Source organism: Semicossyphus pulcher, unplaced genomic scaffold (assembly GCF_022749685.1).
Source record: "Semicossyphus pulcher isolate SPU_LCO1_2020_fin unplaced genomic scaffold, fSemPul1.0.p SCAF_11, whole genome shotgun sequence".
NCBI lineage: Eukaryota > Metazoa > Chordata > Actinopteri > Labriformes > Labridae > Semicossyphus > Semicossyphus pulcher.
Genome location: NW_027211615.1, coordinates 27,494,157 through 27,637,639, shown reverse-complemented (window position 1 = coordinate 27,637,639; position 143,483 = coordinate 27,494,157). Strand labels below are relative to the sequence as shown.

The following is a 143,483-nucleotide window of genomic DNA, read 5'->3' as shown; positions in this document are numbered from 1 at the left end:
CCTTGCCCACCTGGGCTGGGCCTTCAGGAAGGCATAAAGGCCCGCCTTTCTTACTCAGCTGGGCCGGCTGCATCCTCCTCAGCCTTTGTCCCTTGTTTGCTCGACCATCACATGCATCACGCCACATTTTCACTCATCCACACTCTTCAGACATGACTCTCAAATCACCTCTGTTAAGTTTGATCATTTAAGTCAATGAAATCCTTGATTGATTGCTTTGATCATTTAGTTGTGGCCTCCCTTTTTGGCAGTAACAAGACTTATGATGGGTCAGCTGGGTGGACATCTGGAGGTCTGGTCTATGCGAGAATACGGCACAGAAGAATAAACTTTACCTCAACTTTAATACAAAGAAAATAATCGTTTGTGGGGTCGATGTCTTGTGGATTTTGGTCTTTTGTTGGAATTTGACAATAATTCAGAGCATGCCACTCCTTCCTTTATCCGTCCTTTGTTCTGTCATAACAAACTCAAGTTGAAAATTCTTCACTTGAGACAACATCAAGGTTTCACGCACTTTAAAAACATTTCAAATATGTCCGCTCGACTTTGAGCTGGAATAAGTTTAAATTAATTCACCGCAGGTCTAAAATATTTCCATCTGATTGAACAACAAAAAGCCTGAGGCAGGAATGTTTCATTCATCAAAGACACAAACTTCAGAGCCGATGCAGAACACGTACGGAGGGATTTTACTAAACAATGTAGATCAACAAGACACATTCAGTCATAACTAATAAACATCAGAGCAGGACAGGAAGTACTCTGATGTAATCCAAAACAGCTCTCTGCTGATGAGCACACATTTTCAAAATAAAAGCCACTATACTGAAAGTGGAAGGACACATCAAAGAACTGAAATGCCTTGATTGCTGAGAGCATCGTGGCAGCAGCAGTTCAGCGTGTGTGTGTGCGTGTGTGTGTGTGTGTGTGTGTGTGTGTGTGTATCCTGTCTACACTGGACCTCTTCGTGCCTTCCACGAGTGCCTGCAAGTTTTTTATCTCCTGAAATGTGTAAGAAGGCGTCTGCTGTCAAACCAGCGAGCTCCTTATCTTCCTGCCGAGCATCTTTCCAGCAGACGAGGACGGCGCTCCAGCTAAGAGGATTTCTATTTTGGTGTTTAATTTAATTTCTGAGCAGACTGACGGATCGTAATTTACTGGGTTTTTCTATTAAAGCATGTTTGCTTCCACAATCTGACTTTGTTTCAGTGCAGATAGGGGATTAATTAAGAGCTCCGAGAGCTGCTGCTGCTGTGGTTCTGTTTAACTGTGTGTGTGATCATACCTGTAATGTCATGTGATCTGTTTGTTGCTGCTTGCAGGCTGCTCCAGTCTCTGATAAGCTTTGTGTCTCTGCAGCACACTCTCATACATCACACTGTTTGTGTATAATGAATACATTCCTCTGGAGGTTGTGTTTCTCAGACTGAGCAGATAAATCCACCAAACACAACACATATTCTCGAACCCGTCTGACATCTTACGCACTAACAAAGGAAATAAGCAAAACGAGTGTGTGTGTGTGTGTGTGTGTGTGTGTGTGTGTGTACCTGTAGTGCCGTGTGTCCCTCAGGGCGCGGTTGCTGGGGATGCGTTCGCTCTCTCTCTGGTTGAAGGCGTACAGCGTGTACGGGTCGTCTCCGGGCTTCCAGCGCCGGGCGTTCAGGTAACTCCGCTCGTCGAAACCCTCCAACATGTCCTCCCACTCTGCATCCGAGATCTGCCGACCAGTCAGTCAAAGAATCAGTGACCTCATAATTAACTAATGACCTGACCTGTCGACACATTCTTTAGTAAAGGGTTCAGACGCTGAAGGCCTTCCTGGTAGTAAATGGCCTCAAACATGCAACAGCAGCAGTGCAACACTTTTATATGCTAATTGGAGGCTACGTTCACAGTGTGAGCTAACGTAAAAGTCACTTCTTCTTTATGTTGTTCTGCAAAAAAATACCAAAAACATTCTGTTTCCGGAATAAACAACAAACTCTGCTGAAAGGCCCCCTTCTGCAGAATATACTAATGTTATAAAAGCAGATGTAAAGCGTTAATGTAGCACTTAAATCGTTTCACAGCTGGGGGAGAAGAAGACAAGGTGGCAGCGACTTTAAAATAAAAAAGCGCTACAGCTGCACTTTCTGCTGTGAGTGTGTGTGAGTGTGTGTGAGTGTGTGTAGATCATTTATGAGACGGTGCAGATGCAGGAAGGAGTGTGTGTGTGTGTGTGTGTGTGTGTGTGTGTTGCTTTAAAAACAGAGGTGGTAAACGTGTTTGTGTATCATTTATGAGTGTGTGTGCTTGTAGGTATCTTTTGAGAGGCGGGGGAGCGCGTGTTTCGGTTGATAGAGAGGAAGTGTGTGTTTCCGTGTGCATAAGAGAGAGAGAGAGATGTTTCTGTGAGGGCGAGCGACATAAAGAATGAACATTATCATTCCCTCTCTCACTTTGGCCCCATCATAAACATAACACAGGAGCTCCTGCAAAAAAAAAAAAATCCAGCGGCCATATTTCTTCCGAACGACCGCAGAGCGCGACGCGTAGTGGAGATGAATGGACGCACACACCTGCACACACACTTAGATACTGATGGTGTGTGTAACAGAACAACATTTACGGTGGAGCAGCAGTCTGGATGGAGGGATGCGGAAAAAAACGAGTGACATCCTCCTCATCTTCTTCTTCTCTTGTCCTCCTCCTTCTTCTTCTTCTCTCCTCATTATTCAGCCGTACGACCTGCTGATGCGACACATTGTCTAAATGGGGCCATTAGAGGGCTGGGAGTCAGTGTGTGTGCGTGTGTGTGTGTGTGTGTTGCTAGTTCTTCCCAGAGTGGCTGTAACAACGCAGCGTGACGAAATAGAGGGAGGGAGAGAGGAGGAGAGGACGATAGAGGGATGCATGCACGAATGGAAAGAGTGAGGGAAGAGGGACAACAAGAGGGAGGGAAAAGAAGGAATTAAGGAAGGAGAGAAAGGAGTGAGGAGAGAGGAAAGGTGAGGGAGGGATAAGGAGGGTGTGGGGGAAAAAAGAGCAAATTGGATGGAGAGAAAGTGAGGAAATCAAGAGAGTCAGAAGGAGGAATTAGTGGAAAAGAGGAAGAGGGGAGTGGGAGAGATGAAGGAAGAAAGAAGGAGAGAGAGGAAGAGGACAATTAGGTACTAGAGAGGAAAGAAGTAAAGAGACAAGCTGATATAAAGTGAGAGAATGGGAGGGGGATAGAGGGATGAATGGATGATGGAATAGTGAGAGAAGAGAGAGAAAAAGAGGGAAAAAAAGTGTGAGTCAAAGGGAGAGAAAAGGAAGCAAATGTGGAAGAAAAGAGAGGGGTGGAGGAAAGGTGAAATAAATAAAGAGACAAAGAAGGACAGAAGAGGAAAAAGAGGAAGAGGGGAGTAGGAGAGAAGAAGGACGAAAGAAAGAGAGGCAGGGAGAGGAATAGAAAAAGTGGGGATTGGAGAGGAAAGAAGTAAAGAGACAAGAAGACAGAACGTGAGGGGAAGAGAGGTGGATAGAGGGATGAATGTTGGGTCGGATGGATGAATGAAAAGCTTGAGAGAGGAGAGAGAAACACAGGAAGAAAGTTTGATTTAAGACGATAGGGGGAGAGAAGAAGGAAACAGAGAGAGACAAAAAAGAGAAAGAAAGAACTAAAGAAGAAATAAGACTGCACTTACAAAGACCTCCGGGTGTTTTAATCGATTAGTTGTTGCAGCCCTACATCATTCACACACATGCAATCTGGGGTTCAGTATCACACCAGCATTATCCTTTGACATGTAACTGTAGGAGCTGGGGATCAAACCACCAACCTTCTGATTGGAGGACCTCCCACTGTACCTCTGAGCCACAGTTAAGAAAGAAAAGTAAGAAAGAGAGAAAATGTTCAAATGTCCCCCTCAGTCGTCTTAAAGTGGTTCTTGAGCGGGCGCTGCACGGTGTAGTTTGTCTAAATGTTGTGGACACTCAAAGCAGATTTAAAACTTATTCATTCTATCGTCTCATCAGCAGATGCACACGAGAAGTGGGCTGCAGACGGAGTTGCACAAGACTGTAACCCAATGACACCTGCAAAGAAGCAGCTCACATGAGCTGTGTGAGATCGTTTGAATCAGATGTGGAGTAAAAGGAGCAGGGAGGTCACTTCATGTACACTTTGTCAGGGCAAAAGGAAGGGACAGAAAATAATAGAACAAGAAAACATGAAAGCAGTTTAAAATAAGGTTAGAAATATAGAGAGAAGAAGAGGAGAAAGGTGAGGATGAGAAGGAAGACAAAGAAAAGAGAGGAGAAAATGGTTGAACACTAATGCAAGAGTAGGAGGGGAAGTGGAAATGAAGATATCGCGGGGAATAGAGGAAAAAATAAAGGAAATGTGGAGGGAAGAGAAGAAAGAGAAAGAAAGAAGAACAAGGAAAACAGATGACATTGAATTACTTAAAAAAAACAAGAAGCCAAGAAAACGAAGAGGACATTTTTTAAGTGGAGATAAAGAAGAGGAGAAGGGATGAACGCAGAAAAAAGGACAAGATGAGTAGGAATAGAGAAAAAAAGAAAGGGATAGAGGGGAGGAAAAGGGAGGGAGGTGTGAGAAGAGATAAAGACGAGGAGGAGGAGGAGAAAGAGGGGAGGAGAGGAGACAAAGACAGAGAAGAGGAGTGCAGCGGAGAGAGGATGAGCGAAGAAGCAAGACAACAGGGGCGGGGTGCGATTAAGCTTGTCTGAGTTTCACACACACACACACACACACACACACACACACACACACACACACACACACACCTGCGGCCTTCTCGCCTCGCTGTAAGATTTGTTTGCGTCTCGTCTCGCTAGGAGCTCAGCAGAGGCTGCGTTCAAGGTCCTCTGAATTCTATCCTATTTACAAAACACACACACGCACACACACACATACACACACATACACACCCTCTGCTTGTCTTCCTAATGCACCGTGGCATCCTCTCAATGCCTCTTACGGCCTCTTACATGAACACAGACATTCAATTAACGAAGCTGAGACACGAAGCGCCGGACAAACAGTGTGTGTGTGTGTGTGTGTGTGTGTGTGTGTGTGTGTGTGTGTGTGTGTGTGTGCAGGCTTCAGCTCTCTCATTATGATTCAAAATGTATCAGTCTGTCTCGTCTGGATGAATTAATAGGTTCCTTGGTGGCTTGGCTCGCTCACACACACACACACACACACACACACACACATCAGGGTGTCTTGGCCAGCGCGTACTTTTTGACAGCTCACATTGGGGAGAGACAGCAGAGGTAAAAAGAGGGAGAGAGAGAGAGGAGGACAAAGAGGGATGAGGGACAGGACGCTGTGTGTTAATTAAAACCTGCAGCTCTAAGAACAGATTGTTGCTGGTTTGAATCCCTTAAAAAAAGTCCAAAAAAAGGAAGTAAAAGACACAAACTGTCCTTTAAAGAAGCTGCCGTCGCTGCCTGCTGGTCTGTAATCATGATGTTCTTGTGTGTCAGTGATGTAGAGCTCTTTGCAGTTAGATCTTCTGGTCATGTTTCCACCAGAGAGCTCGTTGTTATTTTTTCTTTAAGCTTTTGTTGTGTGTTTGTGAGTTTAGGCATTTTTCCCCACAAACACATTTCTGTCTTGTGACTGGCAGGAGTGGATCTCTTCTTCCTCTAGTGTTTTTGGGGAATGTCAAACCAGCTTCAATTTTCTTTGGAGTGAAACGGGGTAGGGGTGGGCGAAATGACCTAAAATGTATATCATGATTCGATCGTGATACTGTTAAATAAACTAAATGAAAAGGAGTACCCTGCTCAACACATGATTCTACCTCTTTTTTACAGAGGCTGACCAGGGCAATCGCGCTGCAACGGCCCAAACAATTTCAACTGGAAGAAAAGAAAAATGTAAATTCAAAAACAAATGCAAAAGTCCAAAACAACAACGGACATGCGCTGCAAATGAAAAAAACGTGCTGCAAGAGCCAAAACAAATACATTAACATCAGACGGGCCGCTGATACAGAAACGAAGCAAACCCAGGAAACACAAGCAAAAAGAAAAACGCTGCAAATCCTGTCCGTGCAACAGACGTGCTCCAGGCCTGTAGAGGGCGCTCCGTGTAACAGGTGTTGAGTGTCTCTGTTGTACATGTACCACTGACAAGAAGTCCTCTCTGTGTATGTGTGTGTGTGTGTGTGTGTGTGTCTCTGACGAGCGTGAGGGGAAGATGTTCAGCAATCATTCAATCACGGATGATTTTAGTGGCAGAACGTGACGTCGGTGACGGTATTGTCACCGGTGTGCCGAACACCGCCTTTGGGGGCCGGCAGGAAATTTGGGAATAAACATTAAAAATATTAAAGCTCAAAGTTTCGAACTGTTGAATAAAATCGGACTGTTCGCAAACGTAACATGACTTACGAGTGTTTTTGGTGCCTTTAGGACAAAGAGAGAAAGACACAGTATGAGGAAAGTGTTTTTATTTAGAAAAACAGACATTACAAGTCGAGTTTTCAGTTTCCTGCCTGATATATTTCTGATCAAACAAACATAATAATAATAAACTCTCTCTCTCTCTGTTCCTCAGTGTCTCCTAATCCTGATGTGTGCCCCAGTCACATGATGAATTACCCGTTACATCCAGGGAATAAATCATGTATGGAGTGTGTTTGTGTTCATGTGCACCATATGAACAATGACCTCTACCACACACACACACACACACACACACACACACACACACACACACACACACACACACACACACACACACACACACACACACATCAGCCTCTATTATATCATGATGTATCACCTCTGTAACAAGGCAGCAAAACAAACGTGATATCTTCATTATTTTGTGTTTCTTGAATTATCTATCAGAGGAGAGATTAAACGTTGGCAGTTATCAGCGGTGTTATTACGAAGGGAAGAGGAACATTATCCTTCATCTCCTCTGGTTTCAACATTATCTGACTCGGGTTACAGAGGACGGATTAAGACGTTTTCTTCCTGTAACGTTATTTTCTGGTCCGGACGAAGTAAAAACAGAGATTTAGTTTTCCTTCAAGCTCAACAAAGCACCTATAAAACAAAGTCAAGAAACAAAGCTGGGATAGAAACACAAGGTGAACATTTCTCCCGGCTTTGGTCTCGCAAAATCTGAAATTAAGTCCTCACAGCAAAGAGACAAACACATGAATCTGCATTTTCCAGATGAAGCAGCACTGAAATGTAAAAGATGCAACAAAAGGAGACAAGAGACGAGCATCCAGGAGACACATCCCACATCAAACATCCGTGTTTAAAACGAGAGGATTGTTTAAATTACAGCAGCACAGACCTCATTTACATACACTCTTTTTTAATCCTGTTATCTCCAGCTTGCCAATTAGTTTTTGTGCCACGACGAGGTATCAAACTTTTCTTATCTCCAGCAGGTCACGGCTAACGATCTTGTTATGCTGTGAAACTGCAAACTGTGCTGTCAGATCGTGACTTTAGATCTGGAGATCGTCGCCCTTTGTAGTCGAGCTCGCTGAAGAGAAACCGAAGCAGACGAGACGCAGTCGGAGGAAACGATTGATCAACGCTCCGCATTCTGCTTTAATCAGGGTGAACGGGCTCAGGCTGCAGCCGGCGCCTCTGCCACGGATCAGATTCAAAGTTCACTCAAACTGATGGCTTTTAGGTCGTGCTGCGTCGTGATAATGAGATAACTAAACCTTGATCTGCAGAAAATGGAGTTTGATATCTGTTGCTGATGATAATTAATTTTTAAAACTGTATGCAAACACCGGAGACAGAGGCTTAAAGAGACGACGAGTCTGAAAGGAGAATTTCACTCCCAAAATTTGCTTTAAAAACATATTTTTGGCTGGTTCGCTTTGTTGGGTTTTGGTTGTGTAGAAGAAGAATGTCTGGAGACTTGTGCTGACAGTGGGTCTGCTGTTATATATAACTTTAACTGTTTGTAACAATATGTGACACCCTGCAGGGGTTGACAATGAGCACAATTGTCCACTGGCACTCTGGGCCAGGAACTTTCCAAATTCACTGGCCCTGCCATTAAAACCACTGGCCCTGAAATAATTTGTTAATTCTGTTTTATTCTAATGTAAAATTCAATTTCTCCTCATGTGAGGGTTCTTATTACTGAAGATGTGTTCATTGTGGAACTGTTATACGTTAAACGTGTTGTTGACAGCAGCAGCCATTCTGCATAGAAAGTAATTAGTCCCGTCCATCAGGACTGTGAATCTCGGGAGGGCCAGTTACATGCTTAATCTACTGGCCTGGGGGGTGAAAGACACACCGTCGGGCACCGGGTCAGTGCTTATGGCGAGCCCTGTAACCCACCTGGAAATAATCCTGATGGTTTTGCTGCATTCATGCTGCAACGATTAAGGCTGGCAATCTCTCACCCACAAAAAGGATATATGATTTGTTTGAAGATGGCAAACCAGATGTCATTTTGAAGGACAAGAGCAGGACGGCAAAATTAGGTGAGGTTGGCAGAGAATACTCTACAGCAAACGTGCTTACAAAGCTCAGACAAGAGCTGTGTGCCAATCCAGCGGCCGCAGCCTTCGAAGGCCGTATTTGAAGGCTGATTGCGTCACAGAAGCGCGTCGAAGGCAGTCCCAATTCAAAGGCTCCTTCAGATGCGGCCGACAAATGCGTCCTCCGTGTCCCTGGCCGTGAAAGATCCAACGGGTGCATCCTTCGCCGCCCACCGTATCCCGTGATGCATTGCGCGCTAATTCAAACGAAATGGCGGACTTTTAAACGGCCGAGGAATACACTTTAAAATGTAAAAGTTTATGGTTTCAACTCAATCGAACAGCTAGTGTCACACATGTTTAAGAAAACGAAAGGGCCGTTGAAACAAATTATCTTTAAAATAATAGGTTAACTTACTTGACGTTAGTTATGCTAGCTAGTTAGCCTGCTAGCTACCTACCTGTTGCTAGGCGACAGGAGCGGCGTTTGGTGACGCAAGGGTAGACCAGACCGTCTCATTTCAGTTTGGCTTTAACGGTCTACGCTCTATGAATGGAGCGTCCTCCGAGGACCGCCTCCTTCGAAGGCTGCAGCCCGTGGATTGGGACACAGCTAAGGAGAAAACACAGGGATCTGGATACCAAGAAGCTAATCATTTAGCCATCCAGCTACTCATGTTTTCATAATAGCTGGAGGCCAAAGTTGAAAACAAATATCATAGACTGGCCCTACTCCAGAGCAGCCCTCCGTTAAGTGACACCAGTCCAAAGCAAACACCTGCAGAGCCTCAGACGACCCCGCTGTGTGTTCATGGCCGCTCAGACTGAAACAAAAGGATGAAAAGCCAACAGAGATCTGGTCCGAGGGGTTTTCTGTGTGATTACTTGTTAGTTTGAGAGACTGAACGCAGTGAAACACATCTTTGTTCTGCGCTTGAACACGTCGTTGCTCAAAAATCTGAGCCAAGGTCACATCAGGATTATATCACTCCTTTTCCTCGTCGTCCTCATCTTCTACCACGTTCCTCCTCCTTCTTCATCCTCCACCTGTCCTCTCATCTCCAGCCCTCACTTCCTCCCTCACCTGGCCCTCGTTCGTCCCACATCACTCCTCTCCTCGTTTATTTTTACCTGCTCGTCTTTCCTCCTCTCCTCTCCTCCTCCTGTGTGAAGTGCTTTCTGTTTGTTTGAAGTCAGGGCTTATTGAGCTCAGGTCTGGAGAGAGCACAGCTACGTCAATACTACACACACACACACACACACACACACACACACACACACACACACAGCGAGACAAACATCTTCTACTCCCTTCCTTCCACACACACACACTGTTCAGTCATCAATTAAGGGTGTGTATAGATCTCTCCCTGCAGCAGCGGTGCTTGTTTGGTTTCTACATTGTTTTCTGTTCCAGCTCGTACATCTCTGTCTGTGACACACACACACACACACACACACACACCATTACGGCTAGACGAATAACCTTTTTTTGCTTAAATGCAGGATGCTCTAGTTTTATTTTGTTCCATAAAAAGTTTCAGAATAAATCCTAATAAATCTGTGCAGCGGGACGAACAGATGGACGGGGATCAGAGCGAAGTCTGCAGAGCCTCAGTGTGGTTGATTAGTCAAAAAGAAGGTCTGGTTATATAAGTGATATTAGATTTCAACATTTTAATTCACTTCATCAGCAGGTTGTTTTGCTGACTTGCAGCTTTGGCCAAAACATAAACTGTCATTCTTTCACACCACAGCTTTTAAACGAGGCTGCAGCTGTCGTGTGCAACTCGTAGTGCCACAAACCTCTTCCTCTCGACCGTGTGCCGCTGCGTGAGAGGCTTTTCCTGTTGGAGACAGACAAATATGAAAGAGTGCATTTTAGCTAGAACTCTTTTATCGTTTATTTGTCTGCTGTCCCTCCTGAATCCAAAATAAATCTGTTTTTTTTTTTAAATTGACACTAATTAATCTGAGGGTAGCTGATAGCTGGGCTGCATGATATATCGTTAAGCAATTACAACTGCGATGTGAGCATGTGCAATACTCACATCGCAGGATGTGCGATAGTGAAACAAATTAAGTGAAACACGTCAAACTGCAACTTAAAGTAATCTTTAAGATTTTTATTTAAATGAATGTCTGTTAAGTCACTATCTTTCGCCGAATGAGGTAACACAATGGTGATGAGCCTATGGCCCACTGATGAAAGCCTTTGTGTTTGCAGAATTACGGCCTGTTAGTGACGCGTTTCCCATCAGCCAGCAGTGGTTGGTCTGCCAGAGAGGGTAGGCGGAGCTAAGCGGCTGCTTCTCCGGTCTCTGCAAGTGTTGCAAGTAAACAGTAATCTACTATGGCTGAACACACAAAGAAAAGATGGATGACTACAGATACAACTTCAACAAGAAGTGAAAATCCAAAGAAGAAGAAACAAACTCGACGCTCAGATGAAGTCAAACAGTCTGAAAAGGAAAGCGACCGAAACACGGTCTGGATATCTGGGAAGACAGCTCCCGCAATTACCGTTTATCGCCACAGGTGCCGCCAAAGAGAACTGAGATCTTCGAGATTATCACTTTAATCTTTGCTTTGTGCAAAACAAAAACTGACCAGCTGTTCATCAAAGCACAGAGTGAACTCACGCTGAGTCTCTGTGTCACCTGCCTGTAAACGCTGCTGTCACAGATCATGTCGGCGGGATGATCGAGGCGGACGCTCCGTTACGCGAGGTTGCTTATAAGTGAGTGTCTTCTTGTTATCAGCTGCACCGAGTCCTGGTTCTGGTTAACGCTGTGGCTACATAAACTGACTGATTTGTTGCCGAGTGTTTATGTTTAGCGGCTACACCTGCACGTGAGGTTGTGTGTGGACAGGAAGCAGGAAGCTGCGAGCTTTCAAAAAGTTTCCGTCACATGGTCGATCACGCTGATTAAACGTACATTTGAACACCGTTAGAAATGATGTGACATGGTATGATGACATACTGTACGACTAACAACTGCAGCTCACATGTCTGTATTTATTTTATAGAGAAACGTGTGGCTCCACCTGAACTCTCTTTACTTCTTCATAAGGCTGTCAGAGTGAGAACCAAGTGAGTACAAGTATAATTGTTTATTGTTTTGAATATGTAAACTCACTCGTTTGTTTGGTATTTTTGTAATATCGCAATAAATATCGCAGAAGGAAAAGGTTATGACACTGTCAGACTTTTCCAACATCGTGCAGCCCTAGCTGATAGCTGCTTGGGCTTCATCTGATCAAAATAGTGTGAGAGCACGGCCGTTATACCGACTGGTGGATTTGCTCGATGCTGTATAAACATGCAAACTAATGAAATTTGTGCCAGAGGATCTTTCAGGCGGAGATGAGTTTAGTTCCTGACAGTCCTGGGAATTACCGAGTGAAAAAAAGGGAGTGATAATGGAAAAAAACCCTCCTACGTGCACGTATTCCCACATCATATCTCCAAACACGGACACAAACCCTCCACTGAACCTGAAATCTACCAGCGATGCAATGAATCATGGGAGCACAGGGACATGAGTGGAATTGGCCTGACAGCTGTTCGGTTGCGTGTGTGTGTGTGTGTGTGTGCATGTGTGTGTGTGTTTCTATGTCTATATCTAAATGTAGGAGGAGGAGGTCACTGGTTGACAGCAGAAAAACACTCGTGGTCTCTTTAAAAGCACTGATATGGTTCATCCATTGACCCAACAGGCATTACATGTGGTCACATGACACAGAGATGGAAACAATTATAATGGAGACCAGTCGCACACTGTCCACCCTCACAGTATCACTCCAAGCTCTTAAAAAGGTCCCTAAACTTCAAACAATGACACGTTCAAGTCTGGTTAGACTTTCAAAATAAAAGTTGCTGACAAATATTTCACAGTTTGTGTTTCATACAAAGACTGTATAAAAACATGGATGTCATGACAGCTCCCTAAAAGTGAAGCCAAACCCTCTCTATCGCCCCCTGCTGACTGGCTGCAGTATAGCTCATAAAGCCCGCCTCCTCCATGTTAACAGATGGGACATGAGTCAAACTATAAATCAAACATGGTTTCTGTCATTATAGTTAGTTCTTATCATGCTGATTTATGTCCAAGTGTTCATTTTTCTGACAAGTTTACTTTTAATTAGTTATTTGATGCTATAAAAAGGGGGTGTGGCCTCATGATTGACAGCTCTGTTGACAAATGGGGCTCCTGCAGCGTTCTGTTCCCGAGTAGCAGAGTAGAGGAGGAACGGCGAGAGGAGACGTAACTAACACTAACACTACAGTCATTGAACTTTCGACACAAGAAGCTGTTCTGCTGCAGGCTGAGCCCACCTGAGGGCTCCAACACGCCAAGGACACCTGAGGGCTCCAACACGCCAAGGACACAAGGTACAGGTGTGTTTTGGGTAGAGGAAGGGGCGGGACGTCAATACTGCGGCTCCACCAGCCGATCTCTACTGCACACACTCTGGATACAAATGAGCGAGATGGCAGCGTCCGCAATGGGGGGTATTTTGGTTTCACTTTTGTACAACAAGAGGAAATGGAGACGCGTCGTTCGTCATTATACAGTCATTAATTTCATATGTGTGGGAAAGGAGGAAGTCTGATGACCTTTGTTGTAAATAAACAATGGTAGAAACGGGCATAGTTTTGCATCAACAACAAAATCCCTGGCACGAACGACATTTAAATTCATTCAACATTAAGAACACCAAACCTAAACCTGCCACCTCTTCCTTAACCACCAGACAAGCAGCAAACATAAGTGGCATTATGCAAAGACACAGACTCTGCAGCAGCTTCAGGTTGTTGCTGCTCTGTAACTGGGCCCGACCTCTGACCTCTTGATGCCCAGTGGAGGCGGCAGAATGGAGACGAGGCAGAGTCCCTCCACGGGGATCAAGAGAGGATCAAATCGCATATTCATGGTACGGCAGAGAGCCGGGGATAAAAGCATCTGCCACAGAGCAGAGAGGGGGAGAGAGAGAGAGAGAGAGAGAGAGAGAGAGAGAGAGAGAGAGAGAGAGAGAGAGAAAGAGAGGGAGAGAGAGAGAGAAAGAGAGGGAGAGAGAGAGAGAGAGAGAGAGAGAGAGAGAGAGAGAGAGAGAGTGTTGGTGTTGGTAGGTGTTTACATCTAAAATTCTGCTATTTTCTTCACAGCTCTGCAAAGCTTTCTGTCTCTGTTCAGCTGAGCTCAAAACTGTGGAGAAAAACAACCGAGGCCAATCGTCTGTGTGTGTGTGTGTGTGTGTGTGTGTGTGTGTGTGTGTGTGTTTCTGCATGCATATGTATGAGGTGACAGATGGGATGTAATTTAAACGTTACCTTGTACAGATGCACATTTTTCCCTTCACACAAACATGAATATTTGGAAAAGTGATGCAAGAAATACAGACGAATGAAATGCTGTTTTACACACCACCGAGATCTTCTCTGATACACCGTCAGCCACGACAGACTACAGGAAATAACCTTTGAACACGTCAGTGAACAGGTGCTATTTGAGCTATAGTCAAGCACAATCCAAACATTAGTTTACCTCAGCGGTCACACAGGTGTTTTCACTCAGTAAGCACGCACACATCAACTTTCCAACTCCGTCTCTCCTCCACTCTTCTGAGCTCTGTGGGTGTAGGTGCACCGCCCGCCCACAGCGAAGCCACACAGATTATAAACAACTGTAAACACAGTATGAGACAGTCTATTTATATTAGTTGTCTCATTTATGTGCCCTCATTTCATTTCATCTCAGAGGGAGAGGCTTTTGCATTTTTGTGGTGTCTGAACCGAGACCCACTCTCACCACGTCACTGCACGTGCATCAAGGAACGGCTCTGATGCAGACTTCTTAATGCACTGCAAGTTATACACCTCCTCTTGCTCTGATCAGCATCAGCAGATACAAGCTCGACTGTAACAACCCAAATTTACAGAACAACATATTTCTTAATCTTGGAATAAAAGAGCAATTCTTTCCTCTGTCCTGTTCTACAGGATATGAGTTTGTTTTTGACGCGCCCAAGTGACCGCAGAGCCACAACTTTCATTTTCAAAGATCCACACATCAAACAAAAGCATCGGTGTTAGCGGAGCAGAGGAAGAGGCCGTGCTATCAGACTAAATTAACAGTACATTTCTGGTGCTTTAGCAGCAGGTGTAAAACCGTATAGCTGCAGACATAGGAACACCGCCGGCCAAATGGCTCACCTGATAAATCACAGGCGCTGCAGTCACCTGTCTGGGGCGGGGGAGTTAATACGCACCGTCCTTTTACTCCAACCACACGGCATTCATTAATAATCACTCAAATCATAACTGATAAGTAAACACATTTTTCTTTACAATATCAAAATATTCAATAAACTATCAAAGCAACTATTTGGCTTCAGTATTCCTGCTCCTAGTTGTGACGTAGGGATACAGCACAATAACTTAATCACAACATAAAGAAGCCAAACTCCTTTTTTTAAACACTTTCAAAAAGCAAGAATTCATTCAGAGTCCAATAAAGAAATCCATACCAATTTTATTTTGGTTTCTCAAATGATGTTAACACTAAATATTTACTACCTTGTACTGAAACCAAAATGAAAACTCACAGGGAAACAGTCTCAGCTCTTTGCATGACTCTTTGATAGGCCATGTCTACACGACGTACACGGGTGTGTTCAAAGCGTTTTGGCCTTTCGTCCACACAAACGCCCTTTCAGGTCACTGAAAACAGATCTTTTGTCAAACTCTGGCCAGGGTGAAGACTTTAAGAAACTCTGTTTCCATGGAGACGTGTCGACGGGGTAAACTGCGTTTTTGGTTTGTGGCGTCAGGCTGTGCGCCTTTATCTCCTTTGTGAGACATGAAAGGAGATACACAGACGTGACAAAAACAGTGATGCTGCTAACCTTTCTAACACATATACAGTTAGAGCCCGATCAGACAGAGCGCGTTTTGCAGGCTTTAAAACACGAGGCGCACCGCACTGCCTTTTTTGTTGAAGCCTACAGTTAAAAAAAAGAGCAGCTCGCTGCGCCTTTTTTTCAACTGTTGTTAAGGCAACCAATGAATCATAGATGTCATTAACCTAACCGTTATATTGTCAACTGACAGAAGGCCCGCCTCTCCTTTCATCCGATTGGACAATGAGAAAAAACGGCCATGAGGTCGGGCGCTTTTCTGCTTTGAGTTGAAGTTTTTTCAACTCGAGGCGCTCGGAGCGTTTCCTCAAAAACGCGAGCCGCACAAAGCGGAAAAATGCGAGGCGTTCTGCAACGTAAAAGCACGGGCCCTTACTCATCCAGACATCGGGATGCCGACCTTCTGCAATAGATTTTTCCAGACCTTTGATTGGCTGGGATTTTCTTTTTCTTCTTTGGATGACCGTGTTATATCGCCGCCTGTTGGTGTGGCATTGTCATGACAGCGTTTCTGTTGTGTTTTTGTGTTTTCGTTTGGACAGGTTTTTTTTTTTATAGTCACACTTGTTTTGTTTTTTTTAAATGACGGAGGTAAAAACCCTTTTTTGAAAAATCCCTGTGTACGTGTAGACATGGCCTTAGTTTGTTAACATTACATTCAGTATCTATGAAAGGATCTACAGTTTGGTTGATGGTTATGCATGTTGTAACTTCTATGATGACACTGGTTTCTTAATATAAGAAACTGTGCAACATTTTGTCTCTGACACACCTAAAAAACTTTTGTGTCTTTACCCAGCGTTTCTTTTTCCTTCTCCCGTTCTCCGTCAATCACAGCTGCCCTCGAAACAAAACAGCGTCTTGTTTCAAAGTTCAAGCAAAATTCATTTCATGCTCTGATTTGCATCTCTCATCGCTTTGCTCCAGCATTGTCTGCACGTATAAGAAACCCGGGCAGGAATCCAGCGTCGGAAGTTGAGACTGAATACAAACAACCATCCAACATCCAGTGCTGCTTTACTTCTACACCTTCTCATCAACGTCAAAACATCACATTACTTCCTGTATTGAAATCTGCATTTCTAGATTTTCTAATACACCTGAAACCAGGTCTGTGTGTGCACCTCTACAAAATAAGAGCACATCAGCTATTCAGGTGCTGTTGTAGCTGTAGGATATAACTCCTGGCTCCATCCTCTCTGATCCATACACACATTTCCCAGTGGACTGACGACTGGGAAGCTGTTTATCCAATCACTGCTGCTCAAAATTCCTCACCTTCTCCCACAAAACCATACCTGCACTACTGGTGAATATAAATGACTGTGTGTGTGTGTGTGTGTGTGTGTGTGTGTTGTGGTGGGGGGGATGCTTAGCAAACACTGCAGAGCAAGCAGTCTGGAAGCCGAGCAATAACTCACCCTCTGCAAAAAGCCATGAATAAAAACAAACTTAAGGGAAGCGACAAAATACAAACCGTGCTCATTCTTTTCTTCTATTCCTCTCCGTCTCCTCCTCCTCTCTCTCCCTTTACTTTCTTTTACACACACACACACACACACACACACACAAAGAGACACACATATCCTGTTCACCTCTCTTTCACCTCTCCTTTGCATCGAGCCTCCCTCACAGAAAATATATTTTGGGAATTTTAACCCAGCAGGTAACAAACAGATATTGAATAAATATGGTTTTGAAAGAGCATTGATACACACACGCACACACACACACGCACGCACGCACACACAATAACGTTATCAAAGACCAAACAGAGGAAGGAATAAAACCCAATAACGACAGCAAAGCATGCCCTCTCTGTGAAAACACACTCTCACACACACTTAGAGCAGACGAAACACACACACACACACACTGGATCATTATTAAATGTCTTTACTGCAGCTGTGTGTGTGTGAGTGTGTTATAAGTGTGTGTGTCGGAGGTGTGTGCTTTCAATCTAATCCCTTTCTTTATTGGCCCCAAGCAGCTGCAGGGCCAGGCGGGTAATGCACAGTAATAAGTGTGTGTGTGTTTGGGGGAAAGAGTGTGCGTGTGTGTGTGTTGCTGAGGAAGAATGAAAGATTTGAGTTTTCAGAGGAGAGTTGAGAAAAAAAGGAGGAGGAAGAGGAGGAGGCGGAGGTGGAGGAAGACGATGGTTTAAATCCTCCTGGTAATATAGCTTTCTTCACTCTCTTGGCGAGGAGATTAACCGCTAATGGAGAGGCTACGTCTGCTATTAGCCTCGACAACAACAACACAGACAGCAAGGAAGGGCGACGGTGTTGATGACAAATACAAAGACAGAAAGAGACAGAATAATGTTTTTAAAAGTGCAGCGAGTTGCTTCAGTTCTGATGCTATGAAGACAGTGCATGCGTCGGTTCCCTCCGGGTACTCCGGCTTCCTCCCAGAGTCCAAACACATGCTCGTTAGGTTCATCTGTGACTCTCAGGGTGCATTCACACCTGAAGTCAACACACCAGAGTTTCATTCCGGCGTTCACACCACCTAAACGAACCGCACCAAGGGGACGAACGCTTCAGGGTTCGGTTCAATCGGACTAAAACAGGCTGGTGTGAACTCGCCCTAAATTGCCCGTAGGTGTGAATGTGAGCGTGAAAGGTTGTCTGTCTCCGTGTGTCAGCCCTGTGATTGACTGGTGATCAGTTCAGGTGTAACCCCGCCTCTCGCCCAGTGACAGCTGGGATAGGCTACAGCCCCCCCGCTACCCTGAACAGGATAAGCGGTGTAGATAATGGATGGAAGGAAACTTCTTTGAAATTTGCTTGTTACAGCAGCTCAAGAGTCCGAGTGAAGGAAAGAGTATGCAAGTGATAAAAAATGACAATAATACGATAATAGACGGTAAAATTAAACTAAATAATAAAACTAGATATAATATGCACACCTTTTGCTTATTGAGATGGACAAGGACGGGCAATTGTACAGAAAATTGCGCAAATTATTTACAAAAGCACAACAATCTTTTATTTTTAATGATCACATCATTGAACTTTACTTTTTGCACGAGCCAAAACTAAAACCTTGTTTTTATCTGAACATCAAGTCAAACACCGACTTCAGACAGCATGGACTGAGTTTCATTACCACCTTACGCCAAGCAATAGGGAAGCAAAAGCGCCGATACTCCAGCAAAAAATCTCATGAAGCTCAGCGTAAGTTCAAGCAGAAGGACTGTTTCATACTCATTCCTTAAGTCATCATTCAGTCATGTCACGTTCTCTCTCCCCGTCCTTCCTGTCTGGTGATCAGCTGATTATGGGCGTTACTATTTTTAAGTACTAAACCAACCAGAGTTAGCCTTGACTTCTGTCGACCAATCATCCTGCTGATGTCAAATTTTAAAGCTGTTCTCCATCATTTCAGCTCATTCATTGCGACCCTCCTCCACCCCAGTCACCTCCAATCCATCTCATCAGTGTCCAAGTCCAGCTCCTCAGCTCATCCTGCATCCTTCGTTCACCACCACCACCAGTTACTAGACTCCATGTGGGGGAATGCTATCCTGCTCTCGGGCTCACTACCCCTTCGAGTACATGAAGACGTCACGATGAGGTCTATTGTTCACTCATAATGAAGTCTCTCCAACACTGTGAAATTATGTGAAAAGTCATTTTTTCACAAGGCCAGCAATAAAACACAACACACCTAAAGATCGGGCTGCACAATAAATCGCAATTTAATCCTTATCGCAGTATGAGCATTCACAATAAACACATCACAAAAGTCTTTATCGCAATTAATATGAAAAGTTACTATATGTAAACAAGCATGCAAAGATTTCTGATTCAGGAGTAAAACATGCAGATCAGAATATGCACGCTTTAATATGTGTTTATTTATCGCACTTTTTATCGTTATCGCGACATTGAACAACAGAATCACACATCACATGATGTCTCATATCGTTCAGACCTACTGAAGACAGAAACTTTGTAAGGCCGTGAATAATGAAGAGCTGTTCTCTAAGTGGCTGACATCAGTACTTCCTCCCAGCATGCACTGCTGTTGTAGTATTACCACTAGCTTGTGCTAACACAGAGGCAGTGACAGGAGAAGGTGGCTGTAGCGCAGAAATGACACATGAGCACAAATGACCGGAGACAAACAGCTTGTACTCTGTCTGCTTCAGACCAGTTCATTTGGCCGCTGTCGCCTCATGTTGTTGTTCTTCTTCTGTGTGTGTGTGTGTGTGTTCTTTCTTTACTTTTGTCACTCTCTCTTTCCACCCTCACTTTATTCTCCTCTTTTTGTCTTTAATCCATTTCTCTCTTCTTTCTCATTTTGCTTCTCTGCTTGCATCATGCTCTGCTTTTGTCCCGCCTCTCCTCCTCTGTCTCTTCTATTCTCTCTGAATCTTATTCTCTTCCTCTCCCTCCTTCCTGTCACTGCTGTTGTCTTTCATTTCTCCTCCTTACTTTGTCTCTCTCTCTTTTGTCCCTCAGTTTTTGACTTTGCTCCGTACTTCGCCCCCTCTCTCGTTCTCTCCCTCTCTGTTATTTTTCTCCCTCGCTCACTTTATCCTCACTTTACCCTCCGCTCTCTATAAACTAGATTGATGGCTTAATCCTACATGCATCAAGGTGAGAATTACAATTTTCGCGCCAGCACACACACACACACAAAAAGCAGCAGACAATGACAGCCCTATTCACACACTCACTCCCTGTACCTCCCACATACACTCATTATTCTTGCCTCTCTCTGAACATGTCGGCTTTCACAGAAGTAACTAGCGGGAGAAAGTTTATATGAGAGGGTGTTTGCAGGGAATTGGCCCATAATTCTGCCAACAACAGTCTGGACTTGAGGTGAAATACTATTAATTACATCACAGTGCCTTAAAATAGTCGCTTCTTGCAGGTGTGAGCAAAGATCCTCACGTTTACGGCATCCGGAAACCTGATACACGACCACGGATCAGAATTATGCGGCTGTCTAACACGATTTTTTGAAGTAACTCTGTCTCATCTGAATCGCGTTCCTGAGAGTCGAGCCTGTTTCACTGTGCGTGCACATGATCCTCTGCTCTCCTGCTAGCGTGAAGCTGGAACTTCAAAACTCACTACTCATTCAAGAAGATGAGGAGTCAACACAAGGGCATTTACCTGGACCTGTAACCGCTCAGCTTCGTTGAAAATACTAAACTCAAAATGCTAACGCTAACGCTAATTAGGCCTTTTTCACCCCTGACTTCCTTCCAGCCTGGTAAATTGTCCGCGTCAGGGTGAGCCAATGTGTGGATGCAGCAGCTAACGTAACAGGAAGATGAGTAGGATGATCAAAAACATCCGAGGTTGAAGAAGAAGGTTTGCAAGACGACATCAAATATGTCTGGAGACTAGAGACATGGAAAATCTCCCGCTGGGACATGTGTGAAAGGGCAACTCTGGGAAACTTCAGGTGTTGAAATTGTCTGGAAATTGTCCGGAGTACATGCGTGAAGGGGGCTATAACAACAGGATGATTTTAAGGGATTATTTGCTGATTTCAAACCTGATCTCAGTCCGTCTAAGTTAGCTGTAGCGGGAAAACACTTGGCTGTAGTTGCCGATGTTCTGTGTCTCTGTCCTGCACGGCTGCACAACCAGCGCTGTCGTTTCACGTGGACGCTGGACGGGCTGTGAGTTTAGATTTGAAGTCTGTACCGTCAGTCGTACTGTCTACAAACCTTTGCACAGACAGCAAAGCGTTTTACAGAAGAGGATACATTTTACAGTGTTCGACTTAAGAAATGCAGCAGAGCAAACCTGCAGCTGCCTTTCATCCCACCTGTGCATTTTATATGGAAATGTCTATTTGTGTTATATTTCATTTTTGTATTTTTGCACAGACAAAGAAATAAAGTTGCCTCCCAATGCATCCTGGTACATGTAGGCTCTGCTGACTCGATCCCGCGCTGAGGAAATAATTGCTTCCATCAACTACATTTACTAATAACACCGATCGGACATCCACACTGTTGTGTCTCTGGTGAGGAGAATCATTCAGGGACACTTTACTTTCATCCCTCCGTTCTGCTGTCCTATCATCACCTTCCCTGTCTGAAGTCTTTATCATGCACTTGTTAAAAACCTCGTTAGAAACCTGTTTGTGCGTCTTCATTAAAGAGAAGTCGGAGTTTTCTCTCTTTTTATGGTGCTAAAACCAGAGGGGAGTTGTCTGGTTTACATGTCATTTAAAAAACCTTCTCTCTGTGGTAAACTGACAGTGAATTGTTTACTTAAACCCCTGGGAACATACCTAGTCCCCCCTCTCAAACACACACACACACACTATAGTGTAAAGGTTGTGTTGTGAAGCGTGACAGAGTCGTGCACATCCTGTCACTGACAGTTCATTTCCAGTGGATGCTTGTCTTTCACACAAACACAATGGTCGTGTGTGTGCAGCATAGGTAAAGTCACACTCACACTGACGCAGATTGAAATACACATATATATAAAATGTCAACACACGTACAGCTGTGATTTATCGACAGCGTCCTGCTCAGCCTGGTTGACGAATCCCAGAGCGAGAATTATCAACAGCTTTCAGCCTTTCCATGCTCGTGTTTATCTATTTGTGTGTGTGTGTAGGAGACACACGTACACACCGTATACTGAGATAATTTTGCAGTCAAAGATGCTTGATTATGCCGCATCCTCAAGTTTAAAAAAAAATAGCATTTATGCTGATTCTTGCTGTTTTTATCTGAATCGTCTGAATCATTTATAAAGGAGGGAAGGGATGAGGAGGGAGGAAATGCAAAACACACTTCCTCGTGCTTTTGTGAGGAACGTGCTTCTTAATGCAGGAGCGGCACGGTGATTGCAAATTGCCTGTCTGTGTATGATATCAGAGCGACTGTTCATTTAGCAGGAGGCAGCAGAGGAGCAAAACAAGAAATCACTGGAGCTGGTGTCTGAATGAAATCCTCCTCATCTCCTCACTGAGAAGTTCTCTAACAACACAACGTTCAGCTCCACCTGCTGCCTGGTGACCTTTGACCCCTGACCTTCAGATTGGAGAATGCTTCTGCTTATTGCTGCACTTACTATTCAAAAGCCGAAACAGCAACAGGGGCTGCAGATTCAGCTCCAGCCTGATGCTTCATATAAGATGTTGGTGTCTAACACTTCTTTGTCTGCAGTTATATCTCTGGGAGTGTTTAAGTGGTTGATTTTGCTGTATCAGAGGGACAATATGAATCATGACTTCATTTCATACAGAACAAGTCATTGAACGTGCACCAAATTACTGCAAAGATTTTACAGGGATGCAGTTTGCAATAAGCATCTTCGTCTGCAAACTATGGCCTTAAAAAACAGCACCATATGCTGCACTGTTAGGACTGGGAAAGGGTAATGATGAATGAATTGTTGAATTAAATAATTCAATCAAATTTGATTCCTTTCAAATTCAATGTTGTTCCTTATTGCGTACATTTTTATCGAGCAGAACACTTAGTGGCATTTGTCAGTCCTGTACCAAAGTCCATTCAAATTTAAGCCAATTTAACCCTTTATACCTTCTGCACTGCTGTATCAGCATAATTAAAAAACTGCTTCACATGGTGTAAAACTCAGCTATTCAATTATTGAATCTAAGAGGGTTTTTTGTTTTATTTCTCCAAACCAATTGTTTTTTCTCTGCAAACTATGACCTTAAAAACAGCACCAACTACATATGCTGCAATGTTAGGGCTAAAAAAGGTAATGATCAATTTCAACTTCAACTTTAACTCTATTGTCCCCTGAGGGAAATTTGCTTTGCAGGCAGGTAAAAAACATCAAACATAGAAAACACAATCAATCACATTTAGATACAACACTGAAATGGATAAGGACAACTGAAGGCAGAGTCATCATTACATTGTTGAGAAATAAATGCATAATAACTGTTCATTTTTTCAAATTTAAATGTAGTTGTGTAATGGCTTGTGTTATGAATGAGTTTTTCATCCTGTTGGATTCAGCCTTTGGCAATCTAAATCTCCTGCCAGAGGGTAGGGGCTCAAACCCGGCATGGAGAGGATGATCAGGACACTGATGTCCTGAGCCTCAGAGTTTACCCTCCTGCAAAAGGTTGTAGGCAGATCAGGTAGCGTAACACCAATGATTTTACTGGCAACTGGATGGATACATTTAATATTAAATAAATCTTTATTCAGTTCAAATTAAATGTTATTCCTTATTTTATACAGTTAAATATTTTATTGATCAGATCGCCTATTGGTGGCATTTTTTACCCTGGACCAAAGTCCATTTAAATTTAAGCGAATTTAAGCTTTTACTTTAACCTCTTATATTGTCTGCACTGCAATATCTGCTCTCACGTCAACACAAATCATCACTAAAAAGACTTAACATGTTGTTCCTTATTGTTAAATATTTTATAGATCAGACCACCTACTAGAGGCATTTGTCAGTCATGTACCAAAGTCCATTCAAATTTAAGCTAATTTAACCTCTTATATTGTCTGGACTGCTAAATCGGCCAATTGACCCGGTGTAAAACTCTCCGAACTTATCGACTCTGGCTGCCAAAAGAGCAAACCTGCCGGGTGACTTTTGTGATTTATCAGTTACTGTAGCTGTTGAACTACTGCGGGTCCATTTCCCCTGCCTGTTCCACAAATGAGGCCCCCGCTGCCAGAGGCCAGTCTAGTTAGCCAACCTGTGGGCCCCTCTGTACAGAGAGCCTCATATAAAACATTATTATTATTATTCCCTCCCCGGGAGCTGGTTATCGTGGCTCTGAAAACTCATTTCCCTCTCCTCTTGTCCATGTGAATGCCTCCTGATAGGGAGAGGGAACGAGAAAGGAACAATAACTGCATTTCATATGACGGGGAAATGAATAATTTCTACTGCGTGTGTGCATGCAGTGTGAGTCAATGTGGAGTGCGAGGTGTTGTATATATGAGTGTGTGTGTTTGTCTTGTGACATTGTGGAGCGATTGGGCGTTGTGATACACAAGGCGAGCACACAGATTGCAGCATCGATCTTGTTTCCTCGAGAAATGAGAGGGAGAGAGAGAAAGTGAGACGGAAACGAAGAAATGAAACGAGAGATTCAGGTGCAAAGAAAGTTGTGATAAAGATAAGTTAAGAAATCCAAACTGTAAATCTTTTTAAAAGCACAATTCGCTGCTGAGAATCATGCAGGGAGGGGAGCAGAGAGAAAGGAGACAGGAAGGTGTGACAGACTTTAATTTTCACCTGTCTGTTAACCCGTCAGCTTCAAACAACATGACTTTATTTTCATCATTGAGAACTTTATGCTGAGGAAAATCTCAGCTACAACCGGATTTATAGAGACTTGATCAGATAGCTATCGTATGTCTCAGTCCAAACCTTATTCAATTTTTAGACCCAATTTCAATATGAAAACATTCTCTGTGCAGCAGGGACGCAGGGTTCAAGCAGGGTTTGTCAAAGTTTAAAATGATACAGTATCCATATATTCTAAAATTGCTAGTATCAAAAGAACCATACATTTTAAAGGCCCCCTCCAGTGAGCATCAAGTGTTTAAACTTGTAAACGTCTCCATGTGATGTTCTTATACATATCAGGGACAACATCAGCATCATCTCCATGGCTGGGCCTGTCTGCTTTTAACCTGCAGTGTACCAAGGACAGGCTGAACAACACGTTTTCAGATTGGCAGGTTTGAGACGTCACAAACCTAAGGAGCCAATCCCGTTAATGGACGGGGTTACGCTATGCATATCATTATGTGTAACCCATGGCAACCACTCTGGCGATGCGCGAGGCAGCTGTAACCTCATTGCCATTTTTGCGAACTCACTACTGACTACTGACATTAACGTTGCTGCTAATAATTACTACATTTCAAGCTAACTAAGTTTCGACAAGTTGCCACTAGACGATGGCAGAGAAGTGTTTTGTTTTCGCAATGAGGGGGCGGTTGAAAATTTGCATAGTGGGCGGGGCCTATGCAGATTCAGGAATTTTTAATGAGGGAGAAGGAGGAGATGCCTTGGGAGGATTTTTACAAGGTAAACGTATTTTGGAAAAAAAACATATCAGACACAATTTATTATTTCAAGCAGAGCATTTTATGTCTTTAAACATGACTGGAGCTGCTCTTTGAGCAACCCAAGTCTTAGAGAGAGACACGCAAGAGTCTGAGCAACCGCAAGAGTGAATTTAGAGAGGGAGTGACGTTATTTAGAAACATCAGGCTAAAATGAAACATTATTTTCCGATTGTTTTAAGGCGGTTATATTCGAAAGCATACAGCTCTAGAAATAAATAAATGACCACTCCAAATGTTCCTTAAATCAGCATCTCTCTCGACATGTTATGGTCAGCCCAATCCAGATGTGAAAACCTCCTGAATGTGATCAAGAGGAAGATGAACGGTCACAAGCCGTCGAACAAAGCCGAGCTGCTCCAAGAGCGGCCTAACGTCACCCAACAGCACTGTGACAGACTGGAGGAGAGCATGCAGAGATGCATGAAGGCTGTGATTAAAAACCAGGTTAATACACCAAACACTGATCTGTGAACTCTTCCTGAGTTAAAACACTCTCTCTGCACTGATGCATGTGTGTTGCTCAGTTACACTCATGGTCAAACAGACAGGAGAGAGGAGAGCAGAGGGCGGATGCAGGCATGTACCTCTTTGTAATATAACTTGCATTTTTCTACCAACGAACAAGCGAGTGGCAACAAGGACAAACGTTTAATTCTAGTATCATATGGAAGTTTAATATTCCAGCATTGTGACAACCCTAAAACAACCCGATGGTCGATCTGGGTGCGTCAAGTGTTAGCACATCTGATCAAACACCTGTCCTGGGAGGGTCGACATTCACACATTAAATAAAGATAGAGCGAGAGAGGGAGAGGGAGGGCACACAGAGAGGCAGAGTGTCCTTCAGCATTCAACCAACCAACAGATTGTTTCCTCTCATGTTTGGACTTCTGAAACTCCACAAAGATCCCCTGCCAACCTGCCTGAGGACACCGGCACGCTCCAACCACACCGCTTCAAAGGCTCTCCAAAGACCCTACGTGTGTGTGTGCTCACGAATCTGTGCAAGAAGTACTATTTTTCCTGTGTGCACATGGAGATGAGGGTGTGATCCTGCATATATTTCTCTGTGAGCGTGTGTGCGTGCGTGCAAACCGACGCACCATGCCTTGCTCAGGAAGTAGTCGTAGGTAAACAGGAGTGCAGGCTAATCCTGCGAGGAATGGGAATTGCGCATTAGCATTTGAATGGCGCACAGTGCCACAAGTAATGCTGACAAAACTAACACACATCCTCAGTCCTGGCTTACACTCGCACACAAATACACTGCATATATTCAGAGCAGAGAAGGAAGATTTTTCATACAGCAGTCAGAGACATGTCGCTTATATGTGCTCAGTATCTCTGGGAGAAAAAATAACCACCTGCTGACTGGATTAACACAGAGGTTTATCCACTGGAGGCTCCTGAGCTACAGTTTGCTGCACATCTACGCACCTCTGCACAATCTCACCTGCGAGCAAAAGCCACAGGCTACATTTAATGCCATGCACATTAATAATGTGATTATAGTGTAATTAGGCCACTAATGAGGGTAAGAGCCCATGTAAACAACATCTGATTACATGCAAGTATGCATAATCACAGGGACATATTTCAGTGTCTGGATGGAAATCCTGCTTTTCCAATTAGTTTTACCTGCAATTAAATTTAACGATAATGCTCCGCAAGGTGACACATTCGTCCTTTGGACTTTTCCAGGAACATTATTAGCAACTCTGCTTTCACACTGTTTTGGCCACCTGGACCTTCAGCTTGGTTTTTTGGGGTGGGGTCATACTTCTGCCTTCAAAAATTCTCTGCTCCAAAGGTGGACTTAATGATGAGCCAGGAACACTGAGGGGGATTTTTCTGTGCTGAAACACAAGCTTCAAAACTGCAAAAAATGTGTGTGCAGCTTTTATACAGACTGCTTTACAGTCAAAGGCAAAGGCAAACTAACACAGCACAGCAGCAGTAAATAATAACGAACGATGTGAAGACGATGTGTTGCTGTCTTGATGCACGCAAAGAATGGCATCACAATCAAAGCAGCTGCTTTTTAATCTGTAAACCTTTTAGTTTAATACACCTTCACCTTCCTTCTGATTTGGTAGAAACAGAAACAGGAGTGCATGCTCGTGTTTCATACGTCCTGGCAGATGTATCCCCCCATCGTTTGGACAGATTTCAACTGAGACTGATTCAGGTCAGGACAATCACAACCGTATCTAATTTAGACCAGGTTAGCCTGGCTGGTAACTGCTAACCAGCTAACTATCTAACAAAGAAAGAATGGTTTCCAGACTTCGTGACAACGATGCATAAAACAGGTGCTTTATAAATTTACTGCAGCGAGCACAACAACAGCTCCTTCGCTAACCTGGAAACGTTCTGCAGCCTGCTGTAACCTAACAACCTGCAGAGAGCACGATGAGCTTCACTGTGTCCATAGCACATCTTGATTTGTTATTTTACTCACACACAAAGAGCGACTCACTTCCCACACTGGTCTCGTCTAGTCTAGAACTAGTGGAGGTGAAGTGTAGCAGAAATTTGGCATGACATGATTTAGTAGCCAACACAATTGTACCTGAGCTACCTTAACTTTGATAATGGAATTAATACAATAAAAGTGCAATTGGTTTTTCCATTACTAGTCAACTAGCAAAGTCCTTGTGGGGGCTGCCATACTGCACATAAGCTCTGACAGGACAGAGCGTCCCGGGAGGCCAAAAGAAAAGGTATAAGGACAACATCAAGAAGTGCCACACAGACCTCAACACCTGGGAAAGCAAAGAAACCAATAGAGCGTCTTGGAGGAAACTTGTGTGAAGGTGCTGCACTGTACAGCAACAACCTCCACCACACTGCAGAAGAACGCAGACTCCAGATCCTCCACCGAAAAGGCCCAAACTACACCAAACAGCACCACTGCACATACCAAAATATGCAGCTCCAAAATCGGCCTCTTCACCCACTGTAAGACCCAAAAGGACCAAAAAGGTCGGTCATACTCAACCCCGAGTGACTGCCGACGATGATGATGTTCAAACTTGAGAGCTGCAGTAGATTTCATCACTTTAATTGCTTCTGTGTAAAGGTGGAAACAACCCAAGGTTGGACTGGTGCAGGTTGAAGAGATACAAAACTTGGACAACAGACTTGGTTCTGCTTGTGAAACACCAGGTGCCTGGATACACAGACATGTTCACACATATTTGTTGGCACACATTTGCATGCACTCAACTGGCATGGTTATAAAGGTAGACCTGCAAAAGGACAAACTGCACAGACCCTCGCATGACGACAGGTAGCAGAATTTAGATGCAAATTTTAGGTCAATAATTCTGTGTTTTAATTCAGACTGTAAACCTGTAATATTGCATGAGATTCCAGATATATCAAGTTTTGGATCACATATTTCTCTGCCTTTTGACTCATGTTTGAATAACATGCCGCTGCACCGGAGAAGGCCTAATTTAGCTTTTCTTTTTTTATGAAAGGAACAGACTGTGTGCTCAGTACTGATGATCTGAGGCGCTCTGTACCTGCTGACGGCTCCTACAGTTTTACGCTGTGAAAACGGGGTGTGAAAAACTGTAGGATTAAGTTGGCAAGCCTGAATCTGGCACGGGTATAAGCCGAGGTGTGTTACAGCATGTGTGCCCTGACTTGAAAATCAAACTCCTTCACATCTCCAAAAGCGAGTCCACACAAGACAGTGTTTTTTCCTCTTCTGCTGCTGAACAGCTAAGTGGCTGCAGCTGTTTCTAGCCCTTCTACTGAAGTGCTTTAATTACATATCAAATTTCATATTTGAGGCGTTTAGCAGAGGATCTTATCCGGGCAACGTACAATGAGAGCAACAGCAGATTAAGCTTCAATTCCTGAATTATCCACCATATGAAAAACACCTCCCACTCATGCAAAATTAAGGCGAGCCTCAAAAGAAAGATAAAGTGAGGATCTTCTTTAAGCGTGGTTGATGTCTTAAGAGCTTTGTTGACATATAATTATCACTTTCACTGATTGGATTCTGTATTTATCCCAAATTATTCTTAGTTTCTTCCTTTCCTTATTCAAGTAGGAAGCAGCAGCTGGTCTGTCTTAATATTCCTCACCTCCTCTGGATTTGCCCTTCCTTACCTCTCCACGAAGGGTCACTGCAGAGGTTTCTGCCCCTGCTGACCACCTGACTCCATCACCTGTCTGTCCAGATGCTCCCTAGTAGTCATTAGACCCAGTTTACCTCACAAACCCTCTGTTTCGCCTCAGTGTTGCAGCCTTATTTTGTTATGACTGGGTTTTCTGATGAACCAATGTTGTTTCGATATCCGCCTGCTTGTGTTTTGTTTCTTCTGCGTCATCTGACTGCCTCCAAACTCCCAACATCAGGACAAACAAAGAAGCTACAGCAATCTAGCCGCTCTGATGCTGTTCGAGGACACTGCCTTGGTCTTACTCAGTGACTGTATATAAAGATGGACGACGCATCGCCACCTCTTCCTCACCTTCAAAAGTGAAGCCAAAATCACCCCCGGAGCGGGCGCTGCCCACTTGCTCATTTGTATCCAGAGTGTGTGCAGTAGAGACCAAAAACACACCTTTACCTTGTGTCCTTGGCGTGTTGGAGCCCTCAGGTGGGCTCAGTCTGCAGCAGAACAGCTTCTTGTGTCGGTCTGAAGCAGATATTCACGCTTATGGAAAGTTCAGTGACTGTAGTGTTAGTGTTAGTTACGCCTCCTCTCGCCGTTCCTCCTCTACTCTGCTACTTGGGAACAGAACTCTGCAGGAGCCCCATTTGTCAACAGAGGTGGGCTTTATGATCTATACTGCAGTCAGTCAGCAGGGGGCGATAGAGAGGGTTTGGCTTCCCTTTTGGGGAGCTGTCATGCAAATGTTAGCACGCAAATATGCTCCCAATGATGTTTGGCAAGTATCCTGTCTACATTGTTCTTCAACGTGTACCACAGCTCTTTTGTCGTGGCCCAAAATCTTTACCTGAAGCTTCAGTTCTTTTTAATAGGTGGCTCCCCCTGCAGGCCACTGTCAAAGCTTGGCTGCATATTCTGTAGCAGTGTAGTAGTGGAGTTTTACTGGTCTGCTCTGTTTTGGTATCAGGGCATGAAGGAAACGAGTAACTCCTGGATTCATTTGAAAACATCTGTAGCTCTAAAACCATCACTCTTACAGAAACACACACGTGCTTCTGACTGCAGGTGGCCTTACAGAAATGTGTGTTTTTGCTGTGTGTACTTAGACCTTTTCTGAAAGCTTTCATTCAGCGACTGAGCCGCATTTGCATTTAAAATTTCAGCCATTTAGCTCATGCTCAAACCTCTAAACGGCTCACACTGAGAGAGAGAGCGTTTCAGTTTGTAGGCCACCTGCATTAAAAGCAAGCGTTTACAAGGAGCTCCGGGAGGTCAGAGGCCACAACATGCTGCTGATCAATAGAACAAACAATCTTGTCATTCAAGTACATAAACATATACCAGGAAACACAGGGGACACAAAGCGCTGAGTGGAGAGCTATCAGGTTTAACCGAGCTCTGTGCAGAGTTAATATGTTTTCTGTTGTCTCTACATAAACGCCTGTCACCCTGACACACACTGCTGAGTCTCAGTGTGAGGTGGAGGGGCTGAATATGCAGAAGCCACACACACACACACACACACACACACAAAAATGCATTGATAGTGGTAGAAATCTTAGTGCCTTGGAAAGTATCCATTAAATTCAAGCCATGAAATCGTTGGACTTTTCTTAAAGTCAACTCACAAATAAAGCAATAAAATCTGATTCTTGTATTTCTCCTATAAGCACACAGAGAGTCTGTATTGCAAATTAAGTCTGCTCAACACAACTTCATGATGGTTTTATGTCCTCATGTTTCACAATATTCCTCCAGAGAAGTTTCCTGCAAAATCTGGGCTGATGTAGGATTTCTAATTTGCATGTGTGTGTGCTAGACGTTCAATAAAACAAGGTAAGAGAGGCCGGATCAATACAACTTATCCCACCAGCCACAGTTAACATGCTGCGGGTCTTTTGCATAACAGACATCCCGCGGTGCACGCCGGGCTCAGACATCAAGCCGGGTCGAAAACGAACCTAATTATCTTCAAAGGAGCCACGGCAGTCTGATAAAGATTTTATACAATTATGCAGGCCTGTATGGTGGCTGTATGGGTTTATTACTGGGGTATAATAGGAGCTGATCGTATATTATTATCACAGGAAAAAAGAGAGAAAGTTAGACATTACGTTATGATTTAGAAAGCCACTACAAACAGGATAAATATTATATTAAACAGGAACATTCTGATGGCATTGGAGGTTCACTGATAACAAAGACACAACTACAGACAATTGTTTTAAATGTAGCAATAAAGCTGATATATATGGATACTGGGAGCAGACAGAAGACACACTAGAGGGAGGAAATAAAGTTTTTACTTTTACTTTAATGTTTAGGATTTGTTTCTTTTGGTTATATTTGGAATATTTACATCATCAGTGTCACGGCTCAGCTTTCTGTTCCTGAGCACCACATTCTTGGATTTTGTCAAGGTATAATTGCTAAACTTATTGATTATACTGTAATAAATGTAATCCTTTAATATTTATTTTATTTATGTATTTGTCTTGTTGTCAATACCTGCATCTTTACCTGTCAGTATAGAGAATTTTACCTTCTTGTAGCCGTGTTTTCCTCCTTATACCCTAGCTGTAGCTGTGCCTGCTCCATGGTGTCTGTAGTGTTCATCTACCTTCAGCTGATATTTCCACTTTAATTTACATGTTGGAAATAAAGATATTAATCAATATGTGTGCATTATTGTATATGAATTCTCTCTCAGTGTGTTTTCCTTGGATTTAAATTAAAAAACATGTTGTAAACAATCCTGATGACATTTGTTGATTGAATTGAATCCCCTCATATTTAAAAGTTATTTACGTTTTTACTCCACTGAATAAGTTTCAGTTTCAGGATTCCTCCTAAAAACCTGAAAAATTGTCCTAAACAGGAATTCCTGAAAATCAAACTACGCAGAAGAGCCAATAAGTTGCACCTGGCTCAACTTACAATGAAGATACATACATTAACAAATCCATCATTTACTTTGCTGCAGAGCTACAACAATTCATTGACTCAATATTTTCAGTGATTTTCAAGCATAAGTGTTAAACACTTTTTAAATGTGAGGATTAGCTGCTTTTTGTCATTTTGTTAAAGAAAGTCTTGTTTTTGTCTAAAAAAGAAGCAATTTAAAGATTTTGCCTGATCTATGGGAAGTCTAGGAGGATCATTTTACTGCCAACCTGTTTGCTTTGACTTAGATACTTTAACATAGAAGTTGTAGGCTAAATTTAACTTTTTCCACCTCTTAGTCCCAAACTTTCCTCAAGGTTTTGGAGAAAACTGCCCATCACAGCCAAACTACCGTCTTTATGAGGGTGTAAAAGACATAAAACAACCACTAATGTCCCTATAAACTCGTTATTGGTTCACTTAAACACAGGATACGGAGATTTTAGCCTGCATGTTACTGCTGTGAACTCCACACACACACTGGAAGACCCTGCCGGCATATCAAAGCGGTTTTCTTTCGGACGCACACACTTAACTCATGTCTCGCGCGCGCAAACAGCACGGCAGGTGGTTGTATCTCTACTTTACCTGTTTGTACGGTGTCTCTCCGCCTCCTGCTACTCCTCCTCCTCCTGCTCCGGTACCGAGCTCCGGCAGCCTCCTCCGGCTCAGCACCAGCAGGTAAACCAGCGCTCCCAGCCACACCAGCACCGCCACGGCCACCGCCAGCCTCCGACAGAGACGCTTCATTTTCCGGTCAGGAGGAGCCGGCGGCGCCCGCAGCCCCTCTGCTGTCAGAATCCCATTTTAGGAAAGGCGAGAAAACAAACAAAACAAACACACCAACCGGAGAACTCAGACACACAAGTCTGTTCGGTCCCGCTGACGGTAGAACAGCGACTACACAGCACGCGCGCTCTCCCACTCTCGGCTTCTCTCAACTCAGGGGCTCGAGCGCTCCTCTGACACGCCTGACAGCAATGTGCGCGTGAGTATGCGTGCGTGGAGTGTCTGCGAATCGGTGTGTTTCTCTGAGGGTGTCCTGGACCCTCCTGAAGGTTTGAATGGGAGAGCTCCACCTGCCGACACCCACAACTACTTCACCAAAGTAGAACACAATCTGATAGAATAGAATAATAGAATAGAATAGAATAGATCTGCTTTAAATTATTAATTTTACTTCATCCATATATTTCAAATCTTTGAGCGAGGAAAAGACGGTAAAGGAAAGGAAAGGGCTATCACAAAATTGTTGTCATTGCAAGAAAAAGCCGAGCAGGATATATTAAAGCAGAAGAAACCAGAGAAGAAGAGTTCGTTGAAGTGCAGGAGTGGACAGAATTCAAGGACAGGACCCAAAAACAAAAATAAAGATTTACTTCCACCAAATAGGCCCCTGTGTATACCACTGGGTCAATATAGTTATAACTAATCTCAAGGCGTAAACAACCACAATAACACACAATACATGCTCAAACGAGGGTCAAGGCTGTCCAAGAGAGATGGAAAGTAAGAATGGGAACAGGAAAAAGAAGAGGAATGTCTTGTCAAGTTCTATGTCGACGTAATAAACTGCATCCAGCACAATAACTTGTTTGTATTCAGTGTTAGTGTTGTTTTAATATTACTGCTGGGATCAAACTAACCCTTGTTTAAGGGTTTTCTGCAGATTAATTATGGCTAAAATGAACCTACCTGGAATATTATGTTCATTATCATGTGTTGTATCACGTCCAATATCAGGGGCATTGTTTATATTTATAAAGAGTGCATTATCACTTGCCATATTTATACCAAGTGCAATATTACTTTAACAAATCTTATGCAACATAACGTTTAAATGATGTTGAATAGCATTTTTTGCAGTTATCTTCTGGTGCAATTTAAGTTTTTAAGACTTTATTATCACTGCAAATATGATTGCCATCACTACTTTCTACTCTGCTTAATTTTGTGAATACCTTATTGTACTGTTGTTGTTCCATTAGGCACTGTTTCTTTGCATTCATTCTTTATTTCTTATATTTCACTTACATTTGAGATGTTATATTTGTATTTTGTGCAGTAATTTTGGAGGAATCTGGCACTAGAATTTCCTCGTGAATTATAACTTGTATAATATCTTGTCTTATTGAAATGTATATTTCAGGATTGTTTTAACCCAGTACGTTGTTTGAGTACTAGAGAGAGAAAATAAAGACAAAGGAGTATGGAAGGAAAAATATAGAGGAAAAGTGATTTGAGAAAGTTGAATAGAAGACCACAGGAGGAGAGAAAAGATGAAGGGAGGAAGGGGAAGTTTCTTCTTCTGCAGCCACATGAACAGACAAGTTGACAAGAAGAAAACCTTCAGTTTACCCACCTTTTACATCAATAAAGTATCAGATACACACTGAGCACATGGTTCCTTCTTAGTGTTATTAATAAAACATGCAGAAAAATATGAAACTGCTCCTTCTCATGTTAGAGGCGAACCACAGAGGAAACGTGTCTACTGTGTTAGTGCGCCATCTAGTGTTCAGCAGAGTACCTGTGCTTTGTGTGTTGGTGTGCAGGTTTGTGGGGTAATTTTAAAGATTAAAAAATAAATGCTGAAAAATGTTGCTCACATTAATATTGTCGAAAGACTTTTGTACTAAAATATGAGTCAAAACGCTATTTAAAAAGCTTAAAATCTCCACTGTACAAAAAGGTAATTATCTATGCTGATGTAAGATCTGAACTGCCACAGTGACTTGTTTCTAGTTCAGGGTTTAAATCACTTTTTACATCACTTCCACCCAAACTGCTTCTTAATAATATTGCCATATATTAAGTATGGATATTTGGTGGTTCTGATTCTGTAACAAAATATAAATAAATATAGCCTACATTAACAGCTGATCTGAGGGGGACAAATGCAAAGTACCGCTTTAAAAATTAGTTTGATGAATTGAGTTTATTTTGGGAAAGAAGATTCAGTTAAGTTACTATGGCAACAGGCCACACAACTCCTGCTAGCTAGCGGCTACCTGCTAGCTGTAGCTAACAGCCCACACAGGCACACTGCACTTCACAGAAGTATCCTACTTTTAACTAACAGCGCTAACTTACCGTATGAATGCAGCTCGGTCAGACGGTCCTCTTCATCCTCCTCCTAATCGGCGTCATTATCCTCCATGTTTAGCATAAAAAGTCTCCACCATGTTAGCATCCTCATTGCTAGAATTAGCAGTGTGTGATTGTCCACTTCCTCTTGTTTCTTGGCGATATTAAAAGTAAAACGGTCCATAAACAGCTGATTGGCTTCAAAGAACTAATAAGCACGAACTCTATGTATTCTGACACTCTAACTCGATAAGTGCAAAATGCAACAGTTACTAATGTTGACCCACAATCAGACTCGCAATGGTACAAACCAGCCAATCAAATCATACAACAAGCAGCAGAGTTCAACGGTCATCCTCACTCTGAATGTCAATGAGTTAGTAACTTAGAAATATTAATATAAACCAGATCAATGTCTTAAAATGTTTATATTCTAATTCTTATTTAATCAATTTTACAACAATATTTTCATCATTACAAAATTACTGGGGGGGTAGCTATACACTGCTATACACATGTGCATCACTATGGACAAACATGTTGCGGTTATTTACCTATAATAACCTATAATAATGATATCTATTTTTCTATTCACCATACAGCAGAAAAAGACAACCACAAACTAGATCATGGAGCAGTCCGATAATCTTCCTGCAGAGCATGTTCTGGCTTCATCGTTAATAATACTGTGACAACATGTCTTCACTATATTAAATTATGCATCTTTAATCTCTCCATCTAGCCTTACTTACTAAGGTGTGCATAAACTTGTATTAGCAAGTATACAGGGACACGCGCAGAGGCTCAAGCAGAAAGAGAAAGGACTCCCACCCCTCGTCCAAATTTGTCATTGGTTCATGAGAAATTAGCCGTGAGACACTTTCAGTCAATATTCATCAGTAGTATAATTAGGAAAAGATAGAAGGATCCACTAAAGACATCTTAACAGAATTCCAGTATGTACAGGAGATCTGTACGATACAGATTTAAGGGGAGAACAATTCAACTGTTCGACTTATGGAGGTAGATAGTAAATCTGTTAGCTGGAATGGGAAAAACACTAGCCATTTTCTATGGATTGTGCATTGTTAATGCACTAATATGACTATACAATTGTCCTCTGTCTTAAAACACTTGTAACAGGCAGAAATGTCCCAAAGCGTATTTAATGACAAGCTGAAATTGCAAGGAGTAGCCTCACTTGAGAATGTGTCTCTTATCCGTTTATCCTACTGTACATTTCCCTCATTATATTTATAATTAATACAATTTACACCAGCCAAGAGGGCACTTTTTGGGGTGAGGACAAAAGGGCAGGGGATCAAGCCTCCTTTTGGGTCTAATTGTAGATTTGACGTCGTTAATTATCGGTTATTGTATCGGCTAAAAAAAATCCATATCATGAATGCCTTGTTAAGCTCTTCAGTTATTTTGGGATGGCTGCTACAACTCCTACATGTGAAATTTAGTGAAGATACTTAAATGAAAACTTCTTAGAAATTGGCAAAGAAAGTAAAAATGCACAATGTATTATAGAAGACGTTTCAACAAACGAATCAATGCAGGAAGAACAAAAAAACCATCAGTAGATCAGCATTTTAGGTAAAAATAATGATAGATATGTCATTCTTTCATGTTTTTTTATTTATTGATAGAAAACCCTGTTAGAACAAACGTTAATATGGGAAGAAGAAACACACACCACATCCTCTAATCCAGTTTATTTTCCTCAGCAGAAAATGGAACACGATAAAATTAAAGGAGAAAATAGGACAGAATTATGTTCTTGTTTTTTTATACACTTAACTAAATATGCCACTCTATGCTAGGGTGTAAGTAACTCAAACTGATATAAGGTTAAATAATTTTTTTCTCTAAAAGGTACAGAAAGATATTCCATTTCTTCCATTTCTCATTAGCACTCAAAAAAAAGGAACAAGTTTGTCAAAATATCAAAAGAAGAACCAGCCACGACGTGTCTCCGAGCTCCCTTTGTCCTCCTCTGTCGCTGTGTTCTCACTGGAAAAGACGAGGCGGGTGAGGAGGGGGGAGGGAGGGAGGAAACTATAACTTGTGCATGAGGATTAGCATAGTTAAGTGGTGTCTGGTTATAAGGCTCTCCACCTGAATCAACTTTTCTGAAGTTCGTTTGCACAAAAGGACGCTTTGGGATCTCCCTGCAATCCATGAAAATCCACTGCTGCATGTTTCTTAGCTCTCCAGATCAAAAATAACAGTAAATATACAGTTCAACATCATAAGATTGCACTTCCTGTGATGCTGTAAAGTACATTATATGGAGCTTCCGTACCTGTATTAAACAAATCCCAGCTTTTAATGCACCTAAAATGTGTGCCAAAATCCAAACAAACAACAAAAACTGTAATTTGAAGGGAAAAAAGTCGGTTTCTGTAACGTCACAAACAAAGAAGTTGATTTTGGCAGAGAGAAGGAAGAGAGGTGTGTAACTGAACAATATGCACAGCACAAAGTCCAAGCAGTCAGACTGTTCAGGCTGATCGAGAGTCGAAGACGAACAATGACGAAACAAAATATGAGGAAAAGGGGAAACCACTCAATTGAAGAATTCACGTTATTCCTGCGGCCGAAACCAGCCGAGGCGTCGCGTCAGACACAGGAGAGCAGAGACAGTTTGAATCTGTGATGTCAGAAGATAATTATAAAGTCAATAATTACACCTACATACACCTGGCTGAATTTAGGGCTGGGCGATGAAACAAATACGATTACTGATTATAGTTACTAAACAACCTATCAAAGAGCAGAACAACAGCCCGTTAGTTTGCTGGCATGTAAAAGACACGCCCACTTCCCAATCTAAAGCATTGTTTGAGCAGTCGAAGAAAGCAGTCACATTCTTAGTACGCTGGCGATAGATTTGCTTGCCGCCCCCTCATTGGACATCCCGTCTCTGTCAAAGAGCATTGGAGAGACGTCGATTCTCTTTACATGAAACTACTTCATTCACTGGTTTTTATTAGCTTCAATACCAGGTCTGTTTGATGTGAGCAGGAGGATGGCTCTGTGAATACACAACTCAGGGTTAAAAACCTCACGAACCAGGAACACTAAAAGGAACGGGAAGCTAAAATTAAACTGAAAAAGCTGAGCTAAAGTTAGCCGCAGTTTGGCTCGAAACTCCTCCCGACGTCTTGTGTCTGCTGGTTGGAGACACTGATTTTTACCGTGAAGCTAATTTGATCGCTGTTTTTACCAGGTTTAATACCAGGTCTGTTTGATTTGAGCAGGAGGAGACCTCTGCAAATACACAACTTGAACACAGCTTGGCTTGAAGCCCCTCCTGACGTCTGATTTTTAACTACTTTTTTCTTACGTCAGTTTGTTTTGACCAGGAGTGACAAGTTTGTAAAGACACGCTAAGCTAATGCTAGCTGCTGCTTAGCTCTACTGATCGATATAGAAAAAGGTTGACCTGATCATTTCATCGCCCAGCCCTGGTTTTTCAGTAGCAACTAAAGACTATAAATCATTATTACTAATCTGAGTTATTGTCCCGCCATGTTCCCAACTCTTACTAACCCTTCTTTTCAGTTTGCTCTTATTTTCCAGCCTTTTCTGTGTATCAGTATGACATCACTGATTTAAACTGTCGGGCACACATCTCTCTTTGATTTAGTGACCGCTCACTAGCAGAATTCCCCACAGGCGACAATTAATGAGATAAAAGAAATAATAACACTTCAAGAAAATTAAATGACACCCGATCCTACCCACAAAACACAAAATAAGCAATAAATTATAGAACAATTTAAAGGGTAGTAAGTATGAATGTATCCAGTTTTGGACTCTGATGAATAAACAGCGTTTTGGTGAACAACTCTTCATCTGAATACAAAAATTCAGTCGTATTCCCCTTTTATGTAAAACAACAGTACTACTCAGTAAATTGAAAACAAGGGAGGGAAAGAGGGAGAAGAGGATCTGCTACACAGAGGATTTATCCAAGTGACTCTTGTCCATTAGTGTGGTTTTTATTTTTTTATATTTATTTTTAGGTTTTGTCAACAGTCCATGTGAGCAGAGGCAGGGATTGGCTGTATTGTCCTCCACGACGCCGTGGTCAAGCAGTAAAAACGGAGCTAATCACCATGACGGCCACACGAGAAAAAAAAATTAATCAAACCATGACAGCGTCCTTGAACTGCCTCACATTACCACACTCAAACCTGCACAAATACACTGTTTGCCGGCTCCATGCACGAGCAAAACACGGGAAGTGATGCTGCACGTGGACCGAAACGTTGGAAGAAAAAAAGAAGTAGAAGAAGAAGAAGAAGAAGAGGAAGGCGGGGCTACAGGTTTGATACTCCAACCCCTTGATGACGACCTGAGGAGTGGTCGTGGGAAAGAGCTGGACCCCTCAACCCGCGACCAAGAAATGAAAACAAAAAAATGACAATCCAAGCGGATCAGTTCAGCCGAACGCTACAACAGTTCGTCTTCCATGACTTCCTGTTCTGAACAAAAGGAGCGAGAGCAAAGAGGAGGAAACTGTGGCATGATGTACGACTCAACTGGATCCATCTCTGCGGCGTCCTTTCTCTGAAGACTGAGGGGGGGGGGCGGGGTTGGGTTAAGGCTGTGTGTGTGAACATGCGATACTGAACGAGCGACCACCAGGCCCCCCTGTTGGCCCTGAACGGAGGAGTCCACAGTCCTAACAGACGCTCCTCGCAGGAAATCAGGACATCAACAGGGCGGCGTCAAGCTCAGATCCAGAATTGTCGGGTCAGATGCAGGATGTTAAGACCGTGCTCCCTCCTTCTCTTCCTCTTCCTCTTCTTCTTCCCTCCCTCCCTCCCTCCCTTCCCCTCCCACCCATCAACCCCATTTGTCATTCCTCCTCCCTCCTCCTCCTCCTCCTCCTCCTCATTTTTGTAAGCGCCTCATCTCTAACGGATGGCGGGTCACAACGTGGCGTGGCCGATCAGGAGCACTCCTCCCCGATGCGTTGGCACGAGCGGCCCACCTTGCGGTCCAGCTTCACCATCTTGAGGACGGCCTCCTCGCGCCCGCGGCCCAGATGGTCGAACAGACAGTCGTGCTGCTCGGGGAGACGGTGGAGCATGCAGAACACGTAGCCTGGGAGGGAAACAGAAAGCAGAGCGGTGAGGGAGGAAGTGACCCCAATAAATGCTCTGTTGCTCCGGCTGAGTATCGGAGAAAATATAGCATCAATGACTTTATCCTACCAAACACAAGCATGGAAAAACAACCCTCTTTTTTATGACTAATTTTGAATTGCTCCTGTAGCTCGTTTCAGACAGCAAATGCTAAACAGGCTGTAATGGCTGCTACATAATCCTTTGGGGCAAATATTACCAATCAAGGTTCTTCCATTAAGCATCCTTATTTTTTACAGTTTGCAGGCTCATATTGTTAAGTTGAAGTGTCTTACAAAATTTGGTAAAATGTATTGTACAGACATAACCTTTTTTGCTCAGGTAAGACTCTTTTTAAAACCAGAAAGAGCTGTTGCATAAATCTTTTCAAAACCACCAGACTCCATTGACAAAAACAGTCATTTTCGCCTGCATATGCTGGTCTAATGCTGCTATTATTGGTTAGTTTGTTTGTGTTACTGTGTGACTCAACTGTTTTAAATAGTTCATTCAATTTAAATAAAGTATTTGACAAAAAAATGAACCAATTGTGAAAGTCGTACACCAGCAACTCCCATGTTCTGCCAGGGAAAATCACTGGTTTTGTCGATGGAGTCTGGTGGCTTTCAAAGAGAGTTTCTGGTTTTAAAAAAGAAATGCATCTTCCTCTAATTTAAATTACAGATAGGTCTCAAGAGAGGGAGACTTACTGGATCTACATCTTACTGGAAAAACAAGCACTTTCACAGAACATGCGGTACTTAAAGGACAAATGCACCCATGGAAAAAGCCACTATCAGTCAAAGCTGGTGTTCTCTGTAATCAATAGAAGCAATTACATTTGAAATTGGCGCCATAGCTGCGGAGATAGTTGAACAAACAGCTTGTGGTCTTACCCATTCTTCATTCCTACAACACCCAGCATGCATTGCGCCCCTCCCTCTGAAAGGGACGGCCCAGCGAGAGACGCTGGAGTGAAATACGAGCGTTTTCGCTGCAAGCAACGGCTCAGGATCGTCTAAAAACTCTTCAGGTCTGCAGTCTACATTTCAAACCTGACGATTTTGAACAAGACATGACATTGGAGGCGGGCGTCCTAGATTGAGGAAGTGAAGTTTAGCGAGCTCCCTGGCCTCCGCCAGATGACGCGTTTTACGTCGTCTGGCGGAGGTTTTCCAGGGCCCATTGGAGAAGCGGATAGCGTCCTCTAAAGGCACAGAGCAAACTACAACTGCAAACTAGCCCTTTAAATCTCGTCCATTTGGTCCCAAGATAGCATGCAACCATTACAGCCTGTTTTGCATCTACTGGAGCATTACAAAAGTTTTTGTACCCAATATTAATCCCCAAATATGCAAAACAAATGGGCCCAGGTCGAAAAAAGTACCTGAATCACCGATATTACCCTGTAACTCCAGTGTGTGTTTAGAGAACATAATTAAATACAGTATTATTAACTCATAAGGGAGGGTAATAAAAACTCCATCCAGAACTCACTGACACCAAACAAACATTGTCATACATAATTACGGGCTCATTAATACATTATTACGGCTTTACTCGTTGGTGGCCCTTTTCACCACAGTTCGATTACAGACAAGCTTCTAAAAAAGAAATACTGGCGAGAGAATAAAGCCTCGGCCTGGTTAAAAGCTGTCTTTTATGTAGTTTGAGTTTTTCAGGTCAACCTAAAAAAAATTTAATAAAAAACTACAGCTGAGTTTGTGTCTGAACCATTTTCCACCACAGTGGGGGAAGCGAGTGTGTAAAACTAAGATCAGAGGTGTGACTGTGGAGGTTAGTGCGGCCTGTAGAGCCACGCTCATGTGTTGGTACTGACCGCAGCGACAGGAGCCCAGTTCCTGCTGCACCAGCTCTAGTTTGGTTTGGCAGCGATAGCAGCGCCGGCGGTTCTTCTGCTTGGGCGTCCCGCGGGCCTCCTCGCCGCTCCCCTCCTTCTCGTCTGTCCGCGGCCGCTTCTCTGGCGTCGCCTCGCTCTCCGAGCCCGACGCTGGAAAAGCACACGGCAGGTTTTAGAGTTAGCGCTAAAAACTGGAGCAGGTCACAGAGAGCTACAGGCAGAAGAAGGGGCCGACTGTACCTGATTCTCGTGGACGTTTTGTGGGTGTGCAGAGTGTGCCTTGGGCTGTTTCTGTGGACGACACGCCTGCAGATGGAAAATAAAGATACCATGCATTCATGTCAGGGACATGTACTCAGAAAATGACTAAATGCTACATGTCTCTTTACTGTGATTATTGTGAGAGTGAGAAAGCTGCGCTGGTCCAACTTTAAAGACTTCAGACGACTGCAAACTATAGCTTTATCTTGTGTTTACTCTGTCTCTAACTGTACTCTCCCAAAGGATTTAAAAACATGAATAATAGACAGTCTACGTGGATATCATGAAATGCAGACCTCTGTTGAGTGTGAAAACATGTGTTCTCCCATCTTACCTTCCCTCGTGCTGGGAAACGTGGGCGAAGGCTCTTCGGCTGACGGCTGCTCGGAGCTGGAGGGCGGCGACGACAAAGGGGATTGGCTACTGCTACTGCTCGTCTCGCTACTGAAAACTGGCGATTGGCTACTCCCGGTGCTTTGGATGGGCTTTGAGGTGCAGTCCTCCCCTGGCTGCTTCTTCTGGATGTCTGTGGTGAAAGACAGCAAAGAAGCAAGCACAAAGATATGTAAAAATAGGACAAAGAAACAGATATATATATATATATATATATATATGGCAGAGAGGGAGGAAGAACCACAAACAGGAAGAAATCTGGACTCTGCATCTGTGTATATTGTGTAGAGCAGAAATACAGCTGCTCATCCCAAACCTCCGGACATCTGACACTAAGTCTATAATAACAGGTTTGTGGAAGTGTGCAGAAGCAGACTGCTGTTCATTTTTTCTGAAAGTTTTGCACTAACTGAAACTACTATTGTGAGAAATATCCCACTTCCTATGAAGTAGAGATGCACGTTGCTAACCAAGCTAGCACTGGCATTAGCTGATCACTTCACATTTGCTAACCCCTCGTTCTCTCTCCTTCTCTGGGGTTGTGAAGTGGTTCCAGGTCGAGGACTGCATTGGGATTGGGAGCCAACACAAATCTCTCGGGAGCGGGCGGTTTAAACTTTGCTGTGGGCGGGAGCCGGCGTTCAAATAATAAACGTCAGGATTTTTGCAGGAGGAAAATCGTAGAAATTAGTCCCTTTATGTATATGAATGATCACACTGTCTGAAATAACCTTGTTTAATAAGAATAAACACCAGGTGAACAGATTGTCCTCTTTGCCTTCATGACTGAACTACTGAACACAAGCACTGGCGTTGCCATGGTTACGCATAAACGTACGACAATCATTCAGCAAAATTCTATAAACACATTAATCTACGTGTTAAGTTTAATGTGTAATTATGTCATTACCAACAGGTGTGCACATTGCGCCTCTCTTTATTAATACTAAACAATAAAATAACGTTTATTCCCCGCGGGACAGGAGAGGATGGGAGAGGACGGGAGAGGAATGGTCAGAAATCCAACGGGAGCGGGATTACAAAAACAGTCCCGCGCAGGGCTCTAGTTCCAGGGGCGTGATTCTCTTGGACCAATCAGTGGCCTGCACGAGGCACCAAAACATTACCAGCTACCAGGTATGAACCACAACTTCCGCTAACTGAAACGTTTCTAAGTGAGTTGAATCGAGCAGTAGCACGCAGAGGAAATGAGGCTTTAATCTTTGATGAAGACTGGAATATCTTTGGGGTTGGACTGCCTAACAAAACAAACCATTGAATCATACAGAGCAAATGATCCATAGATGAAAAGAGAATGTTTTCAGCAGATTAACCAGCACCAAAGAAATCTTTAGTGGCAGTCTCTCTTTCTCTCCTGATTTCTTCCGTCTAATAAAGAAACTTGCAATGCCCTAAAAAGTCCCGTAAGATGTTGAAGTCTTTACAGCACTTAATGCACCAAATTCTAAAGTTTTAAAACCACATGACTAGAAGTTAACTTTTCCAACTGACACATGATTTCGTAAGAGAATGACATGATCACCTTGGACGTCTGAGCTGCACTTCAGACCTCTCTGTACTCTGATAATCTCAGACGCTATCGATCCACGAGGATATTGTCTTCACTCTCTCTCTCCTCCGGGGAGGGTGAGGGAGGTCAGCCTACATTTTAGTTTTCTCCTCCACATGTGGACTAACCCACTTCTGCTCTGGCTCCGTACTCGTGTGTATTGAGTCTATTCTGAGCCTGTTAGAGTCTGTGATGCCAGACTCAAAGCCGGGCCCTTAGGTCCTCGCTGTCTGCCGTGCTCGCTAGTTTCCATAGACACCGACAGAGGCTGCAGTGCATCCTCAGCCCATCCATCTGAACCAGACCGCAGGACTCATTGAGAAAACTTCATGCATACCTTGACATTTTCTAACTTTAATTGGGCATGTTTCCTCGGTCAGACATCTGTCTTATTGTGCAAACTTTTACATCAAAGGGGATCCATAAAAAACGGCTGAATGAGGCACCCAGGATAAGACTGATTGGTCTGATTTGGCCCTTTAAACGGGGGAATGTGGAAACATAACTCACAAGTGAGACTCTTCCTTGTCTTTCCATTTTCCTAGAATGACTTCTTAGCACTGTTAGCATTCCTACCTGAAATCACTTGGCACACCTAGCCTCAAGTTGCTGCTAGCTGTGTGTGAAGTTTTCTTCTTGTAAACTTCTTCCTGGCGTGCAGATCTGTTCTGCCTAAAGTCGAACGGTTTCCTGTATAAATATTTGAAAAGATACAAGCTAAAGGTAACGCTCACAGACGATATCAGAGGTGGGGAACAGGAAACTGTAAACAGGAAATCTAAATAGATTTTTATCATAAGCACGCAGAGACCCAACCTGGTCCAACTCTTGCACATTTTACTGATGAACCACTCGAGATATATAAAGCGTACCCCACTGCTTCTGCTTCTTTCCCTTTTTTCTGTCATGCAGATCTAAAGTTCTGCTGCTGCATCTCAAATATAACTTATGCAAGATGTTGAGAACAGAAAAGGACACCAAATGGCAGCTGGTCACCTGCCAGTGACCAGGAGCGCAAAGCCTTGGCAGCTGATTTTCTCCCAACCTTGTTACATATTTTCCTGACGTGTGTGATGCTACCTCTACGCCCCGAGGCCACCTCTACAGAGAATCCAGAAATGGTTTGTTACACGGTTATTAGTGAGGCTTAAAACATTTATAAATCATTATTAAACAATTATAAACAACAATTTTTAGAATCAGTGTTATTGTAAAGTAGGTTTAGATATACGAGGAATCCTCTTTTATTTTTGTGCATAACACAGAAATGGTTTGAAAACACAGCACTCCTTTTGTCATATATGAAAGAGACTTTAAGGAGACTATAAATATTAAAAACACAATGCACAATATTTAAGGACCTTTACAGTTTGTGCATTGGTGGCTCTGACTCGCCTGCAGGTAGTTCAGAACGCTGCAGCTCGTTCACTTGTAAACGTGAGCACATCTCTCCTATCCTGGCTTCCCTTCACCGGCTCCCTGTGCGATTTAGGATTGATTTTAAGATGTTATAATCGACTTATAAAATCGTTAAATGGACCAGCTCCAACCCATCGCTCAGACTTTTTAGAACCACATCTTTTAATCAAGGACACTCAGATCTACAGACCAGTTGCTTCTGGCTGTCCCGAGGTCAGAGTTGAAGCTCAGGGGTGACCGAGCCTTTTCAGTCGCAGCTCCAAAGCTGTGGCCGCTCTGCCTCCACATGTCCGGCTGTCCCCCACTCTGTTTTTAAATCAAACCTCATAATGCACTTTTATTCCTTGACTTTTGGCTCTGCATGAGAGCTGCCTTTTTAATCCTTTTTCTTTCCTATTGGTCTTAACGCATTTCACCGTTTTGTTGTCATGTTGTCCCTAAATTGGGCTTTTATGGGTTTCATGTTTAGCCCCTTTTCACAATGGTCAAAAAACCTGCCAACACCCAGCTTTTTTGCTTCGTGGGAAAGGCTACAATCGGCATTCAGACCCGGGGCAAATGACTCTGCAGTAGACACAGGTAATTATCGCCAAACACCAAACCCGTGTCAAGCTACAAATTCCGCCCGTCTCCATCCAAGCAACATCGAACATCGTTCCAAATTTGTCGGCGCCGTGTTTGATAAACAGACTGAATGAGTGATAGATACTATAAAGACCTAACCACCGTAACATCTTCACTAACCCTGTTTCAGGCGTGTTTGTGACATCAGACGGTGACGCAGCAGAAAAGAGACTGAAAGGAGTATACTTCACTGGCAATGGGAAAAAGGACAATCGGCATCTATAAGCGAGGATCTGAAAAAAACTGCACTAATTTTGGTGGGAAAGGGGTATTTGACTGTACAGCAACCTTTTGCTGTTCTTAAATGTGCTTTATAGACACATTTGGATTGGAGGACTGTTGCCCAGGAAGCATCACACATCGAATATTTGAAAGCCAATTTTTTTGAGAGATGCTGGCAGTGGTCGTGACCTGCTGCTGTAACGCCACAATTTCCCAGTTTATCAATAAAGTCCATCCATCCATCTTAAAGGCCAGTGACTTATTAACAAATGATGAAGCTAACATGTATTAAAGCGAGTTAAAGAAGAAGTTAAAGTAAGCTAGTTCAACAGTTTACAAATTGTTATCCTCTTTCATAAGGGTAGTCTTTATATGAAGTGGTAACTACTGTGACTTTAGCAGCTTAGCTCATGTATTTAGGGGGAAAAGTATGCAAAGAACAAACACAGTTATAGTTCTGGACCCGGCTATTAGTGGAGACTGTTTTATTAACTAGTTTCTAACCCAGCTGCATAGTAGAGTGAACTTTTGCCGTTTCTGTTCAACCACATCTTCTTTTGTTTCATGCACTTGTTCTGTGCTTTCACTTACCGGCAAAACATTTGGAGCAGAGATTCATGGTTTTACTGGACCTGAGGAGAGAGGTGAGAAGATTAATTACAACCTTTTCCACAACATGAACTTCCTCTGACAGCAAATGTAAAGACGATGAAGAAACAAAATCAGAATCTGCAAAGAAATTAAGCACATGATCATCATAAATAATGTGGAGCACAATTTGTTCTGCAAAAGCATGAAGTTTATTTCAGTGAAACAAGACTGTGGTATGTTTCTGCTTCTGTAACATACACTGGAAGGACCCGACCCCTTTATCCAATATCTCAGTTATATCATGTCCAGAGTGTCAACCATAACATCTTTCATAAGCGCTCCTAATGTTTCATCCATGCTGCCCTTCTTTGTGTTTGTCAATCTGGCAATCGGGCCTTTGTGTCGATAAGTCCGAGGTGTGATGACAGGAAACGACAGACGGCGGGAAAGCAAACGGCTGTTACGGGGACAATCCCTGACAGGAGGAGCGTATGATTGTAACAAACTCATATTACTATTATTTATTAATTTTCCGTCATTTTGTCATCATTTTTTTCCCCTTTCATCAACTCCATCTGCTGCCACATTTTCAGGGAGATTTCTGTGATTTCTCTGAATTGATTTTAACTCAAATCAAGTGACAGAAACAAACGATGCATCTTTAAAGGATGATGAAGCTACATCCCATCAGTGTGAAACCGTCTTCGTATCATTCTAGCATTAAGATCAAAGTACAACCCAGGCTGACAGAGTGGAGCTGAGCGTGACGAAGGCCAGATGAAGATTACAAAAAGGACAGTACTACAATATGTCCTAAAATGGCCACCGTACCTTTGACTTTTGGCTTCTCTACGCTGTATAAAATGCTACTGCCTGCCTTGAGGAAGAACAGGGTGGATGTGTAAGAGATGCAGGTTTCACTTACAGAGTTATGTCCTGTAAAAGCCAGAGTTGTTTGTCAGTCACCTGTTTCAGTCATGGCTGCACAGTTAGCCAGCCTTGGAGAATTTTTGACAAAAACACAGGATTTTAAAAACGTTTTTGCCATGGCGGTATTGTGGTAGAGAACCACGGGGACACAGGGACAGCATTATTACACAGTTTAATGAGACAACCAATGAAGACGAGGCATAGTGTAGAACTTCCTGTGACCTTAAGTCAAAAAAACCCTTGTTTGTAATAACAGGATGAAAGGGCTGCACAATTAATCTAATATTAATCCTGATCGTGAGTTCCTCTTCCCGCGACGGAGAGGTTTGGGCTTCACTTTTGGGGGAGCCGGCATGTCATGTGATGAGCGCCGACCTCACAGCGGCAGTTTAGAGTGGAAGAGTGAACAACAGAGACGGTCGGAGAAACTAAAGTCAAACGTCTGGAACAGAAGACGAAGAGCTGCTCCCCTGAAACGGCTCGTCATCGCTTGTCTGGAGGTGTTTCAGGTTTAGGGCGAGTGATGTTAAAGTAATAATCTCGAGGATTTTCATTTAAATAAATGTCTGTCAAGTCTCTATCGCAGAATGAGTTAACACAATGGTAATCGAGCCTATGGCCCACTGATGAAAGCCTTTGCATTTGCAGTATTACAGACTGGGTGTCTGTGGCGACTTTTGTGGAAAAAAATCCCAAGCGGCGCCCAGTTAGTGACGCGTTTTCCATCAGCCAGCAGTGGTTGGTCTGCCAGAGAGGGTAGGCGGAGCGGCTGCTTTCTCGGTCTGCAAGTGTTGCGAGTAAACAGTAATCTACTATGGCTGAACAAACAAAGAAAAGATGGATGACTACAGATACAACTTCAACAAGAAGTGAAAATCCAAAGAAAAAGAAACAAACTCGACGCTCAGATGAAGCAAACAGTCTGAGAAGGAAAGCGACCGTCAGCCAGGAAAAGCCAACCATGGACGTCACACATGCAGCACTGTCTGGATATCTGGGAAATGTGCTCCCGCAATTACCGTTTATCGCCATAGGTGCCGCCAAAGAGAACAGAACTGAGATCTTCAAGATAACTTCTTTAAAAAGAAAAAATAGAGCCCATGAAACCTGCGTCTGTGCCGCAGAGCAGCTGAAAAAACTGCACAAAGTGCAGCATGAGTGTATGAAGGCCGAGAGGAAGAATGTTACTACTCCCCGTCCTCGTCCAGCGTCAAGTCAGACATCCATAACAGAGACGGTGTGCAGCGTGACCCAAAATGTAGCACAAAATGGAACTAAAAGTGTTGCTCTGTTTATTTAAATGTGAAAGTACACAAAAAAAATGTCCCTAAAGTGAATTAATAACCGTGATTATAATTTTGGTCATAATGGTGCAGCCCTATAAGATAAAGGAGAGTTTAATCGGCTGTTGAACCTCTGCCGACTTAAATTTTTAAAACTTATTTATAGTCTTTTAACACTAAACATCAGATTTCTGGTAGTGCTTTGAGTAAAATGCTTCTAATACAGCCTCAAATGCAGGACAGGGTATCTGTGGACACGCCAACCTATAATTGATTCATCGTCATGTTAATATCTGAAAGCCCGAGGTTTGACCAACCAACAGTCTTCTACCTAAAGACTCTTCTTTTACTGAACAGAACAGAAATAAAAGCCCCCCCAAATCCTCACATTAAAGAAGCTGGATGCCAGAAATGCTGAACAGTTCTACTTTCAAATTGACAGACTGTTTATAATCGATTAGTGTTGCAGCTCCAGCTCCAATACCATAATGACGAGCCCTCAAAAATCTACTTGTTTAAGTAGAAATCAGCTCTTCTTCACAGCTCCAAAAAAAAAGTGGCGACAGTGTGGAGCTTACACGTAGTAGTAACATCAGTCAGAGTTATAAAACGGTCAATAATTTGGCAATAAGCTACCAAATAAAATCCCAACACTGAAGCTATGATGTATACACTACACTAGGTTCAAGTTTCAAGAGGTGGCAATAGTGTTTGCTATTTCAACACCAGCAAAGAGAAACTTCTGGGGCATTTATTATCTGCATTCATTAGTGAATGTTTTAAAAAGGGTTAAACGTGAGCCAGGGCATTCAGCAGTGTCAGAAAGAATATCACATCCATGAAGGGTAAGTAGTGGTGATGAACGATAAGCAAATTCAGGTATCTGGTATCCACTTGTCTCCCTCCTTCTTGGTGTTCCTTTTCCCTGTAGGTAAGTCCCATCTTTCCCTCACCTTCTGGACTCCTCTTTAATGTCCACACCCCCACAATGCAGCCGCTCCTGTCCGCTGTGAGCCCTGTCAATGGTGTCAAAGGCTGGAACTCCGTAGGTTATTCAGATCATTGTCCCTGCAGGAGCAATGTGACTAATGCAGCAGGACGAGTCTGCACAGACTGGCTCTGACTCCACCAAGGAGGAGATGTTGTTACAGTCGCTGCATCTGTGTGACTTCAAGATGTGTCATTATCTTTAAATGGATCGCGATGAAATTTTGGTAGAAAGACGGGCCTTGGGCGAAGTTATAATTGATTAGACTGCAGCCGACCCTGATCTGTCAGCTTCATATTTGTGCTATAATTATAGAGCTGAGAAACAGACTTAGAAAAGGTGCTTCTACTGTTTCGTCCACCATCCATCACCAATGTGAGGCAGACAGCATAGAGGAAAGTATGACACAATGTCAACAAAGAGGAGTATTTATACCAGGACAATTCACCGGGTGTAGACTTTGATTGAAGACTTAAAACAAGTATTAGCACTCTGTAACAGTCAGTTTCTACCTTTAATTAACCATATTAATGCCTTTAATGCAAAAAACACTGTATTGAGATGAATTAAAGTGATACCGCCAGGGTTAGCGGCGATAATCCATGCTTTTCCCTCCTTCAAAACGCTACAGTACCCTCATTCAAGTTGTTTTTAAGAGGCCTTGAGTTTCAGTGACATGTGTGCAGAGCCTGTGTGGGACAGCACAGCCAGCAGCCCCCCGGCCAGGTGTTATTCTGAGCCGAGGCAGACAGGGGCTGTAAAACACACACAACACTGCCATTTCTGTCACCTGACAATGACAGGTGGGTATACTGGTCCCAGTTTGCTTACTGGACACCACAAAATGAAGGTAGTAGTCGGGGGATGGGTTTAAGCAACTGTTTCTGCAACCAAATGTAATGTGACGATGTCTGTATTGATAATACCTCCAAACAGGGTGGTATCGTCTTAGTGGTTGTACTTGACAACAGAGTAACATGTTTCCACCCTTACATCAATAACATCTCTGCTATCCAAGTATCACAAGGGTTGAAAGTTTGCCTATGGAGGCCCGTAGTGAGATAACAGTAATCTTATCTGTTTCTATGCTGCTTTGAAACACGGCTACAAGGAGAAACGGTCACGTTTGTGTGTTTGTTAGCACAATTAACACTACAACTTCCAATGTAGTCATTCTGACTGTTTTTAAATGTGGCAATGCAATTACTTTTTTTGAATGAAATACACTTAACTTTAGGACCCTCATTTCTCCTCATTCTTTAGTCTTTATTTCTGTAAAATTACAAAACATCAAAGAGATTTTGTGTGTTGTATTTCTACCTTAACTGGCAGAAACATAATGATCGCAAGCATTAGAGACAGTGTACTGTGTAATTTCAGTGTTTGCCCCCAGTTCTTGAAGATGCACATCACTGCTGCCTATTTAAGAAAGTTTCTGATTGTTTTTTAATCAATTGCAAAATGAAACCGAGCTTAATCTTTGAGCTAAAACCAACACAGGAACTGCCCCCAAAGACAACCAGACGACTTGTTCAAGAGAGGCAGCTTAGAGGAGAACACCATCACGATGATTTTACATCTCAGTTTGATTTTTGTTTCTTTAAATTTGTTAAGTATTTTCCAGCTTACTTAATAAAAAACTGTTCTCTAAATCAATTTGCTTTCAGGGAGTGTAGCTAACTTTCATTTTCCTGTTACAGTCAGATTTACTGCTGTGGGTATATGCGTTCCAGACATGTTACTTAAGGTTTTTAAAATGCATTTTGATTATGTTTTTCTAAAAACATATTGTATCCGAAAATCTAAGAAGAAATAAATCAGCTTCTATTTTCAAAAAATAAAAAACTTACAATGTAATAGGCCTATATCTGAATTTTAACATACATTTTACACCCTGGTGTTTATTTTTCAGCCTTCTGGGGCTATTGCTTTTCCTATCCTAACATTACAGATGATTAGATTACCGATGCTTTCCACCGATATAACAACGCTTTAATTATGTCTAAATGCTCGATGATTTCCTTAAAAAAGAAAAGAAAATGTTACAAACAAATAAATATGGCATTTTGTACAAGTTTTGAGTAGTTTTCCTATATTGCCCATTTAATGTGCACATTTTAAAAAGCACTGTATTATGTTATTTCTGTATCTGCTAGTGAGCCTCTAAAATAGAAGAAAACAGGTGCCTAATATATCTGTATCAAAGTCGGTAATTGGCAAAAAAGGGTTGGAAAATATCGGCATGTTGGATATCACTTAAAAATACTTTATCATGTATCCCTATTACAGATCTATTTATTGTATTCATTATTAATTTATATGGAAATAAAGTATGAACTATCAGAGTGGCTGCCATGGCCATTCTAGTAGCCATTCATTCGGGTAGTTTGATGTATACATGTAGCATTATATGTTGTTTAGGCTTTAATGCAAACTCTACCTCTGCTCTTTACTTACATTTAAACACAGTATTAACAATGTTAGGACACGGGACGTTTTAACATTAGCTGTAGCTCCTGTTCACACTGAGCTTTGAAAAAGTAAGTTGGACTGTGCTCCTAAAGAATATGAAGTTACACCCTCTCTCTCTATTCCTGTTAAAATGTTGTACTCAAATACTTTCAAACACACTCACGGATGCTTTTCTGATTTTGAAAATGTTTCATATAAGTCTGTCCTTTCTTTAAAAGTGTATATGTTCATGTCTTTGTTCAAAGTCCTCTGTTTCTCATGAAGGATTTAAATAGAAGAAAAAATCCTATGGGGTAACACTGGAGACATCAGTGAATCACATCCGGTATGCAACACACATCCACCACTTGACAAGACCGAATGTAAAAAGGGTGTAAAATAAGTCAAAAACTGTTGTATTAGCACATCTTCGTGTGAGGGTTTAACTAAAGTAAAATGTTAATTGTTTTATTGCCGATTTCCTTCGAGGTGATTGAAGAAAACAGGGCAGGTTTAAAAGGAACCTGCTGGCAATAAATCATGTTGGATCTCGGGTACGTCACCTCCTGGTTGACAAAACGTCTTAAAAACACGATATAACACGGTTTTATGTCAAAGCGGGGATTTGGTATGATAAAAGTGGGTTTAAATTTTAAGAAAACAGTGGAAATGAAGCTAGTTTTCAAGCTGGGAGGTTTATTTATTAGCTAACTTCCCAACCCCCCACCCTCGGCCTGTAACGTTACAACAGAACAACAACAATAGGTTTGGACTAGTTCAACCCGTTGAGCATATTTCATCCGGATTTACCTTTCAGTTTAAGATAACATGTTTGTTTTAGTTTATATTAGGGTTAAATCTTACCCCCAAAATCCACAGGGACACCGGGGAGGTAGACTCGGAGGTTTGCTTCGCTCACTGGTGTCTCCCATGACTTCCAACAAAAACCGATGTGGAAACGCGAGGCTGGGGATGAGTCCGGGGCCTGGTCGTTCAATGAGGAAAAACGATCCAACATTCAAGTTTGAAAGAAAAATAAATGTTCTCTTTGTTTTAAAGTCCACAAGTCGGTGAAAAAAGATGGCGAACTCGGTCCTTTTCGGCCTAGAAATCCTTCCGATAAGTCAAACAAAACGGCTCAGTTTGAACTGGAATAATTGAACGGTACTCAAAGCAATCAGCTGGACGTTTGGACGCTACCATCGACAGTAAAAAAGAGGGGGGCGTCCCGGTGTATTACTCGACACCAAAAAGCTACAGAAATCACCACTTACCCACATATATAGAATAAATACAATAAAAAAGTTGTTAAATACACGGAGGGGTACAAGTAAAGAGAAAAGAAATAGCATAAGCGAGAACTTCCCCTCTCAGTAGTTCCTGACCACCCCCATTCACACGTCGCTGGTGCGAAGTATGCTGGGCCGGAAACGCGTCCATCAAACCAGAAATGTCAATATTGCCCAACGAAATGAAGGCAAAACAGTGACAGAAACTGACACGTTAATACGCTAATTCACGATTAAATTCATATATAAAAGGAAAAACTAAAAAGATAGTGTCGTTGTATTCACTTAAAATGAGGAAAACGAAAGAATGTGCAAGGGGTTCCTATGTTTCATCACAGTAATCCGTTTTATCTGATTACAAGGAAGACTTATACTTTTGTCATTAATAGCAAATAAAATCAACTCCTGAGAGAATTACTTTACACCACTATCAGTATGAATATTTATAAGTATCATCAAATGTGAAACTGATATTTAATACCAGTTTGTGGGTTAAAAGTGTCTTTTTTTCATTGGAATTCACCAAATTCTGATTTTAAAGGTATTTAACAGCATCTGGCCAACAACTAAACCCCTTCACTACCCAAATCTCTTTGTATTGTGTATAAATTTAAAGAACTTCTAGCTTGATTTAACAAGCATTGATGGATATTTTACATAGCAAAGCAATCTGTTATTACAACCTAGACATTTTATACATTTAAAAAGCTGATTTTTTAATCATGTCAGAAATGCGTTGCCTAGTTACACATAAGGCAGACAGAGCAGCCACGTTTCAGGCAACCCATCGAACGAAGGCCCGATAGTGACTCTCCTTTTGACTCGTATTTGGTCTCCGCCAGCTCTTGATGGATATATCTGTTTGATTAGCTAATAACCAGTGTTTTTTGCTGCTGTAAAATGGGTTTATGGGGGGTTTTTTCTCAGAAGAGAAAAAGTTTAGTGGAGCATTTTTAGTCACTACGGGAAACATGTTTAAGAGATGTTAACGGACCCATTTTTAATGCTAAAATATCAAGAGCAGATTTATGATCAAATTAATTTAGAAATATGTCATGTAAGCCCACTTAAAAAGAAATAATAAAGGCTTTAAAACTAGATTAAGTAATACTGCAGGTGATGCCTTAAGGGCCTGGCTTTTTCTTTATAAACTGTAGTTTTAGCAGAGGATACAGTATTAACAAACAAATATGCAGTTAAACAAACTACAGAGACACCACATTATGAACCTAGACTACCTTAAAAGTTTGGTCAACAATTCTGCCTATGATCAGTGTAGTCAAACGGATGGTTTTGTACTCCATCACCTCTCCGCTTCTGATTGTTTTTCTGTCTCACTGTTCTGGTTGAAACCGCTTGCTTTCTGTACAGATAAAAATGCCTATTTGAACTTCAAAGCGAGGCGTTTTAAAATGTTTTAGAACAATAAAACAGCTCCTCAGGCAGCATTGCACACCAGAATTCTCAAAGAGCTACAAGGGCATCAGTGCCTGGATCATGATGAATTGATGTTGACTGATCAATCACCACTGCTGGTCTGTAACAGAAGCTCTCAGACAAAAGAGAAGATAGACATCACTGTATTGCTTGTATCAAAGACCTCCACTGTGTTTCACAGCAGCGATTCAGGCAAGCAGAACGGGTGTGACCCCTCACAGCAATGAACATTAATAAACAATGTCGGTTGTTTCCATAATCACATTTTTGACAGGCAATGTATTGAACAAGAGGCAGTGAAATGCAATCACACGTCAATGGTCAAAACTATATATATTAAGTAAAACTATACACATTTATAAAGGTGGATGGGGGATGGGGAGTGTCTTCTCTACATTACAATGTAACCCAACTAAAGCCCTATTTCAATTCTCTGGTTAGTTATTAAGGAAGACTTTATCCAACTATCTAACTAATCTAATGTAATCAATGTCGATGGGGATGACAAAAGAAGGCTTATAGCAACATCAGTGGGTCACCTGGGGTAGTTAGGTATTTCAGGATACTTAACATCAAATAAAAGGTTTGAAATAAAGGAGATTTTCAAGACAAACAACGCAAAAGTGCAACATCAGGACACAAAGGAACAAACAGGAACCACAGCACTGATAGCTTAACTTAAAAACAAACCTCCAAAAACACACACAAAAGACAGATCAAACCCAAACCAAGAGCAAGGATGTGTTGCAATTAATTTAACATAAAAAACAGAAATTTTTCCAGCACTTCAGTACTGTACTTCAGTCAGAAGACCCAAGCTGCAACCTTTATTTCAGAGTACTTGAGTAAAATAAAGTGCCAATAGCAGCTGCTCTTGTGTATCTACTATATAAACTTTCTTCCCTGCAGCCCCGAGTGCATACGTAATTTGGTCCGAGCCCCTCAGCCTCAATTTTATTTCACAATCTAATTAATTTCCCAAATCACTTGTGCTAAGCTATTCAAGTGCTTAAAATGCTAAATTAAGACACCTAATTCAATCAAAGTGTAGATTAAAGTAGCTTTCTTGAGGTATGAATTTTAACTATCAAAAAGTCACACCTGATAAGGACCACTGATTTTGGTTTTCGGGTGTGAAAGCCAGTCAACAAATACTCAACAGCTAGTACTTCATATGCAAATGCATAACTGGATTAAGTGCGAGTTGCATACAAACGCCACAGGATGCGTGAGCTCCACAGCTTTGGCAAACATTTGAAGAATTCGATTCCAAACTTTGAAAAATATCTGACCGCTACTCTGTTAGCTCGATGGTATGAAAAGTGAGTAGTCGTTTTTTAAGACAGTTTCTTAAAAAAATAGCTCGTTTAAGGATAAAATCCGTCTCTTTTGGAAATATTAACTCGTAAAATTCGGATAGTAACCCCCCCTCCCCCCACCCATCCTGGTCTTACCGCTCTTTGGTGGTACAGTATTACCACAGTTCAGTGTTTGTGTGCCTCATCTTTGGAGAAGATTCCACTTTGATGTATTCTTTAAGGAAAAACCCGGAGTCTTAGTAGCTAAAAAAGTACCTTCACAAAAATGTATGATTCAGTGGATGTAATACCCAACTTTCTGTTTCAAAACTGGGAAGACTGGAGCCCTAAATGCTGCTGCTACAGATACACCAGTCTCTAATGTTGCACTTATGACAGACGGACCATGAGTTATGACAATGAGACGCCTTTAGCAGCGTTGTAGCAGTGCAGTCTGGATGATGAAGGCTGTGCAAAAATGGCAGAGGTCTCCCTTCCTCTCAACACCTTCCAATAAGAGAGGGAGCGAGGGAGGCTCTTAAAGATGGGACTGAGAGGACGATGAGGAGGAGGAGGAGGGCTGGGAGGGCAGCAGGCTGTGCGTGCGCGAAGGTCGTTGGGGTCGCGGCTGCTGGGTAGTAGACCCAGAGTCGGAGGAGTCCAGGCCCGGGCTGCCTTCGTTGACCTCTGTGTCCAGCTGGGCCGGACACTCGAAGTGAACGCAGTGGAACACCTAAAGAGACCGCAGAGAGAGAGATGAGTCAAACACTAAGGCCTAATCTCAGTGCCCCCCTAGAGCCTAAGTCCTGAACCCTCACAGGCTTAATTGGAATCACCTTTTAAGTGCCTGAGTGCAAGAGGCTGCAAGGGCTCTAAATGGTATAAATAGAAACGGTACAGCACTTTGAGACTTCACATAATCTAATGCAGAACATTTCGTATTGGTTCTAGTTTCCCTTTTTTAACCTTTTTCACCACCAAGGCACCTAAGGGACTGACTGCCTTACAGAGCAGACAAGAGGGAAATATTGAGTGTACTCATTTGTGTCTCAACAGCATCATTAAGCCAAAATTAAAAGGAATAGCTGATGAATAAACTAGGTGGGTAATAAAGCATTGCATACCCTTCATCTTAAATCCTTGTTAATGTACTGTTTCTATTTAATTTCATATCCATATTCCAGTCTTTCCATGTTTGTTTACTGTTTGTTTACGCTTTAGGTCTTTCCCTGGTAACCTCCTGTTTAACGTCACAACACGGTGAACTGTTTGTTATTCCCTCATACAAAGTCTGCAGAAATACAGAGCAAATGTCTGCACTAAAACATCATCAAAAGAACCAACACATTTAACACAGATTTGGCAACAAACTTATCATTTTGTGTTGAAACAGGAACAAGTTCATTGAACATAGTAAAGTGTGATTTCACCTCATTAGCTGTGTTGTGAGTCCCGACAATACGAACAAAGGAAGCAGGCTGCTTATCAAACTTCAAAGTCTGCCACGACCTGTAAGAAAAAGGAGGTAAAAAACATCAGGACAAAACATTCTGTGTGTTTTGAACACAGCACAAAAAGGGATTGTTCCTGTGACCAGTGGTACAGTTTCCATCGCCTATCGTCACATGAGGAAGCCAAAAGAAAGTGGCTGGATAACCTGAACTTCAAGAGACAACCGAAAACTTGGGTGCTCATTTCATTTCAGCGACAAAAAGCAGACGGAGGAAAACCTGCATCCTACATTGTCCATTATAAAATACACTCAGCATTTACATCAAATCATTTTACTGTCATTACAGTAATAAATCAGAAGACAACATTTTTACCATCCACAGTTTAGGGTAGGCTCTATGTCTGCTTTGAGATACATGAGGTCATGTCCCACCTCCTTTAACAAAACGCGACCGACCTTGTTGCTGTGGAAGTACTGCTTGGCAGAGCTTTTCAGATTGTTCATAGCTTCACCGTTCTATGGCATCAATGAATAGGGCTGGGTTTAAAAATATTTTTCCAGTTTGAATCGAATCTCATTTGAATGACCCAATATCGATTCATAAATCCAGAGATCAATCTTAAAAAATATGTAACATGTCTGATCACTCACATTTCTGAGCGCTCCTGAACGCAGCATCCCCTTGAAACACAGCAGTGAGGGAGACATGCCCGGACTTGTTTACTGCAGCTACTACGGAGACATCAGTGATCGCTGATGGACTCTTTTTATCGTGTGTGTGTCCATGAATATGTAAGTTAGTAAGTAAGTTTGCACTGATGTTTATGTTACACTCTGTAAGTGTCAGCTTTCGCCGCGTTTTGTATTTTCGGCATGTTGTTATACAGTATGCCTTTCCCTATAACTCTCATGTGGCTTTGTTCTTCACGCTCTCGTGGCCAAATCTCACGCAAGTTGAAGCCCAGTTCATTTCATCAAAACCACGATCCAGATGTTCAGACTGAAAATCTGAAACTGGACAAAAAGTTCAAGTTCAGACTGCTGTGTGTTGGTCATGTTCAATAAAAAGTACACGATGTGACTTATTTGGGGTCAATTCTTGTTGTAAACATTCAACATTTTGATAATGCACCAGGTTAGAGGTGCACTGATATTGTAATTGAAATACCCCAAACCAAACTGATACCAAATCGGATCGGATCTGAAATCGAAACGAATTGAGAAATCCATATCGATACCCAGCCCTATCAATGGAGTAGATACATATGCTAGTGTACGTTATCTAAGGCTACTTTTTAAGGTCGTCCTCCCATCCTTCGATTGTAGAAGGCAGCGGTATGATAATATTATCCCATGTGTTACAGGAAGTGACGGAAGAGACTGGAGACTCACCGACATGCCACCCTGGTGCGGTCGACCACCTTCGTCCACTGCTGCTGGTTGGTGGAGACTTCAATGTAATAACTGTAGGAGCGTTCGTCACAGTCCCACAGCAGAAGCCTGAACAGGTGGAGGAAGTGAAGGAACAACGAACACCATTTACTAAGTTTGAACTTCACTGTCCTAAAACTGTTTTCATGATCACTTTATGCAAGATATCAATGCCTGAATGTTGTCCTAAGCAGCATTATTGAAAGTAATTTAATGTACACATGATTTTGAAATGTTTTCAACTCCAGCTGGACAAATAAAATGAATTAAAGCTTAATTTTACTCTTATTAAAGGTGGCAGATAATACTGCACATCAGCTGGGTAAAGGAAAGAATTAGTGTTTGGTTCACTAATCCTGACTGGAGAATTACTTCAGCAGATGTTGAGATATCTGGTTTTCACAGATCATTCTTTGTACCATACTCAGAGTCAATGATATGGGCGGATGTACCTCAACGAACTAATGGAGTAGGGCTGAGCCAGCTGGATGACGATGGCCCCGGACCCCAGCTGATGGCAGGTGTAGCCGGAGTCCCAGTCGTAGTTGCGTGTGTCACCGTTGAGCAAGGCATTTCTGCTGCGACTAACACCCTCGATGACACTGGCACATGATGCGATGGTCGCCACATTCTCACTGGGCACTGCGGACAGTGGATGCAGGGTTATAGACGGGTTTTGTTATGATCTTTTGTTAGGAAGCTGAATGCATTTACAAGATAAATTACACACATTTAAAAATCACCCAGAGAAAAGCATAGATTAAACAATAGACGGATGCTGTAACTGGAATGTTTTAAATCTATAACATTAAATGTAAAGTTAACTAATTAGGAACACTTCATACATTATGAAACGGTAAAAAGACTTTTTTTCCTGCAGCTTACCCAGAAGTCCGCTCTCCAGTGTAAATGAGTGGTGGGTGAACATGCATTCAAAGGCCACCAGGTGGAAGACCTTGTTGACGGTGTTGTGTGTTCCCACGATGCGAACGTACCTGAGACACAAACAGCAGCATCAGATCTGAGTGATCAGGAACACCAACGACCACAATCAAAAGTTTAAACCGAAGAAAAAAAACTGACGTCAAGGTCTCATCTTGTTCAAATGCAGAGGTAGAGGCTGTTTGCTAAGCTGAGTTGAGCTCCTTAGGGTTTTTATACTATGTTTTGAATATATATGGTTTGCTTTAATTGTCTGTTATTTTTATTGAAAATGTATCTTACTCACTACTACATACTTTTTTTCTCACCCATGACATTTTCTCTACAGGGAAAAACAATATTTTATATTTTTAAAAATTACTTTTTGAACATCAACAAGGTGTTTTTACCACAAAAAGGCAAACTTTGTCAATAAAATGATACAGGAAGGGTGCTTGTTTACTTTTATTTAGCCTGTCTATATTGATATTAATGGACTGGACAAAATAATAGAATCAGAAGTGGTTTTATTGAGGTGTTAATTCAAATCCTAGAGTTGAATCAACACGTCTATTAAACAAATCCAACAACATCATTGCAACATTTGTCGCAGGGCTGCTGTACGAGCCTGCATTAGTTTAACATATAGACATAGCTAGTAAATTGGTTACTGAGTGTGTATAAGCATATTGTGTAAGGGTCAAATTGCATGAGAATTTTCTTTTCATACAGCTCTTTGGAGTTGGAATATTGTTCTTTGTCCTCTGCCAAGAAAACATCTATGGGGTTTGTAAACACTGAGAATATAAACCAAAACAACTACAAACAGCCACAGATCACCCTGTAAGTGCCATGTACATCATGTTAAGGCAATTTATGGCAAAGAGCAGAAACAACCCCTTCATGCCTGGCAGAAATTAAAGAGTTGGAATCAGATTTTTTTTCGACTCGCTCTGACACCTAACTCTCCAGCCTGGCAAGATTACAAACCACCAACAGATGCTGAACTTCTAGTAGGTACAGGTGTCTCTTATGTACCAGCCCTGGTGTATTTTTGTAAGTAAGCATGGTTAAAATGCAAAGAAATGTAAAGTCATGTTTTCCACATTAGCAAGGTTTTACTGCAAATAAACCAGGAGCAAAAAGTTTAGTTAAGTTTACCTGCAAACTCGTGGTGTGAAGTACAGACTCTGCCAGGAGCGGCACAGGTACTTTGAATGGTCCACAACACGAACCCAATCCAGCTCGTCCATCGATACCTCGATGTAGTAGGAGTAAGACCTTAAATAAACAAGGATATCATTTTAATAACAGGACAAGTAGTAGTAGTTTAACCCCTTTTTTAAATCCCATATTGCTCAGACTCCAGTTGCAACCAGCAAAATTAAAATTCTAAATATGTTTTAGCAGACGGAGACAAGCCTCTTCTTACCGGCTGTCTCTGTCCCACAGCAGCAGGCGGACGTGGTTGATGATGGACGACTGGCCCAGCTTGACCTGGATCCCGGCCCGACCGTCCTCCTCGATTGGGTGTCTGGAGAAGCCGTGGTCCAGGTCGTAGTTCTGGGTGTCTCCGTCCAGCAGCGCTGACTTCAGCTCCCCTTTTACCACCTGAGCTCCGTACTTCATGGTGGCAATGTTCTCCTCTGGGACTGAACCAGGGGGGAAGAAATGTATATAGCATTTATTATATGAAAAACACTATGACTACTAAATGATTATGTTACATTTTTTATTTGATCTGATTCATAACAGTAAAAATAATAGCAATCAGATGGAGGAGTGAGAGCACTTACTGAGCATGCCCCGGTAGTTCAGGTCCATGTTGCGGCTCTCAGACCGGGTCTTGATAGCGTCCAGCAGGTCGTCTGGGCTCAGCAAGCCGGATGGTCTCACCACGTTCAGCATCTCTGTCAGAGTCATGAGCGGCAGCCGCACTGCTGCCATCACTTCCTGAGTGTCGGTCCCCTCTACGTGCTGCCGGCACCAACGACTCAAAGCCTGAAAGATTTCCTTCTCAGTGGCAGCAAACGAGTCCCGTCTGACCACCGTCAGCAGGGCAGTCTGCAAACACAGATATGTTCATCAAACTACGGTTAAAGTCACATTTTAAAGCATTCAGGCTGGGTTGCACCAACAAGGATTATTTCTATAAATGACATTAAGTCATGTTATATTGTAAATTATGTTTAATAAAACTTTAAAAATACCTTAAAATGAAGAAAGTTCAATTCAATCTCTTCAATCCCAGGCTTTGTGTTTACTCTAAACTCTGGATGACATGCACCAAATGCTCGGCAGACCGGGAGTCAAGCCTGTAATCTGTGCGTCGAGGACTGTAGCCTCTATACATGGAGTGCCTGCTCTACCAACTGAGCTAAACCAGCGCCCCAAGATAACACTCTTAAGTTAATGTTAGACAGCAAACATAACACATGGAGAAATTATAGTTCAAGTTAAAGTAAGAATTAACCAGATGTAAGATCTTCAGACACCGTACTGTATTCTGGCTGTAACCTCTTACCTTGGAGAGCATGAGGAAGCCGTCAGAATTCAACACTTCTGGTGCATGTCTGTCCATATAGGCACAGCAGGCTGCACTGAGCGCACTCAGAGAGTACAGACTGGCCACATCAAAAACCAGGCAAACATTGTTGGTGTGCAGGATGGTGCGGAGGAACTCGGATGTGGAGTCTTCCAGTGGTTGGAGGCCATAGCGATGAGCCAAGCCAAGGAAGTCCAGCAGCACCTCTTCCCGGGCTGAGCTGAGGCTGGCTCGGCCCGTGTACAGGTAGTGTAGCAGCATTGAGAAGGCTTCGGCCCGCGTCTCCTCTAAACACACCTCGGCCTGGGGCTGGGATTCTTTCATTCCACCATAAAGCAAGGCCCTGAGGGGGAGAGAAATTCAAGTGTCAATGTTTTTTTCAGTAGACAAAAGTTTTCTCCCTAACTTTCTTCACGGAAATTCTAACCTGCTCTGAAAGATGTTAAGATTTGGACAGTCTCAGTTAGCTGCCAGCATAAATATATTATAACAATATTACTAGCAACAACACCTGGAAATGTGTGTAGATTGTGTAAATCACATTCAGTGCTAAACATATAAATACTTTATTGTCAGACCAAGTCTGCAATTTATTTTGCATCACAGCAGCTCCATGTGCAACATAAAAGTTAAGGACAGGATACAAAAAACACACCTTTGACAAAAAATGTCACTGAAGACGCTTGTGCACAAAAAAAAATTCTGTTTGGAAAAGTTGTCAAATTGTAGTTGGACACAAGACTATACAAAATTATAGCCTGGACTAAGGAAATATCTGGAACTAGTGACAGAAACCATGTGTTTAGACATTTACCTGAAGTAGTGACAGCGAGCTGCCAGGATGACCCGGTGCGCCGGGAAGCGCTTCCCCTCCACGATGAAGGTGACATCGCTGTACTCCTCGCCGAGCACCAGAGCTCCCAGCTGCTCCGACAGCAGGTGGATGTGGTCGATCTCAGACACGGAGGCCAGGGGACGCAGAGGGTGGCTGTTACTCATGGTCGACGGCTTTCCGAGTCACATCTGACACAGAGGTAAACACAGCAGACATTGGCGAATACCAGAGGCAGCTCACAGCACACAACTAGCTTAATGCTACATGCTAGCTAACTAGAATGCCGACTAGAATATAACGGCAAGCGTTAAAATATAAACGTCAAAAATACATTTTATGTCTCCTTTATTCATGTTTCAGTAAACAACGCAAATAGCAGGTTAAAAATACCCTAAAGGAGAATATGATAGCGTGAAGTAGCTAAGATGTTAAGCTTTCTTGTTTACAGCCGCTGGTCTCGCGGACATTTGACACCTGAGCAAACGTTAGCTAACAGCCCGCTAAACGTTACGTTTACTTTCCACCGTTTATTCTACGTTTAAAACTCACCGAGCAGCTCTCATTCACTCCGACAGTTGAATAAAGATCTTTAAAAAAATATAGTCGTAGTAATGGATCCACTGTGAAGGAAATTTTAGCACCAAATCCACAATCCTTCCAACATCACACCAACGGAAACCAATTCTGGGTCAGGAAACAGGCACTTCCGGTTCGAGAAACTGTCTTTCAAATTAAAGGTCCTGTTTCCGCGTGATAAATATATTTATACTTTCTATGGTTATTTGTTAGGCTGTTTTGCAGATAAATATTTCAAAGGCCTGAAATAAGCTTACAAAATACAAGGCACTGATATACAATAAAATAAAACACCATACAGTGTGTAAAATGGGTATATTTAGCATCACCACAAGCACGATAAAAATGCTACTTACATGTTAATTCAGCAAAACATTCCAATAGTGGCATAAGTAAGAACATATTTGCTGCCTAAATAGTTAGTATAAAATAATTTACTTTAATCAAGAGTTTTAAATGTAATGTAACTTATTGTAATGTTTTTTAAAGGCATAATCTCAAATTTGAATGTATTACAGACCGGCTGTCTGTGGCGACATTTGCAGAAAAAGTCACAAGCGGCGCCCAGTTAGTGACGCGTTTTCCATCAGCCAGCAGTGGTTGGTCGGCCAGAGAGGGTAGGCGGAGCTAGGCGGCTGCTTTTCCGGTCTCTGCAAGTGTTGCGAGTAAACAGTAATCTACTATGTCTGAACACACAAGAAAAGGATCGATGACTACAGATACAACTTCAACAAGAAGTGAAAATCCAAAGAAAAAGAAACAGATTTGACGCTCAAATGAAAGCGATCGTAAGCCAGGAAAATCAAGAGTTACAACCATTACAACTGGAGCCCACTGTGGACGTCCTGCTAAATTGGGAAGTGTGCTCCAGTAATTACTGAAACTAAAATCTTCAAAATGTAATCTTTGGCTGTGTTCGAAATGCCGTGCTACATACTACATGCTATATACTGCATACTGTGTACGGCGCTAGTCTGTAGTATGGAGGAGCTTTTCAAATTCATTTTCCAGAATGCTACGCCAGGCAGAAGTAAACAATAACCTCTGCTTCTTTAGCAATAGCGCCCCCTTCTGCTGGAATGCTGCTGCTGTCTGTCATTTCAACTGCTGCTGTGACGTTCCAGCGCTTTGCATTGTGGGATACAGTAGGCGAGGCAGACTGGTCTGATGCATACTGGAGATTTTCTCCAAATCAGTACGTCATCCGGGTATTTTTGGCATACTGCACATTTTGCTTTTGTTTGCATACTACATACTACATATTGGCCAAATGAGTACCTACTGCTGGTATAGTACTACATTTCGAACACAGCATTTAACTTTCTGGTTTTGCAATTTTAGGTTGTGAATACTTTTTCCTCTATTGCCAAATTTATCGAAATTGACATGACTGGCACTCACACATCTCTGAGGAAAATTACTCTGTAGCACTTTCCTAATAGGTGGCACTAGAGTGACATAATTAATTTAAATGACCATAACTAAGTTTTGCACGTTTGATCCTTCTTGTGCCAAAGCCCAAAAATTCCCAGAGGACATTCAGGAAGTGGTCAAAACCATGATCACCATCAATTTAAAAGCATAATTCTACTCCGCCTGAATTACACCATATTGTATCTCTGTTGCTCTTCCTCTTTTTTTTTTTGCAAACTTTTAAATATCTACACAAGCTGCTCCTTAGACGGAATTGATGACGTCTATCCTGTGATCAGTAAGGTGTCACCTTTTCATAGAAATTAATTCTTTTGTTGCAAAAGTTCCTTCTTTTAACTTCTTTATAATGATATCATTCAAAGTTACTTTTGGATTGTCACAGTTTGCAGTCATTGAGTTGTTTTATTAAACTGTGTCACATCAGCGCTCCTATCAGTTTTCTTTGCATAGTTTACAACCAGGTACAACTGAGAAAAAAATGCATGATAACATTGTTGTATATAAAAAAGACAGGTAAAAGTAAACACAAAAAATATAATTAAAAAACATAACATTTTAAGAAATCTGTAACATATTAGTATGACAATCCCTGAGCACAATAACGTGCATAACAGGAAGTTAAGCAATTATGTGCCATATTACAGTCAACTCATTGGCGCTTTAAGCAACTACTTCTATAAATGAGTTTTACTTCCTATTTATACAGTGTGCCACCAGCTAACCTGCTACCTTCTGAATAAGAGGCTATTTACATTAATCCATCGAGCAAATGCTCATAATAAACAACAGATTAGCGAAGTGTTCAGCTTGATGGATGGTTGATGGTAGCGTAGAGGCTGTGGGGATCAACAGAGGGAGCTTTCACAGTCGTGTAGGTCACTTCCTCATCTTCGTTTTTACTCTGAACCTGGCAGGAAAGAGCCGAATATAAATTACAAAGCACACACTGAAAGCATGAAAGACATAAAATAACCCAAAGCAACATTACCATACAGTTGCTATCATCACAGGTATAACCAAGCTATAGACAGCTTACCTGAGCTTTACCATTGCCCTTCCGGGAGTAGCTGATGGAGGCGTAGGAAACACCATCTTCAGGATCAGCCTGCACAGAGAAGACAAAAAAAATGGCTGCTCACTATGATGTAGATTTATACCTTCTGGTGCTTGATATCACAGTAGGAGTTGTATTTCTAGTACTTGTACAAAGTGTGTTATGTGCCTCTCGATTTGAATGATGTGTAGTAGTTTTTTAGTCAGGGTTTGAACTCACACCTCTCTGTCTTTTTTTAACCCACTGTGTGACAATTACCTGCTGTGGTTGCATCAACCAACTTCCCTTTTAATCTTTCTCACACTCTGAAGACTGAACACGCTCCGCTATTCACCACTTTATTCTTAGAATATTCAGACTTTGTTATTAGCCTGTAAAAAACACCCAAAATGTGCCGGTTACTTCCGGAACCTCCCACAACACAGTAAGTACAGTTATTTAGTGATACCAACAAAGTAAATCACATTTAAGTGATGCAAAGGATGACTTTTTTCTGCTTCTTCAAATATATGTATTCACTAAACTGAGGATCATGTAGGCCAAGCATGTAAGGCCCTTACAGACCAAAGAATGACCTTGTAATGTTGACTTATGTGACCAAACCTCATTGATTTTTGTTTTAATTTCTCTCTACTCTGTCTCTGATATTCTTCTCATCACTCTGGTGGATACACTGTACGTCTCCTAAGATGTAGTTAGGTCTTAAATAAAATCTGAATAAGGCAGAGGAAATGAAGCTGTTTATGTCCTGGTGTATGTTTTGTAAAATAAACTGCTCCCATAAATAAGACTGTAGAAAATACCTGTATTTCAAATCACAAATAAAAGGAGTGGTAGGTGTAGCTTCGTTATCTCACCGTGTCCTGACTGGTTCCTGCAGCATATTGAGTCCCTGCAGGGTCAGAGGTCAGCCCCTGCAGATACATACAGTCTGGTTACATTTCAATGAATGCACAGACTGTCGTTTGGTCCAATACAACAAAATCCTGTGCACTTTATGTGTAAACATACTATAGTTTTGGGAAAATGTAGTTTTATTGAGATCAACATCTTAAAACCTACACCTTCATTCCTGTTCATAAATTCAATTTACGAGCACACATTCTGTCTCTGTGAAGCCTGGTATGTTCATTTTGTTGACATTTCATCAGAGAGGAGTTCACTAAAATTCATTTATTAACCATGTTTGAATAAGCAGAGCAAAAATGAGCTTTGTGCGTCTGCAGCAACAACACATTCAAAAAGTGTTTAGCTCCTATTTTCTCATCTTTAAAATCTAAAAGTGAAGTGAAGCAGTTCATGAACTCACAACGTCGTTATTACTCTGCGCTTTGTTTCCTGAAAAGACACAAAAAAGGTCGATTTTAGCTTCCAAAGAAAGGTTTTATCAAAGCTACTTGATGGTAAAAGTTTCACCTGTGCTCTCACCTTTAGGTCTCTTCCTTCTGATGACTTTCACTACGATTATCAAAACAGCGATTAAAACCACCACAGCCACGATGACGAACACCCACCACAAATCTGGAAAGAAAATGAAAATATTTGTTGACTGTTTTGGTTGCAGATTGTTGATCTGTCACAAATCCTGTTGTTTTTACTAAGTTCTTTATGGTTGTGGGTTGACAAAGTTCTGCAGCCTTTTCGTCTCTTTCTAAGAGGTATGTTTGTCTTCCCTGTAATTTTCAAAACATTCAACCTTTTATGAAAGAAGCAACGCAAACTAGGAAGGTTAAACATCATAATGCAGAGACACAGAGTGGGATACGATATACTCATATGTCCCCGTTATTTGTCCGACGTTTGCGTGAAAAAATCCCCTAAAGGCTCGAACAACCCGACACAAACACAGCTGAGAGGTTAAGTTCAGTGACTGAATAGGCTGAGGTGACACCTCAGTCTGCTAGCTGGACCGCTCAACACAACCAGGCCCCTAACTGGGCATAATTTAAACTCCTTAAATAATTTAAACAGGTGATTTATATAAAAAATATATTCAATCATAGACATTTTAACATGGGGTCTAATGGGCATTGATTCGCTTTTAGATCCAGTCTAAAGTGGCCACTCGAGGAACTGCAGTTTTTGGCACCCCTGAGGGTGCCACTCGCTCCAACAAACAGCTTGTGGGGCCCAATTCTATGTTTGCAGTCTTAGTTTTCTAAAAGATCTGTTGACTTCAAGTCTTTTTCGTGGATTTAGCCCCAAAAGATACATAAAAATATTGAGTCTCTACCTTTTAAATTAGAAGAATCATCACTTGTCGTTTTTAGTCCTGTTTCGCTGTTCTTAGTTGTTTTTGTTGAATGAATTGTTGCTCTTGTTGTTGTTTGTTTTTTGTCCTCACCTGAACAGATAAACACAACTCAACAAATATCTGTAGTTGAAATATTGCATTTCAATTCTGTACAAAATAAGGAAATATCTTAAGTCAGTTTAAAGTTTACCTGAGGGGGAAAGTCTGAAGGGAAACAGCTGCACTTTGTTATCGACAGTCACTTCACACTCCAATTTACTTCTGTTTTTGTTAATTAAGAGAAACTTCAGGAAGGTCACAGAGGTGTTGCAGGTAGACTGATAACTCCTCACACCTTGGCCAAAATCTTTCACATCTTCACCGTCATACAGCCACTTCATTTTGTCTCTACATCGATTTTGTGTCTTCACAGAGCAATTTAATGTCACATGATCACCATTCTTCTGTTCAGTCACTGGTGAAGATGGAAATATTGAGAGAGAGACAACAAGAGTAAAAATTACCTCTTCATAATTAATAAATAAATAATCATAATGAATGTAATGATTTAGTTTATGTTTTTAAAAACACAGTTTGAGATGAAACATGATGATATAAATACTCACTGGTAAGAACAGACAGATAAACCAGAGCATTTTGACCTTGTTGTTTTCCAGATGTGAACTGTTGACAGTCATAACGACCAACATCCTCCTCTGTGACCTTCTTTATAACCAGAGAACAGTTCTCTGCAACACTCAGTCTGTCTGATTTAGCTGTGGCATTTTGAATGATCTGCCCAACTCGAACCAGCTCTACTAGTCCTATGTTTCTTTCTTTACTGTACTTCCAGGTTGTACTGTCACAATTCTGCTGATCTTTTATCACATTTTCACAAGACAGAGTGACATCATCTCCCTCTCTGACAGTGGAGTGCAGGACAAGGTCTCCGGTTCCTGCTGGTAAGATGACACAGAAAATTTAAGACACAAAAATATCTGTAGTAGTATTTTAGGATACATTTAGAGTCAGAAAAAGTTTGCAAATATGCCTCATTTTAGTTTCCAAGTGTTCACTAAACTCATCATTTGCCTGGTGAGGAAACAAATAGACTACTGTTATGTCACAAGTAACATTAATGACATCAATAAATGAGCTTTTGTTATTCATATACATGTTATATGAATCCTTACCTCTAAATAGAAGCACCAGTATCATAAATAAAGACATTTTAATCCGTCTGAATTGAACCATCGTGCCTCGCTGTCTCTCCTCTCATAACTCTCTAAACTGGAGCATCTTTGAGAGAAAAGTGTTATCTACTTCCTCTAATGAGTAAAGAGTCACATCCTCATTGTTTCCGTCACACTTCTTTTTTAAAGACATTTCACTTGTTGTTTTTATGCAGGCTGATCACATCTGCTTTTACATTCGTCCTTCTCTTATCTGTTGTTAGCGACCTCGATTATCTGGAACTAACACCAGGGGAAATGTAACCATTTGTGGGTTTCTTCAGTTCCTCACAAGTGACTCAGTCAGGATGAGCGTTGTGTCACTTTCCCTTAGTTTGCTTTTATGACTTTCATACCAGGACATAAAGAATAAATGACTGCAGATTAAAAACTACGTCTTTAACTACACCCCAACACAGGCCCACTAAAGTGTCTGACAGGATATAGTCACATATTGAGCTCATTGCCATTTCATGCAGCTGTGTAATGTTGGGGTATTGTGCTATAAGTTAACCTACTACGCCCTCTTCTGGACAACAAGGCTTTTACAGCAATAAATCCTGAAAATGATCCTTCAAGTGATCGTCTCAAAAATGTTTCATGTAAATAAATGTCTGTTAAGTCTCTATCTATCGCCGAATGAGGTAACACAATGGTGACTGAGCCTATGGCCCACTGATGAAAGCCTTTGTATTTGCAGTATTACAGACTGGGTGTCTGTGGCGACTTGTGCGGAAAAACACAAGTGGCGCCCAGTTAGTGACGCGTTTTCCATCACCCAGCTGCAGAGGTGGGAGTTGTCAGTACCCGATCCGTCCCAGCTGCCCGATCCGTTCTGCCCATGTGCAAAAGTCAGCGCATGCGCAGAATTCAACCTGTTTTGTTCCACACATGCATCGCTTGACTCGAGAGAGTTGTGTTCGTGTGTTGGCGGTCAAATTGGCGTGTAACATTAGATTAGAGAGTTGTGTCATTGGGTTGGCTGTCAAATTAGCTAATTAGTATGTATGACACAGAGTTCTTTTAACAATCTATGTTAATAAAACAAGCAGTTGTGCAACTTTTCTGTGCTTTTATGTTGGCTAATAACGGGCACGTGCTGTTATTTGTATTGCAGTGTAGTGTATTTGTCTAATATTGTGTTGTTAATAAAGTTATAAAAAAAGACTTGCTGCCGTCAAACGTTCACACGTGAGGTACAAATCGGGCAGGAATGAGTATGCGCATGCGCAGAACAGATCGGGCAGCCGGGACGGATCGGGTACTGACAGGAGTAACGCCTGGATCCCCCAGGATCCATGTCCGCGTGTTCAATGTATGCCGCGGTTCTGGTCTGTCAGACGGCGCGAGCCCTCGCCCACAGGAAGCGTGTCTGATCCACAGCGCAGCGGAGCGCTGACCCAGCTGGATTCGCGAGATCACAAGATTGCGGGAAAATTGCGAAATCGCACGATAACATCAACGTTAAACAGGGCAACACAAAAACAACAGTTCAGTTTGCACCTCCGAGGTTGGTTATCTGCTCATTTGGAGATCATTCCGTGATATTTGTGCTTCTACCATGGCTGAGTACACGACTTCATTAAAAGTGTTCTTTTTTCAAGATTTCAGTGTGTTGTTATAAAAACGGAAAAAAACGGGAGTCTGTACCGGTCTGTACTTGGTGTTTTATTTTGAAATGACTGGATGCTGTGTGCCGTTTTCTGTCTGACTTCCTGTTTGGAAAGATCTGCTCTGTTGAGCTTGACGCGTGCTTGAAGCGGCCTCCGTCAAAAATAGACCCAGCGCGTGCTGTGGAATCACGATCATTGACTTGAATGAGCGCGATCAACTCCGGAGGTCGCGGCGCACACGGAACGCGCCGCAGACGGATCCTGTGGAATTTGAGGGTTAAGTCACACATGTGCAAGTCATAAGCAAGTCCTAAGTCACTGTGGTGAGAATCAAGCAAGTCAAGTCGAGTCGTTACTGTGCTTGAGTAGGTCACAAGACAAGTCATATAAAATTCTGATTATCTACCCAAGTTTCCACGTTTAAATCATTTAAAAGACAGCGGCCTCCATGTTTGCTGCCTCCAGCATTGCCTCTGCTGCGTCCTGTAGGTTGCCAGGTTTGCGCGCACTGCACTAATAATCGCCCAGTCATGTTTCAAAACGTAAAAAATGCAAATACTTAATTGAAAAAGGGCATAAAAAGTCCTTAAGAGTTTGTAGTGTACTCCTGCAATAACTGTTTAGCGCCATAACCAGTCTTTCCTTGCTGCTTGTCCCCACGACGACCATTTTCCTCACAAATCACATTCAGGTTGTATGTATTATTGTATTGTATTGTATACTATTGTAGGATTTCCCAACAGATTTGTCAGATTCTTTACATTTATAGGGCTCGCAGCCAGGTACACAGAAGATGGAATTTTTTACAGCTGCCTCCCCTAAGAATGTGGTCAAATAAAAATGGCCACCCAGTGAATACTCGAGCGGCTATCTCTCGGGTTGAAAAACAAACAATTGCATAATTACCAAAAACTGCAGTTCCTCGAGTGACCACTTGAGGCGGGCTCCAAAAGTGAGTCAATCTACATTAGACCCCATGTTAAAATTGGATGGATTTGAGTGACAGGTGGATGCTGCAAACTATTAGCTACATGTCACCTTAGCGAAGAAGGCGGGTCATAGTGATGAGAAAACCTGTTATTTTAAGTTACCTGGTTAGTTCCCCTGGAGACGTGAGCGAGTTTACTACGCTTGTAAGCTCTACTAAGTCTAATAAATACACAACTCCGGTCACTTACCACCACAAGCAGAATCTTATTCAGTGGGAAACACAATGGTTAACTAGCTTATTCACCATCTTAAGAATTAGCCACAGGCACAGCTTTGATAACTAGGCCAACTTCTTGCTCCTCTCTAGCTCCACCCACTTGTCCATATATGGTCACGTCTGGCTCCAGAAAACCAACATGGGGACGGTCAAAATACGGAACTCCAAACCTCAAAATGTCTGAATGTGTTTTCTAAAATTGCATTGTGTTGAGCTCATGTTCTCACCTGTAGATTGAGAGTTGAAGGCAAAATGCTTAACTTCTCCAGTAAAACTGTCCGTCACTTCACACTTCAATACGTTATAACTTGATGCTCGAATATCAGGATTCAGGATGTAGGCGTAGCAGTGAGAGTCAGACTGTGATGTTTGTACATTTTGGTTGTGTTCATCCACCTCTCTACCCTCAAACAGCCACTTCACTGTGTATGTACAGTCTCCAGGTGTCCTCACAGTGCAGTGGAGTTTCACATTATGAGTGTCCTTCTGCTCAGTAACTGGTGAGATAAGCGTATTGTGAGAGAGACAACAAGAGGAAAATGAATGTCATCACTTTTGTTTCAGTATAGTGTTAATACAGTTTGAGCTGAAAAAAGGAGGATGTAAGTACTCACTGGTAACAACAGAGAGATAAATCTGAGTGTCTCTGCCGTGTTGTCTGCAGAAGTAACCACCAACATCCTCCTGTTTGACCTTCTTCATCACCAGAGAACAGTCCGATGTAACACTCAGTCTGTTTGATTTAGCTCCAGCGTTTTCACCAATCTGTCCTTGTTCAACCAGCTCTACTGCTGCTGTGTTTCTCCAGTCACTAAAGAGCCATAAGATACTGTCACAGTTCTGCCGACCGTCGATCACATGTTCACACGGCAAAGTGACTTTATCTCCACCTCTGACAGCGAAGTAGAGAGGTTGTATTTGAGCTGAAGCTGTTGAGAAAATGACGAAAAATTAACCAAAATGAGAAAATGTTTTATGTTTGTAGTTAGTGTGACAATTATTACTTAACTCTCCACAATAAGGGTACAAATTATAAACTTATAATGAATCCTTAATTTTAATGTATCATTATATCGTATTGCTCATAATTCAGAAATGATCAAGTATCTTGTTTTTTATATTTAACTTAGTAACATGAATTCACTACTTCATACATTAATTGATACACAATCAAAGAAGACGGATAAACTTTGATTTCAGATCCACGTTCACTCAGACTCTCTAAAAGAGGAGGTAAGTAACCAGTTAAGTTTTAGCTTTATGATGTTTTTATGTTGCCTTGCCTATGTGGCTTCATTTCCTGTTTTGATAAAAATGCTCTTTTATTGTGAAAGGACACAAACTGCTGACTGGCTGCAGTACAGGTCATAAAGCCCGCCTCCTCCATGTTAACAGATGGAACATGAGTCAAACTATAAAATCAAAATACACGTCAAATACATTTTTCTCAAACATGGTTTCTGTCATTATAGTTAGTTCTTATCATGCTGATTTATGTCCAAGTGTTCATTTTTCGGACAAGTTTATTTTAATTAGTTATTTGATGCTGTTAAAATGATGATTGACGGCTCTGTTGACAAATACGGTTCCTGCTGCAGATCTGTAGAGGACGATCCGCGAGTAGAAACATAACTAAAACAATCACTACAGTCATTGAAGTTTCCATACCTGTGAACATTAACCTCAGACCAACACAGAGAAGCTGTTCTGCTCTTAAACACGTCGATGGCGGGATCCTTGCTGTTTTTTCAGTAAGTTAAGTGTGTGTTTTGGTGAGCGGAAGCGGCTACGGTGGCGCCACCTGCCGATCTCTACTGCGCAGACTCTGGCTCCAAATGACATCACCATCGCAAGATGGCAGCGACTATCACAGGGGCTATTTTGGCATCACTTTCGTACAATGAGAGCAGATGGAGACGTGTCGTCCATCTATATGTACAGTCATCAGATAAAACCTCGTCTCCTCTCTCCTCGTGTCTCTCCATGCATCTCTGGTGGGAAGGACTCAGACGCAAGTGAAGGAAGCAATTTAAGAGACATGAGAAGCAGCCATAGCCTCTGGGGCGAACGTGCCAGGCGAGTGATAATCGACTTCCCGTCAAGATTTCCTTTTCCGCGTGCTGCATTGTTACAGAAAGAGAAACCGTTTTCTTGTGATGTACTTGTTATTAACGGGTCTTACCTTTGACGACATTTCAACATCATGATGCAGATTTGTAAGAAGTAAAAATTCAAGCTTTGTCAGGTCTGTCCTCAAGAGGAGGAGAAAACTTTTAAAATGCTTATCTGTTGAACGGAGGTCGGATCGATCTGATGCATTCGAGGAAGTCAAACATATATATATATATATATATATTTGTTTTCAGCGCTTACAGGCATTTATCATGTTCTGTCCCACTCATTATTACCTAACACCTCCATCGACTTGTCGAGTGTGAGACGTGCGTGACAGTGTGTGCATACAGTTGATCGGATAGCGAGAGTGAGTACAGTTTAGGCTCTTCATTTTGCTCTCAAAGTGCACCAGAGCGATGCATTTAACACAGCAGCCCCTCCCAGAAAATAGTTCCAACGTGACTGCTACAAACTAATCACATAATGTATGTATAATGTATCTTGATAATTTCATCACAGTGAGCAGCAGGAAATCATGATACAACCTGCTTAGCTTAGCATTACTAAATTGTATGATTTGTACCTGTATTGAAAACAGTTATCTCTAAAAGTTGAACTCAAAGTGGTAAAAACAGGACAGTCCTTTAGTTGTCTTAGCTTTATTGTAAATAACAAAGTACCTTCAACAAAATTGATGCAAATGTTTTTTGTAATTAGAAATAAATTTATAAATGTGATAAATCTATTCTTACCTGGAAACTGAAGCAGCGCTATAAGAAATACAGAAGTTTGGATCCATTGGAACTCAGACATCATGAGACTTTCTTCTTCTGTTGTCACGCTCCAACTGTCTGAGTTCTTGCAGTGGTGCTATTTTAGAGAGATGCAGCTTCTACTTCCTGTGGTTAGTATGTCACTTCCTGTAAACAGCAAGAAAAACACTCCTGTTCTGAAGAAAGAAGAAGAGGACTGAGGAAAGTGTCTAAGATGGTATTTTAGTGGTCAGAGGTCTGTTGGTTGTTTCTGAGAACTGAACAGGAAGTGTTTCTGCTGATGTTGTACCCACATTCTCACAGAGCTCTGATGAAACCACTTTAACCCTTTGAAGGTTTTAGGTCACTTTAGAAAACATTCAAAACATTGATGTTTTGACTTCACTGACTTTACCTGCTGCTATTGTTCATCAGTTCTTTGTGACGTATTGTTAGGAGTGATCATTTCCGTCTTTCCTTTTCCTTACTTTGGACTGGTTTTCATTGAGAAACAATGAGGTGGTTGGTAATGCTGTATTGATAGGACGTCATGGTGATGTCCTGAAGTCTCAGGCTCAGATGTAAAAGAGAGTCCACACGTGAGACACCAACTATTGAGTTGAGGCAGTCTACGGGACGACGGCAGCTACTCACCTCCCACTCATAAAGTTGGACATAGACCAGCATTGTTACTTCTTTTTTCTTTTGGGGATGCTGGGGAGGCTTCCGCTAGGAGCTGCTAATAGACTTGGAGGTGAGCTGACCAAGTAGTTGTTTCTCCACTCAGTTGAAACCCACGTCCAGCGTCTCCCCCGTTTCCTCTTCTCCTCTTTGTTGCACGCTCCAGGTTAGGGCAAGGTCACACACTCAACTCTAGACTTGCCTAGTCCGTAACAGTATCTAACCAGCAGAGGGAGGATGTACTACTAGAGGAGGGAGGTGATAACACCAACAGTAAAGGCAGGATGTTCAAACTTAAGAATATTAACACTGTTAGTACATGAATGATTCATAAAACACACTTTAGAGTGAAGTGGTAGATAACACTGTGATCAGATATAATGAAGAGAAGACTGAAAAGCATTTAAGCAAAACACAATAATCTAATGCGGCAACCGATTTGTGCGTGCTGCCATCTTGTGGAGCCGCCATCACCGCGGTGGCCACTCCGTGTCCGCTGCTGCCTGCCCACTGTGACGGTAGCATAGTTAGTCGGATTAAAGACACACTCTCATTACTAATGAAGGTACCTTAATCAGGTGATCTTTACATTATTTAGATTTTACATATTAGACATCAGTTACAACAACAGCCTGATAACATGATGAAGAAACCATCCACCGGGGCGCCGGTTTAGCTCAGTGGTTAAATCTACAGAGGATATTGTCTTCTATGCAGCGGCCCCAGGTTCAACTCCCGCCCTCTGCCCCCTGCCGCGTGTCATCCCCACTCTCTCCTCCCCCATCTCTGCCACCATCCACTGTCCTCTCTCTAAATTAAAAGGTATAAAAATGCCCAAAAAAGAAAAAGAAACCATCCGCCAAAGTAGCTAGGACTAGCTCCAGAAGTCTCTAGAAGTCGCCAGACGTCATATGCCTATTTGCATATTGGTGACGTCATCACATATTAATTTGCATAAAGTTTAGTAGCTAGTAGAGGAACGTTATACACGCGATCATTTCATTAATCACCTGACGAACAACAAAATGCACCTACAGGTCATTCTGAGGGGGCCAAAATTACTGTAGTAATAATAGAATAATTATAATATTCTCAATTAACTTCTGAAGAATATCTTGGTCCTTTTCAGGAGGGGCGCTGTCGTGGTTCCCTGAGCCAATCACAGCGTATAGGTGAGCGTGGGAGTGGTTCAAATTAGCAACTGGGCCCCATTCAGACCGGCGAACATGGCGAAAGAGCGATGCAGGGTTGGCCTTCTTTCTGTTGGACAGGTAGGTGCCTCAAACCGGGTCGGACAAGCTAACTGGCGGCTAGCATGCTAGCGCAAAGGTAACCGGCGTTGTTAGCTCGGCGGGGTGGGCGTGTCCTCGCACGAGAGAGTGAGAGTGAGCTTCTGGTGACGAAGAGCCCAGGAGGAGGGGCACAGTTTGAATGTGTTGTTGACAAAATGCAAGAAAAAGTTTGTCTCGACTGTCAGAACAGCCGAGGACTCCACAGGTTCTCTCCAACGTCCTTTACATCGTTGTAAGAAGTTAAGTTACGCAGAAAGTAGCGGTAAACACAGAAAATTGTTTGCTTCTTTGAACAGCTTGCATTCAAACGCACAGATGTTGTAGGGAGACGCCACCGCAGTAATGCCGGCTTGTCCCCGGATTGGGGTACAAATGAAAGTTAATTCAAATGAGTTACTCTGCAAACAGTGTGATAAAAGAGCTCATTGTAAGTTTATCACAAGTTAAAAGGCAGTTTATTTTTCCTCGTGGTGAAGTGAAAGACAAAACGATCTTAGCAGGCTCATTAAACTTACAATATCAACTTTATATTTTACATGAGTACATTAACAGAATCCTCTCCTTTAAAACCTCAGAATGAAATCAGTATTTCTGTTTTTTTATGAGCAGTAATGCTGTAAATGTTTAAAGCAGTGGCCTGTCTGGAGAGTTGATGTTAGCATGGAGGTTGTTGATCAGTGAAGTCTGATGGTTTGCCATCATGTTCATAGTTCACTGTGCCGTCATCTCCATCATGATGTGCCTGTGAAAAACAGAAACACACAAGTTAAAATGGAAGTAGCAGACTATATAGTCATAATATCACTCTGCTGTCTTCCAGGTTTGAACATTTAAAAGGGAATCTGATCATTTCACTGCGTACAGATTGATCACTAAGTAAAGACACAATGGAGAGGCTTAGTGAAAACCAGAGGGACCATATTTTCCCCTTAGAAAACAGTTAGCATTCAACCACTTCCTGGCTAACATCAGCGTTAGGCAGTGTTACACAGCACGATAAGAAAGCTTTGATTTTCTCACCTCGAGCTCTGAAGAGAAGAACAGTCACCACAGTAATGAGGAGGAGTTCAGCCACACGCAGAACCAACATGATGATGTCCAGAACAGAACAATCTCTGTGAACTGTGGAACAGAAATGACGGAGAGGAAAGTCAACAGCAAGAAATCAGGAGCACAAAAAATATGTCAATCATTGTCGACCTCTTTGATCAAGACTGAAACATCTCAACATGTTGGATGGATTAAAGTGGTTCAGCACCATCATCAGCTCAATTTTCAATTTTATGAGCTAAATCCTCCTAAAATAAAGACATTAAAATCAGCTGTAATTTGTGTTTAGGGCTAAAATAAAAATAAATCTGGGAACCCGTCGGCTGTCGTCTGATAAGGGCTGTCAGAGGCAGCGGTTAGAGATAAAGGACTTCCAGCAAAGACTTCCCCTTTATGCACTGCATTGTTTACAGTCTGCTTTAAGACTTTACAGTCTTTATTTAGTGTGGTGTTAAAACTTAAAACTTTTAAACATATTCTTTATTATTTCAGAAATGCAGAATTTTCACAGGCAGCTGTGTGGCAGCTTTATTAACTAAACAACAGGAAGCAGAAAACACCAAACAACACGAAGCAGAATGCTGTAATCCTGCATGTGTTTGCGTAGTGACAATTTAAGAGAAACATCCATCCATCCATTATCTATACCGCTAAGGGTCGCGGGGGTGGGGGCTGGAGCCTATCCCAGCTGTCATTGGGCGAGAGACAGGGTTACACCCTGGACTGATCGCCAGTCAATCACAGGGCTGACTGTAAACCCAGATTTGATTTATAATTAAACTTTTGAGTTGACTTTAATTATTCTTTTATGTTTTGTAAAAAACAAACAAACACTGTCATTACTAAAGTAAATTAGTTAGGTAGTTACTATTCAGCTCAAATGTACACTTTAATTATCATGTTAAGCACAGATAACTTAACATGTTAAGTTTCTGTAGGGAAGGGTAGGGGCTCAATCGTACTTCCGCCTAGCAACAGGTCTTAGCCAATGACTGTGGTCCTAGGGCAGTGCAGAGCATAGATATAGAAACATAGACACCACATTGGCTGCTGCTGTATGTCGCCACTATGTGTCAGCGTGGCCGCCATATTGGAGCGGTCAGGATCCGCTAGTAACAAACAGAATGTGCATTGAGAGATCCTTGATTTCTCAGATCATAATTAAATAAATCACAAGAAAAGACATCACTAATATTAACTAATGATTTTACGTAGTGTTTAATAATGTTTCATTTAGTTAATGATTTGCGGGAAAACACTACTAATGTAAGCTTGTTTTGTCGCTGCATCTAATTAAGGTTCTTTGTTTCTATAACTAATAGTCATTAGTTTTACTGTGTGTAAAAACTGAAACGGTTTAAGGCAACGGGTTCAACTAGCTCGGGCTAAGAGTGTCAAGCGCAACCTTTCATGCTCACACTCGCATGTAAAGACAATTTAGAGTCACCTAACGAGCTTGTCTTCGGACTGCAGCACCCCGAGGAAACCCGCACATGCACGGGGAGAACATGTAAACTCCACACAGAAAGGCCCTCTATGTCCATACTGGGATTTGAACCAGGAACCTTCTAACTGTGAGGTGACATGGCTAACCACTGCACCACAGTCCGCAGCCCCCGCAGCCCCCAATTTACAAAAAACGGAAGTATAAAGATGTTGACTCACCACCATGATGTTCTGTTGAGGCGACATTGACAGCAGACGCTGGATTGGTTAATTCTTTGAAGCTCCCGTCTGTTATTGATTGAGCAGGTGTTGGTGGAAGCAGTGGTAAAGCAAGTGAACACAACTTAAACAGTTCAGAACTAAACTTGTGTTGTGATGTGATTTTTAAATCCAGATCAATAAATTAACAAATAATTTCATCATAAATTTCAATTAATTGTTCAAACAAGTCAGTGAGAGTTGAAACATTAAGATGTAAATACTCACTCTTTTGAACAAACAGATCAACGCGAGTGTCTTCGCCTTCTTGTCGTCCAGATTTGTTGATTTGTCTGCAGACGTAATGACCATGATCCCTCCATGTGACCTTCTTTATGACCAGAGAACAGTCCGCTGTAACACGCAGTCTGTCTGATTTAGCTCCACTGTCAATCTTTCCACTTTCAAACAACACTTGTGCTGAATTTGTGACTGAATAACTGAAGCGCCAAGTTGTTCTTCTGCAGTTCTCGTGATCTTTTGTCACGTTTTCACAGGGCAAAATGACCTCATCTCCAGCTGTGGCAGTGCGGAACAGAGTTTTTGTTTCAGCTGCTGCTGTTGAGTAAAAAGAGAAAAGTAATCAAACTGAAAGGATCAAATGTCTGTTATGTTTGTAGTGTGACAATTATTTCTCACGCTTTAGTTTGCAAGAGATCACTAAACTAATTTTTCTTTCACAATTAAATAAAAATGTGGATTTTAAGTTACATGGGTAAAGTTATTATTTGCATTGTTTCATTAATACATGTGATGAATGTTTTCTTACCTGGAAACTGAAGCAGCGCTAAAATAAATACAGAAGTTTGAATCCATTTGAGCTCAGACATCGTGGTTCTGTCCTCTTCTGTTGTCACGCTCACGTCTGTCTCAGCTCCTACAGCACTCCTTTTTTAAAGATGCTGCACCTACATCCTGTGGTTAGCTTGATCATATCTCGGAGTTTCTTATAGATATCCAAAAAACCCCTCTGTTTTAGGTGTATATTTCTGAGCCAATCTAAAACAGTGACGAGCAAACTTTATATATTAATGCCCAAAATTAGTCTGAGGTTCACACTGTGTCCAGTCCCACATTGCATTTGTGACAACCATGTCTTTCACTTCCTTAGAAGAAGCAGAAGAAGAAAAAGAAGAAGAAGAGGGCTGAGGAAGTTGATTGCGTGAAGATTGACAGTTAAGATTGATGTTTGCAGTCATGCACTTTTTTCCATTACATAGAGTTCATTCAAAAACAGGATTCATGGTGACGTTTGACGGCTAATATGAACAAACAAGTGACGAGTCAAACTCCTCGTCCTGCAGAATGTAACTCTGGATGTCCATCATGTGAAAGAACAGGGAGAAGATGATATTTTAGTGGTCTGAGGTCTGTTGGTTGTTTCAGAGAACTGAACAGGAAGTGTTTCTGTGAGAATGTGGCTACAACATCAGCAGAGCTAAAAACCACTTTAACCCTTTGAATGTTTCGGGTCACTTTAACAACATGTAGCAGCAGTTAAATCACTGATGAGCGACCTGACTGAACTGTGTTTAACTTCTGATAAACAGTAAGAAGCTGCAGACTTAAATACACACTTTGTGGTCCTCTGTTCAACAGTGTAGTATTGCTACAGTGAAGGGAGATCCTCCCCCTGACCAAACACTAGTCTAAAAAAGTGCTTCAACCCCAATACACAAAAAGGGTGTTTGATTCACCTGGTGGCTCAGGTAGCTTTTGAAGAAGTTCTGTATGTGGGAGGAAACGCAGAGGAGCAGAGTGTCCGTCTCTCTCCCTCTCTGCCGTTTTCAGTAGCACTCTCTCTCTCTCTCGGCAGGTCATAGTTCACAGAAAGACATCTAAGCGGGGCTTACATTTGCTTCACCTGGATAGGTGGGTTTCAGCTGAGCATGGGCATATACATTGGTTAGAATGGACACACCATTTAAAGAGCAACCATGGGTACAGGCTGGGTCCCTTGTGAGATAAATCTACCCATATAGTGAGCTAACCCATTTGCAGCGTTTGTGGAAACTAAAGACAAAATTGGCGAGGCCCCAGGTGGGTCCTGACTGTGGCTCTGTCAGGAACACAGGTGTAGAAACATCAGACTGGTGTTTGGCGTCTGGAGGAGTTATCCAAGTAGGACCAAAGCTCACTGGACCCGCCCGCAGAGGCTCTGAGGGTCATCGTAGCAAAGTTTAAGAGGGATCAGAGAACAGAGAAAGTGGCCTTTTAGCATTTCTTTCTGTTGTAGTGTACAGGTAGGGGAGGTAGGGGGCGCTGTTTCTTACTAAGAACTAATAAAGTGTTACAATTACAACCCTACAATTTCATGTAGCAGCAAGTGAAGCAGTATATTTTGAAAAGAGAAGGGGACCGAGCACAGACCCTTGAGGCACCCCTGTGGGTAAGCTGTGGGGTTTGGAAACTTCCTCCTTGCCAAGATACTCTACAAGATCTCCCTGAGAGATTGGACATGAACCAGTTCAGGGCAGATCCTCAGAGAGCTCAGAGAGAGTGGAGAGGAGGATTTGGTGGTTCACTGTGTCAAAGGCAGCTGACAGATCAGCAGCAATCGAGCTGCTTTAGTGTATCACCTTAATACTGCTGGCATATTAAAAAACGCTCCTGCAGAACGATATCAAACGGTTTACAACAGTTTCTCATCCTCAGCCTGATGCCAGAAGAAAATGGCCAACCTGAGAATATGGTGAGTATGTGTGCTACTTATTTCTAAAGGGAGACGTAAAAGAGATGAGGTCTATTCTGTGTTCAGCTCCATGTGGATCATTGTGAGCCCAGCAGCTGTTCGACATAGCAGAGGGAGGATTTACTGCTAGAGGAGGGAGGGTACACCAACAGCAAAGGAGGGACATTCAGAGTTCAGAGAGTTCACTTTTATTATGACTCTATTTGTACGTAAAGGATTTAAAAAACACTTTAGAATGAAGTGGTGTTCAAACTTCCAGGTTGAAAGGGAATCTGATGAATCGCGGTCACTTCATTGTGAACTGATTGATCAGTAACTAAAGAGACACTAGAGAGGCAAAGTGAAAACCCAGAGAAACATGGCGCCATTTGTCAAGTAAAACATTTGATAACTTGTCGGCTCCCCTTAGAAAACAGCTAACGTTAGCATTCAACCACTTCCTATCTAACATCAGCGTTGGGAAGTGTTAAACAACACGATAAGAAAGGTGTACATTTTTAGCAAATAGTAATGTTACCATGTTAATAGAAGCCTGTAGCCTGTAGCATTTCCCCTTTTGAGTCTGCTCTGAGAATTAGACAACAACTAAAAGACTGAGGTTGAAACTATATCCAATGAAGACACAAATGTTTGTCTGAGATGATATTTTAGAGGTCAGAGGTCTGTTGGTTGTTTCTGCAAAATGAACAGGAAGTGTTGAGGTGAGAATGTGGCTACAACATCAGCAGAGCTCTGATGAAACTGATGAGCGTCCTGACTGAACTGTCTTTAAGTCCTGCTGAACAATAAGAAGCTGCAGGTCTGCTCATGTTGTTTCCAAAGAAAAGGGTTTGACTGAAAACACAGTTAGTTCTCCACCGATGCACTGAAATGCAGCAACGCTATGCATGTGCATGAGCATGCGCTGTGCAATTTTTGGTCATTTAAGGTGCATTTCTGTCTGCACACTGTTAAACACAACAGAGTGAAGGTTTACTACTGGCTGTGAACCAGAGGAGGGAGGATTTAGTTCTTGTGCAGGAAAGACATTCATAGTATGAGATGTGACTCCTGGACAGAGACATGTAAAAGACCTCCCAGCTCCTGAGATAAAAGCCAAACACACAAACTGAAAGACACAATTTTTATAGCAGTTTTGTGTCTTTGTAATTTCTAGATGGAGTCATTTCAATCAGAGGCCTTTGACCCTTTGGGCCCCTGTGTTCAGTAATCCATCAAGAATATCCACCTTCCATTATAACGATAGTACATGGAGTAATAATAAAACAGTGTAGGATAATAAAAAGTTCTTTATTTACAGATTATTGAATTATCACACATAATAAACACAAAACTGTGAGAGACTCTAAAACTCAGCAAGCACAGAAGCCAAACACGTGTTGGACTCCTGATGGTGTGCACCGACTAAAGGCATTTGTTGCTCAGCATGATCACATACAAAGTCACTGAGTGGGCCTGGCTATATACAGAGATGATTTATTGATACTGACACTATTATGAAACTGCCCTTCACCAGGGACAGAGGTCCACAGGTCATCAAACTGGGCTCTGGTTCACCTCAAGTATCTGAAAGTGCCTCTAAAGTTAATCCAGACAAAGTTCCTGCAGAAGGAAAATTCACGGAGCTGTGTGCGTTCATGTTTTGAGCTCTGACACATTATTTGGTTTTAGGACGTATCTGGAAGACGATCCTGCAGTCACACTCGAGCGAGAAACACAAAGAGAGAAATTCACTTGTCTTTAGTCTAAATAAACACAACAAATATGTAACACAAAATGCTATATGCTGGTTAATGTAAATGAGCTACTTGTGAAGCAGAGACATGAAACTACCATCGAGCTGCTTCACCTTCAACATCGACAAGTTCTTCTTAAAGTCGGGACGAAACGATTTTGGAAGCAAATTTCAGGAAGTGAAATCAGAGTTAAAAGCTTTTTCCTGTAAATTGAGGTTTTAAATCAAGCTGCTGTTTTCTGAACTGACTGCAGAAAAGTTTTTACAAATGATGAAGGAAAATACATCAGGCTGAAATAATGTGAGTTTAAAGTCTTAACCTGCTGATGTTAAACATTATGAGCTCTGTTGTTGATGGGTGGAGGCTGACCGAGGCAGACGCGTTGGTCAGTTCTCTGCAGAGGGTCTGATGTTTTCATAGTTCACTGTATCATCACCATCATGATCATCACCCACCTGTGAAACACAACACAACACAATCAAAGCAACACTCTGAAACACACACACACACAGCTGACAGTAGATAAAAATAGACATAAGATTACCTGTTGAGCAAAGTAAAAGAAATAAAGAATTGGGATCCAAATTAAACTCTTTGGGGTTTCATTTGGGCTCAGACGTCAACTCTCCAAATGTTAGCACGAGGATGTGAGAAATACTTTGACTTGTTTACATATTACATCACATTATATTTATTCTGCGCTCTCTTCTGTCCAAAACAACCTCAAACTTGTACATTTCATCTCTCAGACGTATTTTTCTGCAGAGTCCAAAAAATATATCCGTGCATGTGTGACACAAAGGTCAGACTGCTGTGAAGCTTTATCCATCAGCCTCCTAAAACCAGCTGTGCTGCGACTACAGCTCAATGTCACACACACTGGTTTGCTGAGTAAAATCATACAAACATGTCATTACTTTGTTTTAAACACTCACCATGTTTTCATCCCTCCGTGTTTTTCTCCCTGAAAAGACGAGAGAAAGAGTCGATTTGAGCTCCTGCAGAGAAACAACAGGCTGAGAAAAACTTTTTGTTCATAAGTTTCACCTGTGAATGTTCTCACCTTTAGTTTGTGTCCATATGTTCACTGTCACAACAGTTATTATGAGCGCTGATAAACCCACAGACACAGCGATGAACCTCCACCAGGCTGCAAACACAATGAAAACATATCAAATATTTATTTGGTGATTTTCTGTGAACAGTTAAAAGATCTGCTTTCTTGTTAGTTTTCTGACCGAATGATAAAAATCTTTAATTCTCTGAAAAGGTTAGTTTCCTCTTTCCTCTAAAGTTATGTTGTATTTCAGACGCTGTCATTACCTGCTGTTCGGCTGCTCTCAGTTGTGCTCATCACTTCAGTCCTTGTTGCTGGTGGGGGTTTCATCGTTGACTTTGTGTGTTCACCTGAAACAGACGACCACAACTCAACAAACTGTTCAGTTCTAAACTTGTGTTGTCATCTTATATTCATACTCCAAATCCATAACAAAGACAAATATTTGAGGTAGATTTTTTTAGACATTTCTTCTGTGATTTAAAACGGAAAACATTCCCACCTGGTTTCTCACCTGAGGGAAGTCTGAAGGGAAACAGCTGCACTTTGTTATTGAGAGTCACCTCACACTGCACTGAGTCATATCTTGATATGTACATGTTATTTAACTTCTCAAAGGTCACAGAGGCAGTGGAAGTGGACTGAGATTCTGTAGTATCTTGAAGATCTACTTCCTGTGGTTAGTATGTCACTTCCTCATAGTGACTTTTATTAATAATTATTTGTGTACATTTCCAACAGTCAGCACAGAGAGAAAAAAGGTTTAGAAGAAGAGATTCAGATGTTTCATTTCAGAATCTGTCATTACCTGCTGTTCGGCTGCTCTCAGTTGTTAGTTCAGTTGTTGCTGGTGGGGCTTTCATTGTTGTCGTTGTTGTGTCCTTATCTAAAATAGACGACAACAACCCAACAAACAGTTCAGTTCTAAACTTGTGTTGTCATCTTATATTCATACTCCAAATCCATAACAAAGACAAATATTTGAGGTAGATTTTTTTAGACATTTCTTCTGTGATTTAAAACGGAAAATATTCCCACCTGGTTTCTCACCTGAGGGAAGTCTGAAGGGAAACAGCTGCACTTTGTTATTGACAGTCACCTCACACTGCACTGAGTTATATCTTGATATGTACATGTTATTTAACTTCTCAAAGGTCACAGAGGCAGTGGAGGTGGACTGAGATTCTGTAGTATCTTGACGATCCACTTCTTTACTGTCATACAGCCACTTCACTCTGGGACTAAATGGTTCATACGTCGACACAGAGCACCTTAATGTCACATTATCAGCGTACTTCTGTTCAGTCACTGGTGAAGATGGAGATATCGTGAGAGAGGGACAACAAGAGTAAATATTACGTCTCTGTAATCCTAATAAATGTAATGATTCAGTTTATGTCTTAAAACACAGTCTGAGATGAAACATGATATAAATACTCACTGGAAACTACAGACAGATCAACTCCACTATGTTCTCCAGATTTGTTCTGTCCACAGGTGTAACGACCTGCATCCTCGTCTGTGACCTTCTGTATGACCAGAGAACAGTTCTCTGTAACACTCAGTCTGCCTGAGCTAGCTCCAGGGTCTCCGTAAATAGTTCCACTTTCAAACATCACTTGTGCTCCAGTTCTTTCTGAACGACTGAAGAGCCAGCGAGTGCTTGTACAGTTCTCGTGATCTTTTGTCTCATTCTCACAGAGCAAAGTGACTTCACCTCCGACTCTGACAGCGAGGAGCAGAGTTTTTGTTTCAGCTGCTGCTGTTGAGAAAATGAGAGAAAATTAAAACAATCAAACTGAAATGATCAAATGTCTGTTATGTTTGTAGTGTGGCAATTATTTCTCAGACTTTATTTCCAGGAGGAGATACAAACCTTTTTCTTTTTTTTGTTAAATTATGAAGCACCTTTAATTATATGAATTTATTATTTGCATTTTGCGTTACATTAAAGTAATAATGTCAAAGATTTTAATTTAAATAAATGTAGAGTCTCTCGCACTCATCACTGTATGCTTTATGATCTAGTAGACTGGCCGTCACTCCATCTACGTAGAAATCTTCATTTATATATTTCTGTGTACAAGGTCATTCTGGGTAAACTGCCCTCATATACACTGAACAAAAATATAAACGCAACACTTTTGTTTTTCCCATTTTTCATGAGCTGAACTCAAAGATCTAAGACTTTTTCTAAAAGGCCTATTTCTCTCAAATATTGTTCACAAATTTGTCTAAATCTGTGTTAGTGAGCACTTCTCCTTAGATACAGTAAAACTGCACATTTTAGAGTGGCCTTTTATTGTGGCCAGCCTAAGGCACACCTGTGCAATAATCATGCTGTCTAATCAGCATCTTGATATGCCACACCCGTGACCCAGAGGAAACCCGCACATGCACGGGGAGAACATGTAAACTCCACACAGAAAGGCCCTCTATGTCCATACTGGGATTCAAACCAGGAACCTTCTAACTGTGAGGTGACATGGCTAACCACTGCACCACAGTCCGCAGCCCCCACAGCCCCCAATTTACAAAAAACGGAAGTATAAAGATGTTGCCTCACCACCATGATGTTCTGTTGAGGGGACATTGACAGCAGACGCTGGATTGGTTAATTCTTTGAAGCTCCCGTCTGTTATTGATTGAGCAGGTGTTGGTGGAAGCAGCGGTAAAGCAAGTGAACACAACTTAAACAGTTCAGAACTAAACTTGTGTTGTGATGTGATTTTTAAATCCAGATCAATAAACTAACAAATAGTTTCATCATAAACTTTCAGTTAATTGTTCAAACAAGTCAGTGAGAGTTGAAACATTAAGATGTAAATACTCACTCTTTTCAACAAACATTTTCAGTTACCTGGTTAGTTCCCCTGGAGACGTGAGAGAGTTTACTATGCTTGTAAGCTCTATTAGCTTAAGTCTAATAAATACACAACTCCGGTCACTTACCACCACAAGCAGAATCTTATTCAGTGGGAAACACAATGGTTAACTAGCTTATTCACCAGGTTAAGAATTAGCCACAGGCACAGCTTTGATAACTAGGCCAACTTCTTGCTCCTCTCTAGCTCCACCCACTTGTCCATATATGGTCACGTCTGGCTCCAGAAAACCAACATGGGGACGGTCAAAATACGGAACTCCAAACCTCAAAATGTCTGAATGTGTTTTCTAAAATTGCATTGTGTTGAGCTCATGTTCTCACCTGTAGATTGAGAGTTGAAGGCAAAACTCTTCATTTTTCCATTAAAACGGTCCTTCACTTCACACTTCAATACGTTATAACTTGATGCTCGAATATCAGGATTCAGGATGTAGGCGTAGCAGTGAGAGTCAGACTGTGATGTTTGTACATTTTGGTTGTGTTCATCCACGTCTCTACCCTCAAACAGCCACTTCACTGTGTATGTACAGTCTCCAGGTGTCCTCACAGTGCAGTGGAGTTTCACATTATGAGTGTCCTTCTGCTCAGTAACTGGTGAGATAAGCGTATTGTGAGAGAGACAACAAGAGGAAAATGAATGTCATCACTTTTGTTTCAGTATAGTGTTAATACAGTTGGAGCTGAAAAAAGGAGGACGTAAGTACTCACTGGTAACAACAGAGAGATAAATCTGAGTGTCTCTGCCGTGTTGTCTGCAGAAGTAACCACCAACATCCTCCTGTTTGACCTTCTTCATCACCAGAGAACAGTCCGATGTAACACTCAGTCTGTTTGATTTAGCTCCAGCGTTTTCACCAATCTGTCCTTGTTCAACCAGCTCTACTGCTGCTGTGTTTCTCCAGTCACTAAAGAGCCATAAGATACTGTCACAGTTCTGCCGACCGTCGATCACATGTTCACACGGCAAAGTGACATCATCTCCACCTCTGACAGCGAAGTAGAGAGGTTGTATTTGAGCTGAAGCTGTTGAGAAAATGACGAAAAATTAACCAAAATGAGAAAATGTTTTATGTTTGTAGTTAGTGTGACAATTATTACTTAACTCTCCACAATAAGGGTACAAATTATAAACTTATAATGAATCCTTAATTTTAATGTATCATTATATCGTATTGCTCATAATTCAGAAATGATCAAGTATCTTGTTTTTTATATTTAACTTAGTAACATGAATTCACTACTTCATACATTAATTGATACACAATCAAAGAAGACGGATAAACTTTGATTTCAGATCCACGTTCACTCAGACTCTCTAAAAGAGGAGGTAAGTAACCAGTTAAGTTTTAGCTTTATGATGTTTTTATGTTGCCTTGCCTATGTGGCTTCATTTCCTGTTTTGATAAAAATGCTCTTTTATTGTGAAAGGACACAAACTGCTGACTGGCTGCAGTACAGGTCATAAAGCCCGCCTCCTCCATGTTAACAGATGGAACATGAGTCAAACTATAAAATCAAAATACACGTCAAATACATTTTTCTCAAACATGGTTTCTGTCATTATAGTTAGTTCTTATCATGCTGATTTATGTCCAAGTGTTCATTTTTCTGACAAGTTTACTTTTAATTAGTTATTTGATGCTGTAAAAATGATGATTGACGGCTCTGTTGACAAACTACAGGCATTGAACTTTCCATAAGCGCAAATATCAACATTTTTCGGACAAGTTTATTTTAATTAGTTATTTGATGCTGTTAAAATGATGATTGACGGCTCTGTTGACAAATACGGTTCCTGCTGCAGATCTGTAGAGGACGATCCGCGAGTAGAAACATAACTAAAACAATCACTACAGTCATTGAAGTTTCCATACCTGTGAACATTAACCTCAGACCAACACAGAGAAGCTGTTCTGCTCTTAAACACGTCGATGGCGGGATCCTTGCTGTTTTTTCAGTAAGTTAAGTGTGTGTTTTGGTGAGCGGAAGCGGCTACGGTGGCGCCACCTGCCGATCTCTACTGTGCAGACTCTGGCTCCAAATGACGTCACCATCGCAAGATGGCAGCGACTATCACAGGGGCTATTTTGGCATCACTTTCGTACAATGAGAGCAGATGGAGACGTGTCGTCCATCTATATGTACAGTCATCAGATAAAACCTCGTCTCCTCTCTCCTCGTGTCTCTCCATGCATCTCTGGTGGGAAGGACTCAGACGCAAGTGAAGGAAGCAATTTAAGAGACATGAGAAGCAGCCATAGCCTCTGGGGCGAACGTGCCAGGCGAGTGATAATCGACTTCCCGTCAAGATTTCCTTTTCAGCGTGCTGCATTGTTACAGAAAGAGAAACCGTTTTCTTGTGATGTACTTGTTATTAACGGGTCTTACCTTTGACGACATTTCAACATCATGATGCAGATTTGTAAGAAGTAAAAATTCAAGCTTTGTCAGGTCTGTCCTCAAGAGGAGGAGAAAACTTTTAAAATGCTTATCTGTTGAACGGAGGTCGGATCGATCTGATGCATTCGAGGAAGTCAAACATATATATATATATATATTTGTTTTCAGCGCTTACAGGCATTTATCATGTTCTGTCCCACTCATTATTACCTAACACCTCCATCGACTTGTCGAGTGTGAGACGTGCGTGACAGTGTGTGCATACAGTTGATCGGATAGCGAGAGTGAGTACAGTTTAGGCTCTTCATTTTGCTCTCAAAGTGCACCAGAGCGATGCATTTAACACAGCAGCCCCTCCCAGAAAATAGTTCCAACGTGACTGCTACAAACTAATCACATAATGTATGTATAATGTATCTTGATAATTTCATCACAGTGAGCAGCAGGAAATCATGATACAACCTGCTTAGCTTAGCATTACTAAATTGTATGATTTGTACCTGTATTGAAAACAGTTATCTCTAAAAGTTGAACTCAAAGTGGTAAAAACAGGACAGTCCTTTAGTTGTCTTAGCTTTATTGTAAATAACAAAGTACCTTCAACAAAATTGATGCAAATGTTTTTTGTAATTAGAAATAAATTTATAAATGTGATAAATCTATTCTTACCTGGAAACTGAAGCAGCGCTATAAGAAATACAGAAGTTTGGATCCATTGGAACTCAGACATCATGAGACTTTTTTCTTCTGTTGTCATGCTCCAACTGTCTGAGTTCCTGCAGTGGTGCTATTTTAGAGACTTCCTGTGGATAGTATGTCATTTCCTGTAAACAGCAAGAAAAACACTCCTGTTCTGAAGACAGAAGAAGAGGACTGAGGAAAGTGTCCAAGATGATATTTTAGTGGTCAGAGGTCTGTTGGTTGTTTCTGAGAACTGAACAGGAAGTGTTTCTGTGAGAATGTGGGTACAACATCAGCAGAGCTCTGATGAAACCACTTTAACCCTTTGAAGGTTTTAGGTCACTTTAGAAAACATTCAAAACATTGATGTTTTGACTTCACTGACTTTACCTGCTGCTATTGTTCATCAGTTCTTTGTGACGTATTGTTAGGAGTGATCAGTTCCGTCTTTCCTTCTCCTTACTTTGGACTGGTTTTCATTGAGAAACAATGAGGTGGTTGGTAATGCTGTATTGATAGGACGTCATGGTGATGTCCTGAAGTCTCAGGCTCAGATGTAAAAGAGAGTCCACACGTGAGACACCAACTATTGAGTTGAGGCAGTCTACGGGACGACGGCAGCTACTCACCTCCCACTCATGAAGTTGGATGAAGACCAGCATTGTTACTTCTTTTTTCTTTTGGGGATCCAACCAGCAATCACAAGAAACGGAACTAACGTAAACGTTTGGAGACGAGCACGACGCTCCCGAGGACCAGTGCTGGGGAGGCTTCCGCTAGGAGCTGCTAATAGACTTGGAGGTGAGCTGACCAAGTAGTTGTTTCTCCACTCAGTTGAAACCCACGTCCAGCGTCTCCCCCGTTTCCTCTTCTCCTCTTTGTTGCACGCTCCAGGTTAGGGCTAGGTCACACACTCAACTCTAGACTTGCCTAGTCCGTAACAGTATCTAACCAGCAGAGGGAGGATGTACTACTAGAGGAGGGAGGTTATAACACCAACAGTAAAGGCGGGATGTTCAAACTTAAGAATATTAACACTGTTAGTACATGAATGATTCATAAAACACACTTTAGAGTGAAGTGGTAGATAACACTGTGATCAGATATAATGAAGAGAAGACTGAAAAGCATTTAAGCAAAACACAATAATCTAATGCGGCAACCGATTTGTGCGTGCTGCCATCTTGTGGAGCCGCCATCACCGCGGTGGCCACTCCGTGTCCGCTGCTGCCTGCCCACTGTGACGGTAGCATAGTTAGTCGGATTAAAGACACACTCTCATTACTAATGAAGGTACCTTAATCAGGTGATCTTTACATTATTTAGATTTTACATATTAGACATCAGTTACAACAACAGCCTGATAACATGATGAAGAAACCATCCACCGGGGCGCCGGTTTAGCTCAGTGGTTAAATCTACAGAGGATATTGTCTTCTATGCAGCGGCCCCAGGTTCAACTCCCGCCCTCTGCCCCCTGCCGCGTGTCATCCCCACTCTCTCCTCCCCCATCTCTGCCACCATCCACTGTCCTCTCTCTAAATTAAAAGGTATAAAAATGCCCAAAAAAGAAAAAGAAACCATCCGCCAAAGTAGCTAGGACTAGCTCCAGAAGTCTCTAGAAGTCGCCAGACGTCATATGCCTATTTGCATATTGGTGACGTCATCACATATTAATTTGCATAAAGTTTAGTAGCTAGTAGAGGAACGTTATACACGCGATCATTTCATTAATCACCTGACGAACAACAAAATGCACCTACAGGTCATTCTGAGGGGGCCAAAATTACTGTAGTAATAATAGAATAATTATAATATTCTCAATTAACTTCTGAAGAATATCTTGGTCCTTTTCAGGAGGGGCGCTGTCGTGGTTCCCTGAGCCAATCACAGCGTATAGGTGAGCGTGGGAGTGGTTCAAATTAGCAACTGGGCCCCATTCAGACCGGCGAACATGGCGAAAGAGCGATGCAGGGTTGGCCTTCTTTCTGTTGGACAGGTAGGTGCCTCAAACCGGGTCGGACAAGCTAACTGGCGGCTAGCATGCTAGCGCAAAGGTAACCGGCGTTGTTAGCTCGGCGGGGTGGGCGTGTCCTCGCACGAGAGAGTGAGAGTGAGCTTCTGGTGACGAAGAGCCCAGGAGGAGGGGCACAGTTTGAATGTGTTGTTGACAAAATGCAAGAAAAAGTTTGTCTCGACTGTCAGAACAGCCGAGGACTCCACAGGTTCTCTCCAACGTCCTTTACATCGTTGTAAGAAGTTAAGTTACGCAGAAAGTAGCGGTAAACACAGAAAATTGTTTGCTTCTTTGAACAGCTTGCATTCAAACGCACAGATGTTGTAGGGAGACGCCACCGCAGTAATGCCGGCTTGTCCCCGGATTGGGGTACAAATGAAAGTTAATTCAAATGAGTTACTCTGCAAACAGTGTGATAAAAGAGCTCATTGTAAGTTTATCACAAGTTAAAAGGCAGTTTATTTTTCCTCGTGGTGAAGTGAAAGACAAAACGATCTTAGCAGGCTCATTAAACTTACAATATCAACTTTATATTTTACATGAGTACATTAACAGAATCCTCTCCTTTAAAACCTCAGAATGAAATCAGTATTTATGTTTTTTATGAGCAGTAATGCTGTAAATGTTTAAAGCAGTGGCCTGTCTGGAGAGTTGATGTTAGCATGGAGGTTGTTGATCAGTGAAGTCTGACGGTTTGCCATCATGTTCATAGTTCACTGTGGCGTCATCTCCATCATGATGTGCCTGTGAAAAACAGAAACACACAAGTTAAAATGGAAGTAACAAATTATATAGTCATAATATCACTCTGCTGTCTTCCAGGTTTGAACATTTAAAAGGGAATCTGATCATTTCACTGCGTACAGATTGATCACTAAGTAAAGACACAATGGAGAGGCTTAGTGAAAACCAGAGGGACCATATTTTCCCCTTAGAAAACAGTTAGCATTCAACCACTTCCTGGCTAACATCAGCGTTAGGCAGTGTTACACAGCACGATAAGAAAGCTTTGATTTTCTCACCTCGAGCTCTGAAGAGAAGAACAGTCACCACAGTAATGAGGAGGAGTTCAGCCACACGCAGAACCAACATGATGATGTCCAGAACAGAACAATCTCTGTGAACTGTGGAACAGAAATGACGGAGAGGAAAGTCATCCGCAAGAAATCAGGAGCACAAAAATATGTCAATCATTGTCGACCTCTTTGATCAAGACTGAAACATCTCAACATGTTGGATGGATTAAAGTGGTTCAGCACCATCATCAGCTCAATTTTCAATTTTATGAGCTAAATCCTCCTAAAATAAAGACATTAAAATCAGCTGTAATTTGTGTTTAGGGCTAAAATAAAAATAAATCTGGGAACCCGTCGGCTGTCGTCTGATAAGGGCTGTCAGAGGCAGCGGTTAGAGATAAAGGACTTCCAGCAAAGACTTCCCCTTTATGCACTGCATTGTTTACAGTCTGCTTTAAGACTTTACAGTCTTTATTTAGTGTGGTGTTAAAACTTAAAACTTTTAAACATATTCTTTATTATTTCAGAAATGCAGAATTTTCACAGGCAGCTGTGTGGCAGCTTTATTAACTAAACAACAGGAAGCAGAAAACACCAAACAACACGAAGCAGAATGCTGTAATCCTGCATGTGTTTGCGTAGTGACAATTTAAGAGAAACATCCATCCATCCATTATCTATACCGCTAAGGGTCGCGGGGGTGGGGGCTGGAGCCTATCCCAGCTGTTATTGGGCGAGAGACGGGGTTACACCCTGGACTGATCGCCAGTCAATCACAGGGCTGACTGTAAACCCAGATTTGATTTATAATTAAACTTTTGAGTTGACTTTAATTATTCTTTTATGTTTTGTAAAAAACAAACAAACACTGTCATTACTAAAGTAAATTAGTTAGGTAGTTACTATTCAGCTCAAATGTACACTTTAATTATCATGTTAAGCACAGATAACTTAACATGTTAAGTTTCTGTAGGGAAGGGGAGGGGCTCAATCGTACTTCCGCCTAGCAACAGGTCTTAGCCAATGACTGTGGTCCTAGGGCAGTGCAGAGCATAGATATAGAAACATAGACACCACATTGGCTGCTGCTGTATGTCGCCACTATGTGTCAGCGTGGCCGCCATATTGGAGCGGTCAGGATCCGCTAGTAACAAACAGAATGTGCATTGAGAGATCCTTGATTTCTCAGATCATAATTAAATAAATCACAAGAAAAGACATCACTAATATTAACTAATGATTTTACGTAGTGTTTAATAATGTTTCATTTAGTTAATGATTTGCGGGAAAACACTACTAATGTAAGCTTGTTTTGTCGCTGCATCTAATTAAGGTTCTTTGTTTCTATAACTAATAGTCATTAGTTTTACTGTGTGTAAAAACTGAAACGGTTTAAGGCAACGGGTTCAACTAGCTCGGGCTAAGAGTGTCAAGCGCAACCTTTCATGCTCACACTCGCATGTAAAGACAATTTAGAGTCACCTAACGAGCTTGTCTTCGGACTGCAGCACCCCGAGGAAACCCGCACATGCACGGGGAGAACATGTAAACTCCACACAGAAAGGCCCTCTATGTCCATACTGGGATTTGAACCAGGAACCTTCTAACTGTGAGGTGACAAGGCTAACCACTGCACCACAGTCCGCAGCCCCCGCAGCCCCCGCAGCCCCCAATTTACAAAAAACGGAAGTATAAAGATGTTGACTCACCACCATGATGTTCTGTTGAGGCGACATTGACAGCAGACGCTGGATTGGTTAATTCTTTGAAGCTCCCGTCTGTTATTGATTGAGCAGGTGTTGGTGGAAGCAGCGGTAAAGCAAGTGAACACAACTTAAACAGTTCAGAACTAAACTTGTGTTGTGATGTGATTTTTAAATCCAGATCAATAAATTAACAAATAATTTCATCATAAATTTCAATTAATTGTTCAAACAAGTCAGTGAGAGTTGAAACATTAAGATGTAAATACTCACTCTTTTGAACAAACAGATCAACGCGAGTGTCTTCGCCTTCTTGTCGTCCAGATTTGTTGATTTGTCTGCAGACGTAATGACCATGATCCCTCCATGTGACCTTCTTTATGACCAGAGAACAGTCCGCTGTAACACGCAGTCTGTCTGATTTAGCTCCACTGTCAATCTTTCCACTTTCAAACAACACTTGTGCTGAATTTGTGACTGAATAACTGAAGCGCCAAGTTGTTCTTCTGCAGTTCTCGTGATCTTTTGTCACGTTTTCACAGGGCAAAATGACCTCATCTCCAGCTGTGGCAGTGCGGAACAGAGTTTTTGTTTCAGCTGCTGCTGTTGAGTAAAAAGAGAAAAGTAATCAAACTGAAAGGATCAAATGTCTGTTATGTTTGTAGTGTGACAATTATTTCTCATGCTTTAGTTTGCAAGAGATAACTAAACTAATTTTTCTTTCACAATTAAATAAAAATGTGGATTTTAAGTTACATGGGTAAAGTTATTATTTGCATTGTTTCATTAATACATGTGATGAATGTTTTCTTACCTGGAAACTGAAGCAGCGCTAAAATAAATACAGAAGTTTGAATCCATTTGAGCTCAGACATCGTGGTTCTGTCCTCTTCTGTTGTCACGCTCACGTCTGTCTCAGCTCCTACAGCACTCCTTTTTTAAAGATGCTGCACCTACATCCTGTGGTTAGCTTGATCATATCTCGGAGTTTCTTATAGATATCCAAAAAACCCTCTGTTTTAGGTGTATATTTCTGAGCCAATCTAAAACAGTGACGAGCAAACTTTATATATTAATGCCCAAAATTAGTCTGAGGTTCACACTGTGTCCAGTCCCACATTGCATTTGTGACAACCATGTCTTTCACTTCCTTAGAAGAAGCAGAAGAAGAAAAAGAAGAAGAAGAGGGCTGAGGAAGTTGATTGCGTGAAGATTGACAGTTAAGATTGATGTTTGCAGTCATGCACTTTTTTTCCATTAGATAGAGTTCAGTAGAAAACAGGATTCATGGTGACGTTTGACGGCTTATATAAACAAACAAGTGACGAGTCAAACTCCTCGTCCTCCAACTTGTAACTCTGGATGTCCATCATGTGAAAGAACAGGGAGAAGATGATATTTTAGAGGTCAGAGGTCTGTTGGTTGTTTCTGAGAACTGAACAGGAAGTGTTTATTAAGTGAGATAAGTAGTTACGACATCAGCAGAGCACTTAAACCATTTGAATGTTTTGAGTCACTTTAACAACATGTAGCAGCAGTTAAAACACTGATGAGCGTCCTGACTGAACTGTTTAACTGCTGCTGAACAATAAGAAGCTGCAGGTCTGCTCATGTTGTTTCCAAAGAAAAGGGTTCGACTTAAAACACATTTTGTTCTCCACCGTTAAACTAACAGGGGCGTGTCCACACTTTTATGACTGGGGCGGCCCAACTGGGGCACTGACTTATGCAGCCGGATAAAAACATCGTACTATCAGAGTGGGCTGAAGGATGGCGTGCCCCCTTGCAAAGAAAGCTAAAACACAGGTTTGGGGATTCCAGGCATTGTGGACAGAAGAGTGGGGGGGTTGTGTCCAAGAAGGACCGTGCTGGGTGAGGAAATAGCCAAAGGATACATGTAAATCCTCTCAGCTTAATTCTTAATGGGCATTAAAGAAGATGTTTGTCTAAAGCAGGGGTCGGCAACCTGAGGCACGCCTGCCACCTTTGGCACACAGGAGCTTTACCAATGGCACACTTGCAACAACTGTGCAACATTGTTTTTTGGAAATATTGACATGCTTTCTCATCTGCGGGCCTGTTATTTACCATAGTCTGATTGATTTTTTCTAGGGCTGCACATTCCCTTTAAAGTGGAGCTGAAACGGCATCTCGAGAGTATCTAGCTTCCGTATCGTGACGTATTTGCGAGTGAAACGGGACGTGCAGGCGCAGTAGCTAGCTAACTGACCGAGCGTTCTTGGTGCTCTGCGGCTAAATGTTGCAGTTTAATTGGTTGAAATTGGTCGGTTCTAGCACACGGGATATTTTTTTTTTACAGGCAGAAAAAATGATCCGATTTTGATATAAGAATACGAAGAAATGGATTTTCTGTATTTTTTTTGGCCTATATTGTCAAACAGATGCACAATATTACCGGGGATGTGATCTAAAAGGATTAAAATGACATTTTACCTCGACTTTAACGCCACTATTTATTTTGACGCGGGATTAACGCACGTGCCTTCTATTATTATGACCCTCCGCCTGCCTCGTTGTTTGTGAACTCAGGAAGCGATGCTGCTTGTTGTGGATAGCAAGCAGAAACAAACCTCCGTGAGCAGGAATGGATAAAGAAAAGGATCATGTTCAGCCTCAGAGCCCTGCTCGATGGTTCTCTGGACAAGACCAGAGACCAGAGACAGGTTGTGAAGCATGTCTTTAAGTGACTAACATGTTATTTTTATCTCCTGCTGCAGACTCAGTGACTTATTACTTAGGAATGATACATTCAGCTCAACATGCCGTCTGTTGTTGCTTGTTGGGCTTCAGTTTGCCGTGTTACGCTTTCAGCATATTTTTAGAGCGTGCAGTACCTATTCTGTCATTACTCTGTCATGTATACTTGTTATTGTTTCAAAGATTGATCAATATCTTTAGATAAACTCCTCGTCCTCCAGAATGTAACTCTGGATGTCCATTATGTGAAAAAACAGGGATGAGATGATATTTTAGTGCTCCGAGGTCTGTCGGTTCGTCGTGTTTGCTTTTACTGAGAACTGAACAGGAAGTGCTTGATGAGATAAGTTGGTACAACATCAGCAGATCTGTGTTAAAAAACACTTTAACCTTTTGAATGTTTCAGGTCACTTTAACAACATGTAGCAGCAGTTAAAACACTGATGAGCGTCCTGAACTGAACTGTCTTTAACTGCAAATTGCAAAAAGCCGCAAGTCTGCTCAACTTGTTTTCAATTAAATAAATTTGACTTAAACACATATTTTATACTGCAGTGTAACATTTCAGTAAAAAGCATCAAACCAAATACACAGGAACAGTATGTACTACCTGGTGCTCAGATAGCATTTGAAGAAGTTCTGTAATGTGGGAGGAAAAGCAGAGGAACCACAGACTGTGTATGAAGATGGACGAGGCGTCTCCACCTCCTCACGCTGATGGAAAGTTCAATGACTGTAGTGTTAGTGTTAGTTATGCCTCCTCTCGCCGTTCCTCCTCTACTCTGCTACTCAGGAACAGAACGCTGCAGGAGCCCCATTTGTCAACAGAGCTGTCAATCATGAGGCCACACCCCCCTTTTTATAGCATCAAATAACTAATTAAAAGTAAACTTGTGAGAAAAATGAACACTTGGACATAAATCAGCATGATAAGAACTAACTATAATGACAGAAACCATGTGTGAGAAACGTGTATTTTGATTTTATAGTTTGACTCATGTCCCATCTGTTAACATGGAGGAGGCGGGCTTTATGAGCTATACTGCAGCCAGTCAGCAGGGGGCGATAGAGAGGGTTTGTCTTCACTACTAGGGAGCTGTTTTGTCATCATTTTTTTTAAACCAACATCAGCAGGTACAGAGAGGGTATTTCCATTTCTGTTTATTTGTGTCCTTCACCATGTAGAGAAACAATCTTTATTTTGACATTAATGTATTTTTATTCCTAACTCTATTTAAAAGGCCGGCGTATGTCAGCTCCTCGACTATCTTGGTGCCAAGAATGTGCAGAGCAGGCCTCCCGGGAGCTGCAGACCTTCACTTAACATTCCCTGTGAAGAGCTGAGCTGTCAGGCAGCGTAACCTAACAACCGCTCAGACGAAACAAACAGAGCTGAGGGGTGACACTGATGAATGCATGGGAGTACACACTGCTAGGATTTAGGATTAATCACCTTTCCAAAATAGAGGAACCTGCAATGACACTTACCTGTAGACTGGAATACACTCGGCACATTTAGGCCACAAATTTAAATGTGTCAGATCACCCTTTCAGATGTGTCTGCTGTGTATGGAAGCCTGTGAAAGGTAAGTCATTACATTGAGATACTTTCTCAATATTTTGCCTTAGTATCTCAAAGTAATGACTTAGTATTGACTTACTTTCTCAAAATAATGTTTCTCAATTTAAGTTATTATTGTTATAATGTAACCAAAAAGTTGGACCCACGTACAAACAGCAAACACACTGGAAAATGCAGGTTGACAAAAGGTAATTTGTTCCAGACTGAGAGGCTGAAGTTGAGCAGGGCAGAGGACAGGAGCTGGGCGCGGAGACGGTGGAGACGGCAGGAGAAGGTGGATCTAAGCACAAAAACACAGAGTCAGCACGACAAATAAACGGTCAAAACGTTTTTAAAAATCTTTCAAAGAGCAGCCTGGTCGAATACCACATGTGGTGAACGGACGAACTGGCGAGGAATGACTGTCTCAACCCGGCTTTTATACGGAGCGGAGTGTAGGTGGCTTGATTAGCTGATGAGCAGCAGGTGTACAGGCTTGTTCTGAGAATGAAGTCAGCAAGGCCACGCCCAGCTCCTACTGACACACAAAGAGAGAACATACAGGCACACAAGGGAGAGGAAACAGACAGACTTGAACCCTGACAATTATATTGAGATACTAAGTCATTATATTGAGTGTACAGGTCCTGGAGACTCCACGACTCAGGTGTGCAGGTAAGATTGAGGCAGACCCCTCTCACCCCGGACACAGACTCCTTTACACCCTCCCCTCCGACAAGAGGCTGCGGTCCATCAGGACCAGAACCTCTCGCCACAAGAACAGTTTCTTTCCATCTGCTGCCAGCCTCATCAACAAGGCCCCCACCCCCCACATGACACAGACTGTGTCGTCACTTGACATCACATTAATATAAAGTCTTTAATTCAGATGAATGTGCTATAGTAACGCACACTGTACAACATACTGTATGTTTACATTGCACTTTTTGAATTTTATACTGTTAAACATTTGTTTTTATATTGCTTTTTTATTCTTATAGCCTGTATTTTTTTAATCTTAATCTATATAAGTTCACTGACAGTCGGAGTACTGACTGTTAAATAGCTGTATACATTTATTGTTCTGCACCTGAAACACAGAAGTCAAATTCCTTGTACGTCTAAAATCGACTTGGCAATATTTGAGGATGATAAATGCATGACGTCATCCTGGGGGCGGAGTTATGTAAATTGCGGAGGAGAAGCAGCGAGAGGGTGTGAGCGTCTGTCTCTCCCATCATCACCACCACCATCCTCTGAGGTGTGTCTGCACCGCTGGAGCCGCAGACCGACGGGCAGGCAGGCAGAGAGCCGGTACACCGACCGTAAACGTCTCCTTCTCTTTGTTCAGCCGGAAAAATGGCGTCAAAATGTCCAAGATGCGACAAGACGGTGTATTTCGGTAAGCGCATGTTTTTCTGTGTACGAGGAGACTGTTATCAGAGGCGAAGACGTGCCTGCTGCTGCTGAGAGAGTTTACTGTGATTTATCACGAGAAGACACCATTTTATTCACTGTTTCCTACATATTTTAATGAATCAGGTTTGGGGATAGAGGGGATTTGGGTTTAAACCGGATTAGATTTATTACAGGCCGTGCAGCCACAGAGGTCATATGATTTGAGATGACGTGTACCCATTGATAAAGTAGGAGTTTTATTTTGTCAAATTTAGTTTTTACTTGTATTGCATTTAAAAACTTTAAAAATATTTTACAAAATGGATCCTTTGGTGATTTTATTCATAACTTTATGATAAATTAACGTCTTATAACAGGAGGGGGTTATTGATATGAATAAAGGTCGTAACAGTCTTATTTTGAAAAGTTGATTGATTACGTGTCACTGGGTCAAAATATCCTGCAGGGTTTCGACTACAGCGTAGTGAGCGATTTGGACTGTTACTTGTACATTTAAAGGTTTTGTCACCAATATTATCTTTACAAAGATAAGTGAATCAAGCAGCTGACAAAACTTTTTAGTATTACTATTAAATAATATTATGATAATAAATGATGAATGATAATCATGATTATTTTGATTAATATTGAAATCACGATTTTGTATTCATTTTAGGGTCCTGTTTTTTATTGTACGTTCACATTTAAATAAACAGAGAAACTCTTTCAGTCACATTTTGTTTTGCATTCCGGCTCATGTACAAATTTAGCATCAAACTAAAGCTGCTTTTCCACTGGTCAAAAAACCCGCTAACACCCGCTAACACCCGCTAACACCCGTCTTTTTTGTTTTTAGTGGGAAAGGTTACAATCGGCATTCAGACCCGGGTAATTAGAAAACCCTGACCCTAACCTCTTGGCCTTCACACACTCATCATGCTGCACTTTGTGCTGTTTTTTCAGCTGCTTCAACAAGTTAGTCGTGTTGCTTTGCGGCGCAGACGCAGGTTTCATGACCTCTTTGATGATTATTCTTTCTCGCCCTAAACCTGAAACACCTCCAGACAAGCGCTGACGAGCCGTTTCAGGGGACCAGCTCTTCGTCTTCTGTTCCAGACGTTTGACTTTAGTTTCTCCGACCGTCTCTGTTGTTTACTCTTCCACTCTAAACTGCCGCTGCAAGGTAGGCGCTCATCACATGACATGCCAGCTCCCCCAAAAGTGAAGCCCAAACCTCTCCATCGCCCCCTGGGGGAGGGGCTGTTAGTGTAGGGAGCGCTTGATTTGATGTGCTGCAGAGTTACGGGCGGAGCATTTTAAACGTCAACATCACCGTCAGTCATGTTTATTTAATCGTGGAAAGACAAAAGCATGATGAGGATTAATATTCGATTACGGTAATTGTGCAGCCCTACACCCAACAAGAAAGATTAAAGTTATACAAGAAAACGTTAATCAAAAACTTAACGCTGAGCATTACAGACATGAATATTACACCAGAGACAAAAAAAAAACCCTGATCTAAAAACCCTCCTGCTGTAATTAGGCCTTGTGGATTCAGTTATTTAACTATTTCCAAACACATTTAAAATTTAAAGAGACAGCTTCTCTCAAAAATGTCAGAAAATGCTGCTAACTGTCTCTGTCTCAAAGTGGTGACCACTCTGTCTTCATGCAGCTCTGACTGGGCTATAAATGGTTCACCATCACTGGATAAGATAACAGGGAGCCATTAACAGTCCTGTGTTATCTGACAGATTATGGCACAGCAGCATCCTTACGCTCACATTCACGTCCTCCTTTCTTTTCCCTGAGGAAAAAGGCCGTTATCGTCTTGTTTAGGAGTGAATTTAATCACCAAATATCAGCTTTCTTTTTGTTCTGCAGCTCCACCACATGGCATTGTAAATAATTTATTGATTGTGCATCATGGGGATCGATTTTCTTTTTGTTCTCTCCCCTTCATCTCTCGGGTGAACCCCACCCTGCAGGTTCAAACAAACGGGCTGGTTTCTCTTTCCTGTTTGAGTCGCTGCAGAAAATCTGACGCTTCAAAAACATGTTCCGCGTGGCGGCATGTACGCTCGCTTTGTAACTGCGCAGGGAATTTAATCTATTTTGGGATTTTGAGCCTCAAAGTGGTCTTTTTTGAAACTAGCATTTAAGCATTTAAATGATCCAACAAATCAAAATTCAAAAGGACAAGAAGGAAGAAAAAGGTTACCAGAAAAAAATGTATCTGTTGTCGCTCTAAAATTTGAAGACTAACATATCAGTATGTTATTGTAATTTTCTTAATAGATTCCTTTAATTCAAAAGTGATTGGCATCATAACAATTTTATAGCTGTGGAGACATATACGTCCTCCACCATTGATGCAAAGTGCCAGGGTGACTCTCTGTCACACTGACAGGCTGCCCACTGAGTCTAAACAGGAAGTGTCATGTTGTGTCGGTGTATCTGCTGGGATATTCTGGGAGGAGGACAAACAGATAAATGTCTGTTAGCGAGCCTTTCCCTCCCTCTGTCTGTCCCCTTCCTCCTCTCTATGACAGACTGAAACTGTTGAGTAACTCCGACAAATTATGGACCGTCCAAGAATGATCGCCGTGGTGATGCTAAATGAAGAGGAGTGAATGTTGTTGTTTTTTTGGCTGAGGTGAGAGGAGTCGAATTTTTCTCGGAAAGCAGAAGAGTGAACACTGAATTTATATTTTACTTCAGTCTTTGCATATAATGTAGTAAGTAGGTAACCATAAAGACACATCAAAAACATGGCTTTTATTCTTTGCTCTTAATAATTAACTTGATTCTAGAAACAAGTCATGTCAACAGTTCCATCCATCCATTATCCCAGCTGTCATTGGACTAAGGAGGGGTTACACCTGGACTGATCACCAGTCAATCACAGGGCTGATGCAAGCCTCGTCCTCACTGGTGAAAACACCCCACTAACACCCGGCTTTTTGGCTTAGTGAGACAGGCTATAATCGGGTCAATTGACTCTGCAGTAGACCCGGGTAATTATTGCCTCGGCTCCGATCGGCATTGATGGGAACACAAATCTCCGCCCCCTTTCCGATGCGATGCTACACTCCATCGGTAACTTCTGCGACTCCTCGTCATCTCAGCTACAAATTCCGCCCGTCTCCGTCCGAGCAGCGCTCGAACATCGTTCCAAATTTGTCGGCGCCAAGTTTGGTAAACAGACTGAATGAGTAACAGATACAATAAAGACCTAACCACAGTAACATCCTCACTGGTTACTCACCCTGTCTCTGGCGCGTTTGTGACGTCAGATGGTGACGCAGCAGAAAAGAGTGACAGGAGGATACTTCACTGAAAATGGGAAAAGAGAAAATCGGCATCTATAAGTGGGTCTTTCCGGGTCTGAAAAATCTGCGTCAATGCGTTAATTTCTGTGGGATAGATGTAACAGAGACAGACGACCTTTCACGCTCAACATTCACACCTACGGGCAATTTAGAGTCACCAGTGAACCTAACGAGCGTGTCCATTTTGTTGCTGTTGCGCTGTTCCTGTTTTAACTTTGTTTTGTGTTTTTATCTTGTCTGTGTTTCTTTTATTCTCTCTGTAAAGCACCTTGTGACTTCTGCTCTAGAAAGGTGCTTGATGAATAAAGTTATTATTATAATAAGCTAGACACTAGCATTAGCTAGTAGCAGTAGCCCTTGCTCATGTTTTCCACTTACAGTTTGTAATAGAAGTTAATGTTAGAGGAGTCAGAGGGGTGAAGGAATGTGTAAATAGTCTGAATTATTATGACCCAGACATCACAATGATGATCTCTCTCTCTTCCTCTCTCTCTCTCTCTCTCTCTCTGTGTCACTCTCTCTCCAAACACAGTGGAAAGAATGAGCTTAAAGTTGATATGAACTCTAAAGTGCCCGTCAGCGTCTCTATCACTTTAAACAGTCCTCACAGAATAAACGGCTCTGCTGTATGTCACAATACATTTTTACTGACTTCCTGTCTCCAGAGTGAGCTCTTGTTTTGTGCATTTTAACTCCTTTACAGCTTGTATCAGTTGTAAAGTATTACAACTGATACAGTTGTTAATTTCCAACTGAAGCCTTTTTAACGGATCTTTTAACACCTTTGTCATTATTTCAGAAATTAACCGGAAGTGATGTCGGAAGACAAAAAGCTTGCTCAGCCGGTGGATGTAAAATGTGTTACACAGAAGAAAAAAAAGCCTCAAAACATCTGAACTTTAATTGCAACTTTTTAAAAAATCAATCCGTAAAATCTGACATTTTTGGCCGCAACAATCACAGAAAAAGCCGCGAAATCCCGGAGGGACTGATAACTCCCTTATTCTTGTTTGCTCTTTCTCTGCAGCGGAGAAGGTGTCGTCTTTAGGGAAGGACTGGCACAAGTTCTGTCTGAAGTGTGAGCGCTGCAACAAGACGCTGAATCCAGGAGGCCATGCTGAGGTAAGAGGAGCTGAACAGAAGGAGGCGTCAGAATATAACTTCTAACTGCTCATGGAGGAGAGAGAGGTGTTCACAGGCTGCAGGCAGAAGAGTTAAATCATGATTGAACAGTTTATGGCCTTTGACAAAGAGATCATAACCGCAGCGGGTTGTACATGTGGTTGTCTTGTGGTTAGATCTGTACAGACACTGGACTGACTCGCTAACCAACCAGGAAGTGTGCAGAGCCATCAGAACGACGACAAGCATCAGTTTGACCACAGAGAAACCTCATGTACTTCCTGTTGAGGTTAAAGTGTCTGAACCTGGTTTCAGGATCTGTTCACACAAAGTGCATTATAAAAAGCAGTAGAGGAAGTGGTTAAATAGAATACAAAACAACTGTTCAAGGTTATGGTACGCACATTTGTAAAAGATAAGTGGCAGCAAACAATAAGTGCATGTATAGCCCTTTTCACACCTGCACTCTGGACAATTTCAAGAAACTTTCAAGACGGTCTGCCCCTGAAATTTTCCAGAGTTGCTCCCTTCATCTCTCTTTGCTGTCGTCTTGTAAAAAATGTTCTTCTTTAACCTCAGAGGTTTTTAACCATCCTGTTATGTGTCGCTCTTCTGGTTTCACACCGGTCACATGATATAAAGTGCATCACCCAAACTGTTGCATGGGCTGTGCAAAGTGTGCAAACGCACAGGGCCTCGCACCTCTTTTTAATTTTCCATATTGCGTCGCTACGCCGTGCGTGCTCCGTCTCATGGCTCACTGCAAGGACGAAGGAGAAGATGAAACAATGCGGCCGCACGAGAGAGCGACAGATTTTATAAACGCGAGTCAGCTGCTGAGAAATAGTTTTTAAAAATGGAAGAATTTAATAAGTCACTGCGAGGATCGCTGGATACATTTGTCAACGCTTCGCACAGAGCCCCGCCCATTCACTCGATGTGAATGTTCCTGACTATTACCTGCTCATTCACACATCGACTCACCCCGACTTCTTGCAGACATTTTACTCGGAGGCTGGCAGGAAGAAAGTCGAGCTGTTTGCATTCACACATGCAGCCCATTCGGACAATGTGGGGAAATTTTCAGGCGTGCAGTGCAAGAGTGAAAGGGGCTTCTGATGTCTTTAAAAGTTGTTGCACATTGACCATCAAGTGTCTGCACGACAGAGGGACAACACTTCAGATGAAGCCTGCAGTGTTGCATATTTAGCGTCTGATATCTACAGATCAAGCTGAGGACGTTTCCCTGAACAGACACATCAGTCTCTACAAGTGATAGTTAAAGAAAGAGCGTTTGTGTCATTTCCAGGGAAAGGCTTCACAGAGAATGAGATGATGGTTAACAGACCACAGGATGGACTGATGCTCATATTTAGCACAACAATTTTTCACAATAGGAATCTAAATAAACTTTAGTATAACAAATCTGTTTAAATAAACCTTTCCACCTTCAGTGATGGATGCTCTGCTTACGTTCCTCTTGTAGCATGATGGGAAGCCTTTCTGCCACAAGCCCTGCTACGCCGCCCTCTTTGGACCAAAAGGTGCCAAATCTTCTTTTTTACACCTAAAATGAACTTTTCTGCCAACTCTGTGTCGTTAATGATGCAACATTTGCATGTTTTTTAGGTGTGAACATTGGCGGAGCTGGTTCTTACGTGTATGATAACCCTGTCAACGAAGCCCCCGCCGCTGTTTCAATGGAAACCAATGCCAAACCAGAGGAGAGAAAAGCCCCCGCACGCGGGCCAATTAAGGGTGAGAAATATGTGGAGGAAAAGAGGAACTGTCAAATGTTTGAGAAGAGAGATTCAACGTCTGATAGGAAAGTATCCTCTCTGGTGGGATGAGGAGGTTTCATTTCACGCTACATGATTAAAATAGTGAACTTAGGTTTGGAGAAAACAGGAAAATGAAGCTGACAAAAGGGAGAAAATACATCAAACTGTCAGTAGAAACTAGAAAAAGGAGACTGCTTTAAGATAAAGATGTTCGAGTCGGAGTGATAATCTGAAAATGTGAGTTTTTTAGAAGAAATCAGGGAGATAAAAACAGGAAAAGACAAACATGCACAAAAGTGCTTCAAAATTAAAACAACAGACAGAAAACAAGAAGAACACTTGAGCAGAAAAGAGGACATTCTGCAAGATTGGAAAATAAAAACAAAACAATAAAAAGTTAAAAACTCACAAAGTCAAATCAAATCAAATAAACGGGGACAAAGTATTGCAACACCCGATGATAAAAACTCAGACTCAGACTATGACATTACTCCAAAATAAAAGCCACATGAAAAGATAAGTCTTTAATTTCTTACAGATATACAAAATAATAAAAAGCTGCAATTAATCTACAGAAAATAAAACATTAAGCTTTCATTATTTTCAGCTGCCAGCTTCTCGTCTTTCTCTGGAGGACCAAACATCTGCCCCAGATGCAACAAGACGGTTTATTTTGGTGAGTTGTCTTCATATCTCACACTGTGGCTGTACTAAAGAAGTGTTGGAATGTGTCTAAGTGACAGGTTGTCATGGTGACTATCTCCCCGGTTGTGTGTGTGTGTGTGTGTGTGTGTGCAGCTGAGAAGGTGTCGTCTCTGGGGAAGAACTGGCACCGGCCCTGTCTGCGCTGTGAGAGATGCAGCAAGACTCTGGCTCCTGGCAGCCACGCAGAGGTGACAGATAAGAGTGGACCACACTCACAGAGATGGATGTTTTATATGACTGTATAAAAATTAACTCCCCACCAATGACTGTATATAAAGATGGACGACGTGTCTCCACCTCCTCTCGTCCTCACAAAAAAATAAGCCAAAATACACTTGGACATAAATCAGCATGATAAGAACTAACTATAATGACAGAAACCATGTTTGAGAAAAATGTATTTGTGATTTTATAGTTTGACTCATGTCCCATCTGTTAACATGGAGGAGGCGGGCTTTATGAGCTATACTGCAGCCAGTCAGCAGGGGGCGATAGAGAGGGTTTGGCTTCACTTTTAGGGCGCTGTCATGTCGTCCATATTTTTACACAGTCTATGGTTCTCACACCGAGTCCAAATAAGAGAATTCCGTTTTTTCTGTTGCAGCATGATGGACAGCCATACTGCCACAAACCGTGCTACGCTGTTCTGTTCGGACCCAAAGGTAAGAAGTCAGAAACACTTTCAAACACCTGGATGTCCGAAAACTACAGTCTGCAGAAGCTTAGTACAGATCTGCATACACTACTCAAAAAAATAGCCGACCCTTTTAAGGTACAGCCTGTGTTCTGCTCTCCTTCAGGCGTAAACACTGGAGGTGTCGGCAGCTACATCTACGACGACCCTGAAGCTGAGGCTCAGCCCTGAACCATGACAAAGTCCCACCTGCAGGACCCTCGATGTCTCTCTGATTTGCCTTCTAAAGTCACGCGATATGTACTGCACTCACGGGGATGGATACTTAGATGTTACGTTGTATTTGTATATTGTTTATATATATATTTTTTGTATGAGACAAAATTTAAACATGTCCTCCCAGGTGAGCTTCAGATCTGCCTTTAAGTTTCTTGGTTCTCTTTGCCAAATAATTATCAGCGTATTATGTAGTTAATTAAAGCGCCTGAATTTTTGACTCTTTATTAATACTTTTTCAGACTTTTGTGCACTTAAAAAAAATGTATGAAAATGTACCAGCCCACAAATTTACTGTCAGTGTTTCTTCCTGTTTCTATAAAGGGGGGATAATGTAGAATTAGCTTATGTACTGTACGCACAGGGACGTGCATTTTACTGAATGTTTTGAAGGTGAGTTTGAGGTCTGTTGTGAATAAAAACTGCACATCAGATTTTCTACAGTAAAACTTTGTGTTTATTGTCTGTGGAAATGTTTGTTTATTTATTTTATTAATGTAGAGCATTTCTTACACATTTAAAACATTCAATGAAGGAGCTAGAAGGAAGAAATATTAGCATTTTTTTACTGTAAGTAAATCATCTTATCAACTTAAAACATATAAACTAATTAACAAAAAGTTAACACACCACAAAACTTGTTCTAAATGACATATCTGCATTGGTAGTGGTGTTACCAGGCTAGATAAACTCCAGTGCGTTTCCAGCTTTGAAGATTGTATCACAGGCTGTGACAAACGACAGGAAGCGAGACTTTTATTTGGAAAAAACGAAACCGGAAACGGAAACAAGGGGAAATAAGGTTACAAGGTCAGTAAACATACCAGCGTTGTACAGTATTTTTCTTTTTTTTTCACCGTTTACTGTTATGTCCCGCCCCCCAAAAGTGTAAACCAATAAAAAGGTAAAACGTCACTGACAGTTTGACGTCGGCAACGCCCCTTACTCGAAACATGTTACCCGGAAGACGAAATCTGTCAAGCAAAACCGAATACTATCAGAAGTTGGGAAAGTTTATCTACAAAATAAAGGTATAAAAGTGACAACAACAAAGCATCGTCAGAATGAGGCCAAGATAAAGAGTAGAAAGTACACTTATCCAGCACTAAGTTATAATTTATTTATCAATTTTAATTATTCTTTTTGTTTTTTACCCCACTGTATTTATCTGACCACTAGTTACTTTACAAATTCATATTTCCATAGAAAAATGTTACTATCAGAATCAGGTTTATTGCCAAGAAGGTTTTCACATACAAGGAATTTGAATTGGTTTATAGGTGCAGAAATTTCGGCATCTTTATTTAAATAAATTGCTTCATAGTAACAGCCACAATCCATCATTAACACTGAGAAAGTGTCCTTTGTATTTGTCTTGGCTTAATTCTTAGCAACATGGAGCTTACATTCATTTTCACTGCTACATAACCAATTAAACACTTTAAAAACACCAGGTGCCTTTTGAGCAGATTCCTGTTATTTTTTTGGTCAATTTGTTCACATTATATTATTAGAAAATTCAAAATATTTCTCCCATAATGTTTATGGTCTCCTGGGGACAAATCCTACTTAAACTTAGAACTAGAAACTTATTTAAATGTTCCTATCGAGGTCGGACATCCTTCAAAATATGCTACTCACACACTACTGTAAAAAGAGACACTTTTATCATGTATTTAGTCTCTTCTTTTTATCTCACTATGTGATATGTCATGCACCGCGAGATGTTGTACACGTTCAGAAGTCCGCTTTTTTTATTTTGAAATACAGCACCGGAAGTTATGTGTTTTATTCTGGCTTACTTGTTGTTATCGATACTTCTGCTTATACTAGCTCACAAGTGCCGACGCCATCTCGGTAAAAGGCGCATTCATCGTTATTTTGGCAGCAGAAAATATTCATTTTAAAAAGAGTACACTCAGCAGCCACTTTTTGACAATATAACATTATATTCGCTACGTTATATTCGCAACTTGGATAAGAAAGTGTATTATCCACTCACGAAGAAGAAGAGGCTAATTAAGCTAACTGTTAGCTTGTGACGTTGTTAGCTAAACAACTCAGCGGCGGAGGAATTTCACAGCCTGTTTATGTTTTCTCCAGTTCGAAGACATGTTGGACGGATCCTCAGCTCACATCGATGAAGCCAACATCGGCGACGTCGAAAACAATAACCCGATATCGCGGATTTCCGGCTGCGATGGGGTGAACTCGGGCAACAAAACGAGGCACGCGCTGCTGAAGAAAGGAGGGAGGAAGCTGCGATCGACGGCGCCGCTGCATCACCAGAAACCCCCGAGACACAGCCCCAACATCCGCCTGTCGGACCACAACAACAACAACACTCTGACCACCTCATCTGCGAGTAAACAAGCAGCCCTGCCCGGTACTGAGCTCCCTGCCGGTACACAGACGGTACTGACCCTCCATCATCTGAAAGAGGGAGCCAAGAAGGAGGTACTTCCTGCTTCTTAGCTGTTGTTTTCTGCGCAGCTACTGCTGTAGTATTTGACTTATATTACAACATTTGATATATAATAAAGGGTGATTAAAGTAATGTAACATCCAGCTTTGATCATTGAAATCACTCAAATTATTACCAGTAATCAGTGATGTCCTAATGTGGGTACATCTGTCTCCTGAACTATCATATCTTCTTCACATACTTTTCGATACATATGGAGCTTTCAGATAAATACAAGCCTATTAACTAATGAGTAAAGTGATAGAAAAATAATCAGCAAAGGTCCTGATAATAAGGTACTGTTTTGTAGAAGTTATATTCAAGCCAAGTGTCAAATCTTGATCTCTCAAATGTGCATGTTTGCGTATTAGATAAAAAGTTTGTTTTTACATAAAACAATACATAAAAAGTTTGTTTTATTTTCTCTAGGACAAAAAAAAAACAAGAAATCAGAATTGACAAATTTGTCTCTGTCAAAGAGTAATGAGCATTTTTCTTCATTTTCTGCTTTTGTTATAGAACAAAACATTATTCTACGTAGAAAGAAAAAAGTAATCAACAGTTAGTTGCAGCCTTGCTACATCCCTTTCTGGATGTTTCTTAAGCTATGTACCTCATTACCTTTTTTATAAAGTCTTACAACAGGTTATGAAGTTAGTTTAAATGTTCATGTATTCTTGAATCAAAGTGGATTTAATTGTGTTTAAATGCCCCGAGGCAGTTAGAAATGACGCAGTTACTAATCCTTGTGCAGAATCGAAAGTAGAAAAGTGAAAAGCATGTCTTCCTCTTTCTGCTGCCAGGAAATTTAGGTCGCTGTAAACAGTGAAAGGTTCATAACACTTAAAAGATGTTTCAAGGTGTAGGGATATAGATTATTATAGATTAAACCGTGTTTATTTAAAAGTTATTTTCAGGTATCACTAAAGACAATGCATGTTTGATAAATTCTGTGTTTAAATGTTTATCGGATGAATACAGAGGGAAATTCGGTTTGAGGTTTGTCTAAAGCTTAACCCTTTTTACAGCTACCGTTCTCTGTCATCAAAACTAAAACTAAAATAAACAAAGCTGCTAAAGTTTATTTAAAAGTTGTTTTATTAAAATCTAAGTTTCTTGCAATATTTAGAAAAAAAGTGACTTCCTGAAGCCAAGTGCAGCTAAATGTTCATCAACACAAGAAAACTTTAAACTGAGGTTTGCAAATGTTGACCTACATTTCTCAGTAAAGGCTTTCGACCACACACACGTAGACGTATTCATCATCAACCACATGAACCACATGAATCGTGTTGAGATGTGGTATTATCATTAGCTTGCAGATCAGGAAACATTGTGGCTGCTGCTGTGATAATGCTGGTTGACTGAGTCAAAGAATGCTAGCAGTTGGTAACAAAAGAGCTCTATAATAATACGCATGTCCGTTTCACAGGACTAGAGAAATGATCACATCTTTTTCCACATGCCCTGCACAATGTTTCAAAAGCAATCTTAGTCAGACTTTACAATATCAATTTGAGTCATGTCAGATTATGATGCGTATATGGTAGGTTCAGGCTGTGGAGCGATGATGTAAATAAAAATAGAGAAGCATATGAGAGCAGAGAGCCATCATCAGCCTGCGATTATTATGCTGAGTAAATGTGAAAATTAAGAGAAATGTCCTTGTAGAAGCCACCTTATTATCTTGCCTGTGCTAATATCTAGAATATTGAGGCTAGCTGTACTTTAGCTTCAGTGGCTGGTAACTAGCGAGCCAAGGCTAACAACCCGATTCCTACTGTGCTTGTGCAACTCTCAACACAAATGAGAAGGAAGCTGTTACTTTGGAGATGGTTCAGTCATCATCAGGCGACCCAAGTTTCTGGTTAAGCAATCCTGTGATCACGCCTTAATTGTTTTGTTTGGCTTAATGTGTGCAACTGAACCGTTGTCATGACAATTGTGCAAACTGTCTAAAGCTGAAGGCTGTGGGGATACATTAAAAGCTCTTGTTAAAGCTAGTAAGTCAACCTTAGGATTTTTTTTAAGTCAAACTACTATTCCCAAGGTGAAGAATGAACTTCCCTGCTCAACACGAGGATGTTATACCAGTAAAAGAATATAATATTTATCAGATAAGTGGACTAATACAAGTTTGTGTTTGTTTTTTAGCTGCTGAAATCCAAAGAGGGCAAATTGGAGCGAGGGGCCATGCAGCCAGGTGTCCAACCTGCACGCAACCTGCCCAGACACGATCAAATCACCCAGAATGTGATCACACGGAGCCACAAGCCCAAGCAGGCCCAAAGCCCCGGTGCTCCTCACCCCACAAAGAAGAAAGATGGCAGCAGTCCGAATAAACCCTCATCTCTACACCAGCCTCCACTCCGAGAGCAGAAGAAACCTCTCCACACCTCCAATAACGTGGAAATCCTGAACGCACCGCCTGCTGAAGCTGCGCCTGAATCCCTCAAGGACGGTGAGAAAGTGTACGCTGGAGCTAAGTTCAGCGAGCCACCGTCACCGAGTGTCTTACCCAAACCGCCCAGCCACTGGGTCGGAGAAAACGAGCCTCAACAGAGCAACCAAAGCCGAGAGCAAATGACTGTTCACTTAAAGTCACTGCTGAAGGTTCAGGATCGATCATGACCACCGGCCGGAGATGAAAATTTGACCAATCTATCGTCTGATTAACACCCAATGGAAATAATTGGAAAATAAGCATTTAGATAAAATGAGATTTAACCTTTAACACACTGCAATATAACGTAGGGAGTTTTTATTAACAGTAGTACAATTTCCCATCATTCAACATGCTGCCTGCGTTTGTGAACATTTTGGAGACGTCGTGTTTTTGCTGGATACTTGCGCTGAAAATGTCTGCCCTCCTGTTGGCAGAGGAAAAGGGTGAGAGGAATGAATGTTTTGAGAGTGTTTATTTTGAAGACGTGATAAAGTTTACGTGACGTCGAGGTCGTCTCCAGCAGCAACACGCTCAGAGTCTCGCGTTTACAGTTTGTGAAGAGATGACGGCACTTATTTAGTGAACGCGTTTGAAAAGGCAGCCTTGTGTTGATTGACTTTTTAAAGAAGAGCTTGTTTAAATGTACATAATATATCGTAAACATATATTTGTGTATATTTTTCCTCGTTTTAATTGAGATTCTAGTTTTGTTACTGATGTTTTTCCAAGAAAAAAAAAAACTGAAGAAAAAAAGTCCCCTGTGAACTGAGGCACTTTGTTTCAGCTCCTTCAGTGGATGAAAGAAAGAACGACTTTTCTTTCTGATTTGCACTGAAAACTTCAGCAGGGAAGGGCAGGACACCTCATTTTGATGTTCCAAAGCTTGACCAGCCACTTTGATGAATTCACCAGCCAGCTTACCGCACAGGAGAGGACTTTACACAACCTGGCTGGTTACCTTTCAAAATGGCTCGGAGAGCAGACGAATCACAAAGCCAGCGGCGGAAGTTCTTCCCCTGAACACGGGTCCAGCCGGTGGAAATCTGAGAGTTGAATCAGGGACTGTGAGGCACATGAAGCCTCAGTGAACTGAAGAGAAGATGACAATGTGAAAAGTCTCACAACAAGCTGCTGCAGGAAGAGTGCTTTTTCTTTTTTACCTTTATTGCACTGACTCAGAGTACGTTCACATTACGCCAGCTACGTTTAAAAGTGCATCTTTTTCTTTATGTTGTTGCCGCCTGTCCAAACTGAGGTTATTCTTCACATTGTAAAAAGCTTTTCCAGAACGGAATCCAGAGTAGAGTTGTCAGAAACCAGGATCTTAAACTTCCGTGTGATACAAGCTAAATAAAAACACAATCAATACCTCATTAGATACAATAGCAGAAAGTTCTAGCTAGCCAATTAGATTCTCTCCTTTCTTACACACAGTGCTGCTCCAGAATGAGAACACATACCCACAAACTTTTAATGGTCAACCGTAATTAAAGGCATTATTGTAGACAAAAGAACTCCCTTATCAATATCAGAACGAGTGACCCATCAAGTCTTTGGAGGCTTGTGCTTTACGACTTCATTGCTGTAATATTATCAGTTTTAACTTTCCCTCGCTGAGCAGATTTGTGTTAAAAATCAGATTGTCAATCTGTTTTAATTAATTGAATGTAAAAATAAAGGAGACTGCATCATTGTTAACACGTTATCATTAAAATATTGATATTTCGATGCTTCTAAAATACCACACCATCATCGTACGGGAGTGTGTTGCAGTAAAACTAGAATTCAATCTTCTGTCGCTTTTAAAGGGCCAGTTCGCCAATTTTCAACCTCAGTCCTATCATGCTTTCACAGGGAGCTAACGCCATTATGGTAGGAGAAAAAGTGCAGTTTGGCTCTGTGCCTTTGGAGGACGCTATCCGCTTCTCCAATGGGCCCTGGGAAACCTCCGCCAGACTACGTAAAACGCGTCATCTGGCGGAGGCCAGGGAGCTCGCTAAACTACACTTCCTCAATCCAGGACGCCCGTCTCCGATGTCACGTCTCGTTCAAAAATCGTCAGGTTTGAGATGTAGACTGCAGACCTGAAGAGTTTTTAGCCGATCCACCGGTATATTCTCGTTGTATTCCGGATTCTGTACCGCTCCAAGCCGTTGCCTGCAGAGAAATGGGGGTATTTCACTCCAGCGTCTCTCGCTGGGCTCTTCCTTTCAGCGGGAGGGTCGCAATGCATGCTGGGTGTTGTAGGAATATAGAATGGGCGAAACCACAAGCTGTTTGTACAACTTTCTCCACAGCTATGGCGCCAATTTCAAATATTGCTTCTATCGATTACAGAGAACACCAGCTTTGACTGACAGAGGCGAACTGCTCCTTTAACTTCCTCTGTCAACAGTTATATAAAATGTCAGTGCAGGTGATTAGTTAACGATGAGAGCGTAAGCAATTAAACATGGGGAGAAATATATCTGAAAGCACAACTAGGCCAAACACAAACAACAATGTGAGGCTTTTTTTCTGTTTTACATCCTGGTTACTGTGTCCTGAATATGTTTGGATTCTGGGCTGTTTGTTGATCACATGACTTTTAAATATGTCACTAAATGTTCTTAAGTACAGGGGCGGTCACAAACCTTCAACTCTGTGATTCAAATTCAACTTTTGTTAGATTTTTCAGCACTTACAGGAACGCCAGTGAATACATGTACTTATTTGTTTTTTTACAATTATTCTAATTATGACTTGATTCTGAATTTGATATTTGTTTGGATATTCAGAAAAAGGTCTTATTTATGTAACATTTTCTGATTTAAATGGATGCTCATGTTATTTAGGTTATTTTGTTTGCCTTGTAAACAGCTTAGCAGCAATAATATCTGTTTAAAAAAAGGACCAAAACTAGAATAATTTGTGCATATTAGATTATGGATTCTTTGTTCTGTCAGCGCAGGTAAAAGCTACCGACGTAGTCATAATCATCAAACAATCAAGCAGCCTGGGAATGACTTTATAAGCAGGTAGTTTTTTACTCTGAACATCAATAATGAAGTATTAAAATAGAAAACGGGCGTGACAGAGAAAAGTGTTTTTTTGTCCCACTTTTCCCCGGATGTCGGACGTGGAGGTAGATTTCTTGCTTGCTTTATTAAAGGGGGAAAATGAGGAGTTTCAGAGCGGATGCAGATCTATATGAAAGCACACGATTGTTTTTAAACTGCATTTTAAAAATTGTACGGCTTCATGTGAACATACTCGTTCTTTTTTTAAAGGGGACTTTTTCACACAACTTTATTTCACATACCTCTGTCTTTACCTTGTCATTAGTCGAGGGTACTTCAAAGCACGTCGTTAATGTATTACAAGAGTACAGCAGGTGTTGAACATGGCACAGATGATGTTGTGATTACAGAATGTACCACGTATGTGTTTTTTGTTTCTTAAATTTGAATGGTTTCCGTGGACGCAGGCAGCTGCTGGATCTTGTGTCTTGACCTCTGGGACGTCACGTAAATGGAAAATTGTATTACTGTAGCAAAAAGTGCCCATTTTATTGCAGTGTTTTAAAATGATCTCATTTCAGTCATGAGAATAGGTGTGATAACTCACCTCCATGCAACAATTTGGAGAAAAAAAGTGTATTTTATGAAGTTTTTCATATCTGAATAAAAAATTCTATTAAAATATTGGATCCCCCAATTAAATGTTGCGCCTGTGTTTATTACAAGATGACAGTTTTGTCTTATTACAGACACAGAAAACATCAAATATGGTTATGAAAAAGGTGCCCTCCATAGGTAAAAATTAAAATGGATTTCAATTAATAATCTGGAAGATTTTCATGTAAATAAATGTCTGTGAAGTCACAATCTATCGCAGAATGAGGTAACACATAGTGAATGAGGCTATGGCTCACTGATGAAAGCCTTTGCATTTGCAGTATCACAGACTGGGTGTCTTTCATGGAATAAATCACAAGCGGCGCCCAGTTAGTGATGCATTGTCCATCAGCCAGCAGTGGTTGGTCTGCCAGAGAGCGTAGGCGGAGCTAAGCAGCTGCTTTTCCGCTCTATTCAAGTGTTGCGAGTAAACAGTAATCTACTATGGCTGAACAAACAAAGAAAAGATGGATGACTACAGATACAACTTCAACAAGAAGTGAAAATCCAAAGCAAAAGAAACAAACTCGACGCTCAGTATAAACAGTAATTTTTCCCTCCAGAGTTTTCTGGTCTACCTCTGCCTTGACGAGTTAGTTTTTTTGTGGGGATTTTTAATTACAAAAATAATGTCTGCTGGAGGGATAATATATCCCGTCTGGCCTGGGAACGCCTCGGAATCCCCAAGGAGGAACTGGAAAACGTAGCTGGGGAGAGGGACGTCTGGGTCACCTTGCTGAGCCTGCTGCCACCGCGACCCAGCCTCGGATAAGCGGAAGATAATGGATGGATGGATGGATAGAATAATAATGTGCATGATAACTATTCATTTAAAACACCAATACAATAACAAGAAAATGTGTTCGTGCTGAGACAAGCAAGGGCCATTCAGGAATGTTGCAGCCACCACTGGTTCTACTACACACTTGAAAGTGGAGGATAAGATCAGTCGTCAGATCTTTGCTGTCTGCAATTTCCGAGTTCTCTGAAAAAATTACTGCAATGATACAATAAGTAACGCGTTCTTCCCAAACATGAACATCAAGGGTTGAATTCACGTTTTACTCTTCAGCTGTCTGTTCATATTAGTCGTCAAACACCCCCATGAATCCTGTTTTCTAATTAACTCTATTTTTGGAAAATGTGCATGATTGCAAAGATAAATCTGAACACACTTCACACATTTAATTCCTCATTCCTCTTCTTCTTTTCAGGAGGTGAAATACGTCACTGGCACAAACACATCATTGCACTGAATAGAGACTTTAGACTGTTAATACGCCTTAACAGCATCACTGCTCAACAACAGTGTGAGCTCGCTGTCGGTCACTGTGGAGAGAAAAAACTACATTTAAACATTGTAAAGGCGAAACGTCTTAGAGTTTTTGACTGTTTAGATTTCTGTAAGAAAGAAGATTTCTGTGAGAAATCTAAAAACAGATCATGAGGAAGTGAAATCACACCAACCACAGGAAGTAGAAGCTGCTTCCCTCTCAAAAAGAGGACTTGGGACAGTTGCAACATGAGGACAGAAGAAGAAAGAACCACGATGTCTGAGCTCAAATGGATTCAGATGTCGGTGTTTCTTATAGCGCTGCTTCAGTTTACAGGTAAGAATACATTTATCACATTTATAAATTGAAAGCTTATTACGGGTATCTTTAGGGAGGGGGCAGCAGTGGAAAAGGCTCTGTCCCCCCAAGGTCCGGGATTTGGTTCGGGTGAGAGGGGTGAGGAGGTTGGCATCAGACTTTCTTAGGTTGCGGATGGGGGTGTATTGGAGAAGGAGGTCAGTGAGATAGGAGGGGGCAAGATTGTGAAGGGCCTTGTAGGTGATTAGTAGGATTTTGAATTGTATACGAAATTTGATGGGAAGCTACGGGAGGTGTTGTAGGACAGGGGTGATGTGGTCTGTGGTGCGACAGTGGGTGAGCAGACGGGCGGCAGAGTTTTGGATGTACTGGAGTTTATTGAGGATTGTCGAGGATGTGCCATAAAGAATGCTATTGCGATAGTCCAGTCGTGAGGTGATGAAGGCGTGAATGAGTGACGGGCAATGTTTTTGAAGTGGAAGAAGGCGGTTTTGGTGATGTAGTTGACATTAGGTTCAAATGTGAGAGATTGGTCGAAAATGACACGAAGGTTGCGGATGTGGGTGGACACAGGAACAGTGGAGCCATCAATACGAAGGGGGAAGTCAGGGCAGGATGAGATGAGTGATTTGGAACCGATGATGAGGATTTCTGACTTGTTGCTGTTGAGTTTGAGAAAGTTTGCTTGCATCCAGGTTTTGATGTCTGTAAGGCAGTCTGTGATGGTGGAGTGAGTTGCAGCAGTGATGGATTTGGTGGAGATGTAGAGCTGGGTGTCGTCGGCATAACAGTGAAAGTGGAGATCAAGGCGGCATATGATGTGACCAAGGGGGAGCATATACAGGATGAAGAGGAGGGGACCGAGCACTGAGCCTTAATGGGAAAGGTTACAATCAGCATTCAGACCCGGGTCAAATGACTCCGCAGTAGACCCGGGTAATTAGCACCTCGGCTCCGATCGCCATTGACGGGTCGACGCTCTAACCTCCGCCCCCTTTCCAGCACGATGCTATGCTCCATCTGTAACTTCTTTGACTCCTCGTCATCTCAGCTACAAATTCTGCCCGTCTCCGTCGGAGCAGCGCTCGAACATCGTTCCACATTTGTCGCCGCCGAGGTTGATAAACAGACTGAATGAGTAATAGATACTGGGTCAGAGCATCTCCTTAAATATAATTAGATCAATTATATTATTTTAATTATAACCCCAACTATAAACACAATGGGCATATTCTCATTTAATTTCAGCAGCTGAAAATCAACCCCTCTCCCTGGCTGTCGGAACTGGAGATGATGTCACTTTGCCTTGTGAAAATGTGATCGACGGTCAGCAGAACTGTGACAGCATCTCATGGCTCTTTAGTGATTCAGCAGACACAGAAACAGAAGAGCTGGTTCAACACGGGCAGATTGGCGAAAACGCTGAAGATATACCAGAGAGACTGACTGTTACAGCAAACTGTTCTCTGGTGATGAAAAAGGTCACAAAGGAGGATGTTGGTCGGTACACCTGCAGACAACACGGCAAAGACACTCAGATTCATGTCTCTGCTATTTCCAGTGAGTATTTAAATGATCATGTGTTCAGCTCAAACTGTCTTTAACACTATACCGAAACAAAGTTTTCCTCTTGTTGTCTCTCTCTTACAATTTCTCCATCTCCACCAGTTACTGAATATGAGAACACGGATGGTGTGACCCTTGTCTGCACTGTGTGGACACCTGGACAGTGTAGATACACAGTGAGGTGGCTGTATGAAGGTGAAGATGTGAAAGAATACAACCGAAATGTAAAAACATCACAGTCTGACTCTCATTGCTACGCCACTGCCTTCATCATGAATCCTGATTCTATGCACGCATCAACCTATAACTTATTAAAGTGTGAAGTGACGGACGATTTTACTGGAAAAATGCAGCGGTACGCTTTCGGGTCTCAATCTACAGGTGAGTTTATGAGCTTGAAACAAACAATGAAACTGTAGAATTCATTTACAAATATATAAAACATCAGCCAATTAAAGTCGAGGTGAAATGAAAAATGTCATTTTAATCCTTTTAGATCACATCCCCGGTAATATTGTGCATCTATTTAACAATGTGGGCCAAAAAAAATACAGAAATCCATTTCTTCGTATTCTTCGTATCCGGTAAAACTAAATTTCCCGCGTGCTTACGTTAGTTAGCACCAAACAATTTCAACCAATCAATCTGCAACATTTAGCCGCAGAGCACCAAGAACGCTCGGTCAGTTAGCTAGCTACTGCGCTGTGGAGAACGTCTGTCTACGCCCACTTCTCAACGATCAAATCAAATCCCTCTAATGATATGTCCCGCCTGCACGTCCTGTTTCACTCGGAAATACGTCACGATACGGAAGCTAGATACTCGAGATGCCGTTTCAGCTCGACTTTAAGAACATTTGTTTGTTTTTTATTTGTCTTACCAAACAAATAAGGGATCGCACAATTCACAGACTGTAAAGTAATGGCCACAGTGATGTCGCCCATTGGTTTGTCAACTGCCTTTTTGAAGCCGCACTTTTGGCATTTTGAGCGTCCCCATGTTGGCTGTTTGTCACCAGAAGTGGAAATATTTTAAGATTGTTTCCAGAAATAAGATAAGATAATCCATCCTGGATCCCCTGGGGGGAAATTTGGGATATAAATAAATAGCGCAACAGTGTGCTCTGATCTCACTGGAAGGGTGAACCTTCCTAGTTAAGGTTTTTAGTATGTTGAGCACGATTTTTTCCATGTTTACATCACTTTAATGTTACTGCATATTGATTGCTGTTGTGTCTCTGTACCTGGCATTAAAGTTGTACATTTCATCATGGGGCTCGTTGTGGATTGACTCGCTTTAGAGTCAGCTTCTAGTGGCCACTAGAGGAACTGCAGTTTTTGTCACTTCAGTGTTTGCTTCATTTTGCAGCTACAAATGTTAAATAATAATAATAATTTTGTATTTTTAACTGTCTTAACTTATTTTATCGCTCCTCTCTGCAGCAGGAACCGGACGGCCTGCCCTGTCCTCGGCTGTCAGAGATGGAGATGATGTCATCCTGTCTTGTGAAAATGTGATTAAAGATCAGCAGAACTGTGACAATACAACCTGGATTTACAGTGGATATAGATACGCAGTAGAAGAGCTGGTTAAACATGGGAAGATCATTGAAAACGTTGAAGCTAAATCAGACAGACTGAGTGTTACAGAGAACTGTTCTCTGGTTATAAAGAAGGTCACAGAGGAGGATGTTGGTCGTTATTACTGTCTACAGGACACATCTGGAAGAAAACAAGGTCAAGATTCTCTGGTGTATCTGTCTGTTCTTACCAGTGAGTATTTATTTCATGTTTTCATCTCAAACTCTGTTTTTAAGACATAAACGGAAATATATGATTAACTATAAAAAAGGCGTTTAATATTTACTCTTGTTGTCTCTCTCTCAACATCTCCATCCTCACCAGTGACTGAACAGACGGACGGCGATAATGTGACAGTAAGGTGCTCTGTGTCGACGCATGAACGATGTAGAGTGAAGTGGCTGTCTGAGGGTAAAGATGTGGATGGACATCATCAAGGTAGGATGACATCATGGTTTACCTGCAGTGCCTTTGTGATCGTCTCAACGTTTAATTACATGTACAAATCAAGATATAACTCACTGGACTGTGAAGTTACTAAGGATGACAAAGTGCAGCTGTTTCCCTTCAGACCTCCCTCAGGTGAGAAACCAGGTAGGAATATTTTCTGTGTTTTAAGTCCCTGGGAATGTTACAAAAAAGATTTCCTCAAACATTTGTCTTTTAATGGGTTTGGAGTATGAATATAAGATGACAACTGAACAGTTTAAGTTGTCGTCTGTTTCAGGTGAAGACACGGAAACAAAACAAGCAGCAACGACTGAATTAACACCTGAGAGCAGCCTAACAGCAGGTAATGACAGCGTCTGAAATACAACATATCTTTTTCTACACTTCCTCTCTCTCTGCTGACTGACCTGTTTGTTTCTGGTTTGTTTACTTTATAAATAAATGGTTAAATGTTTTTTTAAATGCGTTACGTCTACGTGCTTTAAAAATATCAGTACTTTAAAGTGTTTCTTACATTCACACAGAACCAACAATAAAATAACATAACTGCTGGTCTTTAAAGGAATCCACGATTTATACTGACGTCCACAATCACATTCTATCTTCACAGAAGACTCATAAACACTGTGAAACCTACAAACAAAACAATTTCACACATTTGGATTAAAATAACGACGAAACCAACACTCTGTGACTCTTATTTTCTGACAAATAAAGTTAATTAAGAAGTTAAAATAATAAATACTTACCGTGTTCGCCTGGTACACCAACAGAAAAGAAAAACAGCAGGCTGACGGGATCAACAAGTTGCTGCTTCCACCGGCCACTTTCCTCTCTCGCGCGCTCTGCACCAGGAACTGCCTGCAGCGTGGTCACATGACCAACAATAAAACTTTATTATCCAGGAGAAACACGACGAAGGAAATAATGTAATAACACATTTGCCTTGAAATAAATGACCGAAATAACAGTGAAACTAGATGCTGCATGACTGCAGACACAGGTAAAATACAACAAAATGTTAGTAGTTAGTAACTCTCGCCGTCGTCATGGCAACGTGTTACGTCGAAGCAGCGTCCGAGACAAAGAAAACCGACCTTTTCAGAGAAATACAGACGAATTTTTTTTTACCACTCCGCCGTAAACAAAGCAGCTCTTTTAATTGTTCACAGAAAATCACCAAATAAAATGTTGTTGCCTTTACTTCCATTTGCTTTGTTGACTGTGATGAGGCTGAAAGCTCTGCTAAGAACCAGGAAGGGGACCTATAGTCCTCGAGTGTCTTACTGGAAAGGTTTCTGTATCTCTAACAATTATTTAAATGTTAGTATTGTGTTAGTAATGTGATGCACGCTTTACTCGTAGTTCACTTCAAATGAAACATGTTTTTCTCCTCTTTTTCAGTAAGAACAGAAACTACAGCTGAAATATTTGATATGTTTTCATTGTGTTTGCAGCCTGGTGGAGGTTCATCGCTGTGTCTGTGGGTTTATCAGCGCTCATAATAACTGTTGTGACAGTGAACATATGGACACAAACTAAAGGTGAGAACATTCACAGGTGAAAGTTATGAACAAAAAGTTTTTCTCAGCCTGTTGTTTCTCTGCAGGAGCTCAAATCGACTCTTTCTCTCGTCTTTTCAGGGAGAAAAACATGGAGGGATGAAAACATGGTGAGTGTTTAAAACAAAGTAATGACATGTTTGTACGATTTTACTCAGCAAACCAGTGTGTGTGACATTGAGCTGTAGTCGCAGCACAGCTGGTTTTAGGAGGCTGATGGATAAAGCTTCACAGCAGTCTGACCTTTGTGTCACACATGCACGGATATATTTTTAAGACTCTGCAGAAAAATACGTCTGAGAGATGAAATGTACAAGTTTGAGGTTGTTTTGGACAGAAGAGAGCGCAGAATAAATATAATGTGATGTAATATGTAAACAAGTCAAAGTATTTCTCACATCCTCGTGCTAACATTTGGAGAGTTGACGTCTGAGCCCAAATGAAACCCCAAAGAGTTTAATTTGGATCCCAATTCTTTATTTCTTTTACTTTGCTCAACAGGTAATCTTATGTCTATTTGTATCTACTGTCAGCTGTCTGTGTGTGTGTTTCAGAGTGTTGCTTTGATTGTGTTGTGTTGTGTTTCACAGGTGGGTGATGATCATGATGGTGATGATACAGTGAACTATGAAAACATCAGACCCTCTGCAGAGAACTGACCAACACGTCTGCCTCTGTCAGCCTCCACCCATCAACAACAGAGCTCATAATGTTTAACATCAGCAGGTTAAGACTTTAAACTCACATTATTTCAGCCTGATGTATTTTCCTTCATCATTTGTAAAAACTTTTCTGCAGTCAGTTCAGAAAACAGCAGCTTGATTTAAAACCTCAATTTACAGGAAAAAGCTTTTAACTCTGATTTCACTTCCTGAAATTTGCTTCCAAAATCGTTTCGTCCCGACTTTAAGAAGAACTTGTCGATGTTGAAGGTGAAGCAGCTCGATGGTGGTTTCATGTCTCTGTTTCAGAAGTAGCTCATTTACATTAACCAGCATATAGCATTTTGTGTTACATATTTGTTGTGTTTATTTAGACTGAAGACAAGTGAATTTCTCTCTTTGTGTTTCTCGCTCGAGTGTGACTGCAGGATCGTCTTCCAGATACGTCCTAAAACCAAATAATGTGTCAGAGCTCAAAACATGAACGCACACAGCTCCGTGAATTTTCCTTCTGCAGGAACTTTGTCTGGATTAACTTTAGAGGCACTTTCAGATACTTGAGGTGAACCAGAGCCCAGTTTGATGACCTGTGGACCTCTGTCCCTGGTGAAGGGCAGTTTCATAATAGTGTCAGTATCAATAAATCATCTCTGTATATAGCCAGGCCCACTCAGTGACTTTGTATGTGATCATGCTGAGCAACAAATGCCTTTAGTCGGTGCACACCATCAGGAGTCCAACACGTGTTTGGCTTCTGTGCTTGTTGAGTTTTAGAGTCTCTCACAGTTTTGTGTTTATTATGTGTGATAATTCAATAATCTGTAAATAAAGAACTTTTTATTATCCTACACTGTTTTATTATTGCTCGATGTACTATCATTGGTGTGGCCACCCCTGGCGCCACAAAATTAAAGCTTAAACACAGTTCAGTCAGGACGCTCATCAGTGTTTTAACTGCTGCTACATGTTGTTAAAGTGACCCGAAACATTCAAAGGCTTAAAGTGGTTTCATCAAAGCTCTGCTGATGTTGTAACTACTTATCTCACCTAATAAACACTTCCTGTTCAGTTCTCAGAAACAACCAACAGACCTCAGAACATTAAAATATCATCTTATCCCTGTTCTTTCACATAATGATGTGGTTGTCACAAATGCGCTGTGGGACTGGCAGTGTGAACCTCAGACTCATTTTGGACATTAATATATAAAGTTTGCTCCTCACTGTTTTAGATTGGCTCAGAAATATACACCTAAAACAGAGTTGTTTTTTTTTATATCTGTAGGAAACTCAGAGATATGATCACATTAACCACAGGATGTAGGTGCAGCATCTTTAAAAAAGGAGTGCTGTAGGAGGTCAGACAGACGTGAGCGTGAGAACAGAAGAGGAGAGAACCACGATGTCTGAGCTCAAATGGATTCAAACTTCTGTATTTCTTTTAGCGCTGCTTCAGTTTCCAGGTAAGATAACATTCATCACATGTATTAATGAAACAATGCAAATAATAACTTTACCCATGTAACTGAAGGTGCTTTATGGCGTACATTTCATTTAAATGTGAATTTAGTCTCTTAGAAACTAAAGTGTGAGAAATAATTGTCACCCTACAAACAGACATTTTATCATCACAGTTTGTTTGTTTTAATTTTCTCTCATTTTCTCAACAGCAGCAGCAGCTGAAACAAGAAGTGTCTCGCGCATTGTCAGAGTTGGAGATGAAGTCACTTTGCCTTGTGAAGATGTGAACTGTAGAAGTACTCTTTGGGCTTTCAGATATTTAAGAAGAACTCTACCACAAGTACTGTTTGAAAGTGGGAAGATTAGCAGAGAAGCTGGAGCTAAATCAGACAGACTGAGGATTACAGAGAACTGTTCTCTGGTCATACAGAAGATCACAGAGGAGGAGGATGGACGTTACATCTGTCACTATTACACACCTCCTGGAGAAACACAAATAAAACTTCGTATAGTTGATCTGTCTGTAGTTTCCAGTGAGTATTTATATCATCATATTTTCATCTCAAACTGTGTTTTTAAAACAAAAACTGAATCATTAATTCTGATTACAAAGACGTAATATTTACTCTCCCCAGTGACAGAACAGAAGTACAAAACAAGAAATGTTTGTGTGTGCGTCAGAAATACGTTTGTGAATCTTATTTATTTCTACGTTTTGTTTTGTTTTTTACATTTATAGCCTGTAGAAGGACAAATATTTTTGTGTGCATTGAAAAATGCTTTTTTTGAAGAAAGTCATTTATATGTAAATCACAAAATATAATATATTATATTATATATTATAATATAATATATTTATGGATCCTTCTGTGTGCATTTATTCTTCTGTTTACTGTTTTAGAGATGCACAATATTGGATCTTTTTCAGAAATTTTTGATTTTGATACCGACGTATTAGGCACGTTTTTTTCCACCTAATTGCAGAGAACATCAAGTCTCCCCTGTAATGGAATTGGTACCATGCCTACTCTTATTGTAGTGGCCAAAAAACTGTTGTACCGCAGACACCCTTCTCCACGCTTCAAGGAGGAGGCGTTGTACAAAAGGTCACGTGCCTGGTCGCTCATGTGATCACTGTATGTGCACTCCAGGATAGAGTAGTAGCCACTTAAACACCCAAATATCTGTAGTTGGAACTTGTTCAAACTGTGTGTTATATACAGTAACTGTTTGAGGATAAGAGTTCACTTGTAGACCAAAAATGAATTCTTGAAAAAATTATTTAGTTTTCTTTGAATTACTAATAAGTGTGAAAATTACTCACTTATTCTAGTACCGCATCACAACCAGGCACCGGTAAAAACAATGGAAAAAATATAATTTCAAGATTAGATAATATTCGCATGAACTCCTCAATTCTTTATAAATTAATGACTAGTGGGCAGTGGCGCCTCAAAGGGGCGCATCCCCCCTGACAAAGGTCCTACTTTTTCACACTGGCTGAATACTCCATATGTTTGTCAAAAGCCCTGAATAATCTGAACAATATTGTACAATATTATGTACTATTCATTTAAATCATAACTTCTCTTGTACTCTTCATAATAGTTTGTGTGATAGAGAATAACAAATGCCAAATAGCCTTCTGTGGCGTGTGAGCGCTTTTTTCGCTGAACATGTATTGCTTTTGGTTTTGGTGTGCCACCCCAAGGTTTTCTGTGTCCATCTTCAGCCACCCCGATGAAAAAAACTTGGGGGTGTCACTGCTATTGGAATATTCCAAAATCATGACCCATTCCTATTTGATAATAAGATTTATGTTACTGTATGACCTTACCTTAATCGAACCCAAACACATAAGAAGTCTGCTTGTTTGTGAAGAGTTAGAAAAGAGATAAGTGATAATTGTCACACTAACTACATACATGAAACATCTTCTGATTTTGGTTGATTTTTAATATTTTTTCTCCGCAGCTTCAGCTGAAATTCAGTATCTCTTCTATGTTGTCAGAGATGGAGATGATGTCACTTTGCCTTGTAACAATGTGATCGACGGTCGGCAGAACTGTGACAGTATCTCATGGCTCTTTAATGACCTGAGAAACACAGCAACAGTAGAGCTGGTTAAACAAGGAAAGATTGATGAAAACGCTGGAGCTAAATCAGACAGACTGACTGTTACATCAAACTGTTCTCTGGTGATGAAGAAGGTCAAAGAGGAGGATGCTGGTCGTTACACCTGCAGACAACACGGCAAAGAAACTAGGATTTATCTCTCTTATATTACCAGTGAGTATTTAAATTATCATGTTTCCATCTTAAACTGTTTTTAACACCAAACTGAAACAAAAGTGATGAAGTTAGTTAGTTCTCTCTCACAATATCTTCTTTACCACCAGTGACTGAATATATGAACATGGATGGTGTGACCCTTGTCTGCACTGTGAGGACACCTGGACATTGTATTTACAAAGGGAGGTGGCTGTATGAAGATGTGGATGAACACAACCAAAATGTGAAAATATCACAGTCTGACTCTCACTGCTACACCACTGTGTCCTTCCTGAGTCCTGAAATTATCCACCCATCAGCCTATAATGTATTGAAGTTTGAAGTCACGGACAGTTACACTGGAAGAGTTCAGCAGTTTGCCTTCAGTCCACAATCTGCAGGTGAGTAGATGACAAGCTCAACACACTGAATTTTAACACATTCAGATCGACAAAACAAAAGGGAATGGACAAAATCTTAACCAATATTTTTTGTATGTGCATGTGTTTTAGAACAAATAAGAGACCACAGTATTCACATATAATGAACAGTATGAATAATCATTTGAAGTCTGGAGTAGAGGACTGCATTGGGATTGGGACCCAAACGCAAATCTTGCGGGAGCAGGTGGTTAAAACTTTGCTGCGGGAGGGACCGGGGTTCAAAACATGTAGAAATTCATCCCTTTATATATGTAAAGAGTGTGTGTCTGTTTCTGCATGTATTAGAGCGAGCGCGCATCAGAATGAGTTTGCAAGATGGAGAGCTTGATGTCGTTCTTTGGCTGTTTTTGGTCCATGCGTGGCCTCGAGCAGGAATCTTCCTTAGGTGAAGCAGGCATACGTTGATACTAAACAATAAAATAACGTTTATTTCCTGCAGGACGGGACAAAACACAAAATCAATGGAACTGTGTTGTGCGGGCGGGAATGGTCAACATTTCTGTGGGTGCGGGCGGGAGTGGAAAACACACATTGCGGGAGTGGGTGGTAATGGTTAGAAATCCAGCGGGAACGTGGCGCGAGCGGGATTAAGACAACAGTCCCGTGCAGGGGTCTAGCTTGAAGTGTCGCATTTTGATCGTTCCCATGTTGGTTTTCTGGAGCCAGGAGTGACCATATATGGACAAATGGGTGGAGCTAGAGAGGAGCAAGAGTTTGGCTACGTTATCAAAGCTGAACAGTCTGTGCCCGTGGCTAATTCATTAGCTGGTGAATTATTCGGTTTCTGGTTGTAAATGAGTGGAGTTTTGTATTTTATACACTTAAAGAGCTTAGGGAGTGAACGATTGCAGCACTCTCACCCACATATTCAGGGTTACTTAAAATAACCAGTCTTTTTTAAGTGGCAACCTCCAGTGTTGAAAAAATAAAGCTAAAGCTGAAGTGCAAAAAAATGCAGTTCCTCAAGTGTTGTCACATAAAACTAAGAAACAACATTACAGCAGATGGGAAAATGCCCATTTTTACAGCAGAAAAAAACATGTTTACAGCCTGGTACAAAAAATGTTTTTGTTATAAAAAGCTAATTTAATTATTCAAGATGTCTGTATAGTGTGAACTTCTTTTTTTATAACTGACCCGTTTTATTATATTAAGTTATATTAAATTATAGGGGCCGGGTCACTTGAGTGACAGGTGGGAGCTGCGTTTGTGTCAGTTGTGTTTGTGTTGTTGGAGTCTTTTGGGGATTTTTCATGAAAAAAAAGACATAATCTGTCTCTCTGTGTGATTTATGGAGCCACCTGGTGGCCATGCAAGCAGTCTGTGCTCCAGCTTTTCAGTGAGTTAAATTCTAGTATCATTATATTCATATATTTGCACTAAGTAGCAGGTAAAAATCTCCTCTGTGGGAAACATAAAGTAAAACTCGCATTCAGCAGCTAATGAATCAGCCACTGCTGTACAGGCTACTTTGTAAACTTGGTGTTTGCCAACCCCTCGCGAATCTCGAGCTCCAGGCTTTAGTTACACAGTCGAGAAACAAATGGGTGACATCATCATGGCTACGTCCATTTTTTATACAGTCTTTGGGCTTCTCATTACTACGGCCCGTCTCCTTCTCAGCAGGGTCTCCCATACACTGCAACCATACAAGCTAACAAGCCAGGTATGGTGAGCACAGACTGACAGATTACTGCTAATCAGAGTTATTTTTACTCACCAAAGACTTGTCAAAGTATTGTGTTTTTTTTGTGTGTCTCTTAACTTTTTTTTAAAATGTTCTCTTTCACTTCAGCAGCAGGAACCAGACAGCCAACCCTGCGCTCCACTGTCAGAGAGGGAGGTGATGTCACTCTGTCCTGTGAAAATGTGATTAAAAATCAGCAGAACTGTGACAGTACAACCTGGATTTACAGTGAAAAGAGAATCACAGCGGTAGTAGAGCTGGTTCGACTTGGGGAGATCGTTCAAAAAGTTGGAGGTAATCCAGACAGACTGAGTGTTACAGAGAACTGTTCTCTGGTTATAAAGAAGGTCAGATGGAGGGATGCTGGTCGTTATGAGTGTCTACAGTACACATCTGAAGGAAAACAAGGTCAAAATGCTCTGGTTTATCTGTCTGTGGTTACCAGTGAGTATTTATCATCATGTTTTCATCTCAAGCTGTGTTTTTAAAACATAAACTAAATCATTACATTAATCTGGCTAATTATGATAAGTTAATCTAACTGTTAATGTCTCTCTCTCTCTCTCAATATCTCCATCTTCACCAGTGACTGAACATGAGGAACGTGATAATGATGTGATATTAAGGTGCTCTGTGAAGACATATAAACTATGTACAGTGAAGTGGCTGTCTGAGGTTAAAATTAAGGTTGAACGTAATCAAGATAGGACGGTATCATGGTTTACCTGCAGGGCTTCTGTGACCTTTCAGAAGTCTGATTACATGAACAAATCAAGATATGACTCACTGCAGTGTGAAGTGACTCTCAATAAGAAAGTGCAGCTGTTTCCCTTCAGACTTCCCTCAGGTGAGAATCCAGGTAGTAATATTCTCCCTGTTTTAAATCACAGAAGAAATGTCTAAAAAAAAGACCTCAAATAATTATCTCGTTTATGGATTTGGAGTATGAATATAAGATGACAACACAAGTTTAGAGCTGAACAGTTTGTTGAGTTGTGGTCGTCTGTTTCAGGTGAAGACACAAAGTCAACGATGAAACCCCCACCAGCAACAAGGACTGAAGTGATGAGCACAACTGAGAGCAGCCGAACAGCAGGTAATGACAGCGTCTGAAATACAACATAACTTTAGAGGAAAGAGGAAACTAACCTTTTCAGAGAATTAAAGATTTTTATCATTCAGTCATAAAACTAACAAGAAAGCAGATCTTTTAACTGTTCACAGAAAATCACCAAATAAATGTTTGATATGTTTTCATTGTGTTTGCAGCCTGGTGGAGGTTCATCGCTGTGTCTGTGGGTTTATCAGCGCTCATAATAACTGTTGTGACAGTGAACATATGGACACAAACTAAAGGTGAGAACATTCACAGGTGAAACTTAAACTTTAAAGTTTTTCTCAGCCTGTTTTTTCTCTGCAGGAGCTCAAATCGACTCTTTCTCTCGTCTTTTCAGGGAGAAAAACACAGAGGGATGAAAACATGGTGAGTGTTTAAAACAAAGTAATGACATGTTTGTATGATTTTACTCAGCAAACCAGTGTGTGTGACATTGAGCTGTAGTCGCAGCACAGCTGGTTTTAGGAGGCTGATGACAAGTTTGAGGTTGTTTTGGACAGAAGAGAGCGCAGAATAAATATAATGTGATGTAATATGTAAACAAGTCAAAGTATTTCTCACATCCTCGTGCTAACATTTGGAGAGTTGACGTCTGAGCCCAAATGAAACCCCAAAGAGTTTAATTTGGATCCCAATTCTTTATTTCTTTTACTTTGCTCAACAGGTAATCTTATGTCTATTTTTATCTACTGTCAGCTGTCTGTGTGTGTGTTTCAGAGTGTTGCTTTGATTGTGTTGTGTTGTGTTTCACAGGTGGGTGATGATCATGATGGTGATGATACAGTGAACTATGAAAACATCAGACCCTCTGCAGAGAACTGACCAACGCGTCTGCCTCTGTCAGCCTCCACCCATCAACAACAGAGCTCATAATGTTTAACATCAGCAGGTTAAGACTTTAAACTCACATTATTTCAGCCTGATGTATTTTCCTTCATCATTTGTAAAAACTTTTCTGCAGTCAGTTCAGAAAACAGCAGCTTGATTTAAAACCTCAATTTACAGGAAAAAGCTTTTAACTCTGATTTCACTTCCTGAAATTTGCTTCCAAAATCGTTTCGTCCCGACTTTAAGAAGAACTTGTCGATGTTGAAGGTGAAGCAGCTCGATGGTAGTTTCATGTCTCTGCTTCACAAGTAGCTCATTTACATTAACCAGCATATAGCATTTTGTGTTACATATTTGTTGTGTTTATTTAGACTGAAGACAAGTGAATTTCTCTCTTTGTGTTTCTCGCTCGAGTGTGACTGCAGGATCGTCTTCCAGATACGTCCTAAAACCAAATAATGTGTCAGAGCTCAAAACATGAACGCACACAGCTCCGTGAATTTTCCTTCTGCAGGAACTTTGTCTGGATTAACTTTAGAGGCACTTTCAGATACTTGAGGTGAACCAGAGCCCAGTTTGATGACCTGTGGACCTCTGTCCCTGGTGAAGGGCAGTTTCATAATAGTGTCAGTATCAATAAATCATCTCTGTATATAGCCAGGCCCACTCAGTGACTTTGTATGTGATCATGCTGAGCAACAAATGCCTTTAGTCGGTGCACACCATCAGGAGTCCAACACGTGTTTGGCTTCTGTGCTTGTTGAGTTTTAGAGTCTCTCACAGTTTTGTGTTTATTATGTGTGATAATTCAATAATCTGTAAATAAAGAACTTTTTATTATCCTACACTGTTTTATTATTACTCGATGTACTATCATTGGTGTGGCCACCCCTGGCGCCACAAAATCTGAAACTATGATAGGCCATCGTCCTTCAAAAATTAATCTGAGGTGATTTACATGTATCCACTCGGATACTATATCAAGTTAAAGCTTTATATACATGAATATTACATCTTTGTGATACTTGAATGTTAGTTCTTATTGTTCAGCAGCACGTAAACACAGTTCAGTCAGGACGCTCATCAGTGTTTTAACTGCTGCTACATGTTGTTAAAGTGACCCGAAACATTCAAAGGCTTAAAGTGGTTTCATCAGAGCTCTGCTGATGTCGTATCCGCTGATCTCACAAAATACTTCCTGTTCAGTTCTCAGAAACAACCAACAGACCTCTGACCTCTAAAATATCATCTTCTCCCTGTTCTTTCACATAAATGATATCCAGAGTTACATTCTGCAGGACGAGGAGTTTGACTCGTCACTTGTTTGTTTATATTTGCCACCAAACATGACCATGAATCCTGTTTTCCAACAAACTCTATCTAATGAAAACAAGTTGCATGACTGCAAACATTAATCTAAACTGACAATCTTCAGATGATCAACTTCCTCAGTCCTTCAGACTCATTTTGAACATCAATATATAAAGTTTTCTTGTCACTGCTTCAGATTGGCTCAGAAACATGAACACAAAATATGTATTTGTCTGTCAGACACTTTGGAAGAAGAAGAATTGTAATAGAGTTTTGGGCCATTTGGACATCTATAAGAAACTCAGAGATATACAAACATAAAAACAGATTAAAAGTCAGTATCAGGAAGTGACATCAAACTAACCGCAGGATGTAGATGCAGCATCTCTGTTGAAAAAGGGAGTGCTGTAGGAACTCAGACAGATGTGAGAGTGACAACAGAAGACTCACGATGTCTGAGTTCAAATGGATTCAATGTTCAGTATTTCTTGTAGCGCTGCTTCAGTTTCCAGGTAAGAAAAACATTCATCACATTAGGGCTGGGCGATATGACGATATATATTGTCAAAACGAGATGAAAATGTCTATCGTATGTGTTCTTCTATTTCGTCTCTATCGTGATTCACGGCAGCTGAGCGTGACGGCTGGGTGCATGTCGACGAGCGAGGAGAGTCAGAGTGTTTCTTTCCATGCCTTTGACATTCTCTACAGGAAGAGATGTTAATATTGTATTATTATATTGTATTACTGTATTTATTTTTCATCCTTATATTTGCTCTAAATTGTAAAGTTCACAATAAAATATGAAAATACTCCTGTAATTTTTGTAACGTATTTAATTCATGCGGAATTATTCAAAAAAAGGATTTACCATGTGCTAATTTCATATTGACTAATTAATTGATAAATTACCAGAAAACAATCTATATCTTGATATATATCGTGATCGAGATATGAAAACTCCTATATCCTGAGATAGGATTTATTTCCATATCGCCCAGCCCTACATCACATTTGTTAATGTAACTATTTAAATAATAACTTTATCCATATAATTGAAGGTGCTTTATGATCGACATTTTATTTAAATTAGAATTTAGTCCCTTAGAAACTAAAGTCTGAGAAATAATTGTCACACTACAAACATAACAGACATTTGATCATTTCAGTTTGATTGTTTTAATTTTCTCTCATTTTCTCAACAGCAGCAGCTGAAACAAAAACTCTGCTCCTCGCTGTCAGAGTCGGAGGTGAAGTCACTTTGCTCTGTGAGAATGAGACAAAAGATCACGAGAACTGTACAAGCACTCGCTGGCTCTTCAGTCGTTCAGAAAGAACTGGAGCACAAGTGATGTTTGAAAATGGAACTATTTACGGAGACCCTGGAGCTAGCTCAGGCAGACTGAGTGTTACAGAGAACTGTTCTCTGGTCATACAGAAGGTCACAGACGAGGATGCAGGTCGTTACACCTGTGGACAGAACAAATCTGGAGAACAACAAGGTCAAGATGCTCAAATTGATCTGTCTGTAGTTTCCAGTGAGTATTTATATCATCATGTTTTCATCTCAAACTGTGTTTTTAAACATAAACTGAACCATTATATTAATTATGATTACAATGACTATATATTTTATATATATATTCTATATAATATTTACTCTTGTCCCTCTCTCACAATATCTCCATCTTCACCAGTGACTGAACAGACAGGTGGTGATAATGCTCTGTGTCGACGTATGAACCATTTAGTCCCAAAGTGAAGTGGCTGTATGACGGTAAATAAGTGGATGCTCATCGTCTATGGTTGGAGCATAACTCAGTCCACTTCCACCGTCTCTGTGACCTTTGAGAAGTTAAATAACATGTACATATCAAAGTTTATCCCAATCTTATTTAAAAGTCTTGAACGACACATCCTGAAAGATAACATGATCGAATCTGATTTCAAAAATGTAAAAAGAATAATTAGAACTCAGTTTTAGCTTTTTGGACATCTGTAGGAAATTCAGAGATAACCTAAAGCAGACTAAAAGTCACGATGAGGAAGTGACATCATGCGACTACCACAGGAAGTAGAAGTTGCATCTCTCTGAAAACGAACTACTGTAAGAACTCAGAAAGTTGTGACCGTGACAACAGTCGAAGAAAGAACCACAACATCTTAATTCAAATGGATTCAAACTTCTATATTTCTTGTAGCCCTGCTTCAATTTCTATGGAGATCATTTTGTGTCTATTATGCAAAAAAAAGAATAGTTTTAAAGGCAAAACTTTCCACACTGCAATAAAAAAAGTTATATTTAAAATAATTTACATTTGTGATTTAAAATGTATTAATACAAATCCAAAGGTTTATTATTTTTTCAGTAAGATGCTTTTTAGATACATCTTGCGATGCACCTGGACACATAATCAGTGATGTTACCTGGGGTCATTGGGTGTCTCGGGTCTTTCAACAACTATACACCCTCACCCAGGCGATCCAGCCGGGGTTGATCAGGCCCCAGCTTGTGTCCAGGTAGCACTACCCCACCCACGGCTCTCCTCTCCTGATCCACAGCCACCTTGAGGCTACTGCTGCTGCCTCTGTGGCCAACTTGATGGCCCTTCGCCTACCGGCCCCTGTGATCCCAAGCATGTTGTAGGCCCTGCAGAGGGACTGGCCTGCGAAACCCTCTACAACCCACCTCAATGGGTTTGCGCCTCCCTCGCCACCTGTTGTTCCTGCACTTATCCACAAGCTACTGTGTACTTTGCCCTCTTCCTCTCATTGGCCTCCTCTATGCAGTCTTTCCAGAGAACGGTGAGTTCTAACAGAATGACCTGCTCGGAGCCTTCAGAAATCAGCACCATGTCTCGCCTTAGCATTGTTGCGGCCACAGTTTCTGGAAACTTCAGATGTTTGCCCAGGTCAACTTTCAGTTCCCAATCTTGTGCTGTTGCTAGCAGGCCAGTGGAGGTGGTCCTGGCCGCTTGTTGTTTTTTCCCCAGCTCTGTTGAAAGCAAAGTCTTCTTCAGTGGGCGGAGGCCCTTGCAGTGGCTAATCCTACTGCTGATGTAGTCCGCTATGGCCTTGAGGACTTGATGGCGCCAACCATAGCGCCCATCGCCCAGGGCTTTCGGACAGCATCTGAGGATGTGCTCCAGTGTCCCTCTCTTCAGGCACAGGGGCAAGCTGGTGACTCCACTTTCCCAAGCAGAACAAGTTGGATAAGCTTGGTAGAACGTCATAGACAGCCTGGATTAGGAATTTTATTTGATGGGGCTCAGCTTTCCAGAGCTTGTTCCATAAGACTCTGCACTTCACTGCTTGCTCCCATCTTGTCCAGGCCCCCTGCTGCTGCATTCCAAACATCCTGCTAGCTCGCTCTTATCACTTCTTAACTATGTTGGGATATTAAAGATCACATTGTGAAGCCAGTCTATGACAACTTTTGTTTTTCCAAACTAGAATGTTCTCTTGGCATCGACTTTAAAGCCGACGTCGTCCTCCTGGTTGATGGGTCCTACAGCATCGGCCTGGCTAACTTTGCTAAAGTCAGAGCTTTCCTGGAAGTGCTCGTCAACTCCTTTGACATCGACCCAAGTAAGGTCCAGATCAGCTTGGTCCAGTACAGCAGGGACCCACACACTGAGTTTTACCTGAACACTCACCATGACCTGAACGCCCTGGTCAAGGCTGTGAGGACTTTTCCATACCGCGGTGGCTCCACCAACACCGGCAGGGCCTTGGTTCATGTGAGAGAAAAGATCTTTCAGGCTTTCAGAGGGGCGCGCCCCACTGTTCCCCGTGTCACTATCCTGATAACGGACGGGAGGTCATCCGATGAAATCAAGGATCCAGCCACCAAGCTGAGGAATTCGGATGTGGAGATCTTTGCTGTGGGTGTTAAGGATGCTGTTCAAACTGAGCTGGAGGCCATCGCAAGCACACCTGCAGAGACCCATGTGTATACCGTGGAAGACTTTGGTGCCTTTGACAGAATTTCCAAAGAACTCACACAGTCCATCAGTCTGAGGATCGAGCAAGAACTCTGCAAGAGACGTAAGTAATAGTTTACTTTCCTTTGATCCATCTACATTTGGTGTTATATGTCCCATTAAGTGTGGTAGTTTTAATGCTTCTGTCATAATAAGTGTATATGTCTTACCCTGTTTCACCTGTGTTACCCTTTGTTGGAAAACTTTGCTAAGTTGCATTATTGAGTACCCTAGCTTGGTTAAACCAGTGGCACAAGCTAGACTAGCACGTAAAATGATCTACCAACCAGTATATTATTATTATGTCACTATTCAAGCGATAACCAATTTTGAAAAAAACCTAAGGTTTTCTGTAGACAAAATGGCATCATAAAGCAATCATCATCAAACATGTTTAAAGTTGTTACCATTTTCTCAATATCTGATAACAATTATGTCTTCAAAGGGGCTAGATATTATGACTCTGTTCCTTTACCAGAGACGTTTAGAAGACTAATGGCGTGAAACTCATTAAGGATACAAAATCCATCCATCCATCCATTATGTAAACCACTTATCCTCTTCAGGGTCGCGGGTGGGCTGGAGCCTATCCCAGCTGTCATTGGGCGAAAGGCGGGGTACACCCTCGACTGGTTGCCAGTCAATCACAGGGCTGACACACAGAGACAGACAACCTTTCGCACTCACACCCACACCTATGGGCAATTTAGAGTCATCAATTAACCTTAAAAGCATTTCTTTGGACTGTGGGAGGAAGCCGGAGACCCCGGAGAGAAACCACGCATGCACGGGGAGAACATACATAGTCCACACAGAAAGTCCAACTTTGCCCAAGCCAGGGTTTGAACCAGTGAGCTTCTCGCTGTGAGGCAACAGCGATAACCCCTGCACCACTATGCAGCCCAGGCTACAAAATGCGACGCAAAATTTAGATCCCTTATAACGCAAACATGTACAGTCTTTGGTATGGCTCGTTTTTACTGTAAGCTGTGTCCCAATTCAGGGCCTGCATCCTTCGTATTTGAACGCTGATTGCATCACAGCGGCGCATCGAAGTCTGTCCCATTTTGCAGCCTACAAATTCATCCTCCTTTTCCATCTGGTGTATTCTTCGTGGCCCCATGTTTCCCAAAATTCATCGCCCACCAATTCAAACGAGATGGCGAACTCTTAAACAGCCGAGGAACACACTTTAAAAGTGAAAGATTTTGTTATCATTTCTTAATTATGTTGGGATATTAAAAATCACGTTGTGAAGCCAGTCTATAACAATTTTTGTTTTTCAACTAGAATGTTTTCTTGGCATTGACGTTCAAGCCGACGTCGTCCTCCTGGTTGATGGGTCCTCCAGCATCGGCCGGGTTAACTTTGCTAATGTCAAAGCTTTCCTGGAAGTGCTCGTCAACTCCTTTGACATCGACCCAAGTAAGGTCCAGATCAGCTTGATCCAGTACAGCAGGGACCCACACACTGAGTTTTACCTGAACACTCACCATGACCTGAACGCCCTGGTCAAGGCTGTGAGGACTTTTCCACAACGCGGTGGCGACACCAACACCGGCAGGGCCTTGGCTTATGTGAGAGAGGAGATCTTTCAGGTGGTCAGAGGGGCACGCCCTAATGTTCCCCGTGTCCTTATCCTTATCACGGATGGGGAGTCATCCGACCACTTCCAGGATCCAGCCACCAAGCTGAGGAATTCTGGTGTGGAGATCTTTGCTGTGGGTGTTAAGAATGCTGTACGAACTGAGCTGGAGGCCATCGCAAACACACCTGCAGAGACCCATGTGTATACCATGGAAGATTTTGATGCCTTAAAAAGAATTTCCAAAGAACTCACACAGTCCATCGGTCTGAGGATCGAGCAAGAACTCTGCAAGAGATGTAAGTAATAGCTCACATTTACCCTCTATGCTGATGACAGTGTTTTGTTCACTTTCCTTTGATCGATCTGTATTTGGTGTTATTTGTCCCATTAAGTGGAAGACTAATGGCATGAAACATTCAACAAATCACTGATAACCCAAACATGTACAGTCTTTTGTATGGCTAGTTTTTACTGTAGGCTGTGTCCCAATTCAAGGCCTGCATCCTTCGAAGGGCGTATTTGAAGGCCAATCGCGTCACAGCGCATCGAAGGCTCTCACATTTCGAAGGCTCCTTCAGATACAGCCGACAAATACGCCCTCCTTCTCCCAGGCCCAAAGGATCTATCTGGTGCATCTTTCGTGGCCCCAAGTATCCCAAGATTCATTGCCCACCAATTCAAACAAGATGGCGAACTCTTAAACAGACGAGGAATACATGCTAAATGTAAAAGTTTGTGGTTTCAACTCAATCGAACAGCTTGCGATGCAAATGGTAAAAATAACGAAAGAGGCTTTGAAACTTTCTTAAACTTCTTCTTAATTTTCTTAAAAATAATAGGTTAAGTTACGTGACATTAGTTATGATAGCTAGTTAGCCAGCTAGCTACCTGTTGTTAGGCGACAGGAGCGTCTTTGACGGAAATCCTCCGTGGACCAGTCTCATTTCAGTTCGGCCTTAGCTTTCAATGCAGGCTACGAATGATGCATCCTCCATAGACCGTGTCCTTCAAAGGATGCAGCCCCCGATTTGAGACACAGCTTGTGAACGTCAACAAGAGAGGAGTTTCCTTTTCTTCTTCTTCTAATGTTATTTAACTAGCTTAAAGGTGCATTACTGCCACCAACTGGATTGAAGTGGAACAAGCGGAGCTGATTTAGGGATAGTAGTGAAGTTTGTGCAAAATGCCCAAATCAACCTGTCTCTTTGTTTTGATATTTATTGATATTGAAACCACATTTTATTAATTAGTCACTGCAGCAGTCAAATGTAACTGTACCACCATTCACTGGGAGGACAATACAGAGTCGTACCCACAGTCTTCCATATGCACACAATTACTTTCACTTTTCCAAGTGTGTCTTTTTCAACCAAACCCTCCTCTTTGCTTCAATGTGTACGCATGTCCACCTTTTGATCTTTCAAGGGCAGAGAGAGTTCCTGCGTGCGGAAACATTAGAACTAGGTCAAATGTGGTTGCAGGGACTTCTTAGCATTAGTTGAAGCACCAGATGACTCTGGTATTACGGCATGAGGACAATCCAGACTGCCGGGTGTGTTTTCCGTCACGTGTGTGT

General features: G+C 41.6%; 8 protein-coding genes and 1 long non-coding RNA gene across 12 annotated transcripts in view; 4 read left to right on the top strand and 5 right to left on the bottom strand.

Annotated features, from left to right (window-relative positions):
• Positions 1–33,296, bottom strand: part of galnt14 (UDP-N-acetyl-alpha-D-galactosamine:polypeptide N-acetylgalactosaminyltransferase 14 (GalNAc-T14)) — a 195,095-nt gene extending 161,799 nt beyond the window's left edge. Inside the window, exons 1-2 of the mRNA XM_069657584.1 lie at positions 33,135–33,296; positions 1,554–1,723 (exon numbers count right to left, since the gene is read on the bottom strand). Of these exons, the coding sequence (XP_069513685.1) occupies positions 1,554–1,723; positions 33,135–33,296 (332 nt within the window). The remainder of the gene's footprint in view (positions 1–1,553; positions 1,724–33,134) is intronic.
• Positions 33,297–40,545: 7,249 nt separating this feature from the next.
• Positions 40,546–54,499, bottom strand: LOC138585104 (AN1-type zinc finger protein 3-like). 2 transcript variants are annotated; one of them, XM_069657353.1, is made up of 6 exons: positions 54,235–54,499; positions 47,719–47,759; positions 43,234–43,425; positions 42,879–42,944; positions 42,618–42,788; positions 40,546–40,757 (listed from the first exon to the last, which is right to left on the bottom strand). In XM_069657353.1, the coding sequence occupies exons 1-6, from the start codon at positions 54,300–54,302 to the stop codon at positions 40,603–40,605; spliced, it is 693 nt and encodes a 230-aa protein (XP_069513454.1). In that variant the 5' UTR covers positions 54,303–54,499; the 3' UTR covers positions 40,546–40,602. The 2 variants fall into 2 exon arrangements, with proteins under 2 accessions (XP_069513454.1, XP_069513455.1); XM_069657354.1 differs by lacking the exon at positions 54,235–54,499 and adding an exon at positions 48,644–48,744.
• Positions 54,500–56,223: 1,724 nt separating this feature from the next.
• Positions 56,224–65,246, bottom strand: btbd9 (BTB (POZ) domain containing 9). Its single transcript, XM_069655392.1, has 11 exons — positions 65,129–65,246; positions 64,559–64,767; positions 63,724–64,087; positions 62,996–63,263; positions 62,632–62,851; positions 62,361–62,480; positions 61,164–61,273; positions 60,731–60,920; positions 60,240–60,347; positions 58,825–58,903; positions 56,224–58,127 (listed from the first exon to the last, which is right to left on the bottom strand). Exons 2-11 carry the CDS (start codon positions 64,741–64,743, stop codon positions 57,933–57,935), a joined length of 1,839 nt encoding a protein of 612 aa, XP_069511493.1. The 5' UTR covers positions 64,744–64,767; positions 65,129–65,246; the 3' UTR covers positions 56,224–57,932.
• A 1,670-nt stretch (positions 65,247–66,916) lies between these two features.
• Positions 66,917–77,734, bottom strand: LOC138584971 (uncharacterized). Of its 3 annotated transcripts, XM_069657176.1 has the most exons (12): positions 77,211–77,734; positions 76,796–76,963; positions 74,543–74,857; positions 74,156–74,425; positions 70,503–70,835; positions 70,088–70,351; positions 69,877–69,987; positions 69,072–69,164; positions 68,953–68,981; positions 68,501–68,557; positions 67,626–67,694; positions 66,917–67,496 (listed from the first exon to the last, which is right to left on the bottom strand). In XM_069657176.1, exons 2-12 carry the CDS (start codon positions 76,857–76,859, stop codon positions 67,392–67,394), a joined length of 1,710 nt encoding a protein of 569 aa, XP_069513277.1. In that variant the 5' UTR covers positions 76,860–76,963; positions 77,211–77,734; the 3' UTR covers positions 66,917–67,391. The 3 variants fall into 3 exon arrangements, with proteins under 3 accessions (XP_069513277.1, XP_069513276.1, XP_069513278.1); XM_069657175.1 differs by lacking the exon at positions 77,211–77,734 and having other exon boundaries at positions 76,796–77,099; XM_069657177.1 differs by lacking the exon at positions 77,211–77,734 and having other exon boundaries at positions 70,503–70,832; positions 76,796–77,099.
• A 10,110-nt stretch (positions 77,735–87,844) lies between these two features.
• On the bottom strand, positions 87,845–90,324 carry LOC138611993 (uncharacterized). Its single transcript, XM_069685280.1, has 5 exons — positions 90,216–90,324; positions 89,574–89,642; positions 88,449–88,769; positions 88,058–88,315; positions 87,845–87,888 (listed from the first exon to the last, which is right to left on the bottom strand). Exons 1-5 carry the CDS (start codon positions 90,247–90,249, stop codon positions 87,845–87,847), a joined length of 726 nt encoding a protein of 241 aa, XP_069541381.1. The 5' UTR covers positions 90,250–90,324.
• A 12,872-nt stretch (positions 90,325–103,196) lies between these two features.
• On the top strand, positions 103,197–111,714 carry LOC138612858 (cysteine-rich protein 2-like). Its single transcript, XM_069686350.1, has 8 exons — positions 103,197–103,392; positions 107,751–107,845; positions 109,332–109,389; positions 109,475–109,603; positions 110,234–110,302; positions 110,425–110,519; positions 110,936–110,993; positions 111,132–111,714. Exons 1-8 carry the CDS (start codon positions 103,350–103,352, stop codon positions 111,194–111,196), a joined length of 612 nt encoding a protein of 203 aa, XP_069542451.1. The 5' UTR covers positions 103,197–103,349; the 3' UTR covers positions 111,197–111,714.
• A 1,378-nt stretch (positions 111,715–113,092) lies between these two features.
• Positions 113,093–119,870, top strand: LOC138585323 (proline-rich nuclear receptor coactivator 1-like). Its single transcript, XM_069657614.1, has 2 exons — positions 113,093–113,698; positions 115,860–119,870. The coding sequence occupies exons 1-2, from the start codon at positions 113,354–113,356 to the stop codon at positions 116,334–116,336; spliced, it is 822 nt and encodes a 273-aa protein (XP_069513715.1). The 5' UTR covers positions 113,093–113,353; the 3' UTR covers positions 116,337–119,870.
• Positions 119,871–125,269: 5,399 nt separating this feature from the next.
• On the top strand, positions 125,270–126,670 carry LOC138610928 (uncharacterized). The gene is made up of 3 exons (XR_011309586.1): positions 125,270–125,338; positions 126,453–126,539; positions 126,639–126,670. It is a non-coding gene; the product is annotated as an uncharacterized lncRNA (long non-coding RNA).
• A 12,752-nt stretch (positions 126,671–139,422) lies between these two features.
• Positions 139,423–142,211, top strand: LOC138611986 (collagen alpha-1(XII) chain-like). Its single transcript, XM_069685271.1, has 3 exons — positions 139,423–139,516; positions 139,790–140,383; positions 141,610–142,211. The coding sequence occupies exons 1-3, from the start codon at positions 139,423–139,425 to the stop codon at positions 142,209–142,211; spliced, it is 1,290 nt and encodes a 429-aa protein (XP_069541372.1).
• Positions 142,212–143,483: the final 1,272 nt, after the last annotated feature.

Coding starts and splice junctions, on each gene's coding strand:
- LOC138612858 (XM_069686350.1), top strand. CDS start 103,350: ATGGCGTCAAAATGTCCAAGATGCGACAAGACGGTGTATTTCG. Junction 103,393..107,750: donor CGACAAGACGGTGTATTTCG/GTAAGCGCATGT, acceptor CTTTCTCTGCAG/CGGAGAAGGTGTCGTCTTTA. Junction 109,604..110,233: donor CGCACGCGGGCCAATTAAGG/GTGAGAAATATG, acceptor CATTATTTTCAG/CTGCCAGCTTCTCGTCTTTC.
- LOC138611993 (XM_069685280.1), bottom strand. CDS start 90,249: ATGAAGAGTTTTGCCTTCAACTCTCAATCTACAG. Junction 88,770..89,573: donor CTCAACAGAACATCATGGTG/GTGAGGCAACAT, acceptor TTTTCTCAACAG/CAGCAGCTGAAACAAAAACT. Junction 88,316..88,448: donor TGATCTGTCTGTAGTTTCCA/GTGAGTATTTAT, acceptor CATCTTCACCAG/TGACTGAACAGAAGTACGCT.
- LOC138584971 (XM_069657176.1), bottom strand. CDS start 76,859: ATGATGTCTGAGTTCCAATGGATCCAAACTTCTGTATTTCTTATAGCG. Junction 74,426..74,542: donor TTATCTCTCTGTTGTTACCA/GTGAGTACTTAC, acceptor TTATCTCACCAG/TTACTGAGCAGAAGGACACT. Junction 68,558..68,952: donor CGCAGAGTAATAACGACGTT/GTGAGTTCATGA, acceptor ATGTATCTGCAG/GGGCTGACCTCTGACCCTGC.
- LOC138585104 (XM_069657353.1), bottom strand. CDS start 54,302: ATGGGAGACACCAGTGAGCGAAGCAAACCTCCGAGTCTACCTCCCCGG. Junction 47,760..54,234: donor TGTCCCTGTGGATTTTGGGG/GTAAGATTTAAC, acceptor CTCTCTCCTCAG/GTCCAGTAAAACCATGAATC. Junction 43,426..47,718: donor CTGCTCCAAATGTTTTGCCG/GTAAGTGAAAGC, acceptor CTTTCACCACAG/ACATCCAGAAGAAGCAGCCA.
- LOC138585323 (XM_069657614.1), top strand. CDS start 113,354: ATGTTGGACGGATCCTCAGCTCACATCGATGAAGCCAACATCGGCGAC. Junction 113,699..115,859: donor AAGAGGGAGCCAAGAAGGAG/GTACTTCCTGCT, acceptor TTTGTTTTTTAG/CTGCTGAAATCCAAAGAGGG.
- LOC138611986 (XM_069685271.1), top strand. CDS start 139,423: ATGGCGCCAACCATAGCGCCCATCGCCCAGGGCTTTCGGACAGCATCT. Junction 139,517..139,789: donor TCAGGCACAGGGGCAAGCTG/GTGACTCCACTT, acceptor TTTCCAAACTAG/AATGTTCTCTTGGCATCGAC. Junction 140,384..141,609: donor GCAAGAACTCTGCAAGAGAC/GTAAGTAATAGT, acceptor TTTTTCAACTAG/AATGTTTTCTTGGCATTGAC.
- btbd9 (XM_069655392.1), bottom strand. CDS start 64,743: ATGAGTAACAGCCACCCTCTGCGTCCCCTGGCCTCCGTGTCTGAGATC. Junction 62,481..62,631: donor CTGTGGGACAGAGACAGCCG/GTAAGAAGAGGC, acceptor TGTTTATTTAAG/GTCTTACTCCTACTACATCG. Junction 61,274..62,360: donor TTCACACCACGAGTTTGCAG/GTAAACTTAACT, acceptor TTTGTGTCTCAG/GTACGTTCGCATCGTGGGAA.